This window comes from Phaseolus vulgaris, chromosome 3, assembly GCF_000499845.2.
Source record: "Phaseolus vulgaris cultivar G19833 chromosome 3, P. vulgaris v2.0, whole genome shotgun sequence".
NCBI classification, from domain to species: domain Eukaryota; kingdom Viridiplantae; phylum Streptophyta; class Magnoliopsida; order Fabales; family Fabaceae; genus Phaseolus; species Phaseolus vulgaris.
The window spans coordinates 48,486,712-48,630,890 of NC_023757.2; the positions used below are offsets into that span (position 1 = coordinate 48,486,712).

A 144,179-nucleotide genomic window follows, 5' to 3' on the forward strand; every position below is an offset into this window, starting at 1 on the left:
GGCTTATTGGGCCGAAAAAAGTGTTGAGAATGAAGTGTTGCAATTCAACTTCTAGTGGGCTTTACTATTCCCACTCTCCATTTTGCTAATTTCTCCTCCAACTTTTTCCTTTTCTTCAGTCAATTTTTTTTAACGAAAACATTTTTTCATTATATTAATATTAGAAGGTTCTGACTTCACAGTATATATCGAACACGCAATTCCCTTGTATGTTATATATCAGAGAATATAACCGAAAGGAGTTTAAGTTGCGATAATTTTCATAAAAAATTAGCATAATGGGAACATGTTTCTCTTGTGTAATTAATGATAATAATAATTTATTATTATGATATAATTTATCTTTTTTAATAATAACAGTAATAATACGGATGCAAATTACCTTAATGACAACACAATTTAATTTAAAATGTTTATTAAAGTTGAGTCAATGTTAGTACAAGTTATCTTTTTCAACAACCGAATTAAGTATGATTCAAATCAATCCATACCTATAATTAGCTATGATCGCAAATAACTTGTGATCCAATACAAAACTGTTTTAAAAAAAATGAAAGAAAAAGGTTAACCTAAGTTAATGGTAAAAGAGTATCTTATTAGGCGTGCTTAAGTTAGCATTATGATTAGTTAGTTTGGAAGATATAAATGATTTGGCCACATAAAAGGCTAGGCTGTATCCTTGGTCCAACACTGCAAAATTATTGCTATATGTGTAGCTAAAGTTAACACAACGCTACCATTAAATCAACATTCATTTTGATCGATGTTAAGTTTTTATTTGAAACTATTTTTATATAAAAAAAATGTTTTCATCAACTTTGAATTGGTGTTGTTACTAATGCTACACTCTAAACATTACTTTTGTGTTTTGTTATAATATAGTTAGAACCGATGGGTGGAGGTCCATATATAGATAGGTCACTTTTGGTATAGCTTTAAAATGAAGTTTTTGAATAGGTTTAGTTATTGTTGATTGAAGGCAAGAGAAAGACATGTCAAATTGGGATTCACCTGTTAAATCAACCCACACAAGGGTGAAAAAGGGAGGGGATGATAGATTCAAGTATGAGTGATAAAATAAATGGATTGTTGAATGTATCCTTGTCTACTTAATAAAAATTCATCTAATCCATCTCTTAACAACTTTTTTATGTAATAAAAATCCAATTCATTCACAAAATAATGATACTATATCCAAAATTAAGTGAAAGATGTTTTAGTCAAATGTCATAAAAATATAATTAGAGTTTACTTAACAAAATATAGTTTTAAAACATTGAGTAAAAGATACTATATTATGAGACTAGCTAAAAATATTAAGATAAAATTAAGCATTTATATCAAAATTAACAAAAAATTTGGAGATTATGCCAACAATTTAACTTGATTAAATCAAAAGTGAAACTAATATAATTAATAGATGCTGTCAATTTGATCTATGGGTCATGGTCCAATCGTAAATTACTTCTAAAATAAGTATTTTTTGACTGGCTCACCAAATGAGTTAAAAAAGTTCCAACCTTCAAAGTTTTCATTAGGATTAAAGTTGGTTACTACAAGATTTCAGTTAACTTCTAAATAATTTATAAATTTGCATAAGTCATTAAAATACTATAAATTGCAAATTTATATTTAAATATTTTATATTAATTATAAATTAGTTCTTAATTAACTTTTACTATTAACAACTGAAAGTTAATGTCCAACCTAACTTGAGTTCACCTAATCTAGCATTGTCTAATTCAACTTGGTTCGACATGGTCCCAACTTGACTCAGCTCAAAATGGGTCCAACTTGACCCAGGTCAAAGTGGGTCCAACTCGACTCAGGTCAAAGTGTGCCCAACTCGACTTGTCTCGACGTTACCTGACTCACCCAACCTTATGTGACCTGACTCGACTAGGTCTGACGAGGGCCTAACACTACTCAACTCGATGTGGACCTAACACAACTTGACTCGAAGTGGACCTGACTCGACTTTGCCCGATGTGGACTTGACTCAACTTGGTCCAAGGTGGGCTTAACTCGACATGACTAAAGGTGGGCCCTACTTGACTTGCTCTGAGATGGGCTTGACTTGATTTTGCCCGAGGACAACTTGAGGTCGGCTCAAATTGACTCAGTGGACCCTACACGAGTCAGCCTAAGGTGGGCCCTACATGACTCGGTCCAAGGTAGGCCTAACTCAACTTGGGTGGAGGTGGATCTGACTATACTCGAACTAAGGTGGATCTGTTTAGATTCAGCCTGAGGTGGACTAGACACGACTCGACCAAAGGTGGGTCCAACTTCACCTGGGTCTGGCCCAGTTGTGTCCATCTTGAACTAGGACCAACTCAGATAGACTTGGTCTTTATCTGATTCAACTTAACCTAAGCACGACTTGGACCCTAATTTGGCTCGACATGAGCCATATCAGTTTGACTAATTGACTTGTCCGAAATTGGACACGACTTAACCTAGACTTAGTCTAACCTAAGTTGTCCTAACCCTTTCTCGGTCCAACTCGTCACAATTTTGAGTTAAGCCTAACTTGGCTTGATGTGATTTTGATTTGTCTCGACCTGAGCTAGATTTAACCTAATCTTGACCATGTTGACTAATTTAAGATGATGTTAATCTAACTTAACTTGATCTAAATCCAACTCATCTTTACTCATATTGAGTTTGAATTTTGATTAAGTAAATATTTTTCACGTGTATAAATATTTTTAAGTATTTCTTTTTATTTTCATTTTTAAATAACTTTTTCTTTAAAAATTGACTCATGATGGATTGACCTTAACCCATGGGACCTTTGGTGGGATTTTAGTCTATGGACTTTTTTATTATATGGACCTTTTGGTTATGATTCATATGAATTAGAATCCAACCTTTGAGTTATGAGTTAGGCGAGGTGTATCTAAAAGTAAGAAGATAATATTTTAATTAACGTCACAAAATTATTTCATGATTAATTTGAGTATGTGTAGATATGATTTTGTTATAGATATTTTTTTTTTGTATGTTCCTAAATAATATAAAAAAGAAATTAATAATTAGCAAATTTTCGAAAGAGATAATTTTTTTTCTTATATTTAGAAATAAAAACTTTTATTTCTTTCTTATCTACAAGGATTTAGAAATTCATAATTTTTTTATCTACAACCATTAATATATACTACTTATTTTATCTAATACATAATTTATTATTACAATTGTTTTTTTTTTTCTTTTATCTCGTCAAACAAGCAAGTATACTTTTAATTATTTTATTTTATATTCTCATGATTTTTTTATCATATATATATATATATTTACTTAAATTTTAGTTAATTTATTTCTTTTATACTTTTTTATTTCTATTTTGTTATTAAAATCAAAGTGTTTGGCGAAATTAATTAAAAACAAACTATTCTTTTAAAAAATTAAGTGAATAAAATAAACATGTTTAAGACACTACCTTAAAAATAAAACTCGATGATATTTAATAAAAATAGTTAAAATAAAATATAACTTTGATCTCTTAATAGTTTTTGGAATTTTGTTAAATAAATAAAAGTAGATCAATTTTAGTCTTAAATGCAGTTATAATTAACACTTAATAGTGATTATAAATGGTTACATTTCAAGGAACAAATACAGAGTGTTTTTAAATTCGAAGAACAAAAATAAGATTAAACCAAAAGCTAAAGTCTTTAATTACTGTATATGCCAAGCTCGTTTCTTGAAAACTTAAATAATAAAGGGTACTGTAATTCCATTCATTTTTCTCTTTTCCCAAGAGATCAGATCTTGGGATCTATTCCATATAATTAATAACTCTGCTCTGCTTTCTTGGCTTGAACAGGGATGAAGCTTATGGAGTTGACTTAATCATTTATGACCTAGTTGACTTTTATTTATTAATTGCAAGAGGTGCAATTTCTATCTTCTGCATTCAAACTCTGACAATTACAAATTATTTGGTATTTTTCTTAAAGGCAAGTTAATTTGATTAAGGTTTATTGAGTTTTTGTTACACATGGGTTCACCTGTTAAGACTTAATCTACGAAGACAAATTGCACACTATTCCACACCATGAGTACAACAAAAGCTTAATAGATACATCCTCGAATTTGACAGGTTGGCAATGTGAAGATACTGAAGAATCAAACACAATCCAACATTTGAAGTTATAATTATACTTCATTGATGTTTGTTTAAGATAAAAAAGATTCGAATGTAAATAGTGTTTTGGGTATGACACTTCGTAATCTCATGCAAATCATCTTTCGCTAGTTTTGATATTACCTCCTTAATAACAACACAATTGAACTTAGAATTGATGGCATTTGTATGTAGGATTTTTGAACAAGAATAAATTTCCAAAACTCATCTTCTTTTCAATTAAAGTTTAGACCCATATATGAATTCAGTTTTCTCCAACATTCTATTATCATTCACTCAACGTTGCGTTTTACGAGCTCATGTGCACACAGTTTTGGCGGGAAGCAGAATGTGAGCTTCCGGAATACAAGTTAGGAAAAATGGTGCAAGTTGAGAGAATGAAATAAAAATTCCAACATAGATCCATACTATTCGATCGCAAAAACAAGAGATATGATATAAAATAGATTTGGTTACAATACGAGGATAGTAATTAATGAGAATCCGCTATTTGATGCGCCGCACCCGGTGGATCTTTTCTTCCGGCCACCGCGAACTCAAGCTTAGCACAAAAACCAACTCATCTTGCCTCACACTTTCACACGGAAACCATTTGAATAACCTATGCCAAAATCAAAAGCAAATGTAGATTTAATGAAACTACGAAATTCCCCAAAATATATGTTATTTTTCTTTAACGCGGTCTTGCTTGTTTCAAGAAATTGAAGTCAACTTCGTAACATGGGCTTTTTGCAATATTAAACTATTGCTTGAGAAACTGTATGTGAGTTGTGCCAATTGAATGTGCATTCAAATTGGTAGTATATGTTGGTGCACACTGCGCATCTTCCATCACATCTTTTCAGTTCTTTTTCTCATGCGCACTTCTTTCATTATATATTAGGTAGCGTGAACCACTACTGCATTCTCCATTCTCGTATCGGTTCATCATCTTTGTTTCCTCTTCTCTAAGAGGAGCTTAGATTTCTGGTAAGCTTTCAAATTTCTCGTTCTCAACTCCTTTCTTATTATGTACTTTCTTAACACATGCAATATGAACTATAAACTATTATTTTCCTAAGATTGATACAGCATTCACGTTTCGTTTGTTGATTCATTATTTGAACTATCCAGATTAAAAAAACTTGCACTGACAATAGAATGTGAAATATGATTTGTAAGGAAAAAGGAAAAAGACACAGATTCATTGCATTCGTTTATAATCATTTATAGACGCTATAGGATAATGAAAGAAGCTACAAAAATAAATCATTAAAGTATATAAATAATAATACAAAAAATTTATTTCATGAGTGAACTCTGATCTCTAAATTAAATATTTATTACAAGATCCTATATATAGTTAAAAGTGCCTAATTAATTTACAGAAACTGTTACTGCAAAATCAAGTGTAGAATGATTTAATTAGGAACTGAAAATGTGAACTGATACAAAATATGATTAGCGAGAAATTCTAGTTAAAACAGACGATCTTATGTTAGAAACTTTAGTATTTCAATTTTCACCATCGATTCAATGCATGCATTGTTGTAGATATCTTTCGCTTCACTTCTTCTTCGTCATAGCGTGAGTTGAAATTGCAATTCATTAAGAATAAAAAGATATTCGAAATTTGACAGCGCGTCACGGGCAAGATGAAGCAGAGCATTCTTTCCTCAGTTGTTCTTGGAGTTTTGGCTTGGTGGGGTGGTCTCTCAGTTATTGCAGAAGACAGATATTTGTACTTCACGTGGGAAATCACAAACGGAACAATTTATCCTCTTGGTTTTCCACAACCGGTTGGTCGTTTTTCCATGTCTATTGAAATGACATTTTCTGAGAGTGTATGAATATGATATTTACTTGGTTTCTTACAGGGCATTCTTATCAATGGTCAATTTCCGGGTCCTACAATAGAAGCCATCACCAATGACAATATAGTTGTAAATGTGATTAACAAGCTGGAAGAAAAATTCCTGATTACATGGTTAGTGGTCTTTTCTCTCTATTTAGTTCATAAATTGAGTGTATAATATTTTTGGTGTAATGCAAAACAGGAGTGGTATAAAACAAAGAAGAACATCATGGGAAGATGGGGTTTTAGGAACGAATTGTCCAATTCCTCCTAACTCCAATTGGACATACAAGTTCCAAGTAAAAGATCAAGTGGGAACATACACATATTTCCCATCAACCAAAATCCATAAAGCTGGTGGTGGTTTTGGGGGATTCAATGTTGCTCAAAGATCTGTCATATCCATCCCCTATCCTGAACCTGATGCAGAGTTCACCCTGCTTATTGGAGATTGGTACAAAACCGACCACAGAGTAAGTCAAGAAATCACTTCCCTCAATTCCTTTCTTTCACTCCCTAAACCTTTCTCTATTTACCGATTCTTAATGTTTTCACTCATGCAAAATTGTTATATTAAGCAAATGACCATAGAATTCATTTGAGGTTAAACCAATAATAAGTTGGGAAAATTTGGTCTAATATCCAATCTCTCCTACGTCAAACAGTATTGAACTTTTCATTTTGATGTATGAAGGGATATCTAGAAATGCATCAAAATGAAAAGTTTGACTATATATGGTTTTATGTTATTTGAACTAACCTTTTAATAGTATGAAATTTGTGTTTTATGTTGTCCAGTTGGATAATAAATGTATGTATACTCCGTTTATATTTACTAAAATATTTATTACATACTTTTTTTGGAACATAAAAGTCAAAGAAAAATATATCATATATTATTAAGAGTTCAATATCAAAAGATAAATTTTCTTCTCATGAGTTTAAATAAAATAAATTATAATTACATAAATTTTAAAATAAAATATAAAAAAATTAAAAATATTTTAATAATTTAAAATAATATGAGCATGGGGATAAAGAGCAAAAATATTACTTATTCTTATCCCCGTACTTATATTTAAAAAAGTCAAGTATTCTTCATCCTAATGTTCCATCAATTTAGATATTATTGGTTAACATTAAAATAAATTCAAAATAATATTTACATTATGAGTTTTTTTTTTCATCCATATTTATATTATGAAGGTTTTAAATTGGATGACTAACATCGTTGCAATTTCTTTTTTAAATATTATTGAAGATTATATACACTTTATCTTGTTATAAATATCAACAAATCTACAATGTAGTCTTTGTTTTTTATTTAACAATGATGTAAAGTTATTTATATTAATGAGGAAGTTGATATGAAAGTTAAAAGAAATTGAAAATGAAATGAATGAGTTGGAAAAAGAAAGTACAAAGTGAGTTTGAGGTCATAAGAATCAAAGATATTTAAATAAAAATAAAAATTATTTTAGACACTTAATAAAACAAATTATTTTAATAACAACTCAATTAAAAATATTCAAATAAATTTAAATAATTGATAATATACAATCCTCTTCCATTATAATTTAATCAGAATTTTTTTATCAACAATGCATGAACCATTAAACTTTTATACTGATGTCATTAACTAATTACATTTGAAATGAAAAAATAATAATAGAAGCTTGATTTTCAGGTGTTAAGGAGACTATTGGACATTGGGAAGAGTCTTCCTAATCCTGATTCTCTTCTCATAAATGGGCAACAAAATGGTGCAGTATTCAGTGGCTTAGCTGGTAACCATTTCCATCAACAAAAAGCATGTTATTTTATTTCCTATCTTATGGCTATGAAATAGTGATAGTTTTGAATTTCCAGTTAAAGCAGTAGCATCAATAGTTATTAATTTTGGTACATTGAAATTATTTACAGGGAAAACATACAAGTTAAGGGTGTCAAATGTTGGGTTATCAACCTCCTTTAACTTCAGGATTCAGGGGCATGACTTGAAGCTGATTGAAGTTGAAGGTGCACACACAATCATGGAGTCCTACAACTCCCTTGATGTTCATGTGGGCCAATCTGTCACTGTTTTGGTCACACTTCATGGCCCAACCAGTGACTATGCCATTATTGCATCTACCCGTTTTACTGGGCCCAGTGTTCTCACCTCTACAGCAACTCTTCGGTATGCTGGCTCCAACACTAAGGCCCCAATTCCATTGCCTCAAGGCCCACCAACTAATGATGTTCAATGGTCCATGGAGCAAGCTAGAAGCATCAGGTACTGTATTTATTTTTACAAAACTTATCTCCTCTAAAATAAAATAAAAATGTTAAGTAAAATCGTACATGTGGTTATTTTGATAAGAAAAATCATTTTTAATTACCAAAAATATCACCTTCATTTTTAAACATTTGTGTGGAAAATAATTAAAATAACTGAAAGGTAAATACACCTTTTTTTATATCTTATTATAGGGTTTATAATAAAGTTTGAAAGAAAATTGTTTACTACTACACGGCTTTATTTTAATAGTTTTTAACTTCTTTTCATAAAATGTTTAAACTTAGCTATCAAAGCAATTTTAGCTGGTTAGTCATTAGTTTTAGGAAACACATTTGAATTACTTAACTTGTAAGCTTTGTATCTTTACCATCATCTCTCTCATATATTATCACTTTTACCTTTTTTAAGAGTAAACGTTTTAGTTCATTATTTTCAGTGTTGCACTGTTTTCAATTGGGAATCTTCTGATCATTGCCTCTGACTATGTTTTTGTTTACTTTTCTTTAAAGACTGAATTTGACAGCAAATGCAGCCCGGCCAAATCCTCAGGGCTCATTCCACTACGGAACCATCCCTGTTGTAAGGACACTTCTATTGGCAAATTCCAAAGCCATAATAGATGGAAAGCTACGTTATGCAGTGAATGGAATTTCACACGTCAATCCAAATACCCCATTGAAGCTTGCTGATTGGTTTAACATCCCCGGTGTCTTTGATCTCCATACCATCAAAGATGTTCCTCCTTCTTCACCCACCCTTGCCAAACTAGGCACCTCAGTCATAGGATTCACCCTCCATGACTTTGCAGAAATAGTGTTCCAGAACAATGAAAACTACATTCAGTCCTGGCACATGGATGGATCTAGCTTCTATGTTGTTGGGTAGGATATATAACTAATTTTTACTCCTCTTAACCGGGTTTAATTCAATTTGTTGATCACAAAATTGATTGACCAAATCTAAATATCCAGATACGACAATGGCTTGTGGACCCCTGATGCTAGAAAGACTTACAACTTGATTGATGGGGTTACTAGACACACTGTTCAGGTGAGTCATTAGCTTCACTTGAGCTATTTTCTTGAGAAATAAGGCCATTTTTGGACATGCTTTTTTGTTGAAATTCGAGTGAGTTGTATTAAATACATGAACTTCGTTTTCAAACTAGGGAAACTCATGAATTCTAACTAATAAAAATATAAGTGTCAAAAAACATTAGTGTTAGAGGGTGTGTTACTTATATTGAATAGAAATATTTTTAGTATCTTTATTCTCTTGTGTGTATGCAATGACAGGTGTATCCAAACTCGTGGAGTGCCATATTGGTATCTTTGGACAATAAGGGTATGTGGAACTTGAGGTCTGCAATCTGGGAAAGAAGGTATTTGGGTGAAGAGTTGTATCTGAGGGTGTGGAACAATGAGCAGAGTGTATACACTGAGGCTCTTGTCCCTCCCAATGAACTGTACTGTGGCAAGGCTAAACACCTCCCCAAGTCATAGGCTCAGAAGGGTTTTATATATAATTCGATGTGATTAGTTTAAGTTGTAACTTTGGATTTTCACTTTTCTTCATTCTTATCATTATTTTGTTTACAAGTTTCAGTTACGAGGGTGTGACTGTTGAACAAAAATGTAAAAGAATTAAGCCTTGACTGAATATGAGGACTATTTGAAGAGAGCAATTTTTAACAAGTTAATTTGATGTTGTATTATATTATTATTTCTTGTAATCATAACAAAAAATACTTAGTATTCCCACATCGTTTCGCATGCTTGCTACGCTATGCATCCTCACGAGTTTTGAGTTCGAAAAATATACCTTACAACCTTCTTCACTGTACAACCTTGTTTTTTTTTTCTAAAATTTTAATTTTTGTTAAATATGATAAAAATATTTGTTTTTCTATATAGTAGAATAAGTTCTCAATATATCATTCATCTTCGAATTCAATGATCTAAAGATGAATAATAATTTATGAAGATGCAATTATGATAAAAATAGATAAAATAAAGTTTATTTAACACAAGAGACAGTAAAAACAACTATTTTACAAATTTTAAAAAAAATATTATTTTATAATAAAATAATTTTATTTAAATGTCAATATAATGTATCATTGTTCAAATGGATATTAAACATGTATTTTGATTTCAAGGGAAACAACTTATAGCTTCCTTCAATTATAGTTTCGAAAACCTATAAATAACTCTTTTAATTATAACTTTTTTTTCATTAAAAAATATGGAACAATATTTGAAATGAATGAAACTTATCAACATAATAAAAAAATAATTTTTACATTGTCTATTTAGGTAACGACAAGATATTTTAAATACACAATAACACGGTAATGTTATTACAAAATATATATATATATATATATATATATATATATATATATATATATATAACTTAGTTATAACGATATCATAATCCATTCTACATTAATACAAAATTAATTACTCATATACTAGTATAATGTATAAAATACACTTTTTCTTTGTTTTGTTTATTTCATATTTCTCTCTTTTATGACTTAAATATTCATATTTCATATTTTTTTTTCTTCTTGCCAAAAAATTTCAATGTCTTTTTCTCTCTTATTCAAGTAATTCAAATTAATTAGGTTATTCTTTATCTTTCAATTTTCTTCCTTCAAAATATTGTTATTGTCTTATCTTTATATCTTCTCTCCATCACATTCAAAATATTTTTTTTTATCAACAATTAATAATAAATAAATATGAGTATTTAAGGGAATATTCCAAAATCTTGTAAAAAAGCTACCTATTAAATTTGAACCCAATGCAAAAAAAAAAACTTCATATGAATCCACATGATTTAAATAACCATAAACACTACAAGAAATTTTTTATTTGCATACTGATTATTACATACGGATTCAAATTTGTATGTAAATTGAGCATTATATACGGATTCAAATCTGTATGTAAATTTAGCATTACATACGGATTTGGATCCGTTTATAAATTTAGCGTTACATACGGATCTAGATTCGTATGTAACGTGAGCATTATACAGATTTTTACATATGGATCTGGATTCGTATGTAATGTGATCGTTATACGGATTTTTACATACAAATTTAGATTCGTATGTAAAGTAAGCCTTACATACGGATCCAGATCCGTATGTAAAGTGAGCATTACATACGGATTTTGATTCGTATGTAAAGTGAACATTACATACGGATCCAGATCCGTTTGTAAAGTCAACATTACATACCGATTTTTTCATACGGATATAAGGAATTGAAATAATTTTAAGATTTATTAGATTGTTAGAATTAAATTAGAAAAGTAATTTGAGTTTAATTATTTCTTTTAATTTAATTAAAGAAAAAATTATAATATTAAAATTAAAAAAAATTACATACGAATTGTATTCGTATATAAAGTATTACATACAAAATATTTTTAATAATTATAATAATAATATTGATATTAGTGATAATATTTATGTTAATATTTTTATTAATATTAATATTAATAATTTAATAATATTATTAGTAATAATAATATTAATAATATTTAAAATATTTAAAATATTAATAATTTTTATAATATTTAAAATATTAATAATATTTAAAATATTTATAATGTTAATAATATTTAATAATATTAATAATATTTAATAATATTAATAATAATAAGTATAATAAAAATTATGACAAAAAGAACTTTTCTGGTTAAAGCTTCTTATCACTAAAGGACTTGAGTTTGAGGCTTGTCCATCCACCCTAAAATGCATTAAATAAATAGTTGTTTAAACATTCAAATAGACTAACCATTTACTTTTCAAAATTCCCAAGTCTACCAAATTTTATATCAAAATTAGTTTATGTTTAATTACAAGAAGGAAAATAAATATTTTTAAATAAAAATTAACTTTTTACAATTGTTAATTCTAACCAACAGAAAACCACTTTCTAGTAACTTTCTATTATGTAAATAATTTTTTTTACATGAGTTAATATTTTTTCTTCTAATTTGTCATTCTTAAAATTATTTATGCAGAAGCTATTTTAAATATACTCTAAGAATTTCTATAAATAAAATTAGTATGCACACACAAAACAAAAATGTACAAATCACCTTATTCTTTGTATCTAAGTAAGTTATTTTTGTCTCTTGTGTGTTTATAGAATTAAGACAATTATTATTATTATTATTTTATTATATAAGCTACCATTAATTGCATGGTTAATGATAAATGTACAAATTATACCAAGAAACTCCATTCTATTGTGAAAGATAATATGCAAAACAAATCAAATTCAATCTTATTGCGAGTAAAGATAAATTGAACCTAAATAGCGTTTTTAGTTGTCTTAAAGATTCACATTTTTTTTTTTAATTTCAGAATCATCACAGCTAGCGACACAATAACTACATTTTTGCAGATCAGCTTTTAGTCCAACGAATCTTTATTTAAGCTTGTTTTGGACCTGCTGAGAGAAAGAGAGAGTCAGCAATGAGGAGAAAAAGTAGGGATGGTGATAGTTTTGATTAATGGAGGAAGAAATGTGAGGGAGCATATATCATAATTGATTATATTGCTAAAATAAAGTTCATTAAAGTATTTTTATAAATATAAATAATTATTAGTTCCATAATTGATTATTACTGTATTTTTTATAATTATAATAATAACAATAGATAATTAAATAATAAATAAAATTAGTTTCCTTTTCCATTTAGTTTTGTTTTCTATTTGTGACCGTTTACTTTTTCTTCTTTTGCTTTGTCTTTCCCTATTTTTTCTCCGAGTTGTACAGTTATCGACGTAGTTGATAACAACACATTACTGATCTCATATATATATTTTCTGAACGTTGAAGAGGCGAAGAATCTGTGACTAGCTTCTGAATCTCTCTGGTAAAAACACCAAAGCTTTGTGAGACGGCGTAATGATTCAGAATTACTTGTTTGCATGTGACTGAGTGACTCGTTCTTGTCACATAACGTGTGAGACACTCATAATAGGTTAGAATCGTTAGATAGGTTCGCATTACTGACTAGAATACCAAGAATCAAGATGAGTCGACAGCTAGTTCCAGAATCCAGACACAACATTGTGCGTGCGCGTTTGATAGATATTGTCAGTACTGGAAGAAGGAAATAAAATTTTGGACAATACCGGAGAAACACAAGTCAGGCATAGCATAAGTGCTCACTGCTCTCTGTAAGGACACAGATGGATTCCTCCCATTACCAATTCCAAGATTCTCTAATGCTATTTGAGGAAACCCTTGCAAAAGGCTGGTTTCCCCTTAGATTCGTCGATTTCTCGTAACAAAACAAAGTTCTTGCATTTGCATATGCTACCCACTAGGACCACCACCACACCTCCACCACCTCCTTCTAACACACACCAAAACAAAACCCTAAAGTTTTTAGTATACCAAGATCATATATTCTTCTACACACCAACTTTACTCTTTTTTAATGGGTTAGAAAATTGTTTTTGTTCAGAAGCTGTCATGTTCCCGGTTTAATGTCAGTAACAATCTACTCTACATTTTTGTAATCTCTTTCTTACGATTATCGATATATATTTTCTCGTTCATGACGATTAATGTTTATTAGGCCGCTTAGGTGAAGTAATTAAGACTAGGGGAAAAGTCGAATTGGAAGAAGCAAAACTACATTAACAAAATCCAGAGACTTGGCAAGTAATATGAACCATTAAAACAATTCTCCATTCAGTTTTGAACTCTGGTCCTCGAAATAACCACAGATAACTTAGCCAAGCACACTGTCAACCAAACTTACACAAAAACAAAAAATAAAAAATATTGAAGGCTAGCGAGGAAAGAACAGAAAAAAGTGCTAGATCCATATTCATATACCACCCAAACCAAAGCAACCACAAAAGAACCAAACTCGTAAGATACAAAGTGATTAATTAGGAGCACTATGCTACTGTCTAACAGGAAAAGAAAATTTAACCGGTGAACAAAATAGAGAGAAAAACAGTTATTATTTCTGTCACGGATATGCACCAGCGCCATTCGTTGTTGGAAGATCAGACCAGGAAAAGGTTGGACCGTTCCAGTATCCGAATTCACCCCCAGCAACCGAAGTTGTCTCCATAATGTTGTTGGACACAGAAGAGGAATAATTAGAAGCCATGTTTCCCATAAACATTTGTGAGGAGTTATCACTGCAATAATTATTAGCCGATGATGACCTTAGCTTCTGGTAAAGCTCTTGAATTCCACTGTTGTGGTGTTCCCCAAGTAGGAACCCCCCATTTTGTTGTTGATCTTGATGGCTTCTCCCAAACAGACCAAGCGACGGAACTTGCGCAACCGCATCATAGTCTAAGGTTCGGTGATTCAGCAACGCATTTGAAACCAAGGGCTCAGTGCTCACCATGTGGCCCATCAGGGTCCCTTCTTCCTTGATGGACATGGGAGTAGGGTTAGGGTTAGGGTTTTGGTTTTGAGTAGCTCTCAGCAGAGCCAGAAGGTGAGTGTTTTGGGGGGAACCCCAAAGGATTTGGCTCGGTGGTGGAAGCTCGTGTTCAACTTCAAACCCACCGAAACCTGGTGATTTTCCAAGCTCAGATGCAACGGCTTTCATCTTGGTTGAAGCTGTCTTTGCCACCGAGTTCGCCACGCCGATGTTCTTGTTTTTCCGGCAGCCACCGCCGATGGGAACGTTTCGGAGAGCGCCACCTTTAGTCCAGTAGCGACGGCACGTCTTGCAGAAGTGGCGCGGCTGAGTGAGGTTGTAGTTGTTGTAGTAGCAGAACTTGGTGTTGGAGGAATCGCATCGCGGGCACCTCAGGTTTTGGTTTTCGGACGTGGGAGTGGTGGTGGTGGTGGCAGTAGTGGTAGTTGTGGTGGTGGATGTGAGGGTAACATTATTAGTTGCTGTAGAAGGAAGAGAAGAGGAAGATGGTGTAGTTGGGAGTAGAACTCCTCCACCTCCCCCACCATTAATGGAGGGTTTTCTTTCTCCTGCTAAGAGGCCAGCTCCACCCAACAGTTCTTGGATCATCTTCTTTATCTTGGTGGATCTACAACAATCCAAAAACGAAAAGCAAAAGGGTGGCGAGGCTTTTTGAGTTAGTGGAGAAAGAAAAGCGAAAGAAAGTGGGTGTGCTCTGCGTATGAGTGAGAGAGAATTAAAGAGTATATAGATTGGAGAAGTAGAAGTGTATGATGAGACTCGCCTTTGGGAATTCAATTGGCCAGCTTCGTTGTTTTATGCTGGTAGTAGGACAGCTTCGTTGGCAGTCAGGTACTAGTTGTTGCCAAAGAATATATAGAATTGGGGGCTGCTAATAATATATATTTATATACTCTGTGCCAACTCCTTACACTCCCAACAAATTTACCTTTCCTTAAATCAAATTATATATAAGCTTCACTTTTAAATCTCAACAAAAAATAAACTTACTATCTTCTTGAATATTACTTCAAATGTTGTGTAGGTGTCACAAAATAAATTTCTACCAGTTGGGTTTCCACTTTCCATTCTGGTCATCCCAACAACTCTTTGCTGTTCCAAAATTTTGACTACAACTGATATTATATAGTAGATATTATTCTTTTTCTTAAGCTAATTATTACTTTCAATCTTATATGATTCCAACTTCAGTTAGGAGAGGTTTATTAATGCACTGATCATTACACATTCTATCATACGTGCGGTCTTTGCTGAACCAATTATGAAGTATGTAAGGGATGAAATCATTTTGTTTGTCCCACTTATGAGTAAACAGTGCCAGTAAAGACACTTCGTTAATTTCTATGCATCCAAACAGTTTCAATTCCTTTTCTTTTTGCTCGCATATCAACAGAAACTTGCAGACAACGGATTTGAATTCGACTTCGTTTTTCTATTACACGCATATGGCTAAAACCGTTTTCTCTATGTTATCGCGTGCTTCTCTTTTATGGACTGGGCGTTTCGCTGCTCATGTATTCTGCGTCCACGTACAAATTTAACAACTATGAAAGTCTCTACTTCTAGAGTCATGTTCACTATTTGCTCCTATTTTATCCAATATAAAATGGCGTGTAAAGAAGGTTGTAGTAATTTATGTTATCAAATGTTTTTGTTAAATGAATCAATCGGCTCGTATATCAATAATAATATAATACTAGAAGCGAAAAAGTAGAGGATGAAGGATATATATGTTTGTTCCCCCAGTTTGAAAACAATCATATTCCACAAATGTATTAAATGTGTAAATGTAAAGGAAATTCGAAGTTTAGTTCATCGGAGTTGTTGTGAAAAAAAATAATAGTTTCTTCAGTGGATTGAAGTCTTCTGATAGCATGAAAAAATTGGGCAGTGATGAAGTTTTGTAAAAGAGTGGTACTTGTTGGCGCTTGTGGAGGAAGGGATTGAGGGTTTTCTCTAGATGAAGATTCTTCTCCGTTCAAAAACCATCATTACAAGTTCAAGGTGAGGGCTAGTCACGTGGAAGTACGTGTAAAGCTGATTGTCCCTACAACTATAGTAACTAAAAGAAAGAGCCACTCCGCGCCCGAAACTCATGGCTTCAATTCAGCCCTTCCCCACACTCACTCCCCCTGGCCAGAACAAACACATGTCCCATTGTCCTGCCTCTGCTACACATCACACACCCAAATACTGAAACTTCATTCCTACCCTAGTTCACAGTTATATGCTCAGCAACGAACAAAACAAGGATGCAACAAGCAATCAATTCATCCTTTCTTTCATCACATGAATGTTTTCTCTATGGCTTATTGCAAGACCTATATCTCCACTAAGAATATACCTCCTCATCAGTTTTCACATTCATGGAATCAAATGGGACAACTGAACTGACCCTCACAAATGTCCGTCTTCAGATACCCTTTTTTTTTTAATTTCATAAAAGAACCAGAAAAACATATGGAATCAAATTACTAGATCTTGCATGAAATTCTAACACTGGAATATGAAACCGTGTACGTTCGTTTGCAGCTGCGGTCTTGCAAATGATTCTGTTTATATTTGTTCTCACCATTCTACTTTCTCTGGTCCACTCTACCTAACAAGACCAACAACAGTGTGTGATTCAGAGAATGTGAAGCGCTGCAGATATTGCATTTTTTTTTTATATATTCTACTGTTGCTTCTATACAACTTCTATCAATCCATTCACACACAATTATTTTAATTTAATCATCATTTTTAACTATGTATTAAAAATGCATGTGAACTCTACAAAAGGGTATTGTCATTTCTACTTGTATAAATTGCCCATTTTGAAAGACAATTTAATCTAAAAAAATAAATCTTAATTAGAAATAGAAGTGTAAGTATTATACATTTTTTTATGTGAAAGAAGGAAAATAATGGATATTACAGAATGTTTGATATAAATGGTTAAAAAAACTATGTAGCTAATAAGTGATAAAGGAGATAAATAGTTAATATGAAATTTAAATCAAAAAGTATATGTAGAGATATAATACTAAGTAGGAAGTATTCACAACATATAGTACGATCTGTTGGAATCTAACATAAGCCAATAATTTGTTAATAATAATTTCACTAATTTTTGCAGTACTTTCATTTGTTTTTTTCATAATAGTATTTTTTTTTCTTTGGGAAAGTCGAGATTCCATCCTATAATTTCATAGGTACGTCAATTTTGATCTTAGCCAAAAATAGGTATGTAAGATTTGTCTAGACTCATATTGCTTCTACCACAATCAAACACAATTAGATAGAGACAGTTACTTGGTTGAATGGGGAAAACTATATTCTGAAAATTAAAATTTTAAAACAATATCAATTATAAAACATTTTTTAAAACCGGGTATTGAATGATGAATAACTGCGCTAATTACTATTGAAGGAATTGGTGCCCTATTAACGGAAATTCGGTGCGCTTATATGTGCACCGTAATAGAGGTTCTATTGCAGAATAATTCCTTAGAATTCTGGGTCTCAGTCTGATACGATTACTCGAATTGATCGTAAGGTATTCAGATAGTAGAAATTCTTCATTGCGTACAAAAAAATGCCCTCTATTGGACATGACTAAAGGGAGCACCCACGAAATCACTCATTCATAATACTTTATACTGGTTTATCTAAAAGCTATTCAACATCAATTTAGAATCACTTATGTTATTGGGCTAATAACGTCAAATTCTATAGTAATCACAATTAGGTAGATGATTATGCGAAGAAGCTGACTCGTGCAAATTGAGGTCAAGGGCTCAAAAAGCTTCTAACCACTTACATTTGCTTACCTAGAAAATTCTGAAAACGTAAAGTCAAGGATAATTAGTTAGGGAAACAAAAATATGCGATCACAAGAGACGGAACCAGGAGATTCTTCGGAAATGAGGGGTCTATGTGTTTCGGATTCGCTGAACCATTTGTCAATCAAAATTTTGATTGATTGAGAGACATTGTCGATGATGAATGACAAATTAATCTTAATCACTTGAGTTATAAGAAAGCATAGTAACCAATCAGTAATTAGGTGATCTCTCATTATTATCTACCAGTCTTAGGCTCCTATGATATATTTATTTAATATTAACAGAATTAGCTATGTATGCATGTAATTAAAATCTATATATCGATCTGGCGTGGGCCTTCTTCAGCTTACTGAGACTGAACGGATCCAAGGCTATGTTGTTTAATTTAATTAGATGGTTTGATTAATCGAAGGGAATTAGTGTTTCTTTCACAACTTTTGGAAAAGCCAGCGTAGATGGGGCCAAGACTGGAAAATTTACTTGTTCAAATCACATGCAAAAATGTTGAACAACCCAATATAGCCGATTTAAAAAGTTGCAGTCATGATTTTGTATGCAGGAGATTGACCAAATCAAACATTGTCCAGATATAAAGAGAAAGCAAGTTGTTGTTGTAACAATTGGAATTTGAATTTGACTAGCTAAATTGGCATATGCATGGTATTTCTTCGAAGCGTGCATGAAAATGGGTGGGAAATAGTTAGTGAGGTAGAGAGAAATGAAGAATGTGAAAGAGTTGAGTGGAGTAGGGGGCCAATAAGAGAGAGACACATAGATAATGTGACGTTGGGAGGGTTTTCGAAGAAAAGAAAATGAAAAAAGAAAGAAGGGGAAAGGGAAAGGTGAGGCAGGAGGAAAACAAAAACTGGGAATGTCAATTATTGGGATCGAAATACTGAAATGTGATGTGATGTGGTGTGTAGTGTAGTGTAGTAATGTACATTGTACTGTATGCATCGCAGAATGAATGAATAGCATAGCCTGAGCGCGCGTGCCGTCCGGAGAGGCAGACAGAGACTGAGTGGGTCAGATTTATGAGAATTCAGAATTCAGAAATCAGAATTCAGAATTCAGAAGAGAAGAGAAGACCGACATGCCTTTTAGTCCTTACGGTACATACATAATACAAACATAGTAGTATGTAGCAGCTATTACCGAGGATCAAGGATATCTTATGTTACTTGCAATTACAATATTACATTAGTGGTGTGTTTGGTTTGGTGTGCAAACTTTATTCCCTTAAAAATCAAAAGTTTGGATTGGGCGGGCAAAGCGGAAAACGACGCGAGCTTTGGGTAAAGACGAGAACAAATAACTCTGGATGTACATGTTGGGCAACGCGGGCAGTGCGGGCACCTAGACATTGATACTATACCCTGTGGTCGCCGTCAAGGGCCCTGCCTCCCACTCTCACCCTCACTACCATCTCATTCCCTTCTCTCTCTCTCTCTCTCTCTCTCTCTGTTCCATTATGCCACTCGTTTTATTTTCCATCTACTTAGTTTCACTTGGCGCCTAATAATCTTCAACTTTTTCTGCAATTCATGTATAGTACCATTCACAGTATTCCACCACTTTACACTCTAATGTATATTGTGTATTTCATTGGAGACATCATTAGTGTTTTAAACGAATCTGCCATTTTACGCTCTTACAACAAATAAGTGTTTTAAGTGCATGAAAATAAGTTTGATACATCTCTTAGTAATTAATAGTAATCATGTTTTGCTCCTATTTTGTTACTACTAATTTGATAAATTGCCATTATAGATTGGTGTTTTGTATGTAGTTGTTTAAATGGAAGGTTTAGGGGAATACATGAAACGTAGGTAGGTAGGAATTTGAAAGGACATGACTACAATGCATGGATGGGATGGGATATAATCCCACATTCCTATACATGGGCCCCTACTCGTGTCTCCCCTTATCCAGCACTACAGCTTTCCCAGGGCTCCTCTTATTTCGTCTTTTTCTTCTGTTTATCTTTTTTTTTCCCCACTTCTTCCCTTCGCCCCTTTTAACTGTGATAGGTACGCTTCTAATCCTCAAACACTGCTGCGATGACTTATCCACTCACTCACACACCTAATAATGCTCTCTATCTACACTTCTCGCACACCTTCAGACAATAGTTTTATTTTCCAACTATTAATTGTGTATGCCAATTCCAATGTATCAGACTAGCTAGCCCATGATCCTCCTCCCTTCGATCAAAGTGGTTGCATCTCTGTGTATTTTTAGACCGTGCATGGTCCATATCGACCTATATCAAACAATTCAAAGTCTGTCCTCTCTGTTATCACTGCAAAAACACGCATGCATGGTCAATATTGGCTACCCTATTTATCACTGTGTTTTTCTCCCCACACACATCTTTTTAAGATAATCCTCATTAAAACATGGTCATGGAATATATGTGTTTTTCATCGTCTGATACTATTAAATATAAACATATTTTTTAACCAAAATTTAAATCTTGATTTAACCTACTTTTCTAACTAATTCTTTCTATCAGATTCAATTCAATCTAACTCAGACCTACTGATATGACTCATAATTTTAAATATGATCGTATAATATTTACGGTGGGGATGCAGTTTGAGTAGGTTAAAAAACATTTTGGTTACAGTTGCACAGCGTAATTTAAAATCATGTTGCGCCTACTGATGAGTACTTCGTCCACTACAGGGGTAATTTTAGTAGTTGTGAACAGTGAATACCTTAATATAGGTTTGTGGCAACCCATGGAGATATGCCCTAAGGGCAGAGAAAGAATGTGAAGATTTTAATTTGTGTGAGTGATATGTAGAAAGTATAATTTGAGTGTATGGGAAAGAGTGAAAGTTAAAAGAAATAAGTGATGAGGAAGTGTATATTATACATAATTTGGTGGTTGTTCTTAGTTGTAGCTTTCCTTCTCCTCCATACTGGGTGGTCCCGATCTTAAAAGCAGCAAAATTACATGTACATAGGTAGGCGTCCACATTCCTCAATGAGATTGATTGAGGAGTGAGAAGCCCAACGAAGGGCTCACACCTGACAAAAGATATGGTTGGACAAGATTCTTTGTTTTGGGGAGGAAAATACAATATATACTAGATCACCTCATGCCATTGGAATATGGGGTGGAGTCTTATTGGACTAGGGACGAACCTATGTGAGGAATTTCTGACAAGCAAAAAACCATGACGACCAAAGGTGACTGTTAAGAGAATTTTCGGTTACCAAGGCTTGCTATCTACGACTTGATGTTGATCCTTCTTGGATTTTGAAATTTGAAGCAGCCTTTGTTACCCACAATTAACTAATTAAACCCAACCATCTTTACCTTAGTTTTATATAAAAAGAATAACTTAGTTCTCTTCTAGTTACCACAATTCCCATGTGACTATACACTGATGATCCCCAGACCAAGATTTCCTATATCTCATATATTCTTATAATAATTCACTCCCAAGCGTCTCCCAAGCGTATCAGTTATTCGAACTCTGTGAGCATGTGTGAACTTCTCTAAAACTAAATTTTAAGAAAAAGAGATTATACTACAATTTAGGCCAAAACCCTAAGAACTTGAACAATTTTTGCATTTTATTATTTACAAGTTTCTTGTCTCATTCTATTTAACCTCTTCAACTGATGCAAAGTTTAAAATTACAGCAACAGTCAGGGTTCTAAAAAGCCCAAAAATTTCAATATTGCAATCAATTACAGATATATATAATGTAATGCAATTGCATTTGAGATCATATATAAAACTGTTGCAGATTAAAAACTTCAAAACCTTAATATTACGATTTCAGACTGAAATACATGTATATATATATATATATATATATATCAGTACAAATGTTATAGTGTGTTTTTGTTTTGAAGTTACATAAAATTCATTTTTGATGTAATTGGTTTGGAAACATTAAACATACATTTGAGATACATAACTTTGTATTGATACATGTAGATGATGAGAAGAATTAATTCTAAAGATAAAGCAAACAATTCTTAAAGCTTCTATTTCCTTTCAGTGCATGATTACAAGATATCGACAGGGAGAGTTTCATTCTTTTCTTGAGAAGGCAAAAATTACCATGCATGAGACATGAACACAAAAATATAACGCCATAGCGGATTTGGTAATTTTAGTTTCATGCGTGCATAAAATATTGTCAAACTGATATAGTGCAAACAACAATATTAGAGGATTTGGATGCACAAAATCCAAAATCTAATATAATCTAAAGAAATGAAAAAAAAAATGAAGCTAAAGGTAGTTGGGAGTGTGCGTCAGCAATAACATAGCTAGGGTATCACAGTTGGTGTTTCATTAAAGATCTTCACATGCTAATATATATTAATCGAACTTGATATAAACATAATTAGCGATGATGAATAATTGGCGCAGTGCAATGATGACCTAATCTTTACAAACATTAAAGCATTCAATTCTTCTGCGAGGAAATTTGTATTATTAAGGACAGCACAACTACACTATAATTGTTATTTGTTTTTGTCCAAATTAAAAAAAAAAAAAAAGGTGATATATGGAGCCCCATCATTTTGGTCTGGATTGTGGAGCCTACGTGTGAAAGATTAACTGTAACTTTACCCAAATTTCAAAAGACAAATAGTAAAACAGATAAAACAAACTAATAAAAAAACATAATAATTTACTATGTCTTGTTTCTTACTTCCTATAACTTGGATGACAATTTACCACTCCTATTTTAGGTGTTTAAGCATGTTTTATATATATATATATATATATATATATAGATATAGATATATATATATATATATATATAGATAGATATATAAAGAAACGGAAAGAAATAAGATATATTATTTTAAATAATGAGTTTGGTTTAGAGGAATTTATTGTCTAAGGGTGTGAAGAAATATATGGGCAATTCTCTTTGATCGTTCAGAATCATCTAAGGCATCAAGGACATGTTCGAGGTATTGTACGAGGGACGAACATCATACAATTCTTTGATATTCCAGTTGACATATTACTTTATTACAATTTAGTGAGGTTAGGAAGAAACTTCTCAAAGATAGGTTTGAGAAGGAAATGTTTCCACATTGAGGAAGGAGTTGTCACAAATGCAAACAAAGTTAATTAGCATCCATAAGCGTATATTCATTGAGCTTCCTATTGCCTTCAGTTGTCTTACTCCTAACAAATCAAGGGATGATGAGGTTAATGTCTCTGTTATTTGCAGACTCATTAACGAGTCCCCTAACATTTGGTGACCTTAGGTAAATTTTATTTCAACTATATTTTTTCTTTATATTTTGTTTATTCTCATATTTTTTTTCCAGTAAATAGCAATGAAATTAAATGGGACTACTTCAGGGGTGATCCAATCCTTATACAACAAAATGATGTTCACAAAGTACCTTTCCATTTACATATCAATCAAAAAGACCTCCTACTGTCTATCTCATCTCTACCAATAATAAAAAAGAATAACAAGAATCAACCCTTATAAAAATATTAAATTGAATGCATATATACCAAGGGTTCTAGACACCAATAAGAGAATGATAAATTAGTTGACGATATCTTTAATGAGATCCAGGACTAAACCTTAATCTGTGCCAAAGAGAAAACTTCAGTATGATTAATCACTCCACCTTTAAGTAAACAATTATTCTCATATATTTTTGTGGTCTTAGTTAAAATTTATAATAGGGAATAATCATCCACAATCGGACAATTAAGGATGATATGATGTGAGATGGTTGTATAGATGTTTAAGATTTTAGTGCTTAATTTCCTGTGTCTATTGAGCAGGTTGAAATGGTGGAACATGTTCAAGGAATTTTATCATTTGACCAGTCAGATTGACAAATTCGATTGTAATAAGAATTATTTTTTATACTTCCTTTAATTAGGTCACTACAAGCAAATCATGAAATAAAAACCAATTTTAGAAACAAAAATAATGAGTTGTTATAGTGACTAAATTAGAGAACATTTTAGAGACTAATTTTTTTTTTGTTTTTAAATTAGTTTCTATTATTGTTAAATAGTTTCTAAATTGGTATCTAATTAGCTACAAGGTTTTAACTACCAATTATTTTGATTTTTTTTTTATTTCTAAAGTGGTCTCTAATTTAGTAACTAATTATTTTTTACATGGAATATTTGTTGGAAAAATGTCTTTACATTCAGAATGAACATTATAAAAATAGAATAAAACATTTAACAAATACTATAATAAAAAAAGAGAGTTAAATGTTATTAATTCGTCACTAAATTAAAATAAAACAACAAGAACGAACTTTTTGTTCAATTAAAAAAAATAACCTTTTAAATATAATGATTAACCATTATCATTTATTAATTTTATTTCATCACCTAGAAGTTAGATGGATCTGGGTTTTAGTTTGTTCTAAGCAAACCGAATTCGTCTGCTTCTTTCTACACCTTCATTCGTTCTTGTGCTATTTTTACAAGGTTTTTATTCCAAAAATTTTCTTCTTTAATATTTCAGATTATATAATCCAAAAGTCTCTCTCTAGATTCTTAATTAGCTTTCGGATTATGTAATCTAAAATCCTTTTGTGATTAGCTTTTCAATTACATAATCCGAAAGTCTTTTCTATACATGAGATTAACTTTCGGATTATGTAACTCAGAAGTTTTTTTTTTTAATTCGTGATTAAGTTCTAGATTACATAATCCATAAATATTTTTAATATGAAATTAGTTTATGGATTATGTAATCCATAATATATCTGAATATATCTATATTACATAATCCATGTGCTTATCTCATATCTAAAAAAGACTTCAAGATTTAAAAAATCTAAAGAACACTTCTAGATCCAAAAACATCTTTCAAATTATGTATGAGGGTGAGAGTAGCACAAAAAGATAAAAAGATATTTTCACATTTTGTATGAGGGTGAGATAAGAAAGTATGAAGGTGTAGCTAGAAGCAATGGCCCAATTGTTTAAGATAGAATCATGTAATTTTATTGGCTGAGTTGGGCCATATTACAGTTAGAAAATTGGGTTGGATGGATGTCTTTTGGACAAGACTCTTTCTTCCTGCACTTATCTTCTGCCACCCCATACATAAGATGAAAATACTTTCTTATCTTTTTTGTGTCACCACCATAGAGTAGCTTTCGTATTATGTAATCCAGACACGCATTTGAAAAAAGACTTCCAGATTATGTAATCCAGAAGCTAAAAAAGACTTCGAGATTATATAATCCGAAAACTAATCATACATCTGAAAAAAAAGCTTCCAAATTATGTAATCCAAAATATTATAGAGGTATTTTTGGAAATATGAAAATTTATGGAGGTGAGAGAAGAATATACGGAGGTGCAGGAATAAACAGTCTTCTGCACAATCGTCTTAAGATTATTTTCTACATCTCTATTATAGTAGATTGATAAAAATAATTTTTAAAATATTGTGAAATGCGTTTATTTTGGTTTACATGGGTTCTATTTGATTTTGGTCCTGTCCCTGTCTCTTTTATATCTGTGTTTCTTGTTTTTGTTCTGTTTGGCTGACAAGTAACAAAATAAAGCGTCTGGAAAAACTATATGCAAAAGTTTTACTTTTTACCCAAACGGTGAGAAAAATTTGGAATGGAAACTATTTTGAAAGAGTTATTCTGTAATCATAAATCTTGTTACACAGTGTTCCTAGATGTATAATATAAAATAAATAAAATTAATTCTAAATTTTATTAGTAATTCCGATTTCTTTTATAATTTCTTTAGAATGCATGATTATAATTTTTTACTATATTTCATATAGTATTTTTCAAAAAAATAAGGATTTTAAAAAGTCATTTCATTTTATCATTCCATAAGCATAAGGTGATGCTGATAGTAATTATAGAGGTGTTAAAAGAAATTTCCTTTACTTTATATCTACCTTTGTTTGGGCCTCTTTTTCTTTTACTGTTTACGAAAGAACCTCACTGATCAGTACTTAGATATCTTATTTTGTATCTTCCTAATTTGGTTTCACTAATACATACTCCATCTTTTTACTATATATTTTAAGAAAATAAAATTCATAATGATAATTATATAATTGATTATATTATATTATGTTGTTAAAAAATATGTGAATAATTTATAATGTATTGTACTGTTAAAATGTGTGTGAACTTAGTTTTAACTTTTAAATAATTTATTTGTACTTTTTTAGTATTTAAATATAATTAAAGATAAAATAATATATATATATATATATTAAATAGTAAAATCTGAAATTGTTATTTTTAAAATGTGAGTATATTTTCAGTTATTTTTGTGAGAGAATATTTAAAAATATTTTGTGCCTTTTATTTTGGAGCTAAATACATTCTTTTTGAAAGATAATATTCTCTTCATACAAAAATAGCAGTTATGAGTACATAACCTTTTATATACATTTTTAAATATTAATATTATGAAACACAATGGAAATGTAATTTAGTTAACCAAATATTGTTTTTAACCAAATTTAATTAAGAAACAAGCATTTGAAATTTGAAAGATAATAATAACTAAATATATTTAGGAAAACTCAAAATCATTTTAGTTAATTAGTTAATCATAGAAGGATAACAAAAGTTTGATGAAATAGGGAAGGAAGTGCAATTAATATATATTATTTTATTTTACTTTTTTGGGTATAATAATATGTGTTATGGGTAAAGATGGTAAAAGGATCGTCTCCCTCCTCGCTTTCTCTCCCACTGTGATAGCTTACAGAAAGAAGTAATAGTAATTAGGAAGTTGAACAGTTGAATCACAAACACTCATTCGCCTACGGTATCCCCTTATACTCTGTCTTCCACGTCTTTCCTTCTCCTCTTCCCACTCCACGCAACCTTCCCAGGGTTTCACCCAATCATGAACTGTGAGGTTTGCCAGCTCAAGGAACTGGAACTCGAACATTTCGAGATACGCGAGGTTTTGCGATGTGATTCCGCTGCTCCTATTGCTAATCTACTTTCTTGATTATGATTTTCTTATTAATTTGTTCAATTGCAATAACCAGAGTGACGGTGTTGCAGGCATATTGCACACCATCCTCTTTCACCGTGCCTTGGGTCTCGTGCGCCCTAAAGACGTTGACTTGGAGCTTTTTGATGTAACTTACGTACGTTTTCAATCTCAATTTAATGCTATTTTCACTTGTGTGTTAATATCTTTGAATCGCTTTTTAACTGTGTCTTATATCCATTACATTTCACTTATAAGCGCGTGTTTGAATTTAGTTTAGTTATCCGGCTCAAATTACGTCTAAATACGACCTAACGAGTTTTTAGGTTGATGTTTGGTCTCAAGTTGAAGAATTGGTTCTGGGTCTAAAATTAATTGAGTTGAAGCAAGTCCAGACAGATTTTAGATTGGATTATAAATTTTTATAATGGATTTTATTACTAATATCATTTTAGGATAAAAACACCTAAGCATAAATTGCTTCACTTCTGAACAAATTTTTATTAGAATCAATTTTGCAAACACTCACCTAAACACGCATGCTAAATAAAGTAATTGTCTTGTGTTCTGTTTTTATGTCATTCTTGGTGTGTAGGTGCAATGTGGAGAGGCAGAGCTCGAAAAGAAAATAGATGAGAAGATTGAGCAGTTTGTTTGTTGGGTGGAGAAACACCCAAACAAAAAGAGTCAGGTCAATGATGTGGTGAAAATGGTGATAGTAGGGGTATTGTATTTGATTTTTGTTTTGTTGTAATTAGTGTTTTAACGGGGCTGTGAATTGGATGGTGCAGATATGTTTATCTTTCTATGAGGTGAAAAACAAACAGGCCTCTTGGTTCAGTAACAAGATTGAACGTTTGTATTGGGAGCAGTGGTATATTAATCTGAATGTGACTCAGCATATTAAGGTGCATTCTAGCAAGTATCATCATCCCAAAGTTGTAGATCCAGGAGGTGCAGTTGCTTGTTCTGTTTGTCAAACTAAATCTCTTTTAATGTCTCACTCCTACTAATTTAGTTTTTTCACTCCTTCACTTATACATTTTTTTGGGGTAGGGTGCTGTTCACCTCCTTTTGTGTTTCTTATTTGTGTTTCTAATGTGTAGAGGGAGCGTTGGAGGATAGAAATGCCCGAAGTGCAGCACTGGAGGCATCACTTCGTGAGGTTTTATTTCAGATAATTAAATTTGTTAATGAGAAAAAGGATCACGTTCCACCAATTCCAAATCTTGAGGGTGCTGTTTCATTTCCCTATGAAATTACCATACCTAGGTGAGTTGTGTGTACTCTGGCTGACCATGTCAGTTGTGATTTTGCATTTCTTACATTTCTTTAATATTCTTACCGCTCTGATTCCAAGGTAGTCTTCTACTTGGTTGATTGTGTTGATAACATGATATCTTTCAGGTTTTCTTTTCTCAATATGACTTGTAGAAAATATTGGAGCTATTGGTGTCCAAGGATTTTGGATTAAGTGGGATTAAATTGAAGTACATATAATGTAATGAAATGCTTATGTAGTAAGATGAAATTAACATTGTTTTAGGGGTGAAATTTCAGAATAACCCTGCCACAAGCTGTACAATATAGGCATCTTAGGTCCAACACTGGGGGACCATTCAAAGGATTCAAAAAGTGCTTGTGATCACGAATTGTCTATGAAATTAAAAGAGATTTGATTATGCACAGGTTTTAGTTTATATTGGTCATTTAAGTGCCAAAAAAGGTGTAGTGGATATGGGAATGCTGAGGTAGATTAGTGGATTTACTAGAAAATATCAGGTTAGGGACAATAGCTTATGAGAGAAAAATTGAGTAGCATTTTTCAAGTAAAAGAAGGCAAAAACTTACCCATTAGGGCTTTTGGTCATGTTAGTATTCCTATGAAATTGTAAAATTACAGGAATTAGGATAAGATTTCGTCCTCCCCACCCAGCAGATGAGAACTATTTGAAAACACTTCATTCTACATTGTGAGACAAGGCTTGACTGCTCCTTTTGGTATTATTTTGCTCCTAATTATGTGGAGGAAGAAAAAAATTGAATGGCTATGGTCTAGCTTTGTAGAATTCCAATGAATTTGACTGTAGAGTTTAGTGGAATAGAGAGCAGGCCAGATAACAGAAATTACATTTTCATGAAAACTATTTTCAGGGTAGTGTTTAGTAACATGCATTATTTAAGAGTATTAAATTCATTGAAAAGAAGCTATCTCTTCTGCATTACTTGAAAATTTTCAAATCATAAATGGTTTTGTATAGATTGGGATCAGTGTTGAAGAAAATTAGTGTTGACATTATTTAGTTATGATTATTTGATATTTTGTTACCCACTAAGTTGTACTTAATTTCATGAATAGACTTTTCGGATGATATACTGTGATTTGAATGTCCACCCTTTTGCTTTACTTGTTTTTTCTCATTGTTTGTGATGAATCATTTGTAAATAAAGATGTTGTTACTAGTTATGTAAGACATCTCTAATTCGAAAAAGGCAAGTTCAATGCTTGCATCATTGTTCTGTGTTTGAAATTGTTTGTATTAATCGGGAATTAATGCTTAGGATAGCTAAAAGGGTAGATTCATGAGTAGTGGCTTATCATACTCCTGGGGCGTTGCATTATTCAATTATTGCTCTTAAATGTAGTTTAGCATGAATGATTATAAATAGAGATGCTGCTAGCGCTTCTTCACTTAAGCATTTAACCAAAATTTATTCTTCAACTTTGATAAATAGCGTAGGTTTGTTCCCGCTCTGCTTGTGTCCGTTTTTGGACAAATTTTCTGTGTTGTCTGCCATTGTTAGTCTGTTAGTCACCAACTGTTGTTGCATTGTTCATCCTTGCACTGTACATAGTTTGGTACTTTTCGTCCACTGTGCATACGTGCAGTGTTAACTGTTGTTGTTTCCTGCGTTTGTCAAGATATTCTCAAGTGTTTAAGGAAAAAGGTCTGAAGCAGGTTCTTTTGCCAGTAGTGCCTGAAGGCATACTTTTAGTTAAAATACCATGGATAATATATTGAAGTGAATTTATAGTGAGGGTTCTTTATTCTCCTTAATGTCTTCTAAATTTCATCATCTCCTCAACGTAGCAAATGGTAAATGTACATAGCCTTAACTCCTGCAAGTAGAGAGAGCTTGTTTCTAGGATTTGCAAGGATTCCAATCCCTTCCTATTCCACCAAGGTTCTCCCTTTTACCACAACATAGTTTATATTCCCTACTATTGGGGAGTCTCTCCATCTAGACTAGGCATTAGCAACTATATTTTCCATGATATTCACTATATATTATTTATTTTGTCAGATTTTACTAAAATTTCTGAAATCTTGTGTAACTGCAAAAGTATTCCCTAATCAACTTGTCAAATGCTAATTAGGGTCTCTACAAAACAATTGTGATATTTGCTTTGAGATCTTTGTGACACGATAAAGAGCTTTTAGAATTATTGTTGGAAAGTTGTCTATATGTTGTCTCTTTTAGCTTGTCTTAGGTGCGGTCCCTTTCAGAACTACCTTAATTGCAATCTCGGGTCGTGGCTTAGTTTCTGATATGAATGATCGTGTGTTGAAGCGTCTAGGTCCTCTCGTAAGAGATTTCGAAGAACGATTAGGCTTTGGACAAAGGGAACCTTTAGGTGGCTTCCGATTATACCAAGAACAAGAACAATGATAGAGAATTGAGAAAAGGAAACAAACTGCATATATTATTCATATCTCAAATAATAGTTCAATACTCTATTTATAGAGTACTAAATATCATAAAATCCCAATAAAATCCTAATAAAATCCTAATAAAATCCTAACTAATTAAATAAATGATAAAATCCTAATAAAATCCTAATAAAATAAATAAATGATAAAATCCTAACTAATTAAATCTTAACAACCCAATAATAATATTAATCAAATCCCAAAACTTTAGCATATAACAATGCCCTCCCCTCAACAACATTCTTGCCCTCAAGAATGGAACAATGGGTACTTTACAGGCCTTTGGTTGACGGGATTAACTCCATGAAGCAAGGGAATATGATGATCATGGTCTGGTCGAAAAGGTGGTAATTGTTGTGGTTCTGGAAAAACATCTGCAAATTCGTGGAATGGATTCGCGATCTCAGTTGGAATCTCCTTTTGTGCGGCATATGTAGTCAAGGAATGCAACAACATCTCCTCCTTTGCACCAATGTGAATCATAGATAAATGCACATCTTCAAGAAAAACTTTACTCAATTGTTGCTTGGGTGTAAGTTTGATCTTGGGGCCCACAGAGCCACGTAGAACATGTCGCCTTCCTTGTACATTGAACTCCATAGTGAGTTTGTCGAAATTCCATAAAATATCGCCCAATGTTATGAGCCACTCAATTCCTAGCACTAAATCACAACACCCCAAAGGAAGGAGTAGCATATCAGCAATAAAAGTTGTGTGCTGAATTGTCCAACTAAAATTTTTGACCACGGAAGATATCGTGATCTTTGACCCATCTGCTACCACAACATTCAAAGGGGCAATCGTCTCAATTATGCACCCATATTTTTGAGCCATTTGGGTATCGAAGAAATTATGAGTGCTGCCACTATCAATGAGAATATGTAAAGGTCGTGTTTTATGATATCCAGTTATTCTCATAGTTTTGAACCCAGCCATTCCGGTTAATGCGTAGACTGAGATTTGTGGCTCCGTCCTTTGTAATAATGCAGTCGCTTCACTGGGAGGACGATCAAGGGTTTCATCTTCTTCCTCCATCTCCATGACGTGAAGTTGTAATTTCTTGTGTACCCTACTGTGCTCCATTGAGTAGGGTTCATCACAAAAATAACAAAGGCCTTTGGCTCTGCGTTCCGCTATGAACTCCGACGTTAAGTGGCGTTTTGGGTTGGGTGTGGGGGCCGCATCGATTGGAGCAGACGATGACATAGGCACTGGTGCTGGACCCAAGACTCCCCTATCTAAGTTGGCCAACGAATTGCTTGAATGGGCTGCTTCATATGTCCTAGCCAAAGTAAACGCATGTTGTAGAGACGTAGGTTGGAACATGCGTACCATCATTTGGATGTCTTGCTTTAAGCCACCAAGGAAGCAGCTGAGAATATGATCATTAGCTAACTTCAACCTTGTAATGATTGAATCGAACTCTTCATGATAGGCATCAACGAAAGTCTTTTGTCGTAGACGCATCAACGCAACCATGGGATCATTGCCAATTGCACCAAACCGATCTTTTAGACTTTTGGTGAATCCTGGCCATGAAGGTGCAGCCATATCTAAATCAGAGTTCTGAAGTGCGGTATGCCATTGCAAGGCCTTTCCTTCTAGATGCACAAGTGCCAGCTGTACCTTGAATTCCTCTGGAGTCTTGTCAATGAGAAAATAATTTTCGCATTGATAAATCCACTGATTAACATTTTCGCCATTGAATCGGGGAAAGTCGATGCGTGCCACAAACATAAGAAGACCCCGTTCGAGGTCCGCACGACATTGTCTCAGGTGAGGGCCGAGGGGAGCGTTCACCTTGAGATTGAGTAAGTAAATCCTGGATGGTGTCTTTCATAGAAAGAGTCAAAGTTTCCTTCAACGTAGTCGCGAGTTCCATAAACCGATTATCCATCCTTTGGGAGAGTCGATCTTCCATCTCCCTAGTAGCTTGAGCGGAGCGTGTTGATTCTGCCATTGAAGTACTGGAAGGTCCTAGCTGATACCAATTGATATGAATGATCGTGTGTTGAAGCGTCTAGGTCCTCTCGTAAGAGATTTCGAAGAACGATTAGGCTTTGGACAAATGGAACCTTTAGGTGGCTTTCGATTATACCAAGAACAAGAACAATGATAGAGAATTGAGAAAAGGAAACAAACTGCATATATTATTCATATCTCAAATAATAGTTCAATACTCTATTTATAGAGTACTAAATATCATAAAATCCCAATAAAATCCTAATAAAATCCTAACTAATTAAATAAATGATAAAATCCTAACTAATTAAATAAATGATAAAATCCTAATAAAATAAATAAATGATAAAATCCTAACTAATTAAATCTTAACAACCCAATAATAATATTAATCAAATCCCAAAACTTTAGCATATAACAGTTTCATCCAAACTTAAATAAAGTTTATAAAGCTTAAGCAGTTCTCATCGTATAAGCCACTTTCGTGTTGTTGACTTATGTTATAGACCCAAATCCTAAGGTGGTATTAGATGGTCATCTTTTGGTGGCTGTCTTAATTGCAGTCTCGTGAGTGTTATGGTATAGTCTAATATTGATTATAGATGACTTAATAATAAAGCTTATAAAATTTGGACAATTTTTACATTACAAGCTAATGAGATAAACCTAAACCCAAATTTTAAGAATTATCATAAAACATAATTTCTTGATGAAAACCAAATTTTCAAAGATGTGAAAATCTGAAAAATAGATTTCTTGCAGCAAACATGTACAAACACAAGAAGCAACATCTCGAAAAATCCAGCAGCAAAACAATTCAAACTAAAAACCACTCTCCTAACGATATATCCCTGTATACATCAATGATATACTGCCGTGACGTGAGATTAAATAATTGTACTTTTATTTTGAAAAGCTGAAGGAAATAGCATTTATTAAGATCTTGAGATTGATTGGTTAGTATAAACAGCAATTATTCCATGAGCCTAGATTTATAGAATATCTATATTAGATGAAGATTTCTACCCTCCGCATCTTGCGTGATGAATTGTAGTTAGTTACTTCTACGTTTGAAAATTATGCTGAAGCTGTTGATTTAACCTTGTGCTTTCAAATGAACAGTTCATCGGATTCTGCATTTGGGATGGACATGATCAAGAGAATGCTCCAGACAGGGCATCCAACAATGCTAAGTTGATTGCCAGAGTTTGTAGAGCGGTCTATGGGGTCAAATGTATTCTTGTTCATATGTTTAGGCTGGAAATATGATGCTAAAGAAAGCTAACGAATGCAAAATAACTTAAATATACATCCTTGTTAAATCTCTCGTTTTATATCTGGTCTTTATTCTGATCATGTCTCAACACATGTATCCATGGTAACTGAAACGCTTCATTTCTTTCCAGCATCACAGGAAGCTAATCTTGAATTTAGGTTTTTAGTTTACATGGTATAGTGGTGAAGTCGTTGGAAAATTTGCAGTTAAGATTATGATGAAATGTAGAAACGGTTTTAATAAATTATGGAATTATGAGCATCTCGATTCTTTATTTTTGAATCAATATTTGTTACGTCTTAATCTATTGTCTAAAGTGCATCATGAGACCTTTCCTTCGTTACATGGGACACAAGAGAATCCACCATATAAGATTGAATGGTTTATGCTCCTTTGCTTTTAAGATACGTATCTATCATAATGGATTCTGTCGGCATCGTCCAGTAAGCTATGCTTCAGTCTTGTCTTTTCTCTGCTGTTTCTGGCTTGAGTTATCACCCCAAAGGGAGAAACACTCATACTTCTTTATCCTTCTTTCTGTAATTGTATGTAAAACGACCTCTAGACTCAACTAAATGTATTAATATTTCAGAAATTGAGTTTTGATTTATTTATTTTTGTCCAAAAACAATTTCTTTTAGATAGAAATAAATAGTATTATGAAAATTACATTTAACTCCTTACTTTAGAGGATGATGCATTTTAGAGAATAATGAGCACTTAAAATAGCTTATATTAAAATTTATTTTAGACTTTGAGAAATATGTATTTTAGTTTCACAATTTTAAATTGTTTATTTTTTAATTAATTAAACTATTATAAGTGTACTGTATTCTCTAAAATGTATTTTCACACTGAGGAATCAAATCCATAAAAGTTGTCTAATCATAAAATGGGCTAAATAGTGTTTGGAGGCTATAATTTTCCAATTCACTCTCTCTTTCCCTATTTTTTTCCCTTAAAAAAATAAAACTGGATGTGGTCCATCTTTTATAACACTTATTATAAGTGTATTGTCTTCTCTAAAATGTATTTTCACACTTTGAGGAATCAAATCATAAAAGTTGTCTAATCATAAAATGGGCTAAATAGTGTTTGGATACTATATTTTTCCAATTCACTCTCTCTTTCCCTATTTTTTTTCCCTTAAAAAAATAAAACGGGATGTGGTCCGTCTTTTATAACACTACAAGTTGTTTATTGTTTGTTGGCAAAAGACAATGAATGTTTACATGCTTTACAACAAAAATCAAATGTGGTCTCTTGTTGATCTTCCACAAGGTTAAGAGTCATATTGGTTGAAAATAGATTTATAAGGTTAAGTATTGTGTTGATGATGGAACTATTGAGAAGTATAAGGTTAAACTTGTGGCTAAAAGCTACACATACTTAGAAGGCGTGGACTATTTTGATATATTTTGAGTGACTAAAATCATTATTGTAAGGGTATTGCTTGTTATGACAACTATTAAAGGACGGTTTCTAGAACAAATAGATGTTAAGAATGCTTTCTTTTATGTAAAGCTTTATGACAATGTTTATATGTTGTCTCTTCTTGGATTACTTTTGTTTGATTCTTCTAAGGTTTGTAAGTTACACAAATCCCTTTATGGTTTAAAGCAAGCCAACCGATAATGACATAACACCTTATCTGCCACTTTTCTTGATAACATTCTTCTTTCATATTTTAATTTCTTCTTTAGATGGACATAGAGTGATGGTGCAAAAGCTTGGAGCTAGGAGAACATTCAATGGAATTGGAGTGGATTTTGGAGAGTGTTTAAATTAGGTGTGAGACCAACTCAACTAGGAAGGATTACAGGTTAAAGTCTAAGAAGGAGACTAATCTAGAGAGGACTTATGAACATGGCCAAAATTAGAGAGCATTTAAATACTCATTAAAAGTGAGAAATACAAGTAATGGACACTCCTATTTATAGACTAGAGGATTGTTGGTTGTAGACAGTTAGTTGGTTGACTTTTGTATCTTACCATCAGCTTGTCATATATTGCTTATTTTATACAATAGTTAAGTCAATTTATATCAAATCTCTTGATACTCATTACAAGGTTGTTGTCAAGGTTCTCGCTATTTAAAAGAATTACCTTCTCAAGGATTATTTTTCTCAACCTCTTCTCAACTTAGATTATCTGCCTTTGCTGATTTAGATTGAGCCTATTGCTTGGATACTAGAGAATCCATAATTGGTTTTTATATTGTTGTTTGTTTTTATTTGTCTCTTAGAAATTGAAGAAGCAAACTACTATTTCTCGTTTCTCATTTGAAGTTGAGTATAGAACTTTGACTAACATCACTTGTGAAATCCAATGGTTACATTATCTCCTTAATAATCTTCATATTTTATTGAATCCTATTTTTATTTAATGTGATAATCAATCTACTATCTACTTAGCTCACAACCATATATTTCATAAATATATTAAGCACGTTAAAATTGAAATTTTTGTAAACAAGTTGAGTTTTTTATATTCACTACCCAACTTAAAAGGGGTTTTACCAAAGTATTTTTTATTTACTCTATTTTTGTTATTATATAGTTTGTTATTGTGACAGTTTTTAATTTCATTTTTTTACTTTATATACCTTCTTTGTAAAATTGCAAGTACCTTTCATTTTCAATTTACAATAAAAATTTTCTATTATTTCAATATCAAGGTCATGCCTTTGTATTTCATTTGTATTTCATGTTTAACAAAGAAAACACATAAGAAAGTTGTATAGAAAACACAAAGTTGTATACATCCTTGTAGTTAGCATCATTTGATCATTTACAAATTGACAAGATATAAGATAAATAACATTTGATGAAAAATTATATCCACATAATTCGATCTCCATCAACCTCCACAAACAAGACACACCCACACATAATTTTTTGTACTGCCTTCACTTAGATTTTGGTACTATTATGAAGTAGACTTCTTATTGTGATTGATCTATTCCCTGTGTATAGGGTAAGAGATTGATCTTGATCTTTTTCTGTATAAGGGTTGAAACACCCCTCAAGTGTTCTATATCTATTTCATTTATTCATTGCTGAGAAAAAAAAATTATTATTTAAAATTATTAGTAAATATTTTAAATTTTATACTTTTGCACCTCCCACACATAAATATATATTAATATTAGATCTAAGTACAAGGAAAGAATCTCACCTTCTTATTTATTTTTGAAATTATAACTAATTAAATATTTTAATTTTTCACACTTGTACTTCTTCTAAATTTATATATTTACGTAACTATATATATTATGATAATGATATTAATTATTTTAAAATAAATGTTTCTCTAATTCAAGATAGTAATCCATATATATATATATATATATATATATATAATTTCTTATTCGTCACTAAACTTTTCTTATTGAGAATTGTATTACCTTTTAAGATAATTTTTTTTTATACTATACTAAACTTTTTTATGTAGTATTTTCTCACAACTAGAAGAAATAATATTTTTCTAACTATTTTTTTCTCCTATCTAGTCCGTGTATCGGAGATACTAATTGAAAAATAGAAAAATAATTTCTATTAAAATTATATAAAATATATAAAAATGTTTTATGTATTTCCCATTATAAGAAAATAATTAAATAGAAACTAATTTTAGAAACAAAAAATAATTAGTTGCTATAGTGACAAAATTAGAGAAAATTTTGGAGACTAGAAAATTTTATAGTTTCTAAAACAAACACCTCGCTAGGATAGGCTCGAAAATGGCTCTGATACCATATTACAAAGTAGACTTTAAGTCTAACTCAACTTCATAAAACCGGCTCAATGAGGTGAGGTTTGCGTCCACTTATATACAATGAAAGACTCTAATCTCTAGTCGATATCAGATCTCCAACATTAGTCACTATAATAACTAATTATTTTTTGTCTTTAAAATTAATTTTTATTTAATGATTTTCTTGATGGTTTATCTCTAAAAATATAGATTTTTTTTTTGTTTTTGCCTTTTGAAAGTGAAATGAATGGAAGCAAAAACTGTGGTACACATTCGCTATCAAACAAATGTGGAAAATGTAAGCAATGACAAAGAAGGAGTGGCAATAGAAAAACCTATTTGATATTGGGTTAGGTGGATGCTGAAAGTGCCATGTCATGTTGTGGAGACTACTGTGCATTTTTTCAATGCCTGTATCAAGCTGTAAGGAATCTCTCTCTCTCTTTCCTTCCAAAAATTGTTAAATACATAAATAAAAAGAAACCTCACTATAATTAATTATGTGTATAACATAATTTTTTAATCAAATAGCACGCTAATAAATAAAAATTAAAATAATATAGGATTAAAATTACAAAAACCCATATGCCAAAAATGAATTTATTCCTAAGAAAATCTTTGGAATATAAAGGTTAATAATCCTACGTACTAAAGAAAATTAGACCCAATATTAATCTACAAGTTAGCTAAAATTTTAAAATTTATAGATTCACTTGAGAACTTGTTATTTTTTGCATCAGTTTATAATCTTCAAGGGACTTTAGACTGAAAATAAAAAGCATAAAACTAAGCAAATTGAGCATAAAAAGCTTGCACCACATTTGAGTCACATTTCAACCATAACGAATTCTAACCATGGAATGTATTATTTCAATAATAATTATAACTAGTAAACTAAGCAAAGATAACGTTATAGTAATAATATTAATTAAAATATCTATTAAATGATTGATTATAAAATTAATAAAATAAGTTGTAAACTAGTGGTAAAAAATTAACCTATTTTTAATCAATTACTCCTTGTTGAGTATTGGACTCCCTTTTATGCAGAGAAAAGGTCGAGATATTTAGTTTGCATGATATCTATGTATTTTGTGTTTTTTTAATATTTTTTGTTCTTTGTTTGTAAACTTTTTTTTTTTTTTTGGCTAATAAAAACTACGTTCATATTCATATGCTTATAAAAAGAAGTTTGAATCTTATAGTTATGTTTTATACTTTGTTGTTTTAAAAGCTCTTCAAAATAACTAGAGTCAAATAGATTTTTCTCTAGCAATTTAACAATCATTTAATATTAAAATAGTTGGTTGCATTATGTGGTTAATGAAATACTTTATCTAAATATGAAATTAAAATTCAATAAATTTGTGTTATCTAAATAAAATATTTAAAAAGCAAAATAATTCGAAATAGGATCAACTTAAATTTAATGTATTTAAATGTTTTTAAAAATGTGAAAATTTATGTACTAGCTAGGCAAAAGTTAATAACATATAGTCGTGAGGGCTTAAAAAGTTATGTGGTTTAGATGTTCATGGTTGATATAAAAGCCAAGTAGGAGATGATTAAAATATTTATAATTCCTAATAATTTATTAAGGCATATTACATATAATATTAACATCTATATTAGTTATTTGCGCATAGGCAAATTCTTCTCTCATCTTCATATCTTCCTCTTGCATATTCATGTTGCATATTCATTAAAGTTGTGAAAAGTAAATTTTTATTTTTATTTATTTTTTAAAAATAACCAAAAATAAGCATATTCTTACATTTGTAAATAACCTCACATTCTATATCTCCATTCCAACTAACACTTTCATTTCTTACCAGCAAATCATTGAATAGAAATTAATTTTATATGCTAAAATAATTAATTACTATATTGACTAAATTAAAAACCATTTTATAACTAAAAAATATTATTGGTATCTAAAGTAGGTTTCTATTATTAATAAAAAAATTACAAATGAGTTTCTAGATTGAAATCTAACCGTTAGCTACCAAGATCTCAGATACTACCTACTTTATATTCTAAATTAGTCTCTATTAGTATTTTAGAGACTAATTTAGAATATAAATAATCAGTAATTAAAACCTTGGTAACTAGTTTAGATACAAATTTAGAAACCATTTTATACATTTTTATTAATAATAGAAATCACTTTATATACCAATAATAATTTTGTAGTTTTCAAAGTAGTCAATATAGTGACTAATTATTTTTAGTCTCTAAATTTGGTTGTTATTTAATGATTGTCTAGTCGTAGCGTTGGAGAGGATAGTTCCATCGTTTGAGCGTGTGTAAGAGAATTGGCGAGAAGATTCATTTGTATTTTATGTTCCCCGATGTGAATATTTTTTTTTTTTTAGTTTTGTACTCCATTTTTGCAGCTTGTTGAATTTTTTCTAGGTTTTGTGGCTTCTAGAAGAATGACAAAAAATTTAGAAAAAATAAGATGTTACTTTCCCTCATACTAATAATAAAAGTAAACTTATTTTTTAAATATCTTTTTGTTTAATTTGATCTAGTTTTTTCATTATTCGAAGAAAAATAATTTAACCATTGTTAACTTATATTTGTATGATACACAAATTAGCTCAAATAACTTAATACTCTTATTTAGTATTTAAAAATAAACAACATCAAACAAATATTTTAAAATAAAAAGGAATCAATCTAAACATGACATTTTACTAACTTCATTTTTGGTATAGAAAAATTTATTTGAGACATCTTGAGTTTTTAGTCTCTTTTTATTTGTATATATTTTTATTAAAAAAATTAATATAAATTAGATGTTTATTAATTTTAATTTGTACTTTAATTGAAGAGTATTATTAGAATTAAAAAAATATGAAAAATTAAAGAGTATTATTAGAATTGAAAAAAATATGAAGATATAGAGGTGGAGGGATAAGAAAAATGGAAACCTAATATATAGAAAAAACCATTCTCTCTTCTCATCTAGAAAAATGAAGGAAGGTCTCATATGATAAAAAATCATTTAAATGAAGAATATTATAAATCCTTGTGAAAGGTTATGGGTCTAACCCGATTATTAGTGGTTTATGATCGTTATTCGATATTGATATCTAGTGTAATGTCATAGCACAAATCACGAAATCTCAATTAATTAACTTTAATAACTCAATTAAGGCAGAATCATGATCATAAAGAAAGATGTTAGGATTTTGTCCATAAATACGATGTAACAATCTACAAGGATAATCTAATACACACTATAAAAGGTATACCTATCATAAACCATTTTGAATATTCTAAACCAGATATTGCCTATACTTTTTTCTTGAAAATCACAAGAGATTCCAACGTGCATTGTAACACTTCATACAATTTTGTTCAAATTTCAATGAATCCAGGTATTATTCTCAAATTGTCTTAATCATCTCACGCAATGATTTTTTATTTTTCTGCTCATATTTTTATTTAGTCAAATTAATTATTTAGTCATATTTTATATACATATATGGATTTACATAAATTTTATTTAAAAAGCTATTTATGTATGAAGTTGTATCTGTTCTTGTCAATTTATGCTGGTGAATATTGACCTTATCAAATAAATATTTTTTTCCTTTGTTATTATACAAATACATCTAACTCACCGTTGAGTGCGTGGATTCAGTCATTTTCATGCTGGAATTGATCCATTTGCAAAAATCTTAGCAAAAAAATTTGACCTAAAACATATGAGTTTAACCATTGAATATTAAACGCATGCAATTTAACTCGTACGAAGTTTTATGAAAATAAGCAAATTCCACATGGAATTTTTTAGAGCATTATACATGTTGCTTCAAGTATAAGGAGATAACAAAAGGCGTGGTGAATTTCAAGGGAGTATTTATTGAAAAAGAATATTAAAAAGTTAATTATAACAAAACAATATCATTATTATATTTTAAAAGTATTGAAACTTTATAATAGTAGAATATAATTATGAGTTAAAAAGTAGTTTATCTACCAATGAAACACCCACAATTAATAAGCAAATTATCAATTTGATTAGAATTTTGTTTAATCATAACATTTGTAAACTTTTGGTCAATGATTGAATTTATAAGTTATAAATTGATGAAGAAAATCACTACAAGAAAAGTTATATTTAGTGTTAGCACTAACAATCAAAATTCAACATTAATTAATAAGTAGTGTTGATTTTATGTCACACCTACATTTGAATTATATTTTTAAAAATATAATGTTATTTCACTAGCGTCAATTTTAAATATGGACTTTTATATAGTGTCGTTTAGTCAGAGTTGACTAGTCGATGTTAAGAAAGTGTCTCTTTTGTAAAATTCATACAACAAAGATGATAGTTTCTCTCCACCACCATCTACACTACGTACTATTATTGAAAACTTAGAAGACAAAACCACAAAAGAACTAACACAAAAAAACATTTTTATATCACCGATGACAATAAAATAAGCTATAGGAATCATAGGCAGAAATCTTTGACAAGAAAACTAGAAATTTCGACAAGAACAATTGAAAGTTGTTGAAACATTTGCTTTTGCAATCTGATAGTAATTATAATATATATACATCCGAAGAAAAAGAAAATCGAAATTAGAGATACTAATGTCAAAATCAATGTTTCTTTTACCTTTGATTAAACATTAACTACTATCTATATTTTAATTTATAAAACTAAGAAATTCCAAAACTTAACCGATGCAAGTTTATCTAAATATTAGAAATAGATTCCATTAACACCGTCTTAACATATGCTAACTAAATATTAAAAAATATATTCTATTAGCATCGGTTAAGTACATACTAACTTATATTATTATTAAAAATAATTTTTATCAACACAATATAAATATTAAAATTAAATAAAATTAGAATTAAACTAACACTAATTCTAACATATTTAATTTTATTAATTTTGTTAAGTTAATTCTAACACACCCCTCACGTCGAAACTATCAACTCGTGTGTGAAACTATATATTATGGGTGATCCGATAGTGACCCGATAGCGGATGACACAATAGGTCCAACATAAAGACTCGTTAGGATAAACTTGAAATGATAATATCTTATTTTGATCTTTAGAAGAAATTTATGTTTGTGGGCTAACTTGTTTTGTCAGAGTGGATGTTAAGAGCAGTGTCCGGACGATTACCGGTGACAAATCGCATTAATAATGAATTTGGTCCCTCCATGGTTAAATATCTTAAAATGTGAATTTAACAACTGAAGAAAAAAAGTATTTGTGATTTGTCTTTTTCTTGCATTGAGTCTTCCGCATTGTCTGCTTGCACGACACATTTATTTCATATGCTAGTACTGTAACACCATTAATGTTCAAAAATTATCTTCTGAAATTTATAAATTAAAAAAAAATCAATTTGAAGAATAAAAAAAATCAAATTTAAATGATTGAAATAAACATTTAAGTTTATATGAAAGGAAGAAAATTTTCTGTTTTAAATTCGTCCGCCGAAGTCATAAGAAATAGTCTTTCTCCATATCATGATAGAGCTTTGCAAATTGGAATCCTCGTGTGAATGTTTTTCTTCTCACGTGATCAACAGCAGAGACAAAATAATCAACATTTTAGTGCCAGCAATTTCAAATTTTGTCAACAAGAGTGTGTATACACACACATATAAATATATATATATATATATATATATATATATATATATATATTAGGTTACATAGTAGAAAGGAGTAGGAAAAAAAAATAGAAAAGCATGATGGGTTCAGAAAAGAAGCATTTTGTTCTGGTCCATGGGGCTTGTCATGGAGCTTGGTGTTGGTACAAGCTGAAGCCACGTTTGGAATCTGGAGGGCACAAGGTGACAGCTCTGGACCTTGCTGCGTCTGGAATCAACCTGCAGAAAATTGAAGACGTTGGTACTTTTTCAGAGTATTCTGAGCCTTTGTTGCAGCTATTGGCAACAATTCCCCCAAATGAAAAAGTGATTCTAGTGGGTCATAGCCTTGGAGGACTCAACATAGCACTTGCCATGGAGAAATTCCCAGAAAGAGTTGAGGTTGCTGTTTTCTTAACAGCTGTAGTTCCAGATATTGAGCGCAAGCCCTCCTATGTTTTACAAAAGGTTTCTTTCTCACCCTCTTCTCACCATATATACTTCCAACAAATTTCCACAATCTTTTCACCCCATGCAAAATATGCATCGGAGTTTCATAATATTTTGTTTCTTTCCTACTTTCTAATAGATCGTGTTCAAAAAAATCCCATCAATTTTAAATATTTTTACTACTTGAATAATATATATTCAAATCAAAGTTATATATATAAAAGTAAAATAAAGTTCATTCTATTATTATTACTATTTTATTTTAACTTTCCTTTTATCATGAAAAAATATATAATCAACCATTACAATTTGAAAATTGATTTTTTAACAATCATCACAATCATTCAATAACTATACTATTATAATTAAATCAATAATGAACGAATTAAATGAAATTATTTATATATATTTCAATAAAGTTGTTAATACATTACAATGATTGATGAATTAAGTTGGATTATCGTGTGATTATATATTTAAATTAAGTTGTTTGTTAATATATCATTAATTTAATAATTAGATATATATTAAAAATAATATTATATAAAGTGTTACCATGGTCCCAAATTTACGCTTTTGATGAGTATATCTAGAATCGTTGCGAGTGCTCCACAACAAAAAGGACTTATAGATTTAACGAGGTCCACCAAAATAAGGACCCATATATTATTATTATTATTCATAGAAATCTTTTAACAACATGTCGGTGGCTAAATTTCTCAACTATACAACTATGTTATACATAAAACATTACATTTTGATTGCACAAGTCTTTCCTTTTAGAAATATAGTTTCATAAATAAGAAATGCATTTAGATTCATCAAACTAGAGTTTTCATGAGATAAAATCTATATTAATAAAAAATTATCTTCACAATAGTTACACTACACATTTACATCTTATTATTTTCTAAGAAGAATAAAAGAACATGGGGGAAAATACGCTTACCTTGGACATTTTCTTGAGTTAAACAGTACAATGAGAGTATTCCAGCTCCGAACTGGTCGGACAATGAATTCTTGCAGAGTGGAAACAAGACAGTAGTTGTTTTTGGTCCCAAATTCATATCCACCAAACTCTACCAAGGCTCCTCCATTCAGGTATGTTGCAACATTCTATTCCACATTGCATGGGAAAAAGTAATAATATGTTTTTCTTATGAAAATAAAAACAAGGATTGGATTTTGCAGGATATAGAGTTGGCCAAAACTTTGTTAAGGCCAGGTTCCCTCTTTATCGAAGACTTGTCTCAGCAGACAATTTTTTCTAAAGAGGGATATGGGTCAGTTCCTATGGCTTTTATTGTTTGCACCGAGGACCTTGGAATTCCATTGGATTTTCAGCTATGGATGATTCAAAATGCTGGCGTCAATGACGTTGTAGAGATCACAGGTGCCGATCATATGGCTATGCTTAGCAAGCCACAAGAACTGTGCGATTCTCTGCAACAAATAGCTGCTAAATATGCATGAATTCACGAAGCATGCTTTATTTGTTGCCCTTTTGAAATTAACATCTCTTCTAATTATAGCTTCTTATCTCCAATGAGTAATCAATAAAATGATCTTGTTCCATCCTCCATATATACATACGAAGTTGTATTCCTGTTACGTTGGTGAAGAATAATGAAACTTCTATCTTTTATATTGCACGTTTGTAGCAAACTTTTCCCAGCCTAAAATCCACTCCCTTCTCAGTTTCTCATTTCTTTCATTTCTATTATGTTGATATGTTAATATTGTTTATAAAGAAAAAAATAAAAATAAAAGAAACTCCTTGGCTGTTGTTCTCTCCCTATCCCTTCTCCTCATACACCTTCTTCCTGGTTGCACCATATAAAACCTAGTTTAGGTGTTTCATAGTTTTTCCTCTTTTGTAATTTTCATTTTCTTTTCATAGGTAAAAGTTTTCCTTTGTCTTGTTTCATTCTTTTGACTTTATATTACAAAGTGGACTTTAAGCCTAACTTATATATATTATAGGTGGTCCGATAGCGGTCCGATATGAGAATGAATATCTCTTCTTTTTTGTTATTGAAATCAAAACAAATGGTCTAAATTTAACTAAAGAGGAGTAGAAGAATCAATATCTAAATACTAAAATCATAACACACCCGACAAAATAAAGGTTATTCACCTCTATAGAAAGAAACAACTGATCATTATTCTCCTCAGTAAAGAGAAACAACTTATAATTACCTAATTAATATTATGATCCTTCTATAACTCTATTATCCGTATCCTTTAATATGATAACTTTTTTTTTTGTTTCCTAGACATTTTAGGATTTATTTTCGTTTTGACCAATTTTTTTTGGAATTTTTGTGAAACGCGTTCGAGTATGATTATATAAAGACGCAAATTTTGATTTTTCTAGTTCTTCATTTTTATGTTCTACCTTTCCACGAGTACCACGCTTTGTTGAATGTCAAGATTTAAAATCACACCAAATCTTTTAAGTTTAAGAAACTATAGTGTCTGAATTAAAATCAGTGCATGTGTACGCCCCCCATTTGAAAAGTTATTCAATCTCAAAAATTATAGCCACCATGATTTAAATATTAATTAAAATAATACATTTTCAATATTTAATTAAAAATTTTCTATCCTCTCCTCTCTCACGATTTCAATCATTAAACTTTACACAATTTTAATTTTAAAAAATTATACATATTTTTAAAATTAAAAAAAAAAATCTATCCATTTTTAAATTACATCATAAATTTTCCTATAGTCTAAGTCTTTAAGAAGATTATGGACAACATTACTCCTATCTACCTAATAATAGGTATATAAATAATGCATTGGTGTTTATTATATATAATATAAATATAAATATAAATATGGTTTATGGTTTGCCTACACAACCAAGAATGGATTATGAGATCTAAAGGTGTATGAAATATGTGCTCCATCATTTTGATATGTAGATATGCTTCATGGTTACTTAATTAAGGAATTGATAAAATACTATTTGCAAAAGTAAAAGCTAAGATTGTGTTGATTCTCCAATTGTTTGTTTCTTAATAAAACAAGAAGTATAAAGCAACCTTAATTTCTAAAACAAATCAAAGCACAATACTTCCACACATTAAACATCATCCACTCAAAAACATGCATAGTTAAATATTTGAGCCTCTATTGTGGTCTTGCATTAGTCTTTTTCTTTGCTGCAATAATAACTGTAATCAAAACAAGAAAATAATTGCCAAACAACTTTTCTTGATATCTTCACTAGCAAACAAAATATACGAAAGTGAGCAGTGACATCAAAACTTATATGAAAAACATATGAATAACTTGTTTTCTAGAAAACTGTAAAGAAAATGACCATCATCTTTTGATATGTCAAGGAATAAATATTTTATTCACTTTAACGATTTAAAATAAAACATAAGTTTTATTTCCATTCTATTTATTTTTCAATCTAATTTTTATGTGAAATATAAGAATAAACTGATCATTGAAAACATAATGCTGATTTTTTTTTAATTCTATCAGTTCTATATAATGAATAAAATATACTTTTATGTTTTTCGATTGTTTATCATTTCAAATATCCATTTTGATATTCTTTAATTTTAAATTCGAGTTAATGTTTTTTTTTCAAACAATGGTTTTTTAATTTTGAGACACAATTTTAAATTATTGTACCGATTTGAATCATTCAATTCACTACAAGAAAATCATGAAATAGAAACTAATTTTTAGAGGCCAAAATAATTAGTTGCAATAGTAACTAAATTAGAGACCATTTTAGAAACTAAATAAAATTTTGGTTTCTAAATTAATTTTTATTATTGTTAAATAGTTTCTAAATTGGTATCTAATTAGCAACCAAAGTTTTAGAGACCAAATTTAGAAACTAAATAATTGGTAAATTAAAATACTAGTTTTTACTGTTCATATGTTATGATTTGAATATACCACATCAATTCGTTATGTATGGATGATGAGATTCCATTGATACAGAGCCACTCGTTCTTTTTTCTCTGACAGATGGTCAGAACTTCATCTGGGTTCGAATCCTACTGATAGGTCTACTAGAGATCAGAAATTGTTGAAAAAAGAACAAAAGAAACATCTTGCTCTTTCCAGGCGATCGGAAAAGAAAGAAATAGTGAATTTATTCAAGATAATTATGTACTTACAAAATACCGTCTCAATTCATCCTATTTCATCCTATCGAGGATGTGATATGGTTCCAAAGGATGAATTGGACAGTTCCAATAAGATTTCATTCTTGAACAAAAATCCGATAGACTTTTTGGAGGGAGGGTCCATTGGCGTGCATCCAGTAGGAATTGAACATTAAAATATCGATTACTAATTAGATATCAATTTAGAAACTATTTAATAATAATATAAACTAATATAAAAACCAACTTTTTATTTAGTTTTCTCTAATTTAGTTACTATTGCAACTAATTATTTTGGTATCTACAAATTAGTTTCTATTTCATGATTTTCTTGTAGTGAATTGAATGATTCAAATCGGTACAATAATTTTAAAAAAATGATAGAATTGATAGAATTAAAAAAAAATCAGCATTATGTACAAATTGAAATAAAAATAATAGTTTCTATTTCATGATTTTTTTAGTGGTTTATTAAATTCGTCTATATGAAATTATAATGTTCAATTAATGCTCAAACGACAAATAAAATAAATATAATAAAAATTATGTACAAATTGAATCTCACAAATATTTGAAAATTTTAATATCATTTGTTTTAAATTTTTTAATATCATTTGTTTAATACGGTAACTTTCATCATGTTTATGACTCCTTTTTAGTTAGTATATTTATTAATTTTCACACCTTTTATGTAATTTACTATTAATGTTTGAAGAATTTTATTCCAAAATTGTAATTTTTATTTTCTTCATCCAAATAACATATTATGTCAAATAATTATCTAAATAACAAAATATACTATTAACAGTTTAAAATTTATTTTTTGGAGAACCAAATTCTCAATATGATTTGGTGTAATTTCGTCAACAAAACCAGTTCAGAATTCCATCATCGAGAAATCAAAGTCTGAACCGGCTCTTAATTTTTATTTGGAAATGAAGGAAAGGAAATTTATAATTTTTACTTTTTAAAAATTAATTATTTAAAAAAAATTGAAAATAAATTCTAAAAAAAATATTTATTTAAAAATATAGTTATATAAAATATAATAATTTATATTACGAAGTGGATTTAAGCCTAACTCAACCCCATAAAACCGGCTCAATGGTGTGAGGTTTGCTTGAGATTTGCACCCACTTATATACAATGAAAGGTCCTTATCTCTAGTCGATGTGGGATCTCCAATAATTTATAAAATTAATTATTTAAAGAAATAGTTATTTACAAAAAATATATTTTAAGCAATCATATTTTAAAAAAAATATGTAAAGAATAATTTTTTTTAACAATATTACAATTTATAAATTTTGTAATAATTTTTTTTTTTATTTGGTTTGGAAAATTTCATAGAAAAAAAGGAAAGAATTAAAAAAAACAGTGGAACGTGTTTTATATAATTTAAATTATTGGTATGTGAATAATAAATAAAACAATTAAAATATATATAAATGTAATAATTATTTTTTACAATAATTATTCAAATAAAAAAAAAATTATAAAAACGATTTTTTATAAAAAACACTATTCCCTAGTTTTTTTTATCATATTGTTATTGTCATTATTACTTTAATAATTATATGTATGATTACAAATAAATTTTAAAAATGAATACATGAAAAATTGGAAATTAACTTAGAATATTTCTTAATATAGGATTTACTTTAAGATTTTTTTTACATTAAAATTTATTTAATCTGTATTTTATTTGTAGATAAATAGCTATTAATATTACAATTTTTTTATTCAATACAAAACTAATTAATCACTTCTCTAAATATTTAATTTTTAAACAGATGAATTTTTACATTTTTAATTTTCCAATTAATTAGGTCCGAAAATAATTATTTTTTAAATTATAATGATTTTACATAATTATTTTTTGATATAATTATTTCTAAATTAATGTTTTTTAATGTATTTATTTCTAAAATATTATTCCTCCATATAGTTTATGTTTTAAAAAATATATTTTTCTACAATTTTTTTAAAAATATTTATTTTTCAAGATCATATTTTATATTTAAAATTGTCCTTCTTTGATTTTTAAATATAAAATAGAAAAATAAAACCCAGTTCAGAATTAACCGAAATTTTAATTATTTATTTTAGTAAAATTAAACTCAATCAGATTAAGAATTTGGTTGTCGAGGAACCTAATTTTGTATTGTTAGAATAAAATGTGTTTTTAGGTAATTATTTGACACGGTATCTTATTGGGTAAAAAAGGTGAAACTGTGTTATTTTAAAAAAAATATTTTCAGCTTTGTATTGATAAAAAAATAATTAAAAATGACAAAAAATGCATTGCTTTGAACAAAACAACATTGGTATAAATCTATGGGCTCGGACACTTCTCTTAAATAAGTGTATTCGTGTCGGACACACGTATCGGTGTCGACACTCGTACAACACTCGTAGGACACTTAAAAAAATTTGTTGGATTTTTGAAAATTTTACATAATTTTAACACAATTTTAAAATATATAAATACAATAATTTTCTAAAAACTCAAATTTATTGTATAAATTTTTATTAAATAAGGAACAAATTCTTTTGAACGAGTCATGAAAAATATTTTACTGCTTCCAAAAGAATCTGAAACATATTTTTGCATATAAATATTTATTTTTAATTTATATAATTCAAAATTATATAATATATAGATCCGTGTCCTACATTTTAGAGATTATAGTATCTCTGTATTTGTATCCGTGTCGTGTTAGTGTCCGTATCCGTATATGTGCTACATAGTTCTAAATTTAATCATTAAAAGTTTAAAATAAATATTTTAAAAGAGAAATTAGAGAAATAAAATTTTAATTAAAAATAAATTTTATTCTATTAAAATTCTCATTATTCCATTTAATTAATATGTAATATTTGAATCATAAAAGTAAAAAAGAAAAGTGTGTGTTTGAATCAACTTATTTTAATACTAAAATTATTTACCTGATAATTATAAATTATTCTGACATTTAAAATAATTATTATCTAAATGATTCTGAAATAAAAAAATAATTTAACATTAAATTTTGTTAATAATTATTTGTATACTAATTTTATTTAAATTTAGGATAATTTAAGAAATAAAAAAGTTGTATGTTGTTTAGATTTATAAATATCTCTTCTCCCTAATGACTTGATGCAAAGGTAACAAGGATGGGGAACAAATTGTATAAATAGACATGTCTTGCGAAGTCCTAGACAAGGCTTAGAGTTAATTTTTTTTAAATAAATTATAAGGATATTTGTAAAACTGTTTCTAGTAATTATATTTCACTTCTACAAGTTTGGTTATTATAAATATATTTTCATTAATTTTCAAAATAATTTTATATTTAATTTTAACATTATTTTTTCAGTGTTAAAGGTTTACATCATCTCTATATTAAAAAACAAGAAAGATTATATTTATGAATTTCTTGATCTATTCATTATTAGAGTGTGAGAAATAAAGTGATTGAACGGAAACATTTCAAAGCATAGCAGATAAAGAAGAGAGAACACACGAAGAAGAAACCCTGCAACGGAAAAGAAAGTTGGAAATCATAAGTAAATAAGAGTATAAAACTTGAAAAATATTTATTGTTTCAACAATAAATATATAATAGAGCTTGTTTTATTTAGTTTTAAATATAATAATTGTTTCATTAAAAGATATATAATTATTAACTTTTTTACCGATTTTATTTAATTTTCTTTTTTAATATTTTATATATATTGAACAAATGAAAAATCAACTAAAGCATATTTTAAAAACTTATTTTTCTTTTTGTAATTCTTTAATTGAAATATTTAATAATAAGTCAATATTGTTTTAAATTTAAAAGAATAAAATATACCGACAGCAATGGTCCTTTTGCCAGCAATAATAATAACTAAAGATGCACCTTCACTGTTAAAAGCCAATAAATTCCCCTATTTATGGACGACACAGTAACCTCTACCCATTTCAGTGTCCAAATGCAATAGAAAGGAATCAGTTGAAGCCGAAAAGAAAAGAGAATGAGTTCAGAAAAGTGTATAGATAGGAAGCACTATGTTCTGGTGCATGGGGCTTGTTATGGAGCTTGGCTTTGGTATAAGCTGAAGCCACGCTTGGAATGTGCAGGCCACAAGGTCTCGGTGCTGGATCTTGCAGCTTCTGGCAACAACATGCAGAAAATTGAAGATGTTGATACTTTCTCAGACTATTCTGAACCTTTGTTGCAGCTATTGGCCTCAATTCCCCCAAATGAGAAGGTAGTTCTAGTAGGTCACAGTCTTGGAGGGCTCAACATAGCACTTGCCATGGACAAGTTCCCAGAAAAGGTAGCAGTTGGTGTTTTCGTAACTGCTGTAATTCCAGACACTCAACACAACCCGTCCTATGTCTTGGAAAAGGTTACTTTCTCAGCCTCTTTGCAATGCTTATTTTTCCTCTTTATTCTCTCACGGTCTTTATTCACAAGGGAAATGTTTAGGCTTTACCATTTATGATAGGATTTAGGCTTTAATTTTATATAGATTAGAAATAAAACTATTTAATAATATATAAGTAAATAGAAATCTAATTTTATATTTAAAGTTTATTTCTTAATATAATATATATAGAATTATTTAAAATCTATTTCATCTTATAAATGGATTTTATTTTATAAATTAATTTTAAAACTTACACCAAAATAGTTACACCCTGTATCAGGATCTATGTGAGTTAGAAGTATCTGATATGGACTCATTCAGTCTATATTACAAAATGATGTTTAATATTTTATTTTGAAGGAGTTATCCTCTTTTTCTTCCACTTACTGCAACCAATGAGATTAAATATGTGCAATGAGAGATCAAAGCAAATTTCATATTATGAGCAAGACATCAACACCACCAAGAAGAAACAACTACCTTAAAAAAAATGAAAAAATTGTAATCATGTGTCATATTCAAAGTTACAGTTGATTAACTTTTGAGTTTGATCTTTAAGAAATAACAACCCTCTAATTTGGTTAATAACCAATCAATGTTATACCCAATTAAATTAAATTAAATGATTGGTGGTCAATATTATATCCAATTAAATTAAATGATTGATGGTGGAATCGCAGAAGAATTTCAAACTCTTTTTAACTACCTTATAATCACATCATTATTGTTTGTTTTATTATTTACAACTATCTACATTTGTTTACCCATTTTACAATTTACAAACCATTTACAACAACTTATGAAGTTCAAATTCATTTGATTTGAAAATGAGAATTAATGATTTAGTTATATGAGTCTAAATTTAATTCTCGAACTTCTATAAAACTTAAAGAAAGACAAACTATTATTCATATTCATGACGAAGTTTTTAACCAAATTAAAATAAGTCAAAAATGTTTTTTTTACTGAGAGGAAGGTCATAATAAAAAATTATTCATATAAGCAATAAAAAAATTTATTATAATATTTATTTTCTCATTAATTAGTATCTATTAAATTGACAACTATTTGTTATATAATATATCATTGTGTAAATGCCAACCTATACTGTTTATTTGATAAAACCTATGTTAAAAGCATAGATCTAATGAAATCAATATTATTAATTTGTGGTTGTGAATAGACTGGGTAGACATTTACATCTTATTATTTTTTTTGAAAAAAATTGAGAATTTTATACTTATTATAGTCATTTTTTTTGCTACAAAAGTTGATTGAGAGTACCTTGGGAGAGAATTGGTTGGACACTGAATTCTCTAGGAGTGGAAATAAAACAACAGTTGTTTTTGGTCCGAAATTCATGTCCAAGAAACTCTACCAAGCCTCTTCCATTGAGGTAATTACATGTAAAAAACCTTCTTGTCCATACTAAGAGACATTGGTTTTGTGTGTATGAAAATACAAATAATGATTGGATTTTGCAGGATATAGAGTTGGCCAAGACCTTACTAAGACCAGGATCCCTCTTTATGGAAGACTTGTCCCAACAGAAGAGCTTCTCTATGCAGGGATATGGGTCAGTTCCTCTTGTTTTTGTTGTTTCCACTGAGGACAATGAAATTCCATTGAATTTTCAGCTCTGGATGATCCAAAATGTTGGAACGAATGTTGAGGTTGTAGAGATCAAAGGTGCAGACCATATGCTTATGATTAGCAAGCCACAAGAACTATGTGATTCTCTCCTCCATATAGCTACTAAATATGCATGAATTCATGAAGCCTTTATCTGCTGTGTTTTGGATCTAATTCTCATCTCTCGTTTGAAACCACAGCAGCATCAATAAAATGACATTCTTCCAACCACCAGACATATATCAGTCTTATTCTTCACCTGTTGGTGAATCAATGGAACTTCTCAAATAAATTATGAGTCTTTGTAACACATTAAAAGGATTTTTTTTTTCATTATTAATCAGATGAAACACATTATTAAAAATCACCATAAAATTTGTTTTTACCTATTCTAACAAAACACTTTAATATTATTACAATAATTTAGTAATATTAAAAATTCTTGTAGATGAATGAGGATAAATTCGGAAATAGTACATGCTGATGTGATTTTCCCTCTACATCTCTTCATTTTGAGAGGAGAGGATATTTACCCTTCACAGGTATATCCTCTCCTCATCTTTCCTGCAAAACTCTGGTACAAACTATTGATATTCCCTCACTTCTTTTCTTGTGAACATCCATAGAAGCAAACAAAGCCTAATTCGGTCGGCCTCAGTCGACGAAAAACAACACAACATTGACTTTCACTTTTATGTCGACAAAACTGAAGAAAAAAACAAAATAATTTTTTTTAAAACTAATACTCTCTTTTAGTTAATTAATTAAAAATGAAATTTATTAAAATTATATAAAAATTTAGGAAAAATTGGATTAATTTTATTATTTATTTAAAGTGTTAAATTATAACCTACATTAATTAAATATATTTTTAAATAATTATTTATTAAATTGAGAACTTGTATTCTTGAATCCTCGATCTTTTCATTGTTTTCCATCAGAAGCAAGTCAAATTTTCATAGTTTTAATCGCTGTTTACCAAAATTCTAAACATCATGAAAAATTGTAGAAAAAAGGCGTTGGTATTAAATTAAACCTTAACATTGTAGCCACAGTTACCCTTGCACACCATTTTTAAAACCATTGTATTAAGGTTAGTAATTCTTATTGGCACTTGGATTGCAATATTGATAGGCAGAAATTTAGAACTTAAAAGAAGTTACTATAAAAGAGAAAGGGTTGCAATTATGAAAAAGCCTTTCCAATACAATCTTTTCCAAGATCTCAATGAAATCATGCTGGGCCCCACCTAGCACCACCACACCTCCACAAAGGTTTCGCTAATTATATTAAAAGAAGCTGAAAAATGATGCGGGTGGCCATGTTCTCCTTATCTAGTAAACCCGAGTGAACTCCAGCTGGTGAGATTTCAACAAATCAAGATTTTGAAAACATTGATTACTAAATAAAGGATATTGAAAAAGATTGATATACATCCACCACAACACGCACTTTTTTTTTTATTTCCTCATATAATATAAATGATATATTCACAATCTATTTAAATATATAACTTTAGATGGGTGGTATGAAGAAATTCTAATTTTGTCATTTTAAGTAAAAACTGAAACAATTTTGTAAAACAGTTTTAAATCTCTTAAGCAAACAACAGATTGAAAATTAAAATAATTGGTTAAAATTCTGAAATACACTAACTAGAATCAAAAATGATTTTTGAGAACTTCTTTCAAAAGATTGTGTGTTTTGGCTATCATCATATATAAGAGATAAATCAAGACCAAAATCATAACTACCCTAATTTAAAAAAAAAATCAAAATTAATTAAATAAAAAAATTGGATAGGTTTGAAAAATTTTTGATTGTCAACCACCACAAATCGAATAATACTTTAAAACATAAGGGATTGTTATTCAAATAGTTAAAGAAAAAATTATAATAAAGTAGAAAAGAAATGGTGATTATAATAAAATAGAAAAAAAAAACGGTGAAGCACAAAAAAGAAAAAAGTCATTGCTGAGAAAAAAAACAAAAAAAAAGGTGCATAATAAATTAAAATAAAAATAAAGATTAGTCAAATTCACTATTCTAGGTATACGGTCACCGTCCAATGATTCCAAAAGATATGTTTTTCTTCCTACTACTTCACGAAAGTGATATGATTTCCTGAAAATATCAACCGAACATATAATAAATACATGACAATTATCTTCATTATGCCTCATTAAAAATCTTATAGGAAAAATCAAAATGTAAAAAACTTATAAGAAAAATAGTACATAACTTAAACACGAAGGTTTACAATATTTCATGTCCAAGATTTGTTGTATTGTCTCTCCTTCCTTTTGTGTCATCGTCTTTCTTATCAGTTGTATTTCTGAAAAGGACACAAGATTGATTTACTCATTCCATGGTGGGCACCAAAAAGTTCTAGCCAAGAAGGATGAATCTCAACTAGAGCATTCACCTTTAGCCAAAAACACAAGAATTTCTAGTTGAGTTTGTGTTCTTTTTTTCCGATCATACACGTTCCTTTTATGCTTTGCCTATTCTCCCACCCTTTTGTATTTGGTTCTATTTTCATTCTTTCTTCAATACTAAATGTTAATTTTTAATATTTAAACTATTATAATAATATAAGGGGAAAATAACATAATTACTATATTTAATACTTATTTTTCATTAAAATTATTTATAGATTAACTTTTAATCAATCTACATAAACCTTTAACTAATTAGACCCGTACCAACCCATGACACCAGACACACCATTGAAATTGGAAAATTTCAGTTTGACATTGTGATCCTGAAATGGTTGCGGAGGAGTTGGACGCATGATGATAAGTGTCATAATTCAATAATACTTCATACAAAAAGATAGGCACTTATGGATTTTAATTGATAAAATAGTTATAATTCAACCCCTAATTGAGGAATTTGAACATTTTTACATATTTTTGGATTATAAGATAAACGATTTAATCCCAAATTTGTATTAATTTCAGGATTATAGGGGAAAATGGAGATAAAAAGGTTAAAGGAGAATAAACAAGTTAAAGACAAGATGAAAAGACAAAGTTGTCACATTGAAAACTCGTTTAAACTCGCCCAAGACTTGCTTAAGCGAGTTCACTCCAATGAAGTTGGACTTTTTCTCGTGAAACTCCCTTAAGCAAGATCACTCTAGAGGAACACGCCCAAGACCCGCTTAAGCGAGTTCACTCCATTGAAGTTGAGCTTTTTCTCGTAAAACTCGCTTGAGCGAGATGTCACTTAACCCAAGCCCAATTAGGTTAAATAAAAGACGTGAGACATAACCCTAGACATCATTGAGATGATATTGAGAGATAAAAAGCCCTAGAGGAGGCATCTGTCAAGGAGAAACACCTTGTATACTGGAAAGTACTTCTAAGTATCTAACCTAAACGATAATGCTTAACATTTTTTTATGCTATGAATAAATTATTTTAAATGTTAATTGTTTGATAACATTTGTTCGATAAGAAATTTTTATAAATATTCGAGGAATTGATATTTAGGAGACATTCTTAATAATTTTGTATGGAAAAAATCGATATGAATGATTTTTATATGTGCATCAATGTCAATCAAGATGAAATATTATATGTTTTTATTAATTAATTGAAAATACAAACGAGTGAAAAAAGATGACCTCAATTCCAAATTTCTAAATTGACTCATCCAAATCATACTTGAGATTTTAAAACTGTTTCTTGTAGATTTAATATTGATTCTTAGAGAGAATTTAATATTTCTAACTCAATAGAGTTTCTGTAAAATAGTTATCAACGGACTTACTAAGTGCAATGACATCAACTTCAAAGCTCTAAAAACGATTAGAATAGTGAATATGACATGATTCTTAGAGAGAATTTAATACTTCTAACTCAATAGAGTTTCTGTAAAATAGTTATCAACGGACTTATTAAGTGCAATGACATCAACTTCAAAGCTCTAAAAACGATTAGAATAGTGAATATGACATGATTCAATCAATTTTAATTGTCACGAAAATTCGTTTTAGGGAAAAGTCAAATAAGAATCTAAGAAGGACACTGAATAAGATGGATTAAGCTCTAAGGTCATTGATGGGGTCTTTGTAGAGACAAATTTGTGCCAACAACCCACATCTCACAAAAGGAAATTCGTCCTCCTCAATATTGAATTTTCCATCTATCCACATCCACAAGATTACTTGACTTGTGGCCACTCTCTTTAACATTATTATTCTCTCTACATCCAGTTCCGTGAAAAAAGTGTTTTGGAAACAAAAGAGGTAGATGAAAACGACGTGTAAATCATTTGACTTTTCAAATCCAATAATTTGACAAAACGTGACCCATTTCACTGACTATATGTAGAAAGGTGAAATGAAGTAATCACTACACGCCTCAAGAAAACACCATGGGTTTAGAAAAGAAGCATTTTGTTCTGGTCCATGGGGCTTGCCATGGAGCTTGGTGTTGGTACAAGCTGAAGCCACGCTTGGAATCTGCAGGCCACAAGGTGACAGCTCTGGACCTTGCGGCCTCTGGAATCAACTTGCAGAAAATGGAAGATGTTCATACTTTCTCACAGTATTCTGAGGCTTTGTTGCAGCTATTGGCAACAATTCCCCCAAATGAAAAAGTGATTCTAGTGGGTCATAGCCTTGGGGGACTCAACATAGCACTTGCCATGGAGCAATTCCCAGAAAAAATTCTGGTTGGTGTTTTCTTAACAGCTTTTACTCCAGACATTGAACATCAACCATCTTATGTTCTGGAAAAGGTATGCTTCTGAGACTTCATACTACTAGTGCAAATTTTGAACTACTTTCTTTCAGGAAAGTGAAACGGCTGCCCAATTAATACATGCCTATGACGGACAAAAGTCTCTATATTAATAGATTCAATAACTTAATATTGAAGGGAAAACACTTTTATGTGTCGTTTTCACACCTTTTTCTTACATAACCCGAGTACAGACGTGAATCAATCTTTCTGAAACAGAGAACTCTTGTTTACATCACCTCTATATCACATTTTTAGATACTAAATTTTTTATATTAATCTCTCTTCCTGGTCACTGTTTATCTCTCCATAAACTTGAACAATTGTCATTGCTCTTGTAAAAGTGTCTCAAATACATCTTAAGTATACAGTTTCCGTTTACGATATACAGAAATTACGATTATATGACTTGTCTTTGACTTTTCATCGGAGAGAACAAGTATAGAGAAATCGTAAAATATGAACACTCCTGCCAAGATCATTATTAACAAGTGAAAAATATTTTCTTTTCTTGTTGCTTTGTATTACAATGTTAATATGCACAACCATCAATTTCGTAACTTCTTTAAAGATAATTAATATGAAGATTAAATTCAAAACCTAACAATTGATTGTCTAATTAAAAAGTATAATGAGAGGACTCCGTCGGCGGCATGGATAGACACAGAATTTTCCCCATGTGCAAACAAAACATTGATGTTCTTTGGTCCCAAGTTCTTCTCCGACAAGCTCTATCAGCTCACCTCAATCGAGGTAACTACATGTTAAAGATTTATCACAGTTACATCAAACATCTTTGTTTTTCTTTTGAAAGGTTTTCAATAAAAACAAATTGACGAGTTTTGGATCTTGCAGGATCTTGAATTGGGCAAGAGTTTAGCAAGGGTATCGTCACTCTTCATTGAAGACTTGTCAAAGCAAAAACAGTTCTCGAAAGAAGGATATGGGTCAGTCCCACGTGCCTTTATTCTTTGCACCGAAGACCTTGCAATTCCTTTGGAATATCAACAATGGATGATCCAAAATTCTGCATTAAATGACGTTCTGGAGATCAAAGGCGCAGATCACATGCCTATGCTTTGCATGCCACAAGAACTGTTCGATTCTCTCCACCAGATAGCTACTAAATATGAATAAGCTCATGAACATGCTTTAATTACTCTTGTTTGTTGTGTGTTTCGATTTCACTTGTGTTACAATTATAAGATCGTATTTGAAACTATAAGACAAACCAATAACTGGGCAACCCAGCAACTTCTATGGCTTTTCCAATTCTTGTAATAAAGTTGTATTATCGTGAAAATTTACGTTGTTTTTATTCTAAATGATTTGCATTTCAAGGTTTTTATTCATAGATTGAGTAATATATATTATTGAAATAATATATTATATTTATTCCAATATTCATCAATGAAAAATAAATTAAGAAATAATTAATAATACAATATAAATTATTTTGAGACAAATTACAAAATTTAAAAGGATAGAGAAGATAATATATTCAATAAATATTTACTCCATTTCAATTAATGAATTTATCTTAAAAGGTCCCGAGATTAATTTAAAAGAACTTGAGCACTTTATAAAATGTCAAAATTACTAGTAGCTTTCTATTATGCTTTGGTAAGTTACTAAACTATGATTTTCAAAGTAGGGATGAAAAAAAAATAAATGAATTTGTCAATGGATCATCTCTTATAAAACCTTAAGAACCAACATTTATTTTTTAATAAGAGTTGGAGTATATCTTAAACATTCTCATTTATTTTATTTTTGTATTATTAATAAAAAAACCAATATCAAGATTGAATGTACCAGTTATATGTCAGTTATGTCTTTTGTCTTTGTCAACACAAGCCGGTTGTTGAAGAAGCGGATACGAAAAATTCAATCTGCAAAAGCAAGAAAAAAACTCACAAATTAAAGCTATCCATGTCACATCAATAGCCTTCAAGGTGACCATATTTCACAATTAAAATCCAAAACAAACTTAAAATAAATTTACTATGCACTCCCTTACGCACTAACCAAACCATTCAAAAGAAAAGGAGAATAATAAAAAAAAAATATGTAACATAGAATATAATTTAATTTTATTGAATTGATATAACTATTATATAACCTTCAAAAACATATAACAACAAATATCCATTTATAACTAATAAGTGTGATTTGATCTTGGATTTCACCAAGTGGACAAACTTGATTTCTTCGTCCTTTCAAGATCTATTAAAAAAATAAAATCGCACTTTGATGTTATATTTCTTCCATACATGACTAGATTATTTTTTAAGTTTAATGATTGGGTTATTATTTCCATTTTTTTTTATCAACAAACACCATTGCCTATGCTCCCCCATAGTCCCCCACAATTTAGCAGCTGCTAAACAACACTTAAGCCACATTATGCATCACAAATACATGATTACGGCAGCGCAAATCTGGATGGAAGAGAAAACAATTCCCAAAAAATGGAGAGATTCACCGAAAGCCTCCTTTAAATGTACTCTGCACCACACACACCATAGAGTTGGCACTCCAATTCCACCAATCCTTCCAGCTCCAATTCCATATAGACCAAAGTCTGCATAAAAGCATTGCTGCTATCATCAATCTATTAGCACATACAAACAACAATAATTAAACTTTGTTGGTAGTTGAAAGAGCACAATAATTGATTTTTTTTATATCAAATATCATTATCCATTAGATCAGACAAGTTCTTTATTAGATTATCAATTTTATTATACACTACAAGAAAATGATTAAATGGCAACTAATTTAGAAAAAAAAAAAATAGTTTCTATAGTAACTAATTTAGATACCATTTTATAAACTAAAAATTATTAGTTACTAAAATAGTATCTATTATTAATAAAAAATATAATAAAATTAGATACTACATTTTTGGTAGCTAATAATAAATAAAAAAAATAAAATAAAATTAGAGACATTTTTTTAGTCTCTTTGTTAAGATGTAATTGGAAACCAATTTTTAAGTCACTTTTAATCTATTTTAGAAACTGATTTTTTTGTTTATAAAAATAAAAAATTAAAAACTAATTTTTTAGTTTCTAATCATCACATAATTAGATACTTAAATTTTTAGTCACTATTATTTAAATTTAGATATTTAAATTTAGATACTAATTTTAGAGTAATTAAATTTTATAAAATTATTTATTTTTTTAATTTGAGCAAATTGGGTGCAGGAGGTAAAATTAATTACTTTTTAAAAAAATTTTAACTTGAGCAAATTGGTTGCAGGGTAAAATTAATCTAGGGTAAAATTAATCTATCTTTCTCTCTGTAGCTTTTTCTTCTCATCTCTCAATCTCCACAACACACTCTCCAACCGGTGGCGGTGACGCATCCACGACGGCGACGCCCTCCGACGGCGACTCACTCGCGACAACAAAGCACCCGCAACTGCAGCGCATCCCGCGACAGCAGCGCGCGACGGCAGCGCATCCCGCGACAGCAGCGCGCGACGGCAGCGTATCCCGCAACAGCAGTGCGCGACAGCAACGCGCGACGGCAGCGCAACGCTCGACGGCAGCGATTCTGCGACAGCAACGCACGACGACAGCAGAGTAGTATGCTTCTCCTTGTCTCATTTCGTGCTCTATTCTTACTCTGTTTTTTATTTTTTGTGCTTGCTCATCCTTATAGATTTTAGGTCATTGCAATAGAGTATGATGTTTTCCCTTGTCTCAAATTTAACAATTATATTCCAATGTGGAGTTTCAACATTTGATTTTCCCATAGAATGGTCCTCCTACACATTTTTATTACCATTTCAGAAATTCAAAACTTAGCAATTCTTTTTAATCTTCTCAGATTGCGTAAATACTTAATTTATAACTTCTCAACTATAAACTAATAACACAGTTGTTCCTTATAAGATAATAATGTTAGTTTTATATTAGTTGATAGTTTTTTTAATCTATGTACAGAATCCTTATAACATAATAGTGTTAGTTTTTGTTTTTTGAATAGAGTATTCCCTGCTGTGTGGTATAAAATGCAAATCAATCCATTAATTTATTCACAAAAGTCTCCATCGCTTTTAAATTTATGCATCTTGAACACATTAATAAGATATCCATTTGTATGAAATTGGTCTTATAATCTTGCACACACTTTTTGATCTAGTTACAGACCTATAGGATCTAGTTCCAGACCTAATTTTTTATGAGTTTCCTTTCTACTTATTGGATTTAGGATTTTAATTGGATATCCTCTTTGTTATCAATCCTTTTGAAAAATGGGATTTGTTTAGCACTACCATCTGCATGAAGCTGAAAATTAAACCAGAACCGCCCAAGATAACTTAATTTCTTCTATGTGTTGAGATGGATTTGTTTAGAAGTCTTATATTTATTCATAGGCTTTATATATGAAACTGTTTTGTTGAATGTCTACGTAGCTAATATGTGTATTAATATGTGTGTGGTAGGTGAGTAAATAGGTTGAATTCTTTTAGTCCAATACTAGTACCTGTGGGACTGCAAGTTTCTCCTGTTCTTCCGGCAAAAAAAAAAGGTTAGACATTTTTTTTTTAGTCATTGTATGTTCATAGTTTAGGGAATATTTGATTGTTCTCAAATAAATTAAATAATGATAGATTATAAGACTTTCTTTTATAGTTGAATGATGCATTGTGTTATACGACAGATTATGGATATTCGTCAAAATCGAAGTTGGATGTATGATAGATTTATGTCTGATAGAAGGGGATATAAAGATGCATTTTTAAAAGGAGTAGATGAATTTGTGTCCTATGCATGTGCAGAAACAAATTTGTCAAATGGAAAAATAAGATGTCCTTGTTCTAAGTGCAAAAATCTAAGGTTCTTCCATTTTGAAGAAGTTAAAGTTCATCTTTATAAGAAAGGATTCATTCCTGAATATTGGTATTGGACATGTCATGGAGAAAGTGACCCAAACATATGCATAGATACTAGTCTTGAGATTTTGAGTACACAAGAAGGATACCTCAATAGATTTGAGAGCATGGTTTATGATGTTGCTGGTCTAGAGTATGAAATAGATCATGATCAAGAAATGGATGACTCTCCAAGTATGAATGAGACTCCAAACATAGAAGCCCAAAGGTTTTACAAACTATTAGATGCAGCCCAAAAACCATTATGGCCCGGATGTAATAATCACACCGAATTATCTTTTGCTGTTAGATTTTTGACAATTAAATCAGAGGGGAACATGTCTCAAAGATCTTGTGATCAAACATTAGCCCTTATGAAAGAGACACATCCTATTGGTAATCTTATTCCTAAAGATTTCTATAGGGCCAAAAAGTTAGTCTCAAAACTTGGTTTAACTGCAAAAAAAATTGATTGTTGTGTTGATGGTTGTATGTTATTTTACACTGATGAAGAAATGAAGTTAAGAGAATGTAGATTTTGTCACAAACCACGTTTTCAGATACGAGGTGTTGGTAGAGATAAATACAAAGAGGTTCCTGTTAAAAGAATGCATTATTTACCTCTCATTCCTAGGCTTAAGAGATTATATGCCTCCATGAGTTCTGCTCCACATATGAGGTGGCATCATGAAAATAGACGAGAACCTGGGGTGTTGTGTCATCCATCTGATGGTGAAGCTTGGAAACATTTTGATAAAATGTATCCTGAATTTGCATCTGAACCAAGAAATGTAAGGTTAGCTTTATGTTCTGATGGTTTTTCACCTTTTAATAATTCGAATCCACCTTATTCTTGTTGGCCGGTAATTATCACCCCTTACAATCTTCCTCCAGAATTATGCATGACTACTCCTTTTATGTTTTTGACATTAATTATCCCTGGGCCACATAGTCCAAAAGGTAAAATTGATGTGTATTTGCAACCATTGATTGATGAGTTAAAACAATTATGGAATGGAGTGTTGACATATGATATTTCAAGAAAGCAAAATTTTATGATGAAAGCTACATTAATGTGGACTATTAATGATTTTCCTGCATATGGAATGTTGTCGGGTTGGAGTACATCAGGGAGATTAGCATGTCCATACTGTATGAACCAATCAAAAGCTTTTAGATTGAAAAGAGGTGGGAAAATTTCTTGGTTTGATTCTCATCGTCAATTTTTGCCTATGGATCATTCATTCAGAAGAAATAAGGATGCATTTTATAAAAATCAAATTGAAAAGTCTCAACCTCCAAAATTTTTGACTGGGAATGAATTGTGGGAACAAGTTTGTTTTCTCCCAAAAACAACTGAAGTTAGTCCTTGTATTTGTGATGAACATGGTCGGTCTCATAATTGGACAAAACAAAGCATCTTTTGGGAGTTGCCTTATTGGAAAACCAATTTGATAAGACATAATCTTGATGTAATGCATGTAGAGAAAAATGTGTTTGATAATGTCTTCAACACAGTGATGGATATAAAAAATAAGACCAAAGATAATGTTAAGGCGAGAATGGACTTGAAGGAGTATTGTAAGCGAAGAGAACTAGAACTACAAGTTCAATCTAGTGGAAAAGTCTTAAAGCCTAAAGCAAAGTTTGTTTTGTCCAATGAACAAAAAAATATTGTTTACAAATGGATTAGTGAGTTGAAAATGCCAGATGGGTATGCCTCAAATTTGCGTAGATGTGTAAACCTAAATCAGAGGAAGTTGTTTGGAATGAAAAGTCATGATTGTCATGTGTTAATGGAGATGTTATTACCTATTGCTTTTCGTGCACTTCCCCATCAGGTGTGGAATCCTATAGCTGAATTAAGTAAGTTTTTTAAGGATTTGTGCTCAACAATTTTGAGAGTGGATGATTTGTTATTAATGGAAAAAAACATCATCATTACGACATGTAAGTTGGAACAAATATTTCCTCCTGGATTTTTCAATTCCATGGAGCATCTACCTATTCATCTACCTTATGAAGCTAGAGTAGGAGGTCCTGTTCAATACCGCTGGATGTATCCATTTGAGAGGTAATTGTTTACTTCATTTAATGTACACAATTGTATATGTTACTTGTAAGTTTAGTAGTTAACAAAATGCTTTTGTATAGGTACTTGAATAGGTTGAAATGAATGGTTAAAAACAAATCCCATGTAGAGGGTTCTATTTGTGAGGCATACTTAAGCTTGGAGACTTCTCATTTTTGTTCATATTATTTTGAGTCACATGTCCAATCAATGAGAACTAAAGTTGGTCGAAATGATTTTGGAGGTCAAAATGACACGAGCCAAACAACTTTATCAGTTTTCAATCATGTTGGTCGTCCAGGAGGAACTTGTAAGAGTCATTATTTGAATGAGAAAGAATTAGCTATTGTGCATTTGCATGTCCTGCTTAATTGTGAGGAAGTTCAACCATATATTGAGTAAGTATTTTAATTTTATATCTCATTTATTTATTTTTTTAATAGTTTTAATCTATATATGAATGTATACAATTACAGACACTTTGTGCAATATTTGGAAGCATCTATTCCAAATATAAGTAGAATTGATATTGATGGGAGAATTGCATCCGAATTTCCATTTTGGCTTCGAACATATGTAAGTATTATGCACTTTTCTTTTGAATAGTTTTATTAATTATGAAAAATAATGATTTTGGGATTGTTATTTATAGGTTCATGATAGAAATAACTTAGTACAAAATCAACATTTGCATCACTTGGCATGGGGTCCCCAAAAAAAGGTTCATACTTGGCCCATATACTTTGTCAATGGTTTCAAGTTTCACACGAAAGAATGGAGTATTGGTAAGAAAACAATCAATTGTGGAGTTTGTGTGAAGGATGATAATGAAAAATACTATTATGGTATTATCAAAGAGATTATGCAAGTAGAATACTCAGGAGAACCAACCAAACAATTGGTGGTATTTAACTGTGAGTGGTTTGATAATACCATTAATCATGGTATAAAAGTTCAACCTCAATATGACATTGTGGAGGTTCATTGTCGAAGAAGATATTCAAATTTTGATCCTTTCATATTTGCAACAAATGCAATTCAAGTATATTATGTACCTTATCCAGAAAAAATAAAAGAAAAGGTCGATTGGTGGGTGGTTATTAAAACCAAACCAATATGTACAGTGGATGATCGATATACATTAGAGGTTGCTTATCAAGAGTCAACAACTAACGTTAATATCACAACAAATGAGGAGCTACTTGGTCATTTGATGGATGAAGACGAGTATGAGGAAATAGATGAACTAGACATGAGAGTTGTTGAGAATTCGAAAGAAAGTAAGCAAATAGAAGAGGAAGAAGAGGAAGAAGAAGGTTTTTTTGAAAGTGAATTTGAGTATGATTCTGAAGATGATGAAAGCTTAAATCAATATAGACTTGATGATTACTTTAATGGTAATAGTGATGATAGTGATGAGTAAATCACTTTCTTTATGATACTGTAAAGGTGAGGCTTCATTTGTATTTGTGTTCTATTTTTTATAATTTTTTCTATTATGTTTTATTGATTTCAACAATTTTCTAATTTGTTTTATAATTATTGCAGATGTCAAATAAAAATCATGGTAAAGAAGTTACTTTTTGTGAACATTCGACCAAACAACGTTCAAGACGTCCTTCACAAATTACTTGTGCTTCTCGACCAATTGCTTTCCCATCCATTGATTCATCATTCAGAACATCTCAGTTTGCAGCTCAACCTTTGGCACTAGGAGCTTTTAGTTCAAATTCAAAACCAAATGTTAATCAATCATTCAAAACACCTAAGTTTGCAGCTCAACCTTTGGCACCAGGAGCTTCTAATTCAAATTCTAAACCAAATGTTGATCAATCATTCGGAACATCTCAGTTTGCAGTTAATTCAACATCAAATGAAATTAATTCAACACCAGATGAAACTAATTCTACATCAGAGTCACATGGCAATTATGTCAAGTCAGTTTTAAACCTTGATGGGCAAGGGTATGTATATCAATGTAATAATTACTCTTAGAACAACCAAATTAATAATAAATTGTGGAATTATGATAATTTACATGTCATTTTGCAGATTCTTACCTTCACGCCCTACAGCTAATGGGATTGGAAATATCTTTAAAAGTCATTATACCGATCCATGGCCATCTTGGAAGAAGATACCAATTAGAACAAGAGACTTGTGGTTTGGGGAGTTTTTGGTTGATTTCATATAATTAACTTTGTTTAATTATCTAGTTTAATTTTATTATCTATGTTAGTCTTACATATAATTAACTTTGTTTCTTTATTAATGCAGAAGAAGTTTTCGATTTGTCCACCGGATCATTGGTGGGCAAGAAAGAATTTTGAAATGCGAGGTGCTGTAATCATGAAAAATAATCTAAATAAGGCTCGACAGAGAAAGATTAAGCCAAACTGGATTGGAGATAGTACATGGGATATATTATGTCAGCAATGGGCATCTGAAGAATTCCAAAAGAAAAGCACGATCGGGAAAATAAATAAAGTCTCTGGATGTGGAGGTTTTGGAGGATCTCGTCACACATGTGGCTCTATTAGCACATCTCAGCATAAATATAATATGGTAATTTGTTTTCTAACTATTTTCTTTTTATAACATCTCAATATATATATATATATATATATATATATATAATATGGGAAATGTGTGAATTTTATTTTTTCAGACAAAGATGAATGGAATTCCTCCCACTATATTAGAATTGTTTTGTCGCACGCACCAACGACGTAAGGACAACTCTTGGGTGGATAAAAAATCAGAACAAGTAAATGTAATGAACTATTACCTTTTATTTTAGTTGTTTTGTTATATTTTTTGTTTTTCCATTTTCAATGTTAAAGTTATTGTTAGTTTATTGTTGTTGTGTGTTTAAATACATATCTGTCTAGACACCACTGCCACGAGACCAATTGCCATCTCTCTAGAAGTTCCCATCACAGCATATACAAATTTAAGTACAAAAACAAAGCAGAAAGAGAACATGAATATTCATACTATTAATATTATATTTATATTGTTAATAATAATAAGTATAATAAAAATCATAATAATATTAAAAAAATTGTTTAGTATAGTAATTAAATTTTCTTTGATTACTAAATCAATCTTGTTTTGAATTTCACTCATTACAAATTTTATATATATATATAATTTTATTGTTAATAAAAAGAAATACTGATTTCAAGATCAATTATCATAGAGAGAGAAATCAAACTAACAAAAAAAAATATTATATAATGTATTAAGGGTCATTCAATAACTTCAATTAACCCTGGGACCAACATTAATTACCTGCCAAACTTTTAAGACTATAGCTCCCTTAACATAAATAACTATCTAAGAATTATTTTATTTCAATCAAGGATTTTTTTAGGCCTTATTTATTTATGTCCACTTGGATATTCGTTAATATACGTGCATACGGTTATCTAATTAAATTTCTTTTTTTTTTCATATATCTTTCAACTTTATTGTATAGAAATTAATTCGGCTCTCGATATTGTAAATTGAAAATGTCTTCCAATAAATTATTTTGCCAAACAGATATGTTTACTACCATTACCATTACCTATTTTCTATGTCTAACCATTACCAAACCTTGGGGTTATTTCTATTTATGTTATCTCGTTAACTTTTGCTAAGTACGGGAAAATCAACACAGAATCAGTCTTCTATCACTAACAGTAAAAACCTTTTTTACCATATCAGAAGTTGTTTTTGTCAACTATTCTAATTTTTTTATATCCAATTAAAATCTTCCTTCTTACGAATTTTACTTGCTTTCACATAAAGTTTTTGTAAACTTATTTTTCTCAGTATAAAAAAGTAATGTGTTACTTAAAAAATTAATATTATTTATGAATTTTTACCCATAGATCTGAATTCGAAGATAAATTTAATATTATCTATGGATATTACCACGGATCTCTATTAGTTACGGATTTATATTATCTACCAACTATTACCATGGATCTCTATTACATACCAACTCTTACCTACAAATCTCTATTACCTACCAATTATTATTTACAAATCTTTGTTACTTACCGACTATTATTATAATAATTATATATATAATATTCAAAATATTATTATAATATAAATAATTATAAAATCATAACTAATATTCATAAAGAATAATAATCATAACTAATAGGTATACATATTATTAATATTATAAAATTAATAATATTAATATAAATAATATTATTAGTATTATATTAATAATATAAATAATAATATTAATAGTATTAGTAATATTATAGTATTAATGATATTAATAATATGAATAAAATTAATAATAATAATATGAATAAAATTAATAATAATATTATTAATAATATTAAAACTATTTATAATATTTAATAATACTAATAATATTAAATAATATTTAATAATATTATTATAATAATTAATAATGTTATTAATTTTAATAATAACAATATTAGTGAAATTAATAATATGAATGATATTAAATATATGAATATTGTTAATAATGTTTATATTATTAAGTATATTAATATTGATAATCATACTAATAAGTATAATAATAATCCTAACCTAATAATAAAACTTAACTAGTGTAATAGTTAAAGTTTATTTGGACATTTCTCAAGTTATTTGACTTCGAATCTGTGTAATGGATCATTCAATGACTCCATTTAACCGACTAATATCATAATCACATAAGAGAAATAATTGCATAAAAATGTATTAATTATTTTTCTAAATAGAGCTTTCATATCATATTAATAATCCATCACTCATAGAAAATATAGAATAATAAGAAGGAAACTGTTAGATTTCTTCATCAATAACAAGAATAAAACAAAAACAATGAAAGAAAACAATTGTTTATATCATAAGGTTTTATAGGTAAAGTACATTTGCAATGCAACGTATCAAGTAGATACATAGAGTTCTTTGTATCTAGAACTATGGAAATTAAATAAAAGAAAATTGCAAAGAAAATTAAAACAAAACATCATCTAGGTTGTAGACAATAGACAATCTAATTAATCTTAATATTACTAAATGTTCTCTAGACGGGTTTTTTATATTCTTCATCATACACATATAGAAATACTTTTGTGCTATCCATCATCAAATATACATATAAAGGGGTCTTACGTGCTCTTTATCACACACACATAATTAAGTGTCAATACACCAAGTAGAAAATAAAACAAATATAACACTAGAAGAAACAGTTTAAAAGAAGGTTATTTAGCGGAGGTTAATATAGTCTTAAGAATTGATTTAATTAACGGAGATTTTTCTAACCTTCTTTAAGTTCCAAAGATTATTTTAAAACATCAGCAAAATAACGAAGGTTTTTTTAACCTTCATTAAATTTCAAAGGTTTATTTTAAAACCTTAGAAAAATAACGGAGGTTTTTTTAACATTCGTTAAATTCCAAAGGTTTATTTTAAAACCTCAGATAAATAACAGATGTTTTTTTTAACTTTCATTAAATTTCAAAAATTTATTCTAAAATCTCAGCAAAATAACAAAGGATTTTTTAATTTTCAATAAGTTCCAAAGGTTTATTGTACAAACTTAGAAAATTAACGAAAGTCTTTTTAACCTTCGTTAGATTCAAATGTTTATTCTAAAATCTCTATAAAATAACGTAGACTTTTTTAACCTTCGTTAAATTCTAAAGATTTATTGTAGAACCTCAATAAAACACTTCATATTTTACAACTTCAATAAATAAATATAATTAAATCTATTTATAAATAAATAATTAAAAGAATATATAGTTTAATATATTTATAAATAAATTATCTAAAATTTTGAAAATAAGTTTTCTAAAGTTTAAAAAAATTATTTTAAAAACTCAACAAAATAATTTTTGATAATAAGTTTTTCAACAACTAATCTTGGATAATAAGTATTTCAGTAGTATTTACATATTTTTTATGATTGATGATAGTTTGTTTACATAATTCCTAGTGTTTTTTATTTACAAGCTCATACTTCAAAAAAAACCTGACTTCTTTTGTTTTACCTTTTGATGTACGTATATTTTTTATGCAATCTTAGTTTTAGTTATAACTGTTAATATTTAATTCTCATAATTTTGAAATATTTTAAAGGTTTAATTACCTTTTTCATCCCTATATTTATAGCCAATAGTCAATTTGGTACAGTGGTTTTTAAAAAATTCAATTTGGTCCCTAAGTTTTTTAAAATGTATTCAAAATGGTCCTTTCTGTTAAATATCACCAAACGGCGTTAAGTGGTGCTTATGTGGCAGACACGTGTAAGTTACGTGGATGGTGCAAACAGATTAGTATCATGAACAATTAAGAACCTTGATTTGGACAACACAGCAAGAAAATTCAGAGCAAGCAGAGGCCAATCTCATCAAAGACTAAATAAATGAAGAAAAATTGTGATGTTATAATAATATAAAGGTAAAGTATGTAAAAGTAATACAAAAGATATGTAATACATTAGAACATAAAGCACAAGCAGATTTTCTTCACTAATGAATTCATAAGAGCTACCACAGTTTGGTCCTATAATAATTGTTTTTCAAAATACATATGTTTAGAAATGAGTGAGTTCACCATGGGACGCAGCTCACCATCGTAACTCACGATCACACCACAAAATCGAATGAGGGGAGCACACCTCCGAATGGAATCGAAGCAGGGAAGCGCACCACAGAATACAACCAGGGGAGCAATCCTAGTATCAGAAACCCTAAATCAGAAATTTGAAATCCCCAATTTGAATAACCTAAACTCTAATTCAGTATTCACCAAAGTAATGTAAGCACAATCCACGTAACTTACACGTGTCTGCCACATAAGCACCACTTAACGCCGTTTGGTGATATTTAACAGAAAGGACCATTTTGAATGCATTTTAAAAAACTTAGGGACCAAATTGAATTTTTTAAAAACCACTGTACCAAATTGACTATTGGCTATAAATATAGGGACGAAAAAGGTAATTAAACCTATTTTAAATTAAGGCTTTTATTTTAAAATGTATATAATAATTAATTAACTGTAAAAGTGAGAAATAATAAAGTTGATTTCTCCTCGTAATATGTTCTTGCAATCTTTAGCCAAGAACACACATGACTTTGAAGCCCACATCTATCAAATAATGCAATTATTTAGGATATATAAAGTAGTGATAAACATCAATTGTTGTTGGGCTAGGTAACAGTGGCTTGTGACCCAAATTGGGGAAATAAGTTGATGGAAGAAGCAATATTGGAGTAAGAAGAAGATAAAGCCTTATTTAGTTCTCCTTAGATATAATAGATATAAGTATGATTGAATTGTGATTCCTTGTTAAGAATATCGTCGGTGGCCATTGAGCCTGAGCCAGAGAGTAGTGTGTCTACAATGAAAGAGAGAATGGTGGAAAATGAGGTTGAAGATTATTTCAAACGGCAAGTGATTTTATGAAAAATTTGAAACTCATGGTATTTTCCAGAGGTTTTAAACACATTGTAATTAACAGAAGTTTTGAAACTCATGGTATTTTACGGAAGTTATTAAACTCATGGTATTTAACAGGGGTTCTGAAAGACTTTTTTCGATATTTAAAAAAAAAATTAGCGGGAAACTACAACCTTGAATAAATGACTTAATTGAGGTTTTAATCTATGATAATGTAAAAATAATTCCTATTAAAACCATTTTTTTTCTTATAGTATGAATTATTATTTTTCTCATATTAATTTCTAAATATCCAAGAGAAGAGAATGCGTTCATATACAAACATAAAAGAAAACATAAAAATTTATAAATTAATTCAAGACTTAAGTTATTAGAGTGACTTGTGAAACACATTCATAAATTTGCAAATAATTTAAGTGTATATGCATGAATTAATTTATCTTATGCTTAATAATTACTTATTTAATAATTCTATGAAAAATGTAATTAAATAACTAATAATTTTTTTGAATTTCATGCAAAAGTTTCTAAATTCTTATTTATCTTAAATTTAAAGAAATAATGTACTCAAATTATAGCTTTCTAAAGTGTAATCCAAACATGCATTAAACGTGAAAGATGTTATTGAGAGATTTTTTGTTTTAACATACACTACTGTTCGATAAATTTATTAATAAGAAGTATGATTTACAAAATTGTTATTTCAATTATATTTTAGTAAAACATTTTAACGAGTGTATTTATAAAAAAAACAGTAATTTGACTCTGTGAAAAAAACAACCGTTGTACTTAACATAACCTTTCGCTGACAAGACATAAACCAAACCCTTTTAAGTCTATATATAGCGAGAAAGGAATCACGAGAAGGAACCACGAGAAGAAAACAACTATGAGTTCAGAAAAAGTTGTGTTAATTTTTATTTTGTGTATGAGCATGATGAGTTCAGGACATTGTAAAGATAACAAGCATTATGTTCTGGTGCATGGGGGTTGCCATGGAGCTTGGAGTTGGTACAAGCTCAAGCCACTCTTGGAATCTGCAGGCCACAAGGTCACAGTACTCGACCTTGCAGCATCTGGCATTAACATGCAGAAAATTGAAGATGTTCATACTTTCTCACAGTACACTGAGCCTTTGTTGCAGCTATTGGCAAAAATTCCCCCGAACGAAAAGGTGATTCTAGTGGGTCATAGCCTTGGGGGACTCAACATAGCACTTGCCATGGAGAAATTCCCAGAAAAAATTCTAGCTGGTGTTTTCGTAACAGCTTTTGTTCCAGATACTGAACACAGCCCTTCTTATGTATTGGAAAAGGTATATGCTTCTGAGTCTTAACTACACCTATTGTTTTCATATCGATATAACAAGTTTTCTTTGTAGTTTACTAGTATCTTTTACCGTCCACGGGATTTATTTTTAAAATATAATATATTCATGAAATTTACTTTGAAAATATAATATATTTATAGAATTTATTTAAAATATAATATATTAATTATACAAGTTTCGTTTGATAAAAATAAAAGGATTTAAAATAATAATAATAAATAACATGTATAGTATATATATATATATAAATATTTACTATTATATAATTTTAGAATAATAATTATTATTATAATAAATTTTTAAATAAAATAATATGGATTATCGTAATTTTGTTGTTTGGAAATTGTTTATTCATTAATCAATATATTTTGTTTTTTATATCATTATATTCTAATTTTAATTGATTATTATTATTAAGACTCCTATTATTAAGAACAATGTAATATGAATATGAGTTTAAAATTTTTGAACTTGTGCTTGAAACAGACTGAATAAAACATTTACCTATAAAAGTATTAATCTATAATATTGATTAACTTTATCAGAATATATCTCAGCAATTAAAAGAGTAAACATATTTGACATGTAACATAGATAAAACTTGTTGAGTTTCCAATAAAATAAAGTACAAATTCACAAATGAATAATAATAATAATAATAGTTAAAAAAACACAGTATAATAAAACAACTAAATATTATAAAAAAGTTATTGATACAAAATTATTCAAAATATTGGAACATACCACTATATTGGAAGATGTTTTTTTTTTCGTCTGTATATTAATTTTAATTTATTTTTTTATCTATACATATATATTTTTAATCTCTTGAACAAAAACTATAATGGATTAAATAGTGTGCGTAAAAAACTAAAAAGAAATGCTTTTTATTTATAGAAACTACAATATCAAAGTATTATATCTATCGAGAAATTAATTTTAATTATATTGTTTTTTATATTATAAATTAAATTTGAAAACTTTGTCGTAAACGTAAGAGTATATTTGATCTTATTATTTTTGTAATATGTAATTTATCATTATTTAATATTTTATATCTCAAATAAGTTTTAAATTATTAACTGAAGTTTAATAGGAATGTATTGACAGCGTAAAAGTTTTTATATTATCAATTTATATCTTATTTCTCTATTAACTATATGTAAAATTTTGTTTTTACCTTAATTTTTGAGCTCAAACATTAACACTAATTAGTTTGAAAAACTTGATCACTAAAACATGTGTTCTCCATCTTAAAATTCTGTTACTTGTATTTTTTTTAGAAGTTATTTCTCTTTTAACATAATTTTAAGCTATTTATATTAATTAATATACTAATTATATATTTTTTACTTAAATTAACAAACTTGTATGCGATGCTAGTTAGATATATACAGCAAAAGCACTAGTATGACTATCCGCATTTTTGTCGAGTTAAAATTTAACTGTTATAATTATTATTGTAGTTTTTATTATTTTATACTTATATTGATTTTGATATATTTTTTAATATATTTATTTATACAAATTTTTTTCTTTGTTTAAATTTAAAATATTATTTAAAAGATTTAAATTTAAATTCAAATAAATTTGATGCTGTTCGGGTAGAAAAAAGAACTCAACAGTTATAAAAAAAAATAACATAAGGAACTTGAAAAGTAAAGGAACAATTAGTCAAACATTAAATTTCTCCTTGAGCACAATTATTATTATTATTATATATATATATATAAATATAGATGTTATATATTTGAAAGTTATTATTTGTGAGTATAAGGTATATATATAGTTTCATGACAAAAAAAACTTATAAAAACATGTTATGTAACAGGCTAACATTAGAGAAATCTATCTAAAATTTTAAATTATAGTCAAAATTGTGTTCCTAATATCGTGAAGACATAATTTGGTTAAGGTTCTTTAAAGATTGCAAAATAATAATTTTAACGGGATAATGAAAAAATAAAATAGTGTTGCGTAGTATAGAAAGAAGTGCAATGTGTAAAAAATACTTTTCTTAATATTAATATAGATGAACTATAGCCGATGACTCTCAACTTTATATAACTCATCAAAGATAATATGAAATTTCTTAAAAATTAAATTGTCAAATACTTCATTGATGTTATAAAGAATAGACACGTGAAGAAAAATAAATATAATAAATTGCATTCATATTTACCATCATTATTATTTTATTTTTGAAAAGTATGGTGAGAGGACCCCCTTGTCTGCATGGATGGATACTAAATTTGAACCAAGTGGAAACAAAACATCAATGTTCTTTGGTCCCAAGTTTTTGGCCAACAAGCTCTATCAACTTTCCCCTGCTCAGGTAATTACTTGTTACGATCAGATATTCAATTACAACATCGTTTTAGTTATAAAAATTTCATAAAACAAAGTATATTATGTGCTAAAAGACCCTCGAAGTTTCAAGTCATAAACAAGAATCATATGATAATTGGATTTTTCAGGATCTTGAATTGGCCAAGACTTTAGTAAGGCCATCATCACTCTTCGTGGAAGACTTGTCAAGGCAAAAGAATTTTTCGAAAGAGGGATATGGGTCAGTTCCACGTTCCTATATTGTTTGCACTGAGGACCTTGGAATTACTTTGGATTACCAACGATGGATGATCAAAAATGCTGCAATCAGTGACGTTGTATATATCAAAGGCGCAGATCATATGGTTATGAATAGCAAGCCTCGCCAACTACTTGATTCTCTCCGGAAGATAGCAACTAAATATGCATAAACCCATCAGCCAAACTTTAATTTACTTTTACTTCTTGTTGCTTTGAATTTGTTGCATCTAAGAACTATAAGATCACACTATTCCACTAAACGAATAAATAAAGGGTTATCTGTTACTTTTTGAACTATTTTTTTCTTGTTTTATCATGAATGAACTTGTTAACTAGACCATCTAACACTCATAAACGTTACATAATAACAAAATAATCATAAGAAGAGATAAAAGATAAATATAAAAAAATAAACGAATATGTAGTTCAGCTGAAACTGAGTCGACAAAAATTGTGAGATTACAACATAAAGTCTATCTCACTACGGAACTTTAAACTTTTATTACAACAATCTTCAGTTGATCATGAGCACATAAAGTCTATCCCACTAACGACTTTTATTACAACAATCTCCAGTTGACCATGAGCGTGATTAAAAAACATTGGAATCACTAAGTGATTGAGCTTGACCTAAAACTTTTGGAATCAGTAGTTGACCAATGAACGTAAAGCCATTTAAAAGAAAAGAAAGCATATTTTCATTACGCTCCACGAAGAGTTTACTTTGTTATCGATCCATAACGATATTATTTCATTCCGCTCTGCGAAGTGTTTACCATTTTTTACCGATCCAATATTTTATATTATTTCATTGCGCTTCCGAAAGTGTTCATGGTTTTTGATCGATCCATTACTTATTATTTCATTTCGCTTCATGAAGTGTTTATGGTTTTTTACCGATCCATAACTTGTTACTATTTCATTATGCTCCGCGAAGTGTTTACGATTTTTTCCTAATCCATAATTTGTTATCATTAATTTCATTACACTCCGAGAAACGTTTACAGTTTTTTACCAATCCATAACTCGATATTATTTTGTTACGCTCCGCGAAAGTGTATACGGTTTTTTACCAAAGACATAACTTGTTAGTATTTATTTACGCTTCACGACGCATTGCGGCTTGATTACCTATAAACTTAACCATCATTATGACACGTAAAGTGCTCACAGTGCTTAAAGAACCGATTAAAAAGACTTTGTATTTTTCCTCATTTACAAGATTCTTTTGTACTCTCTGGATGCTAAATATGTACTATTTCTAGTTTAACGATACTAGGGGAAAAAAACCTTGCACCAAAACAAAATCTATAAAATAGGAAAACTAGATCAAGTGCATGTGATTAGAAAAATACACAAAAGCATAAAATTCAAACACGAGATTTTTAAACAAATAAAGTTACTGTTCTTTTATTATTTAGTTTGGTCAGACTGTATTTATTTTAGTAGGAAATTAATAACAAATTTCGGGAAGAAGGAGTTCTTCATTCGTTTGTGTATGAGTTGGATCATCTCTAAAGTGATTTTTATTTATTTATTTTTTATTGCTGATAAAAAAACTCTTCTTCCATTGCCATCCACCACTACCTTAATTCAAATTTAACATAAAAAATTAATTACGATCCAATAAATATTTATAATCTTATAAATATGTATATCAATCAAGACAAAAATATACATCAAACAATATTTATTATTCTTATCTATCATATATCAAGATTTAATTTAAAAATTGAAGTATTTTTTTGCAAGTATCCTATCAAAAACTAAAGCTAAAATACGTTGCTAACTTGAAATACTCGAAAAACACGTTCCAAACCATGCAAGAACATTCCCCGACCTTTCTCTCCATTTTGAAGAATCTTTTATTGCTTACAAAATTGTCCTAAAAAGAACGGGTCACAAATAAGATACTTTAGAAGAGAAGATAAAATTAAAACTGTTTCAATCTCGATCAATAATCATATTTAAGTAGAGAAATCAAACTAACAAAGAAGATATTATATAATGTATTAAGGGTCATTCAATAACTTCAATTAACCCTGGGACCAACATTAATTAACTGCCAAACTTTTAAGACTATAGCTCCCTCCCTTAACTTAAATAACTATCTAAGAATTATTTTATTTCAATCAAGGATTTTTTTAGAGCCTTACTTATTTATGTTCCACTTGAATATTCGTTAATATACGTGCATACGGTTATACAATTAATTTTATTTTTTTTCATATATCTTTCAACTTTATTGCATATTTTATTTTTTTTCATATATCTTTCAACTTTATTGCATATGTTCTTGAACGGAATTGGAATCAAGAGAACTATTCGAACTATTCCTCTACTTCTTTGGTCGATCGGTCTACACTTCTTTTATTTTTCTCCAAGCGAATTCTTTACTCTTCTCTTATCTCTCTGTCTCTCGGTCTCCACAAGTTCAAACTCGGATGTATTTACAAAAGGCACTATAGCACTGAAGTCAGAATTGAGTATTCAGTACTCGGTATTCTGAGCACTGTATAATGACGTATCTTATTCTTGGATTTTGTGTCTATTTATATTATTGTTGTATCATTTCTTATTGGGTCAGGCTAAGGAGTTGAGTCATGTTTAGAGGTATATTACCTAACTCTTGATTGTTGATTAACCTCACTAATTCTACTTAAACATGATAGTTTGTGGTGTTGATCAACATAATGATTGGATACCGAATAATAATCTCGGTTGTGCAGACCTATCAAAACAGTATAAAAATTAATTCGGCTCTGGATATTGGAAATTCAAAATGTCTTCCAAGAAGTTATTTTGCCAAACAGATATGTTTACTACCATTACCATTACGATTACCTATTTTCTATGTCTAACCATTACCAAACCCTGGGGTTATTTCTATTTATGTTATCTCCTTGATTTTTGCTAAGTACGGGAAAATCAACACAGAAACAGTCTTCTATATATCATTAACCTTAAAAATCTCTTTTACCATATCAGAAGTTGTTTTTGTTAATTATTGTAATTTTTTTATATCCGATTAAAATCGTCCTTCTTGCGAATTTTACTTGCTTTCATATAAAGTTTTTGTAAACTTATTTTTCTTAGTATTTTCCTTTTAAGAAACATATCCAATGAAATCGAGTAAAGTCCTCCATATAGTAGCTAAGAACAAATTATTCAAATATCAACATGTAATATTCTAATAAATTTTGTAAGCTTTGTATTGTTCAGAGAAAAAGATTGTTTCTTTTGTTTTGCAAAGTGACATACATCATCGTAAGAAAAACAAATTGAAGTATCATTATAAAAAAAAAATAAAGTGTGTTCTAGAGAATCATTTGAATCATGTCCCAACTATAATGTCATAATTTTGCCCTTTCACAATATATGATAACTTAATTCTATTATCTTGTAAAAAAAAAAAGTCATTTTACAATTTGTATTTGTACTTCTCTTTGTAAAACTTTTTCTAGAATATAAGAAATAATTTAAGTTTTCAGTTGAAATAAGTTTTTTTTACTCTCAGAAACATCGGTCAGTCTCCACAAATTTTCCTAAAATGTAAAATAGTTGAATAGTGTATTAATTATAAAAAAGCAGTAATTTGACTCTGTAAAAAAACAACTGTTGTACTTAATAACCTTTCGCCTACAAGACATAAACCAAACCCTTTTCAGTCTATATATAGCGAGAAAGGAATCACGAGAAGGAATCACGAGAAGGAACCACGAGAAGAAAACAACTATGAGTTCAGAAAAAATTGTGTTCATTTTTATTTTGTGTATGAGCTTGATAAGTTCAGGACATTGTAAAGATAGGAAGCATTATGTTCTGGTGCATGGGGGTTGCCATGGAGCTTGGAGTTGGTACAAGCTCAAGCCACTTTTGGAATCTGCAGGCCACAAGGTCACAGCACTCGACCTTGCAGCATCTGGCATTAACATGCAGAAAATTGAAGATGTTCATACTTTCTCACAGTACACTGAGCCTTTGTTGCTGCTATTGGCAAAAATTCCCCCTAATGAGAAGGTGATTCTAGTGGGTCATGGCTCTGGGGGACTCAACATAGCACTTGCCATGGAGAAATTCCCAGAAAAAATTCTAGCTGGTGTTTTCGTAACAGCTTTTGTTCCAGATACTGAACACAACCCTTCTTATGTATTAGAAAAGGTATATGCTGGTGAGTCTTAACTACACCTTTTGTTTTCATATCGATATAACAAGATTTCTTTTTAGTTTATACTTAACTTTTTTTAGTTTATATATATATTAGTTTTAATTTATTTTAATCTATTCATATATATTTTTAATATTTTTTTTAATCTCTTCAACAAAAATTATAATGGATTAAAAATAGTATGCGTGAAAAACTAAAAAGAAATGTTTTTTAATTATAGAAACTATAAGATTTAGATTTAACTTTGTTTCAATTTAAAATATTATTTAAAAGATTTAAATTTAAAATCAAATAAATTTGATGCTATTAGGAATAGAAAAAAGACCTCAAAAGTTATAAAAAAAATAACATAAGGAACTTGAAAAGGAAAGGAACAATTAGTCAAACATTAAATTTCTCCTTGAGCACAGTTATCATAATATATATAAATATAGACGGTATATAAGTTATTTTTTGTGAGTACAAATTATATAGTTTCATGACAACAGAACTTATGTAACAGGCTAACATTAGAGAAATCTATCTAAAATTTTAAATTACAGTTATAATTGTGTTCCTAATATCGTGAAGAGATATTTTGGTTAAGATGCTTTAAAGATTGCAAAATAATAATTTTAACGGGATGATGAAAAACTAAAAGTGTTACGTAGTATAGTAAGAAGTGCAATGTGTCAAATTTCATCAAAGATATAATGTGAAATTTCATCAAATTTAAATTGTCAAATACTTCATTGATGTTACAAAGAATTCTCAAATATTTTTTTTATTTTTTTTGAAAAGTACGGTGAGATGACCCCTTCGTCTGCATGGATGGACACTGAATTTGAACAAAGTGGAAACAAAACAACACTGTTATTTGGTCCCAAGTTTTTGGCCAACAAGCTCTATCAACTCTCCCCAACTCAGGTAATTACTTGTTACGATCAGATATCAATTACATAATTATTTTAGTTATGAAAATTTCATAAAACAAAGTATATTATATTTGGTGAAAGACCCTCGAAGTTTCAAGTCATGAAGGAAAATCATATGATAATTGGATTTTTCAGGATCTTGAATTGGCCAAGACTTTAGTAAGGCCATCATCACTCTTTTTGGAAGACTTGTCAAGGCAAAAGAAATTCTCGAAAGAGAGATATGGGTCAGTTCCACGTTCCTATATTGTTTGCACTATAGACCTTGCAATTACTTTGGATTATCAACGCTGGATGATCCAAAATGCTGGAATCAATAACGTTGTACATATCGAAGGCGCAAATCATATGGTTATGAATAGCAAGCCTCGCCAACTACTTGATTCTCTCCAGAAGATAGTAACTAAATATGTATAAATCCATCACGCAAGCTTTAATTTACTTTTACTTCTTTTTGCTTTGAATTTGACGTGTCTAAGAACTATAAGATCTCACTGCTCCACCAAATAAATAAATAAAGGGATATTTCTGAACTACTTTTTTTCTTGTAAGGAAAAAACTCACAATTCATTTGACCGTCTAAAACTTACAAACTCTATCCGATAACAAAGATAAATATGAAAAGATAAAGCAAGAATCACACAGATAAATATATATGGTTCGACTTAAATCAAGTCTACATCCACAATAAAAAATTCATAAAAAAAATTGAACAAACACACAAAATTTATCTCACTGGTAAACTCTGAACTCTTATTACAATGTCCTATATATATATAAATAAAGTTATATATATATATATATAAATAAAGTTGTATAATTAACTTCCAAAAAATATTTGTCAATGCTGGAAGTCAAACTTATACAACCTTTTTTAATTAATTTTAATTAAAATGAATTTACATTTGTTTGAAACTAGATTTTTTAACCAGTGCAAAGAAATGCAATGTATTAATTATTTATAAACTATTATTAATATATTAATAAATAAATAAATTATTCTAAATAAATAAAGTAACTATTAATGTATAAGAAATAAACATCAGCATGAGTAATTAAAAAACTAAACATACTAAAATTAATCTAAAATTAATCTAAACAATGCATAAAGATAAACGATAGACGTAAATAAATAAAGGCAGATTCTTCCTGCACCCTATCAATTAAGACTGCACCCAATAATATTATTTTAAAAGACTTATTTGTCCTTAATGATATAAAATCTTACACCCAACAATATTGTATTTGCACCCAACCCATTAGCAATGAACACTGTATGAACCATAAAACCATACACCTCAATAACACTGTATTTGCACCCAACCCATTAGCAATGAACATTGTATGAACCATACAACCCTACACCCCAACAACATTGTATTTGCACCCAACCCATCACTAAGCTTGTTGCAAGGTAGCAGCAAAGAGGAAGATGGTTGCTTAGAGAGAAGGAGAAGTGAGCACCATTGCCACTGTTACAAAAAAAAAAATCACTACACCATTGTCACTGTTGCAACTCACTACACCATCACCACTTCCATTCAAAACCCATACCACATTAACACAACACTCCTCTATAGCATTTCAAAAAATATAAAGGTTTCAAAACGCACACCACGGTAAGATAATACTTCTTTGTAGCATTTCAAAAAAAGTTAAGGACAATATTGATTTTAAAATTTATGTTGGGTACATGTTTAAAATAATATGGTGCAGGGAGAAACTGCCATAAATAAATTGTTCAAATATTAATAAACTGACATATATATTTGAGAAAAGTGAGTAACAATAAAAAGTTATGTAAAAAAAATCATCATAAAAGGCAAATAAATAGAATTTCATTACCAAAACTACTATGACAATGTGACCTTTTTCTACTATGACACTTCCTAAAAACTACACCTACACCTACTCTCCTAAGTCACATGGACAATGTGACTTTGTTTTACATATTCACACCCCTTTATTTAATATTCACACCTCCTACAACTATACAAGAGTAATTCAAATGATGCTCTTTTATTTAATGCTTGGCCTTGCCCCTCATGGTTTGGACTTGGTCTTCTTGGGCTTGGGCTGTGGGGTTGGGCCTTATCTTTTGCAAAGACTAATAAGAAGAACTTTAAATGCTTTGGTCCTTGTCCATTTCTTCTATTGATAACATCTTTTTGATTCACATCAGTTAACCTCTGTTTCAAAAATAATTTTATCGTCTTCTTTGAAGTCATTTAACATACACAAATTCTTTCATCCCACTCCAAGTTTTGTTGATTTATTTGCCGTATTTTTTTCACTATTTTGTATGAAAATATAATTTACATAATTACATAATTATATATATATATATAAGTCTAAATGTAAATAAGAAATTAAATAAAAAAATTACAAAGTAAATATTAATATATAAGAAATAAACATTAACATATCTTGATCAATAAAAAAAACTAAACATACTAAAATTAATATAAACAATGCATAAACATAAATGATACACGTAAATAAATAAATTGTTCAAGTATCAACAAACTGACACAAAGTTTGAGGAAAATAAATAACAATAAACAGTTATGTAAAAAGCAGGATTCATCTTAAAAGATGAATAACTGAAATTTTATTACGGTTAACTTCTGCTTCAAAAACAATCTTACCATCTTCTTTAAAATTATCTAACATACATAAATTCTTTCATCCTGCTCCAAGTTTTGTGGATTTATTTGGCACATTTTTCACTATTTTGTATAAAAATATAATTTACATAATTAAATATATATATATATATATGAATGTAAATGTAAATAAGAAAATAAATTAACTAATTAAAAAGCAAATATCAATATATAAGAAATAAACATCAGCACACAAATAAATAAATAAAACTACACATACTAAACTTAATATAAACAATGCATAAACATAAATAATACACGTAAACAAAATAAATTGTACAACTATCAACAAACTGACACAAATTTTAAGAAAAAGTAAGTAATAAGAAAAGAAAAACTATCAACAATTTTCTCGCCTTCTTTGAAGTCATTTATTATACCAAAATTCTTCTATCTCGCTTATGTTTTGTTGATTTATTTATTTCATATTTAATTTAGGTAGAACACTAAATATTTTAGATTTGTATTTGTTTAATATTTTGAATAATTTCAAAATTTTATTTATTTTGTATTTTTATTTACACGTGACATTAAACATTTAGGGTTTTTTTTATTTAACAATTTTGAATAATATAGGAATTTGATATATTTCGGATTTTTATTTCAGTAGAACATTAAATAATTTAGGTTATATTTATTTAGGATTTTGAAAATTTTATAAATTTTATAAATTTTATAAATTTTAGATTATTATTTAAGTAGGAAATACAATAATTTAGTGTTGTTTGAAGTCATTTAACCTACAAAAATTCTTCCATCTCACTCTAAGTTTTGTTAATTTATTTGATACGTTTTCTTTCACTATTGTGTATAAAAATATAATTTTTATAATTAAATATATATATATATATGTAATTTAAAATAAGAAAATAAATAAAAAAATAAAAAAAATTCACCTCAATGTCTATTCTTAATACATATTGAATTACATATGTTGAGACAAAATTGAATATTTTAAAAAACTTTGGACCATACTAAAATTTCATATAAGAAATAAACATCAGATAAAAAAAAATGCACATACTAAAATTAATATAAATAATAAAAAACATAAATATTACACATAAATAAATAAATTGTTAAAATATCACTAAATTAACACAAATTTTAAGCAAAATAAGGAAAAAAAAAACAGTTATATAAAAACAGTATTTATCCTAAAAGACAATAACTCCAATTTCATTATCCTAAATACATCTCTATATATATTTATATTGCACCCTATAAAAATTAAATTTTTAATTTGTTGGAATTTACATTCCAAAATATAAAGAATATGTATTCCAAAGGTAGCCGCCATGGATTCATCATTAGTGCTTTTTGTGGTTAGACAAGTTCCGAATAGAAACGCAACCAGACCAGATTATCTCTTCTTCATCCAGATTTACCCACCCTTTGTGCTTCTTCAACTTGTATAATTTGGCTTTCAACGGCAGAAATAAACTACCTATGCCTACTGCTGCATGTATTGTCATCACCATGATGTCGGTAGCTTAGCCTGACAGTCAGCCGATTCCTGAACCACTTCTTCCGCAGAGAAAAAAGCGTCCTTTCGCCATAGATCAAAGCTATCAGCTACCAACATCTTTAGCCACACCCGAAAACCAAACGACCCAAATGAAGATCAGATGGAAAAGGGAGATGACAGAAAGTTTAATTCCTCTAGTCTAGAAGAAACACATACATTCCAGCATTCTGAATGAATTTAAAATGTACACAACTTCAAAATAGATTTCACATTATGCAATCAAAAACTTTCCTGGATCACGAATGGATCACCAACCTGCACAGCGAAAAGAGATCCATAAAAACTAATCTCGCTGGGGGCAATGAGGTCTGAACCGGTGGTATTTTGGACATTTCAGTACCTCATGAGGGTTCGAGTTAGTTTAATTGATTAGCCAGTAACCTACGAGCTAGCCTACAAAGAAAAATCTTAAAAATTTAGGTAGATATTGCAACAATAATTTTATTTAATGTTTCACTTCTTTATTACATCTCACAAATTTATAATTAACAATAAAATTTAAATAACCTACATAAAATAAAATTAACATCTAATTAAATAAATGTCAAAATTAAATCTTTCATGAAAAAATAAATAAAAGAATATTATCTAAACAACTAAAAAGCTATAGTAATTAATTATTATCTTAACTTCTTGATTTTAAAAACATCATTAGTATCCTTTCATTTCAAGAACATTATAATTTAGTAGATTTTTTCTTTTACAAATTATGTAGACTAATCCGTCCCACCTTTTGATTGGCCCGTCGGATTGCAATCAGAATGGACCTAAACAGACCGGCGTAACCAACCTTTGTTGTCTTCTCTAAGAAAAAATAGGTGAAACAGCCACGATATCACGGTCTAAGGACGGACTTGGGAGGAGATCTCCTCAATCCAAACTTTCTCAAAACTGGAAAAAACAAATTTGGCCAAGAGACTTTCTCAATCTGAACACAGTTTTTCGTGCTTCGTTTCGCGTAATTCCATATTCCTGACCTTTTTTATCCCGCCCTTTAATATGCTTCAAGAAATTATAACATAAGGCACTTGAAACCATTTTCGCGCCAACCTTGAAGTGAAGGTGCACTACCTTAAGCAAAGAAACTATGTTTTCCAGTTTTGGTCTTGTTTGAAGAAGAAATGCAAGCTCCAAGTACCGAGAGAAAGGCATCTGCAAGAAAGACATCCTACAACACAAGAATTGCTTGGATTACTGAGAATATAGTACAAAAGGTCTCGCAAAGGAAGATCATGCTGCTGGCTAAAAGTTGAGAGAATGGACAGTACCTTCATAAATTCAAGATGACATTGGTCACCAGACTCTACGGAGATGACATGTAACCCCAGACCCATAGAATAATTGATAGATTTGGAGTAAATCCGGTCTGTTACCAGATGACACAAGCAGCAAAAATGTCGAAAGCTGAGGCACTAAGTCCCATCTATGCCAGTGCAGTGGCCATATGACACCCACACAATTCTGAACCAGCACAAAAACTCTCCACTTTCTCTGCCCCATATGTGCCAGCAATACCTGTTTACAGCAAGAAGTCTATTCAACAAGTAAACTAAAAATTTAATCATGACATAACAGACAAATTTTTCATATAACATTAAAATTACTCAAGCAGATAAGGCCTGCCTTTATTCCATGAGCATCCTACTCACCCAAAAATGTAGTTCTGTAGCCATTAATAAACACAAGATAGCCAAGCGGGTCAGAGATGCAGTTTTGGTAATTACTCAGTGTTTAGTCCGTGGAATCCCTTTTCCTGACAGCAGAACTCTTGAAATCTTCTTAGACTACAAGAAATAAGTTCATCACTTAGTTTTTCTTCGGGTACACAGAATCATAGTTCTAAAAGCTTGACCCTTTTGTTGAACAATAAATACATTGTCAAGAAACATACCGTTTCAAAAGCACTTCGGGATTATAAGGAAACAACTTCTTTTGATGAAGATTATAAACAGAATTGTTCAAAGATAGTAAACATTCTGCAGCTTTCTTGAATGGTTTGATATTGTAGCACTTGAAGCCACTTCCACTGTCTTCTTTATAATTCTTGATATGCAACATGGTACTTCCGCTGTTGTCAACTGACGTAGGCATTCCATCTGCTGCTAGCAACTGCACACCATCCCCTACAATTTTTCTTCTCTTGCAAGATGATTGATCCAAAATTTCTCCAAATAATGGAAATTCCACAAATAACTTCCATGAGTTGCATATCAAATGCAAGCATCTACAACGTGCAAAAGAGAAAAAGTAAAAGCCAACTTTTAAGTAACAATAACTCGGGATAAGTAAAACAACTAACAATGTAAACAGATGATTCTGAACCCTGAACATATGGAAAAATGTGGTAAAATGTGGAGCTGACCAAAGTTTTCTTTTACATGAATCATGGAAAAACATGAGACCAAACTATAACCTTGGGATATCCACAAATAAAGTAGAATATGCTCAAAAGGTATCGCCCTCACAGAAAACTAGTCAATACAACCAGATCTGATTAAATCCTTTCAAGTTTACTTGTAATCACGGAAAGAGGAAACAAAGTTACAATGAACTACCTTAAAAGATATTTAGCACAGCTTATTCCAGTATCTTTTGAAATGAGATAATCTAGAAGCACTTGGTGATCATAATGTATCTGCAGATCAATAAGAACCAGATAATAAGCCTTTTTCAGTTTTACAAAATAAACTAATTGATAAAGTGGATAGCAATGGGGTGTCAATCTTCATGAGCTAAGGTAGTGCATAATACTAGCCTCGCAAAGGAACAGATGGAAAAGGTACACAGGCTTAAAAATGTCTGACAGCGCCAAAGGAAAATCTTTCATTACATCCTGATAAACAGCATCCTTTCTTTCAGACCTACATCATCCAAATCTCATTAAAGGGGATCCTTCCATTAACTGGCTGATAAAATAGCAAAACAATGAATGCAATTTCTTACTGTTGCTGGAGACAGGATGATATGCTAAACAATAGCAAAAGCACTTCAAACAATAGATCATCCTGCCATTCAAGTGATAAATAAAACCAAAGAAACTTCAAGATATTGTCATTAGAAGTTTCAAAACTATAAAGGAAAACAACAAAGACTTCAGACTCTCATCGTAACTCAGTTTCACAAATATACTTCCAACCTAAGAAGTATGGATAGAGACAGGCTCAAAACGTCCCATTAAGATTTGAAGTGATTTGATATGAACACAGCCTCTTTTTCAAATTATCTGAGCTTAACAGTTTATAATACATGATGAGCTACCCAAACTTGCCTGGTTAACTAAATCAAATACCCGATAGTAGTCACAAAATCCTATAATTACAGAAGTTAAAAATGTTTTGAAAACAATGGCCATATCAAACAAGCATCATACTCATAAAATAATAAACACAAGCAAGCAGTATGGATAGACAAACCTCACGAAGATATAGCTTGACAAAAGATGACATGAAGTTCATACATATCTCCAAGTAGTTCTCATGGTTAATGGAGATTGCAGTAGGAAGATGTCCTTGAATCCACTTGTAAAGTTCTAGAAATCCCTTTCTCATGCAGAAGCAATCATGTTCTGAATATGGGTTAGTGGGAAAACAGGAGCACAAAGTTGAACAATTACAGTGGTTTGCATTTTCTCCTCTTTGACTGATCAAACTGAAAGAACAAGCCAGTAAGAGGTAAACAGCTTGTCTTTGTAGGTGGTCAGAATGTGTCAGAGATGCTTTTCCATCAGACAAACTCAATAAAAATGGAGAGCCTTCCAGACAATTAATTTGATCAGAGTGAAATTGAGTTAAGGGTAGCTGCAAAAACTCTTCAAAGTAGTTATGAAGGAGTTCAATCCAAGAAAAACGGATTCGATGGTCTAGACCTGTGAGTGAACCAAGTCTGATCATAAGGATCTGCATAAAAAATGGTAAATAAATAGTTTTAAGAGAGCCTTCCACTCTGAACATAGCAACCTAGAAAATGTCTTTTAACAAAATTCTAAATTTTAAAGTTATTTCACTTATTTTTCACTTTAAACTTGTCCAATTATAGAAGTCTTGAAAAAGCAAAGCAATAATGAATAGCAACTTATGATAATAAAGATATTTCTCCCTGCTAATGAAATGACAAAAGGAATACTTTAGCAGTATAGTCTCCATAATTGACAGAAATATTGAAAGGGATATGATATAGGATAAATTACCAATACCAGACCAGTTACTCAAACAAGTAATAGGATTAGCAGAACAATTCCAACCCAACAGGTCAACAGCATGACCCATCAATTTTAGCAAGATGGGTCGAGTTTTACGACCCACTTAACCTGCCCCACCCAACCCGCCATCCAAAGTAGGCCAGGACAACTGAACCTCAGGTGTTTTTTTTTCTGGAGTTTTATAAATAAAAATTTAAAAAGATGTATAACTTTGATTGTTATTTTATTATAGCCAATTTGATTTGTCATATTTAAAAGAAAAGCTTTTCTCTCATTTTCATTTTTTTCTATTTTAAATATTTTGTCCCTTTTTCATTTAATTAATAACTTTTAATTTTTAAATTGTTAGGTGGTGAACCCACCAACCAACCCAAAATGGGGAAGTGGTTATTGTTGGAAAGCAGTCTTAAATTGTGAGCACCAGTAACCTTTGTTAGTTGCGGCATTTATGGAGACTGTCTTAACTGCAGTCTCAACTGTGGTGTTTAGTTTTAAATCAACTAAGAATATGGCTGAAATAGAGCTCATAAACCTTGGGTAATCCTATCTTACAAGTTGGTTTTATAAGATCAAGCTAGGGCATGCTTTAGGACAGTCTTGATTGTATCTCCCCTAGTCAGGCTTAGTTGCGCCCTCTTTAGGCATTGATTTAATTGTAGCCTCAAGCATCGAATTCAGTACCATATCAACTAGAGGGGTGATGAGCATATATTTATTCACACTCAATAGCCTTAATCATAGATTATTGGACTATAATAATAAATAAATCCATTGTTTTAATTAATATTCTTATAATTGGGTTTATTTGGGCCTTATATATTATTATTGTTAATTTTGTGTTTTTAGGGTAAATGATCTGAAGCATCTACCCTTGTGAATGGGCCAAATATGCAAAAGTCCAGGTTGCTTCTTTGAATCAAAACAGAAAACAAATTCTGAGGAGAAGAAAGAGAAAATAAAAGCTACAAGATTCCAGAAACAGAATTGAAAGCAAATCTTCTGCAAAATAAAAAGAATTATGGAAAGTGGGAACTATTTACAAAATCTAAACTGCAATATTTTCTCAAGATCCTTGGAGCAGAAAAGCCTATAAAAGGACACAAGCATCAAGGAGAAAGAAGGAGCTTCATAGGTTTTCTTAGTTTCTTTTCTTATTTGTAATTCTTTTGCCTCCGCATGGAAAGCTAAACCTTTTGGTTGATTCCTTTGTGATTCCCCATTGAGTTCTCAGGTTTTGATCAATAAAAGTTTCTATTTTTAATTCTCTATAGCAGTTGTTTTTATTGTCTAATCTCCTGAAAAACTAGTTTTTGTGAGAGGTTGTACTTGAACGCATGATTGAGAGTCTTCCTTATCTTAAACTTTGGTTTCTTAGTTAGTTCGTATTGTTCTAATTAATTTCTTGGGCGCATGATTCAAGAGAGAGGAGATAAGCATTCCCATGGAGTATACGCATGGAACAAAGTGGGTATTGATTAAACCGGTAGACGCATGCTTTACTGGTGAGCTTCAGTTGAATTAGGTTTGGCACATGTTCAATCTAGTTTAGCTCTGCTGAGGATTGAGAAAAGAATAATCTTTAGAGAGCCTGTGAAGAATTCATTGGTGGAAGAACTTGGGAGTCAATCTGCATTCTTTACTGATTCAAATTATCATTTATATTTTCTTGCTAAGCGATCACAACCCCTATTTCTTTACCATTATTGCTAATTTTCATTGTTTGCAGATAGGTTTTGAATTCTATTCACTGAAATTACTATTGGATTCATTGGGAGACGACTTGGGCTCATCTGACCACAACTATATTATCATTTCTCTAGTGTTAGACAAGTCTACGCTAGAATCATATTAATTTGACAGCAAAACAACCCCTATTAAGGGGCTTGAATAGAATTAATAAAGTATGAACAATCCTCACCTTACAAATTAATATAAGGTTGAATTAGACCCTTAACCCAAATTCTAAGAGTTATTTTTCAACCAACTTTCAAACAAGGCTTCGGTATGCAACTGTTTTCTGAAAGATCAACAGCAGTGCAGGTCAATCTATTTTGCCAGACATTATTTTTGCCAAACATGAATGACAACTTAAAAGACTATTTGGCTCCAAAAAAAAATCAATTTCTGTTTTCACCTTTAATTACAAAAACATCACTTTTTTTTCTTATTTTCAAAAATTTATACAGGAAAAGTGTGAAAATTTTGAAGTTTTCTTTTGTCAATTTTTCTTTTCATTGTTTCCAAGATAAAATTTGAAAACAAGAAACAAAATGAAAATAAAAACAAGATGTTTTGTAATTCAAAATAAAAACAAAAATTAATCCAAAAAGCATTTTCTCAGACCAAATGGCCCGAGCTTTTACAACCTTTCTTCTAGTTGCACACTGAAGCTTCAATTGATGCAACATATCTTCTATACACTGGAATGTGGGGATGACTCAACTATTCATTATGCCAATGTTATATGTTGTAATTAGAGGAAGAGGTTTAGAATAAGTTAGAACAATTTTTTGAGAAAAGTTAGATAATAAGAGTGTTTTATTTTCAGGATAATTCAGTAGACACGATCTCCATATAGTCCATATAGACTCAGTGGGAGACTATTTCCTAGGACAATATTAATTGAGTGCAACTTCCTAGACACCGATACCCATGTATGAACATAAAATTCCAACAGTATATAGCCGAAGACTAGGCATACTACTGAGTTTTTAGAGTTCAGATGGAAAAGGAGAATATATTTCACTAATGATACTCTGAATAATAGCCATCCAAAAGATTAACCTAGCCTCTGAGTACATTTCACTAATCAAGGTCAATTACAATAAAACTAGTACAAATCTGTCCTAATAACATAAACAGCATACTGACACTATATATCAACTCTATATAATATCATGCCAAAAAAAACTAGATTTGAAATTAAAATGGAACATATTGTCAAGCTCTGTCAGCAATAAGATTTTACTTGTTCAACCCCATATGACAAAAAGCATTTTTATAATAACGTAACGACCTACTCTTCCATTAAATTTAAAGAGGAAACAATGACCAATATCAACATTCAATCATACAAGTGACAAAAAATTCAATTATCAAGCTCATTCATTGCACAAGTGGATGAACCTTACCAGCAGCTTGTGATTCAAGTAATTAATGATGCCTGTATCAGCATTATCTTCTTGCTTGCTGAGACACCATTTTGCAAGTCTAGGTACAAAATTCACTACTGTAACAAAAAGTGGATGTTTATCAATAGAATCACAATCAGTTTCCACTAGATCATTCCGGTCAACCAAGGAGCATAGAAACTGAAGAAAAGTCCCAAGAAAATTCATAACAGGCTCCATAACACTGAACATATTAAGATGCACTTGATTGATAGAAGAGCTGGTTTTCTTGCTACCAAACTCACAACTCCAGTACTTGTCCAACAAATCCCACGGCATCTTTAGGAGACAAGAATTGACAGAATCATGGTACACTTTGACAAGGCCATCGTCATAGTCCTCCTCCAAATATTTACATATAACACGCAGGACTCGAACAACACCAGCCAGAGTAGACCAATCAAAATTCTTAATCCCATATTGCATCAGAAACTCAACATCAGAACAATCAAATTCACTATTTTCAGTTCCAAAAGAAGACCCAGACGAACATGAGATCATCTTAGTAATCGGCATTTCCAACCAACAGCACAAAAAATTAATGAACCCCGCCCAATTGTTCCCCTGCACATTATTACACGCAAGGATAAACAAAACAGGGAATCACATGGTAGACTCAAATGCGTAACCTAAATTCATCAAGGAAAACCAACTTCTAGGTTCATACCGTTGTGTGCACAAACTGTGAAGTTAAGGCAAGAGCATTGACAGCCACATGTTGAACAAACTCGCTCTTGACAGTCAACAAAACCATCTACGCCACCGAAAATAACAAGGAATAATATTAGCAACAACGACGTTATACAAAAGCGTGTCGATCAAAAGCTGGTCCTAACATTTACCATCTCGCTGACGATTCTAGGCAGACATTGATCGACGGACGAATGCTGGTTCGAACCACACAATAGCTCTTCGTTGGGAGCACGTTTCACCTCTGCACGAGAATCAAATTCAAATTCACGAATCCGAAGCTGAATTTTCGTCACGACCTAAAATGCAAAAAAAAATCAGGTGCACTACATTTAACAGTGTTTTGAATATATGAATGCAAAACCTGAGAAGAAGCGATTAGAATCTCCTTCTCCTTCTCTTTGGAAATGGCAACAGAAGCCCATGGTTCCTGAGGCACGAGGAAAGCGTGTTTGGTTAATGGAATGAGTTGAGATTTATAAAAATAAAATAAAAAGACTAAGGAAAGGGTAGAGTTGGAGGTGGAAGAGTGAAACACACTGTGTAGGGGCGTAGATAATCGTGGAGAAGGCGGCAGAGCCACCGAAGTTCAGCGGCCGGAGACATCTCACCGGCGCAATTTTCAGAATTGAATTTGTTTGCGGTGTCTGGCAGCTAGCTACAGCACGATGTTGTCGAAGAGAGTATCCAGAACGCTGCCGTTTCGGCGAGTAATTTGCACTGACTAGAAACAATAGCCGATATTTGCACAACTCCCCCTCTCCCTCATTCCTCATTAATTGCTTCTTACTCCTCCAATACATTGGAATTGGAATTAAAAATAATCTTTTAAAGTTTTGCATTGGAGAATTACGAGAATAAATTATGAAAATCCAGAAAGCAATTGCCATATGAGGTTAGCTTCAGACTAAAAAAAAACTCCCTTTTGTTTTATTCAATCAAATATTTTAGTTACATCATTTATTCAAACTTGCACTGGGTATTATTATGTAGTAAGGCCAAATCAATTCAATATTTTAATAAATTATTTTCTTTTAAATTCTCCATTTTTTTTAAACATTTCATTTCTCTTTATTTGTAAATTCCAAAGTTTAACATTTTTTTCAATTATATATTACTCTTCAATTAACCTTTAATTAATTTAATTATAAATAATGTACAAATAGTAAAAAATAAAATACTTTTTATAATATTATATTAAGATCAAAAAAATATATTATTTTCTTTACTTTTACAAAAGAACATCAGATGGCATAAAAAAAGAAATGAAAAAAGTCTAATATATTTATATTTTAAGGTATATTTTATAATATAATATATATATATGAAAAAATTACTTTGATACGTAAAAATAAACCATATATTTACTTGAAAACCTATTATAATAATATAGTAATATTTTAAATTAACAAAATAAAAAATAAGTTTTTTAATTAACCTGTCTTAAAATATAGTATTTACAAGGAAACTTAGATTGGAAGGAGAGATCATGAATCATAATGAAACAAACTGAAAAAGAAATTAAAAATTCCTACAGTTTATTTATCATCTATTTCTGTTCTATCTACTTATTTCTATTTTCCATATTTCTCTTCTCTCTATCAAACACCCCTATAAGATAATTTTATTTATCTTCATATCAATCCCTTCGTTACCTACTACAAAAAAATAGTTAAATCAACCCAACAATAATCAAACATTGCTGGAACTCATGAGGCGATATTTAGACTTGTTTTTTTCACTACATCTTTGTTCTTTGTTGTTCGCACACTCCATGAAATTTTGTTCTTTGTTCTTTGTTCTTTGTTTTTTAACAGATATTAATTCCCTTCATAAGCTTTTAGAATTTACAGGTCACGGATTTTTTAGGCTGACAAGGTTGCACAACCTTAAATAAATAATCACGATGTCCTATAGAATCTAATTTGCGCAATCTTTTCACAACAAGAATCTTCGAGAAGACGTGTTGATGTTCAAATAATTTCTTATTATGCGCATATCACTACCAAATGTTCAAATAATTTCTTATTATGCCCATATCACTACCAAATGAGTTTCAGGAATAGAATGAAAAGTATATCTCATTCACAAGTCATCAACAAGTACATTTCTCGTGCTTGCTAAGTGTATGCTTTGTTTGGATTAGAGGGTGTGAGGGAGTGGAAAGTTGAGGGTGACGGGGAGTGAAAGTGTAAAGAAAGTTGAGGTTGTCTGGATTGGGATATGTTAGAGTGAATGTGTGAGAAAAGTTTATTGAAATTTGTGAGTGATATGATGGTTATAAGAATATTATAAATTATTTTGAATAGTAAAATTTGTAAGATTACAAATTTACCCTTGTATATAAAAAAAAAATAATGATTAATATTTTTCATATTTTAGTTAATTAAAATAATTTTAAGTTTCATTTATAAATAAAAAAATGTAAAATTGAAAGAAATCATGAATTATAATTTTAAATTTAAGTATAATTTTATTATTTAATATTTTAATAATTTAAATTTATTTTTTATTTAAGTTAATTTATTTACATAATTTTAATATTATATATGATTTTTTAAATTATGTTATGTTATATATATATATATATAAAATAATTTTAATAATGATTTTCATTATTATGAATAACAAAATGAATATATTTTAAAAAGAAAATAGATATTTAGAATGAATATTAAGTAGTTGTCAAATTGTCTCTGAAAAATATTTTAAAAAAAAATCAAAAAATCATAAATCTGGAAAACTATGAACATAATCGATTATCACTTCCCTTCAAAAAGTCACATAATCGATTATGCTTGTAGTTCAAAAACTAACATAATCGATTATGCATAATACATAATCGATTATGGTCAAAATAACACACGTCCTATAATCGATTATGGTTCCCAAAACTTCTCAAACAACCGATTATGTGATCACTGTAATCGATTATGAACTGTTTTTAACTACATAATCGATTATGTAGTGCCTTATTTTTCAATAATAATCGATTATGCTTCAAACTAGAATAAATTAAAAAAAAATGTAATCCAGGCAAACATGAACTACCAAACTCACTCTCCTACCTCTATTCTCACTGAAGATCCTCTCCAAGCACCCTATATCAATGTAACTCTTTGTGTGAAGGCTAGACAGATGTGGTATTTGCTTCATTAGCTTCTAATGCAAAGTAAAAGAGGTTAATGTTGTGTAACGTGAATAAGGGCACCATTGTCATTCAACTAATCCTACGTGGCTTTTCATGCTTTCGACTCTCCTTTCTCCTCATATTTCAGATGACCCAAAAAACACTCTCATTTTTACTCACCCTCACCCTCACTCTCTCCCTCCCACAGAATCAAACGGGGTGACCATCCTATAATCCGTCCGCGCTACGGGCTACCCCTGATCCAAACACAGACTTAGTGATATGAGAAAATTCTTATATAAATATTTAGTAAAATCTAAGAAAACCAAGAATAAAGGGAGTAGAATAGAATACAAGTTATAACTCAGTGTGCTGAATCACTTATTGTCTACCTATTTAAACTATTTTCTCCTCACTTTCTTTAAAAAAGACTTTCTACTTTTCTCTCAAGCATGTTTCGACTTCTTCTCTTTTCTATCTATTCCAAATGAGTTATCTGGTTCTGTTCACCCTTATTTTTTTTAACCACTATTGAGTCTCAGTGTCACTTGATCCTCACATCTTTTTTTAGGAGAAAGTGGCTTAAGAGTGACGTTAAGACTAAGATAATATCTTTGCAAGACCATGATATTCCTATCATATTAGCTAGTGCAAAAACTGATTCAATATTTAAATATTAAAAAAAGTATCACCTCTTGTCTTTTTCTTCTTTTTCACATCTTAAAAACATAGTCTAAAATTAAATAAACAAAATTTTATTGTCTACTTATATTGTTAAAAAAAACTTTTCACCCTCCAAAAACACCATAGTGATAAAATCTTGCACAGAGGATGGATAATGGTAAAGTCATTAATTCAGACCACACACCTGACATATGTTGGCTGTTCAGTAGACATGTTGAACATGAAGCAGAATTGCTTTTGGAAACAAAACCATGTTGAGTTTGATATTACTATTTAACTCTACAAATTTCTCCTTATTATTTTTATTTTTGTGTTGATATTATTCACAACTACTAAGGGATTGTCAGGTCATTATCATTAGTGTATATATAATGAGAGTATCTTGTTATTGAATACATTTTTAAAAGTAATATAATGATAATATTATTCTATATTAATCATAAAATTCGCATTTCTTAATACACAAATTAAGTCAATAAGATGATGAATAAGATAGCTATCACGTCATTTAATTTTTTTTAAAAATAAGGGAAATTTGATTATAAAATAAAAAATACAAATATTAACTATATTAAAAAATAATAAAAACTCAATTGAAATATTCAAATTTAAAAAAAAAAACTTAAATCTCAACTACTCTTAATTTAATAAAATGATCAAATACCATTATCATAAAATATTAATTTTTCACAATTTCTAAAATAATAATGATACTTGGACAACCTGTATATAACATCTGTGATCATTTTAAAAAAATATATATATAATAAAAGATAAATTTTTAATTAAATAATATGAAATATTATTAAAAAAATAACATTGAAAATGGTATAAGATGAAAAAAAAACATGTATTATGAGTGTATCATGCTCCTTTCTAAAACTCAATAAATTAGTTTAACATTAGGTTAAGGACAACTAAAATTACTCATACTTTTACATTTCAAAAAATAAATACAACTACTAAACAATTCAATAAATTAATATTATAATTATAGTAATTTTTTTAATTTATATATTATTATTATAAGAGGTTTCAAATAAATATTTTTTTCTCTTGATAATGTCAAACAATCTTTGTTGTTTATAAAATTAACTGATTAACTTATTAAATTCAAATCTAAATCCAAATATTCTCTATGTCCACTCAATTTACCTAAAAGGAAATATTGGCCCGAAAATTTCTATCATGTCACAAAAATTGACATCATAACTTGTATATTATTGAACACAGGCAAATTCTTGTAAATTTCATGAAATGTGATAAAAAATATAAATTTTATAAGAATAATAAGTCAAAAGAAGTAATAATTTATTAATTTTTTGTTTTGAATTATTATCTTTCATTTGTCTACTAAACAGTTAAAATCATGCCTGTTATGTTTGAAATGAAGGAAAACAGTAGTTGTGCAGTATGAACAGAAGCAATGTCATTTGCAACTATTTTAGGTGACATTGTTTTATAAATAGCAATCTAGAAAGACAATAATAGGTGTGGCATGCAGTAAGACCAACAAGTAGAATATCTGATGTGGGAAATTTAGAAATATTACTGCATGAATGAGAAAAAAAGTAATTGATGGTAACAGAAGATCATTGCACAAAAATAGACTTCACCAGTTTACAACTTTGAAAGTTCAGCAATTCGATTGCTTGCCGACACGCTACTCAACATCATTTTTTTTTAATATCTATCTTTTTACTAATTCAAATATTTATTACATGAAAAACAATTCAGAAAATTACAGTCGAAGAACTAAATACCTCCCAAAAAATCTAACTATATTCTATCGATTTCTATATATATATATATACTTAAGAGTGTTTTCAAAATATCTCTATTATAAAATTATGATTTATAAAAATATAAATATTAACAAAAATTCAAAATTACATCCCAAAGCTTTCTATACCCTTCAACACCAATATGATCATCTATTTGTATACATAGTACAATCATCGTAGTTCACAACACAACAAGAAAAGAAAAATAAGGGTAAGATAATGAAAAGAAATTTCATAACATTTAATTCATGCAAAAAGAATCAATCAAATTAATCATTTATGAACATTTTTTTAAATGTTGACATATAAAATTTCAATACCAATTCCATCATTCACATAGATCACACATGGAACTATTTTCAATCACAATTATTGGATTTCATTTCAATCTCACTTCGTCTTCCAAAAGACTCATTAAGTATATTCCTACTAGAGACTAACACCTGATCCAAATATTACTAGCGAATCCAAGAGAAAGGATCAGGGTAAGTTCAAACATCTAATACCAAGTGTCTACAACGGGACCCGATGTGTATGAACTCCCTCTCAGCTTCTCACCACATGATATATTAGTTTATATGACTTAGATCATCACTTAAGCTAAATAAACTCTGTTAAACATAGTTTTTTCATACATAATGTTATCAAACAACAACTCATATACATTATCACAAATGTATGACATAAATTTCATACAATTTTTATCATTCATATATAATACATATAATTCAATCACATAACATTTAAAAATTCATACCATTCTAGAACTTTCCCAACATCAAAAATAATATTTAACTTTCAAACTATCAAAATATAATATTTATGCATGTTCACACAACATAAAATCAAACAATTTTATCAACTAACATCCTTACAAGAGAAATTGAAACTTGAGACCACGTTTTCTCCACATTCAAATCTTTTAGCCTAAAATACCATTGAAAGTTAAAATTAGTTTCTCTCACCTAATAAAATTTCACTGATTGAAATTCTACCTCAAACAAGGAACCACTCCAAAATTTAAGAACCTATAGCAAATTATCCAAATATTACCAAATTTTAGTATATGGTAAAAGAAGTTTAGAGAAACACTTGTCTCAATTGTCCCCATCAAGATGATGACTAAATCATAGAGAAAACAGAGAATAAGGGGTCTTTAGGATAAAAATGAACTTATTCTGTTTGAAAATCTGATCGGATAGAAATGTACCATAACTCCTCAGCTACAACATGGTGTGATCAGATTTTAAAATAGATGAATTATGGGAAAAAAAATGAAGAGAGAAGAAAAAGTAATAGAGAGAGAAAGCGCGTGAAAAAGAAAAGAGGAAAATAAAGGCGATTGCTCATTCAGAGTTTTTATTTAAGGGGTTACACTCATGTTAGGTGATACAAATTAAAAATAATTCTTTTATTCTTAAGAAAATTTCAGCTTCAATAGAAAAAATTATAATTTTTAAAAATATATATACATTAAATTTGAATTATTTTTATTTTAAATTCTTTAATTTTTTAAAATATTCATTTAAAATAAAATAGTTTAATTTATTAAATTTATTTTTTTAGATAGAATAATTCAATTACCGCTAAATACAAACATTACTACTTCAGCCATATCAATAAAAAAATAATCACTATAAATTTTAATTAAAAAAAATTTGGTTTACATAAAAAAAAAAAATCTATTAACATTAGTTAGGAAAACTAATATAAATATCAAGTGAAAAATAGTTTTAACCAACATAAAAAAATATCACAGTGAAAAAATAGTTCTAACATATATAAATGAAATAAACAACCCAAACTAAAAAATAATCATACATAATATATGTTATATGTTGATGTTAATTGAAAATAAAAATGTGTTTAAACTTAGTTGAAAAATATTGTTGATGTTGACAAAAAAAAAATATAATTAACATCTATTAAAAAGATAATATTATTTTATATTATCGATCAAAAAAATATAAAATTGTACTATTTTAAGTAATTAAATTACTTTCATAATTTTTTAAATTTTTATATCCAAACAACATATTTATCTTACTACCAAAAAACTTTAAACATAAGTTATTTTTGACATTTTAAATACACTATGTAAATGTCATTGATGTAAAAAAATAAATAAAAAAGTTACATCAATCAAAACTCATAGCAAAAATTGTAACATATAACTTTAATTAGAGTTACAATGTAATGTATTATTATATACAAACCAAAATTTGCTCAAAAATTACATTGAAAGCCCTCGTACATTGATAATAGCTTGAACCATTGTAAAGAAGTACATATAAGATTGATTTAAGTCATAATGATATAGAAGAATCCCAATACACTATCACTTTACGCTGTAATCAATGTAGTATATTCATTTTTTTAATATTACTTTTGTTTGGTGTATCTCTCAACTAGTAATTCAAATCAATTTGAACATCTATGTTACTATGTTAGATTTAGATTTTTTAAATATTAATTTTTTTTATCAATTTTCAATCTATAATTAAAATAAATTTAAATCAATGATACAATATATATATATGTACGACAAAGTAAATTCTAATAATCATTCAGAATAGTAGACACTAAAAATATGAATAATTCTAGTTACGTGTGCATTAACATCTAAATATAAAAGCTAAACCAAAAGTAAACTAAAATTAACTGCTAGTTAAAGCTGAATTAACACTGACTACTGATCAAACCCAAAGATTAAATGCCATATATAATCCTAGGATGAAACCATAGCAAATACTAATTTATAATGTTGATTTTCTTCAATTTTCTCTGTACATAGTTTTTTATTAGTGCAAACGATTTAATCATCCAACAGTACAGAAGTCACTGGGTCGACTATCTATTTTCACAACTGTTTCTGTCCACACAATTTTTAATGCATCTCTATCAATACAATTATTTCGAATGGAAGATTATGTTTAGGGTTTTTTTTTATCAAAACATAGTATAATGATACATTAAACAAATACCAATTCTCTCGAAAATCATTTATGTCGAAAATGAATCTCCTCTTTCTCTTCTGATACTTACTGAAATTTTAGTCTGGTCAAAATAAACAGTAGAAATTGTTTTTCTAAGCACTTTAAGCTCCAAGACCAACACCAAGCACCAAGACTAATTAAGCAACAGAAAATGAGGAATGACTTCTATTGAGAAAGAACCAATTATGCTTAGCATTTAAAAGTGCTTGAATCATGTGAAGAAGGCCTTTGAAGCCCAAGGCAACTCAGAGTAGGTCACTGCACACAATAGCGCTCAATGAAACTCTCAGTCATGAAAAATAATTTTTTTTTTCTATTTCTTTTTCTTTTCTTCCACCCATTTTACAAGGCAAAACTATAATAATGTTTTTTTTTTTAAATCTCCCCCCTCAGTCTTTCAAACAAACAGTTCCTGTAGATTTCAAAGATTAAACTAAAAATTAAATGAAGACGAAATTTCTTGATTTTGGACAGCGATGAAGATTGCTGTTTTTGGTTCCCTTCCCCATGCTAATATGTAGCCGTTTTTCCAGGCACCCCCAAAGCCAAACTTAGAATTGAAGATAGAAGTTTGTCAAAGAAAACAAAAGCAACTTTAGTAGTGTCCTAAAGTTGAAAAAACAAACAAAACAAGACAAGGCAAACAAAGAGATTTTTCAGCTACACTTTAGGAAAGCAAAACAGTCAAAATACACTGCAAAGTTACACCCCTCCCTCCCTACACATTCCCTACTAATAAAGCAAATGCTTGCGGTTCCTTCTCGTTTCAACTGCCTCAAAACTTACACAAACAGATTTCAAATATTTCTTCCAAAGTTTATTAAGAATTACCAAGTTTATGGAAACTCATTAAATCTATAATCTTAACAAGTTTAAGCCGATGATGTGATACTATTATTTTCCCTTCTTCCAACAAGAAAGGACAACCGTTAGATAAGAAATTGGTGTGTTCCGTTTATCTGGTATTTACAAGAAATCAATAACGGTATAATGCTTTCCTTATAAAACATCCATGTAGCATTGGCTGCTTTAATTTCGCTTGAAAATCAATCCAATTTCAGACATGTTTAGAAAACCTAGAGAGTAAAAAACACTAATGAAGTCAGCCACTAATTGAATCACACAGCTTAGCCAAAATTAACAGTAAGCCAGTAGACATACACAGTACTGGACCATTTAAAGGAATAAAAGTAAGAAAAATAAAATAAAATAGTAAAGAAAGTCATAGTTGTAGTTCAAATTTCACAGATGATTATACCCAGGAAAAAGTAACCGTAAACTCGAACCATAAACACACCCACCATTGCACCCAAGCCAGAAAAAAAAAAAAACCAAAAAATAAAAAGATGCATTTCATTTGAGACCATTCCCCGGTGTGGAAATTGCAAGCCCAGGCCACGAGAAACAGTCTCCACTAACAAACCCACCTTCGCCACTCTCTAACTGCCACGTGCTCAATCCAGAAGACGGAACGGCGCCGCCAATGTTGGCACCATCCACCATTCCGGGGAAGCCCCAGCCTGACCTGCCAATCCCAAAGCCCATGTCCTCGAACCCGTGTCCAAGCCCAAGCCCAAACCCGCCGAGGGCGAGAAACCCATTGTTGCCCTGGGTGTTGTTCAGCAACGAAGTGAAGCTCCCGCAAACATTAACGTTATTCTGTTTATTAACGTCCCCGTCCATGAAGTGCATGGACCCTCCTTGGGTCGTTGGGACAGGGGCCAATGCGGGTAAAGCGTGCTCCTGAGGTGACGTCATGGTGGAGGAGGAGGAGGATGTGGCAGTGTGGTGGGTGCGGGAGCGCTTGGCGTTCTTGCGGCTGCCACCGCCGACGGGGATGTCGCGGAGTGTGCCGCCATGGGTCCAGTACCGGCGACAGGACTTGCAGAAGTGGCGCGGCTGGGAGTAGTTGTAGTTGTTGTAGTAGCAGAACTTGGTGTTGGTGGACTCGCAACGGGGGCAGGGGAGGTTCTCTTGCTCCGGCGGTGGCGGCGCTCCGGCAGAGCTCTGGGGCTTGGCCGATCGGCGGCTCTCGCCGGAGTTGGACGATGGCATGTTGTGCAATAAGGAAAAGAGTTGAGTGGTGGGTTTGGTTTGTGAAGATGAATGTGGGGTTAGGTAGTGAGTGGGGGGTAGTGAGTGAAGAAGGGTTGAGTTGGGGTGTTGAAGGGTGAATGTGGTGGGGTTTTATGGGGAAGGAGAGAGACAGGGGATGGAAAGGAAATGAGAGGAGAAAGGAAAGAGAGTCAGAGAGAATATCTGTGGTGGAAACAGAGACATCTTCTGAGGCTTATATGAGGCAGAGTGGGATCAGCTTTACAGTGTTCTGTTAAGCACGACATTTCAGTCGGCTCCAGAACACCCTCTCTCTATTTGGGTCGGCTAATAGGGCTGCGCCTTCTGCACCCACACACACCACCAACCCACACACACAATTTACACAAACCCCTATCTCTCTCCCCCAATCCAATCCAATCAATCAAACTATTTTGTTTTCTTCTTAGGACGACTTAATTAATTACAACTATACATAAAGTAGCTCAAGCATTATCTTGTCCGGTATTATAGTGCTTGCAGGGCCACTTAGATGCATGCATAATGCATTCTGCCTTTGAGCTACGAGTAATAATTATGGAATGCAAAACTACCCAACTGTTTTTCATTAAAAAATAAATAAACATAGATTTCCTTCACCATTACCTCTTCTTCCAACTTCTCAAGCTAATCATGCCATCTTCTAATATTATATGCATATATTCGTTTCTCCTGTCTTTTCCTTATTCAATCGGGTTTGACGTAGAGCTCCTAGGCCCTACGCTAATGACCTACCCCATCTTCCTGTCTGTATGCCTCGAAGTTCGATTTTTGTTGCTATTAACAACTATGGATAATGTCACACTCCATTCGTTTTAGCTTCCAAAATTTTCCGTCTAGTTAGGCAAACGTAACCCAATTCATTTCGGGAAATGTCATTCCAGCACATGTAGAAATGCATATACGATAAGAATAATTTCATTTTGCAAGGGACATGCAGATGTTATTAGTCGCTGAGCTGACGGAGAATTTCAATTTGGAAACCTAACTTTGATTGTGCGATGGGTGGGCCAGTGGAAGGGCGATTTTGGTATGGTTTAGTTGGGGAGTGGTGCAAAAATTGAAGGGGAAGGCGGGTAAAATAAAATGTGTTGTAGATGATGGAATAGGATTGGAATAGGAATAGGAATAGTATTAGGAATAGGAATAGCATGAGATAGAGACAGTGAGAGAGAGGGGGGAGAAGGGAGTGGGTGGGGACAGAAGCGACAGAATTATGAGTGTCGGGCAGCGTGGGGAGCAATAATTGGGTCTTCCCTCTGATTTCGGACGCGTCATGTCCGCATCAGATTCCTCCTCCGTACCCATTCTTTCTATCTTCCACCGGATTTTGCGCTTCACTGTAGCCATTACCAAACAGTGTGGTTTCCGCAACTGCACAAGCACCACTGTGCTCACCGTTTGATAGCGATCAGACGGTGGTGTTCCTGTCCGGTGGGGTAGGAGGGGGAGAGACACCTGTCAGCGACAGACCGGTGGTTGTCGGTGATAGAAGGAGCGGAAGAGGCACGCGCATTTCAAAATTATCTGTACACAACTCCCTTCCTTGAGAGAGAAAGAATCATGGGTCGCTGTCACTCCCCCAAACAAAACTTGGAAACTTGGAAAGTGGTGACCCTTGTTTCTTTCTCGGAGCACCCAAAACACCCACCATCGCTATCATCCTCTCTCTCTCTCTCTCTCTCCTCTCGACGCACAGCGCCTGTGTTTGTGTTTGTTGTGTTTATCCATAATAATAATAATCACTGACATTTTTTGCATCTTTGCCTTGCGTCTCCCTAGTCATGCCATGGCTTCAGACCTGTAATCACCTCTTTTTGGCCTTTTCTGCACGCACATGATTCTCTTTCGCTCCCTCAAAAATCAAATTGCTTCTTTGCACGCTTCTCCTCTTCAAGTGGGGTACGTGTTTTTCCTCCTACAACAACAATTATTAATCATCATTCTCACAAAATAAATATATCCCCTTTTACAATTCAATGCCAACATGTCTGAACGTAGATCTCGGTCAACTTTGGCCTTTCAAGCCTGCATTCATTTTGTTTTTATGTTTTTAGCCAAAAATAATGTTGTATCTCGTGCCAAGATTTTACTTGCACCAAAATGGTTAAGAAAACCTAGTGGAGACCAAATAATTTAGTATCAATCAATATGTGCCCGATATCTGAAAATTATGACTTAGGTAATTTGTAGTCAAAATTCATATCTGTACTAATTTACTTCAACCAACAATAAAACTTAGCAGAATAAAAATGAAAAAACAAATACGCATTGACATTGGAGTAGTTAGAAATTATTTCTTAAAGTAATTAATTTTATTGAATGATCGAGGATATAAAAGAGAGATATTGGGGAACGTAGTGTCATATCCTAGATAATCTAACTAGCGTACTAATAGAGATTTCACTATTAAAAAAATAAAAATAAATAAATATAAATATATATATATATATATATATATATATATATATTATTCAATCCGCTACAAATTATTCAATATCAGATTCAAAGTACTCACCACAAGATTTACATGACTAAAGTTTTACAAAAAAACTAATATAACTTATTTACTTGTATTTACAAGTCTTAAAACAAAATTCCAGATACACATTCCTCCCCACAAAATTTACATAATTAACGTTTTAAAAAAAAAAGAAACTACTATAACTTATTTACTTTATTTCAAAGTCTTAAACACAAAATTCATGACATTTAAGATCGTGTTGTTGGAGCTGCATAAACATCTACATACAATAAATTAAAAATAGTAAAATATTAAATGTCTAGATCAATATATAATTGTACACAATATAATAATTGCTAGGTTACATCATAAATCTTATGGACTTTATTTAATTTATTTTAAAATTAATTTATATCAACGAGATTATTTAACTTTAAAATGGAATAAGAATTTACTATAACAATTGACTTTAAAAAAGAGTTAGAATATAATATGAACTTGTGGTATAGAACTACAACAAAATAAATTTATATTACTTCAAACAAATTTACTGGTTCATTCCTTCTTCAAAAAGATTATTTTTAAGAGGTTTCATTAAAGAATCAATTGATTACAAATAAATACACAAACCATTTATGATTCTGATGAGTATACAAATCACTCAAGATTATATATCTTCTTAATTTTCCCTTAAGATTGAAAACTCTTAAAAGGAAAAGACATTGTCAGAGATAGCACTATTCAAGTTCACTATTATACTTCACCATATAAAGAATTATAAAGATTATCACTCACCCACGAGAAATATTGTAACATTAATGTATAATTGAAATAATTGTATATTGCAGTTGTGCTCTTCATATTCAACTTGAACTCATAGGTTTGGAAGATGACCATTGCAGTTTTGGTTTATCTAACACTTGATATTTCTTAATCTTCAACGAGAATCTTCAATTTTCATAGCTTAAACGCTTGATAAGAAAGTTTTGATTTGAATCTTTAAAGTGTTTTTGTCTCTATTAGATTTGTTTGTTTCCTTAAGGTTCTAATAAAACATTGATACTATAGATGTTGAGAATAAAATTTCAAACAATTGATATTTATCTAAAAATCATTTGATCGTTACGACTTGTTTATAAGTTAAATTTAAGCTCAAAATTCATGTCAGATTGGTGTGGTAACATTGTATTCTTTTTTGTTATGCGTGACGGAAAACCATTGTGAAAATGTTGGTTTAGAACGGTAGTTTTGGGAGAATAATAGCACTCATAGATTATGTAAGGCACCATACAATTGTATAGGGAGGAGTGGGTTGTATATGCGATGCAGTGCTCTAGGATGGGAAAAGAAGGTGTTTGCACAAAATTTCATGGAGCAAAAAACAGAATGAGCAGAGCTATATGTGATTCAGTTTGGGTGCTTGTTGTGGTGATAAATAATTATCTGTAATCTGTTTGCTCTGTTTGTTTGATGTACGATCTTGTATAAGGGTTGAGATACTCCAAAAGTATCTCCTTAATTTAATTCATCCATTGCTGGTAAAAAAAAACCAACCATTACCATAAAAAAATTATAATTCTCATGTTGTAAGAAAATATTATAATTCTCATCTTTATTTAATTCTAATTCTCCATCCATTAATATTAATATTTGAATATTATTTTTGCTTACAGCATCTAGGACAACATTAAATTTCTCAAAAAGGTACGTACATAAACCAAAAATTACAATCTTTGAGGAATTTCACCAACTCTTCTAATAAAATAGGTACCTCAAGCTCATAAAATATTAAAAAAATTAATTAAAAATTATGTGTTACTACTAAACTCTTAAGAAAAAGTAATGCTAAGTATATTATTAAAAAATGACGTGTTATTTTTTAATGATAGCGCAGAATAATTTAATTAATAGATTTTAAATTGATTATTATGCATTAAAATTAAGAAATATATAATTAAAAAAGATAATATTGTTTCCTTCTTTAAGGTTTGTATACTAACATATTTGAATCGATATATTTTAATAAAATAAAAACATCGTAATCAATATTCTAAAACTAAACCAAAGAAAGATGCAAAGAAAGCACTAAGGAATGATGTTACTGAATCTCGAACCTCAAAAGGTTAGTAAACAAATGATATATCTCTACTTGAAAAACTACAAAAAAGAAAATAAGTGCATTTATGTAAAAAAAAAACAATATCATCTTCATAATAATTGTAATAAATATAAATTAATTTTAATATGAATATATTATATTATGTATACACATTATTAAATTTTATCATTATTTAATTTCAAAATATAAAATGAAAATGTATACATATATCATCTTTTAATGGCCCAGTTGGTTTCGTCTTTGCATTCGGACATCACTACCTAATTACAAAAAAGATGGTTTTCCTTTTTAACTATTTACCATGTTTATTGTTCTTAAACCTTATTCTAGATTTACTAAACTTTTCCAACATATTAAAGTACCTCCCTCACTCTAACTATTTTCTCATTCAAATTACTCGTCTACATAAGGTTTTACAGTCAAGATCTATTATTCGTTTTAATTACTTTAATCAAGTTCCTTAATTACTTTGGTTTCTTCAATTTCTACACTTAAGGCATCGTAATTCACGAATTATATATTAAACTTGGTTAATTTTAAAAATTATTAGAATCTTGATCTTCAAACACATGGAATAGGCATATTGAAAAAGATTCCAAGACTTTCCTTTCCTACACATGCTCGTGACATACAACAAATTTTCAAGCCAAGAAGTTTCTTTTGTCACTTCACCAAATCACATATATTCGTTAATTTCCATCACAATCATCACATATATTAATCTAGAATCACCCCAAAACAACCACCTAATCAATCTCATCAACGTATAGATTGTAGCATAGAACGTATATAAAAATGGTTAATAAACATCAACTTAATGGAATTTGAGGGACATATCCCATTCATTGAACTATTATGTGTCTTTCCTCTGCCTTGCCCGAAAATTCGTGCAACAAAAGACAAAATAAGTGGAGGAATTATTAGTCAAGCTCTGTGCAAGCAAACTTGGAAACTAACACAAACCTTGATAACTTAGAAGAATTTAGAGGTGAAATGGAAGAATCTTTTTGAAGAGAAGTGGTAAAGTATGACTCCGCCACCCATCAACCAAGAAGAAGTGAGTTGTGAAAAACATACTAAGGCTAGTTAATTCTCACCAAACACATAAGAAATTCATCAAGAGACCAGTTTCAATTAATCATATCATCGTTTTTTTAAAGTCCATAAAATAACTAGAAAATTATTCAAAAACTAAGAATATCGATAAAAAAAATACAAAATCGTCAAAGTTTTGGTTTGCAAAAAGAGTTAATAAGAAATGTTATTATACAATATCATTTTAACTTTTTTTTTTAAAAGTAAAACAGACCTAAAAGATTTACCTTAGACTCTTTCTATTCTTTATATTTCCTTTAATTTTTTTCTTAAACCAAACTCGTCATCATTTTTTCACGAGCGTGTGTTGCCGAAGATAAAAAAAATTAAAGTAAAGAGAAGTATGTTGAAATAAATGAGAGATAAACATGTTTTTTTTTAAGTTGTGATAAAACTCAACTCACTTGAGAGTCAAACTAGTATGAATTCAAGTATTAAGTTTAAAATCTTACATTCAATAGAAATGCAAAAATTAAGTAAATATATAAGAAAAAAGACTTTAGAGATAAATTGGAGGATAAACATCTTTAGGAGAAGAGACTCTTAAGAATTTAAGTACCAAGTTAAAAGTTCGACACTAAATAAAAAATAAAAAAAGAAAATAAAAAAATTCACCAAAACTTAATTTTAATGTTTTAGATTGAGAGTACGTAATGTCATAATCTTTTGTATATTCGATTAAATGCTCAATGAGTGATGAATCTTGAGTTCACCTTCTAAGAAAAAAATCACAAAAATAAGAACTCTTATGTCATTATTGAGTCACTTGTATATCCCTAAAATTGTGGTTCTCAATTTTAAAATGTAGGCAGTTATATGGTATTTATAGCACTTTGCCTATGGGTCTGTTATTTTTAATTTTGGCAACACTCCTTCTACATGGCAGCTCTTCACCCACCTCCTTATTCCCCAACTGCCTACTTCGTAGGTTAAACTAATTTACAACGTCGGTGGTACAAAAAAAAACCACAAGTCAAACTGCAATTTTTCTTTTAATAATAATTTGTAGAAATTAACTAGCTAAATAGGTTAGCATCATAAGTATGAAGCACGTATAAATTTACGATTAAATGTGTGAGTGGAACTCTATGGATGAAGTGGAGTTTATATAAAATTCGAAAAAGAAAAAATAGATTGATAATAATGCGAGTCATAGGTTGGTTCGGTTAGACGACTTTTTAAACTACCAAGGCGCGGAAGTTGTGGAAAATACAAATAAACTTATTGCAAAATGGTGAGCATCAAGAAAACAAAAAATTTGCCACGTCAAGCGATGGTAAAGCGTTGTTTGGTAACATGTCAACGTAATTAAAACTCAGAATCACAGCATAGATATAATAATAATAATAAAAGAAAAGGGGAAATCACGGTCGTAAATTACGTTTATGTGGATTGCAGTAAATAATGAAGGGAGGCACAAGAAAAGGGGTTGTGAAAAGAAAAAAAAAAAGGAAAAGTAAAAGGGTGTGTGTAATTTTGTAGTGGTAGAGAAAGAAAGAGAGGTACGGAAAAGAAGAGAAGAATAAGAGAAGATGGAAGATGAAAGATCAAAGATCCCTGAGCTGCCTAAGATTGACAGGAGATATGTATCTGTTGTCTCCGTCAAGTAGCTGCTTAGCCAGGATTAGGTTTGCAGCTTCGCTTGGATGATAAGGATCCCAGAACACGTGCTTGTACCTATCACTGCACATACTCGAAGTAGGCCCACATGGAATTATCCCTGCGAATTGGCCCCCATTTCCGCAGCAAGCTCTACTTGCTGTTCTGAATCCTGCATTTTTATTTCCTATCAACAAACTTTTATGCTATACATTTTTTTATTCCTCAAACAAATCCAGTACAGTAACAACTAAAATCAAACTAGTTATTTACCGTATTTCTTATAATTTTTTATCACGTCCGAGACTAAATCGTAGACATTGGCAAGGACGAAGGTGGCGCCGGGTAGGTTGTCGTTTAGCTCAGCGACCAAATCCTTCAATCGACCATTGTATTGAAGCGCCAGTTTGTTGGCCAAGTCCACACACTCATCTTCCTTCAGCTGGTTTATCGTCTTCTGGTAAGGTATGCACCCTATTGGCCCAACGTTTCCTATCACAAACTTTCGACCATCCATTTCGTACAGTCTCTGCCATTCAATCCACGTCACTTAAAATTAATCTCAATTATAGATTTTGGTGTTAAATTTAAATTGTGGTGGTTACCGTAAGTTGGGCCCTGAAGTGAGTAATCATGTCATCTATGAAAGAATCTGGACTTTGAGAAATTCTGGCTCCGATGGAGAGAACTGGGAGAAGGTAATTGTTGAGAAAATCATTTGCCCCAACAGTGATAGAGAAAATGGATTTCTTCATTATGTACTCTTTTGCTTTTGATTCACCCAGCAGTTTGTCAATTTGTTTTCTTGTTATGCTGAAGTAATCTATTTGAACATCCATTCCTATTCTATTCACCTGAAAACAAAAGCATTCACAACAAACAATTATATTCCTTAATTATTAAACAAAATGAACAGCGGAGAAAAAAAATACTCACAAATATTCTTCCAGTAGCATTCATTATCCCTCCCCCTCCCGAAGCATAGTTCACTCCACTCAGTATGTTTTTCCCTGTTGCATTTGGTGCTAAAAATGGTACAGCATAATTTGGTTGTCCCAATTCCTCTCCTGAAAAATATTAAAATGCAAACACCAAGACATTATGTTAAGAAAAGAAATGAAAAATGTTTTTTCTGTTCATTCTTGAACGACATTAGTCATAAAGAAAGTGGTGCAACATTGATGCAAAAAACACTCTTTGTTCGTGAAGTTTAATGAAATTACTTTCAATATTTCTCTTCTCTTAACACTATACTGACATTTCTAATTTTTTATATTAACATAAGAAATTAAAAGACATATGTGTTAGAGCAAATTCTGCATGATATGTGAGAAAGAAGGGAAAGTTACCAACTATATCACCAATGGTTCTTCCATTGGTGTAGCGGCCAGTGGGGTTTCCCCCCGAGGCCTTGAAATCAATTCCATTGGGAGCGATGTTTGCCTTGGAAAGAGTTGACAAATAGTTATTGTTTCCAGCATCCACCAATGAATCTCCAAAGATGAAAGAGGCTCCTAACCCGTTTTTCTGACCATCAACATTTGCATAAAAGCTCGTGTTCACTATCAAAAACAGAAGCACCAGCATGTCATAACAATTCAAAGCCATGGCTGCAAGTGAAAAGCCCTGCCAAGAGGCTTATAAGGACCATCTTTTTCCCTTCACGTGAGAAAACTTGTAATCATGTTTTAATCAAGTTAAATTTGGTTTGACCCTTTTATTATTAAAAATAAGATTCCAAAGGAGTGCACTGGATGAATAAAGATTTTCATGCGGTTGGTCATCAACATCTCTGCATATTTCTAACCCGGCAGAGGAATTCATCAATTAAAGATTTTGATTTCGTAGCCCAAAGTCACAGGGTGCCTAGTTTTGTCCACCATGACCTACTCAACAAGACAACTAATTACAGAAGAAAGTTGTGAGGGGCTTTGGTGTTATTTGATGATCTTAAATAAAATATATTAAAACCAACCCTTCACTCCTAATTTCATGGTGTTATTTACTTCTTTTGAGTAAGTAATAGAACAGTCCATCTGCACTCAACAACTCAGGAAAACCAAGTTTTGCCCTTTCCTTTATCCTTCCAACTGCTCAATAACGCCAAATGTTTGGATTTTTATTCTATTCTTTCAAGTTTGAGAACAATCTTTTTGGTATACTTGTGTATTTTTGTACGATGAACCAGGAGATCTCCATGAGGTATAATTTTGGGCAGAAAGGGCTGAACTGGGCTAAGAAGTTTCGATCACAAATGGGCCAAGCAAAATATTAAAAATAGGAGAAAGAAACAGTAAATCTTAAACTTCTACAAATTTTAAAATTTATTAATAATTCATAATTGTTCAGGTATGTTAACCTTGATTCCTTACCCTATTTCTCATTTATCTCAATTCAACATCTAATTCAAAATATGTTTTCATAGCAACATTTCATATTATATAAATGCTTTCAAACTTTATCTTATAAATTAATTTTGTAAAATTAAGTTAGGTTTAAAATCCATTATTTGATATGAGAGTCCTCTATAGTATATCCTAACTATAGTTTATTTGATTTATCAGACCATCCATTCTCAAATCACTCATAAATATATAGTCTCGGACATGATGGAATGTGTTAGAGATCTTACATCAACTAAAAATAAAATGTTTTAATAATATATAAAAACATCACCATCCTAGATAACTTTTTTCTCAAATCTTTGCATATAAGGAGGATGAGAGATTATAAACTTATTATTTTGATAAAACCATGAATGAGAAAATAATTTTACATATATGAAGAAATGTCATATATGATAACAATAAGCTAAAGTTAATTAGTTATTATAATAGCTAAAGTTAATTAGTTATTATAATATGTATTGAATTTAGATATTTTTTAATTCAAAACTAATAACTTATTTGTCATTTTCTTATTGATTATGATATTTGCTTCGAAATTTCTTGGTCTCCAAATTCATTTTAATTTTGTTGGAGGTAATAAACTGTTAAATATGTATCTCTTTTCATACATACTTTTTTAAATATTTAACATTTTATTCAGTTAGAATGATGCATTCACCACAAAAAAATATCAAATATAAAATCACTGTTAGCAAATGATAATTTTTATTTAATTTATTTATATTATTATAATATTCTAATACTAAGGTTGTTGGAGATCTCACGTCGATTAGAGATTAAGATATTTCATTTAATAAAGGTTTGGGGGTTGAGTTAGGCTTAAAGTTCACTATATAATATGGGTTGCCAATAATTATATTGATTGTCAATTTTTTGTTTTGTTGAAAATATAATATAACAGAAAGAATTTATTTGGCATGATAAAATGTGAATTGATAAGAAATGAATAATAGGTTAATAGCAGTGAGTTACATTACATCATAGTAAAAAATAGTATTATCCAAATTTTTTGGCCCTTGATATTCCTGCGTGACATGCTACCCGCTAAAGAAAGGATCTCTTGATGATTGAAGAATGATTGAAAACAAAACAAGAAAGTTTGAATGTTTGGGTCCATTAAAAACACATAGGTTAGAAACAGGAAATGAAAAGGCCCAATAATGTTAATAATGTATGAGGTGTGAGGAGTAGTTATTAGCTTCCAAAACTTAGAATAGAGACACACACGTGCAACCAAAAAGAAAGGATACAGGCCCGTTTCACACTTTCACAATGGACCTGGCTCCATTATCCCATCAATAAACATAACCAAAATACTCATTTACCATCAATTTTCATCATGCTCAAGGACATAATGGACCCCTCTATTCTAGGTTAAAAACAACTAACCCTGATTTAAAATATGCAATCATTACCTTTTTAGAAAAAATTATATGCATTCATTATTTTTATTTATTTATAATCATAAAAACTACAGACAAATAAATTGGTGGTCTGAATGACATTCATTTATGAAGAAGTGAGCATGGTTTGAATGTAGCAAACAAGAGAGTTTGTTATCATTGAAGATGATAGAAAAGTCAAAATGAAAAAGGGTGTCTGTAGTGATTGTTTATTTTGAATTGTGAATGAAGTTGCCCTAATCCCTCCTTTGGGAAAAAGTTAGGAAGCACTTGATTATGGCTTGGTGTAGATGGAGAGCACAGTAATGGAAGTTTTGGTAAGTGAGGCCCCATCACCCCACTCAACCATGTCCCTTTCTATCCCTTCTTTCATTTGAGGCCTCTCTCAGACATGCAAAGGTTTCTCTTTCTTTTCAATTTTATTTTTCAGAAAGTGGGGTTGCCTGTGTCGGATGGGAGTGGTTGTGTTGTTGAGCCAATTTGGAAGTCTCTCACAAACTCACAATTCACAATTGTTTGTCTTTGCTTTCATTGGTTCTATCTGTGCTAACCATTTCATGAAAAAAGATTCTGGTTTGCATCAAAGATGGAATGATGCATAATGCATAATGCATACCAACCTCTTTTATTCATCTCTCATCTATCATACTCTCCACTTTCTCTCCTGGTTTTGACCAAGCCCATTTTTGTGCACTGCAAAAAATAACTTGGACTACTAGTGATGAGACTATGATCATGTTCCCATTCAAAACTGTCCACCAAATAATACCAATTATTGTCTGTAGTAATGCACGTGATGTCCATATCCATTAAAGGTGATTAAACCGATACTACTTCATCATGCTTTTCTACTCCTTTTTGTTATAGGGTTTCATTTCACCCCTTTTCAGATCCAATAAAGTTCAAAAAAAAAATGTTTATTATCATTTTCTAAAATCTCATCACATTCATTACATGAACGCCTTCATTTTATTTCCAGGAACTTTTGAGTTTTTTTTTATTAAAATAAATCACTCAAAATCAATAGTATTTATAAAGTAATACTGATAATCAATATTCTACAAATAGTTTAAGCGATATAAAAAAAATGACTAAAACATTAAATAAGAAAATTGTGGTATGTGTTTAATATTTCCCATCCACTTTCAAATTGATTATTTAAATTTAAGATTAAGTTAAACTTAAAATTCATTTCTTGATGATGTGATATAAGAATAATTTAAAATTTATTCTAATATTATTGTATTATCCTCATTTATTTAGATCAAATCAACCATAAATATCGAGTGTTATACATGAGTTCATAATCTCAAAAATATAGGTCAAAAATCCAATATTAACTCAAAAACATAAAATTTATTTTAACAATCTTATTATATTATCCTCATTTGATTAGATCAAATAAACTATAAATATCAGTGGTATACACAAGTTCATAACCTTAAAAAGATAGGTTGAAAATCCAACTAAGTCAATTCATAACCTTATTAATTACAACAACTAAAAAATAATTAAGTTAACAAAAATTGTTTACCATTAAAGTTTTACCCAAGGATTAAAAAAGGTAATAAACAACTTTAATTGTACGAAAAGAACAAAGTTTATTTGATTGACTTACTTTTTTGGAAAAAAAAAATCCACTATTAGATTAATATTTTCTCTCACCTATTAATATTAACAGCAAGCAAAGTGAGAAAAAAAGACTAATTTTTTTTGAAGACAAAGTTAAAGAAAGAACAGAAGGCATGTTTTGAAAAGATTATCAAAACGAAAGAAATACGAGGAACATAAACAAAATAAAAGATAATGATCATATAAGTAGTAGTTAAAATATATACATATTCATTTTTTAATCAATAAAATTGGTTATTATTTTTATTCATAAGAATTGTTATTTATTAGTTTAAGGATTTCAAGTGATGTGATATATATGGTATTGCACACATAAACTATAGAGGAGTCATTAAAAGGTTAAAATTGCAAAATATGCATACATTAAATTTGCGTAAGAAAATTGCTCGGCGGCATGGAATATTTTATAGACAAATTCTAGAGGACCACATTAGGGATAAGTTGGGTCAAAGAATAGTTAAGGATAATTGTTATAAAATTGACCCACCCTCTAACTTTTCTTCATCACTCATTTGACAAAGAAAAGAACAACACTTTATTCTTGAACGATACAACAACTGCTAACCCAGTGGTCAATTTGTTCCTCAAATCCAATAAAAATAGAAAGTAAATATAATGTAGTCAAGAGACCTTTTTCTTTATCAGTTTAACTTCTAGGGTTTTGTGCATTATCATTGATGATGGAATCCTAGAGAGGAAGTGAAGTGGTTTTGTTTTCAACTTTTTAAAAGTAATTTGAGTTTTTTTCTTTAACATTGAATTAAATTAAGGTTATATTTGGTGTAGATGGTATAGAGTTCAATACGGAAAACAATAGTTCTATCATGTATAATATTTTCGGATGTGTAAGGTAATGTGTTGAGCCTAATGATATAAGTGAAAATGGTTGAGATTACCGATTGAGCCTAATAATAAAGTAAAAATGGTTTTAACGTTCATCTCTTAAAATAATAAAAAAATCTTTTATACTTCTCGGGATAGCGATCACAAAGATTAATAGAACGTGAGATTGTAATTCATTTGAGAATGTAATTAAGAATGAAACCAAATACAAAGAGATGGAAATAGAACATTAAAGTTAATGTAAGGGTGATATGATCAATACAGAAATTTATTCGAAAACTAACACTATTTTTTATTAAATAAATTATTTAGTTGGAAGACACACCCACAAATATTACATTTTAATTTAAAATGTACTTCAAATAAAATAGTATTTAAGCAGTTTAACCTTAATTAATTTTTTAATGTCTATAAAATAGGATTTTTTTTCTAGTTGTTCTTATTTGCAACTCCCTATTCCCTGTTTTACAAAAATAAATCATTATAATTTCGTATAGTACAATCTAACCAAAGTTAATAATTAATAATAGTGGAATTAACATCTCAAAAATTGTTTTATCTCCATAATTAAACTACGACATGTAATCAAAATTGTTTTATCTCCACATTTACACATTGTTAGAGGATATAAAAGACGAGCATGTTAACCCACCTATTACACCTCTCCTTAGCCCTCAGATATTTTCAAACATACTACTGATAACAAAATCACACAAAAAAAAAGTTAAAGATAAAATTCTAATAATTGTGAAGGCAATTATAAAAAAGATATGATGATTAATAAATTTAATAACATTTATTACATTAACTAAATTCTTTAATGATTATAAAATGATTAAAAATCCATGTAGGACCTAGAAGTAAAATAAAATATCTTGCATTATGAGCACTCAAGTACATATCCTAGTAACATTCCTACATACCATTATAGTTTACAATGATTTAACCCTTTCATTGAACCATTACAAATATTTCACCTATTCCCATAATATAATATAGATTATTTCTCTTCTTACATGCATGCCGTGTGGTTGTGGTGCCTTTACTTTGGAGCTGACAAAAGGTAAATCACAAATAAAGTGTCCAAACTTTTACATTCTGTCATTACTTTAGTTTATATCCAAAATCTTTCATTGCTACTTACAGTAACATGTTACAACATTCTGTCTCTTCCATTTCGCTAAATTAGGAAAAATAATTTACTTACTTTCTGTTTTTCCCTCCTTCAAACCTTCCCCCAAACAAAAATTACATATTCTAAACCTAAATAAGATAACTATATAATTTCATACTAATTAAGCCTAACTCAATCCTATAAAACTGGCTTATGAGTTGAGGTTTGCACTCGCTTATATACAATGAAATATTTTTATTTTTAGTCGATGTGAAATCTCCAACACACCCCTCACGCCGAGTATGACAACTCGTGCGTGAGATAACATATTATGAGTGATTTGATAACGGTCTGATAGCGGGTGACCTGATAAACTCAACAAACCTTCGCTATAATATGTTTTAAATGGCTCTGATACCATATTATAAAATAGAACAACAAATATGAACAAAAAAGTAAAAAGAATACAAATGATATGAGAATAAATATCTCTAATATTATTCTATGGAGATCAAAACAAATAGTCTCAATTTATACCATCACTACACTCATTTTAGGTATAGTTAAAGAGAGAAATCAAATAAATACTAGAATCATAAAAGACAAAACAAAATATATATATATATATAAAAAGAGAAACAACTAATAATTAGAAAAGACACCATTAATAAATATTAAGATCCTTTTATAACTCTGGTATTCATATCTTTTAATATAATATTATTTAATTTCGTTAATCTTAATTTAAAATAATTTTTTATAAGCTTTCTTGTTAGAAATTAGAAAATAAATAAAAATAGTTTTTAATTATAACTAGGTCATGAAAGAAGATTAGTCTTAAACTACATTTGAGGAAAATCCAATCTTAAATATGTGTGTCCTAACTCGAAGACTGTATGGATAATTGCTTCTGCAGATGTGCTTTGACATAAACGCTTCTCTTTTTTCCCTCCTTTTTTCTGAAGAAATAATGTACGCTTAATTCAATAATAATGTGTGATAATAAAGGGATAGTACTTTTCTATTTTCTTTTGAGATTGGATTCTTTTTTATTTATTTCCTAACTCCAAGATTCGTATTAGTTTTTAAAATAAACAGTGTAATAATTAAAATAAATAAACGTAGTATTAAAGAATAATTTTATAAAAAAATAGTATAACATTAAAGAAAAAATAGATAATTTACTGAAACTTTGATGTAAAAGAACTTAGTTACTAATCATATTTAATGTAATTAAATTAACTAATAAATAAGTTGAGCACGCCCTATAAAAGCTTGAGAAAATTATTTATTATAAAATATATTAAACCCGTGATTTAAAAATACATTATCGATTGTTTTTATGTTTTTAACATTTCCTCAAACTCATAGTCATATATTCTCTCTCTCATATTTTTTATTTTTTTTTAAACTGTTTTTTCTCATATCTAGTCTATTTTAGAATATGATAATACCTAATAGTAGTTGAGTAACAAGAGATTAATCTTATCTCATCAGCTTTTTAAATAGGTTAAGTTTTTATTTACACTAAAGATTTATTGTATCATATTCTAGTTTTTAAATAATTAAAGTTTTTAACTTATTTTATCATATAATAATTTTTTTATGTATGGATACTTAACTTTTGGTCTCTAGATCTTTGAATAATATTTGTTAAAAAATAAACTTTAAATCTAATTCAACCTTATAAACTTAATTTATAAGATGAGATTTGCACCCACTTATATCATGAAATATTATGAAGAAAATGTTAAGAAAGAATATTTATGTGCTTCTAAAGATGATAAATTTTATAATTATGTTTGTATTCGTAATAATACCGCTCCAAAGATTGAGTAAAAAGAATAAGATATCTCGACAATTTTTTTTATTTAAATTTATAATTTCATTCTATTTCATATAAGATAAAAAAAGTTAAAATAAATTAGATCAGTAAGATACATATAAAAGTATACTATTCACATATATTTTTATTTTACTTTATATAAGGATTTGAATTATTTTTTTACTGATTAATTCGATAAATGAGTTTTAATGTAGTTAAAAAATTATAAAAGATTATTTTATTTTGTTTAATATTCACTCATTTAAATATCTGACATTAAATCTTCAATCACAAATTACTTCAAGTTTTTTTTACAGCATCAACAATTATAATTATAATAAATTATGAGTTGCAAAAAAAGAGAATTAGAATTATCTATTATAATTTTAAATATATAGATATTGTTTATATTTATTTGTCAAGCAAAAAAATATATTTTAAAGAAATTAAGAAATATGTATATTTAAAATAAGAAAAATAATAATTAAATAATATATCATCATCAACTAAATAACTTGAAATAATTAAACACGACGAGGATACAAACACTTATATTAAAGGACTATAATCATAAATAATATAAAATAATTAAACAGTATGAGACTAATAACAACTCACAAAATAATTATAATTATAGATAACATATAGTAATTGAGCAATAGAAAACTAGGCACACTCCACCAAACATTTATAATTATATATAAGAAGATGAGACTAAGACCACTACACTAAATAAATAATTATAAAATAAATGAATAAATATAATATAAAAAATAACAAATATCTCGTTGCCTTACTTTAATTTAGAATTTCAATAAAAAAACAACAACAAAAATGTTACATTATCATTTAAAATTTTCGCATTCAATTCTCTCACATACATTTTTTTTACATTTAAGTTCTTTCTTTTTACTTTTTTTTTTTTACCAAAATAGTGTAACTTGATTTCGTAACTATAAAAATGGATAACAATTTTTTTATTACGAGATTAGGTAAGTTGTATATCCGTAAAGCAACACACAATCATGAATCAACGGTAGAAAAATAAACTACACAAGATTTAACGTGGTTTGGTCGCCAACTGCAACCTATATCCACACGGGCAACTACCTGTTGCACACCCATTACAAGTACAATGATCTTTTTAAATAGAGATTATAAAATGGACACAATGATTAAGTTCACCCACTAAACATGTGTTTAGTCAGCCCAACCCAATTGGTCATTACTTCATACCAACCGTAATATAATTTTAATATTGAATGAAAATATTTGAAATTATGTATATGAAAATAATTTTAGTTGTTTTCATTTAGATGACTTCAATTATTTTTATTTAACACTTAAATTGTGTCACTCGTACATTTTTAATGTAATTTTTTAGTCAAAACATGATTTTGATTTTAAATTTCACCAACACAATTTATCTTTATCTTTATTATTGATCACAATTTTTTCACACAAAATTATATTATCAAGATACCACATATTCAATCTCATAATAAAAAACCTTTTTACCTTTTCACGTAATTATAAAATAAAATCACACCATTTTAATGAAAAAACCTACATTCCACTTACAATTTCTCAATTTACAATGTGCTGTAGACAAATTTGTTATGATTACTTTTGGTTGGTTTTCAACTTGGTTGGTAATTTGGTTAGACCCATTGTTGGCTTCATTTTTGTTGACGGAAAACATGTGCAGAGATAAGATGTAAGCTTATTCTTGCATTAGAAATGACATTTAATAAAACACTACAAAAAAAACTACCATCCTATGACATAATTAGTTATCATTTAAATTTATACTAACATTATAACTAGAATTTTAAATATTGTAATTATTTAATAAAATTTGTATTAGAATATTATAATTATTTAATAATATAATTATAATGTTGTATAAAAATTGATAATATTATAATTTTCCTTTACTTATAAAAAATTCTATCCTCAAAATTTTCATTAGTTCAATCAAAATAAAGACAATTTTTTTTTATTTTATTTTTCAATTCTCACTTAGTGTACTTTGACAATTACCAGTGAATATGTATAACTTTTAAATGTTTGACCCTCTGGTTTCAAAAGTAATATTATTCTTGGTATAACTTTCATTAATATATCATAATATTCTTAAATTCAAGAGTTCAATTTTTTTTAGCATAACTTTTTGTTTTCTTTGAATTGTTCATATTCTTTTCTTAAATCATTTTGATTTTATTTGTGGTTTGTTGAACTAGACTTAAGATCAAATTTTCTTTAGTCTCAAACTATCATAAATGGATTATGTATTTTCTTCCATACATAACTTCATTAAGTTTTATACCTATGCTATAATGGGAATTGTTGTATGTGAATTCGATGGAGGTGCATTGTCTAGGGTTTGGTGGGTGTTAAGTGATTGATAATTAGGGTTTTGTCCTCCTACGTTGTTTTTTGGACATGTGTGATTGGTGATTGATGACTAGGATTTTGTCCTCCTTCAGTGATACATTTCGTTGAAGGTGTGGCTATAGTTTTTCTCATGGGTTTCTCATTGTAGTGTCTAGTTTGTAGCATTGAATATTATATGATTTTATTACTGTTGTTGAATGCAAAATGAGAGTCAATTTGATTCGATTTTGGAAATTTAATTGTTTCTCTTTATTGTTTGTATAAGAGTAACACATTAGAGAAAATTATTTTGTTTGCCTTCTTATCTTCATTTTTATTTTCATTGTTTGGTTTAAACTCCTAATACAGTTGCTTAGACTACCCTTGAGATTTTTTTTGTTTAGCTTCGCATGACTTCTTGGTCTTCTCTCTCGGTTTGGACTTTCGTCTTACTACTCCTTTGATTTGGCTTGGGTATGATTTATGGACTCTTACTAGCTAGACTAGGTCAATTAGATTTCTTAGCCTTTGGTCTTGGTATTTGTTCACGGGTGGGTGTGTCCAACAACAATATAATTTCAACAGTTTAACATTCACGTGTATATTTTATAATGGGTACACCAATAAGTACTCCTTTATTGTGCTTAAAACCCATTTAGGCTATTTTTTTTTATAGCTAACATTTATTAAATATACTACCATTGTTTGGGTTTGTATAATGGGTTTTGCTACCGTGTTTTACTATTTAATTGTTTATTCATTTCTTATTTGTTTTTTTGTCTTATTGTTAACCTTTTCACCTTTCGGTCAATCTCTCAGTTTTAATCTTTCAGTTTTTTAACCTTTCGATCATTCAGCCTAGTCAATACATTTATTCACAACTCTTTTGATTCCATAAAAATATTTTTTATTTATTTAATTGAAATGATTTTTTTTACACCCTTAATATTTTTTTGTTTAAATCTTTAATGTTAAATCTTCAACTATAAATTATTTATGGGTTACAATAAATTTTTTAATTCATTTTTATTACATTTTTAGACATACATCTGGTTTTTCATTTATTTGTCACAAGAAGCTTATATTTTAAATTAAATTAAAAAATATATTTAAAATAAGAAGAAACAAATATTAACTAATATATTATCTTTAACTGAATAACTTAAATAATTAAACAAGATAACTCTACCAACTATTATAGTTATAAATAATATAAAATAATAAAATAAGATGAGATTTATTCCAATAGGTAAAAACAAGGTCCATAATAAGTAAAAAGATCAGATTCAAACTTATTAATAATAATAATAATAATATTACTATTATAACTATTATTGCAAATTTGAGTGCAATTGCAAATTTCCCCCTTTTAAAATCTCATTTAACTTGTTTCTACTTGAGTGCAATTGCAAAATTTTCCTTTTTCAGTTAACGTAAAAATAAACGATAAATATTTTTTCTTTCTTTTTTAATCTAATTAGTTCTAAACACAACTTCTACGATGACAATTTCAACAACTAGTGGAAGCAAAATTATTAGTGTCAATATCTCACCAAGTCTTTTTTTTATAAACCCTCGTTTGTTAATATATAATTTTGATGAAAGTGAATTATATAAAATAATCGTAAAATGGTTTTAGTATATTACAATTTAGATTAAACAAGAACGTGGCATTAAATTTTGGTGTCATTAAAGAAACAGTAAGATACATAAATCATAACATAATACTGGGTATTTTTATTAGTGTACTACAAATTAAAAACTGAGATATGATACTTAAAAAAATGAAAATGAAAGCAATTAATCGCATTAAATATGGGTAGACATTTAAAAGATGAAATTGAATTTGAAAATGTTATACCTGCAGATATTTTATATATGATAGTATTAATTTTGCATCTCACATTTAAGTACGTTAGACGCATACATACCAAACGCGACGCTATAGAAAAGAAGACGTACAAGTGCATTAAATAAGCAACTAAACTTTACTATCTTTAGCGTTAAGTAGTTGTCTCATTATCACCACTCACCTTTATTTACGTTACTTACATAATGAATATCACCACTCATCACTTATTTACCAATATATATATATATATATATATAATTATATAAATAAAATAAAATTTAACAATATCTAAATTTATTTAAGTGCCTTTAAAAAATTTATTATCTTGTTAATTTATTAAAAATGTAAATATTTGATAATTTAAAATGTGAATTGTCAAATATTTTATTCTCTTATTTTACTCATTAACAAAACGATTCACTCCTTTGTATTTTTCTTTGCGTTTTTTCTTCTTCTCTCATCTCATATTTATGAGTCCATTTTTGTTATTATAATCATAATAATAAATAATTAAACTAATCAGTAAGTAACATTCCTTTATTTAGTTTCAAAATAATCATGGAGTATATCTTTACGACAGTTATAACCTATGAGACTCGGACACTTCTCTTAAATGGATGTATCTGTGTCCGACACACGTATCGGTGTCGACACTTGTACAACACTCGTACGACACTTATCGGTGAAGTGATCAATTCAAAAAATATTTGTTGGATTTTGAAAACTCTAACACGATTTTAACACAATTTTAAAAGGTATAAATACAATAATTTTCTAAAAACTCAAATTTATTGTATCAATTTTTATTATGATTATAAAAATAAGGAACAAATTCTTTTGAACCAGTCATGAAAAATATCTTCCTGCTCCCAAAAGAATCTGAAACATACTTTTGCACATAAATATTTATTTTCAATTTATATAATTCAAAATTATATAATATATAGATTTGTGTCCCCGTATCCTACATTTTAGAAATTATAGTATCTCCGTATCTGTGTCGTGTCAGTATCCGTATCTGTATCTGTGCTACATAGGTTATAACATAGGTTATAACCGTTCTATTTAATTTTTATTTTTTAATATATGGTTTACTGAAACTGTGAAAAGAGAATATTTAGTATTTTTGTAAAATTTTAAAATTTAATTATTAAAATTGATAAAATTTATAAGAATATTAAAATGTGTAAGTTAAGAAGTAGTATTAAGATTAAATTTTGACTGAAGTTGTATTAAAATGATACGATTTACCTATCTTTAAAGTTATTAAAAATAGGAAAAGGCATGCTTTAGAATGGCATGGTTTTAGGTAGTAATAAGAATAGGAGAAGTAATTATAATAATGTGTTAACATCACGCAATGTCATGAAGAAGATATGGCAGACGTGTATTTGAAATTTTGTAATTTTAGTTTTGATTGATCCAAGCGTTGACCAAAATGTCTGATTTTAAACCAATATTTATTGACAGAGATTGTTTCTGGAATCGATAATGAAACTTAAAATACAGATCAACTTGATCATATTTTTTTGGGTTCCATTTCCGATTTCTTCGATACTTTGTCTCTTCCAAAAATTAAACATATAAATAAAGAAAGAAAAAAATCGATGTTGTTGATCTGGCTCAATAAACAACATCCTCAAGCACAAGACACTGACACAAAAGGTCTATTATTTTAAAAATTGAACAAAACTCAATGAATGTTGTTCCTTCCAAACAAAATACATCATTGGAGGCTAAGTTGTTTGATAGGTTCATTTGTGTTGGATCTGAAATGTTGAATCTAACACTAAGCTTTCTTCCATGCTCCATGATCTGGATCAAATCAAAGATTCGTTTTTAAATTTTTCTCTCTTTTACCTTTTAAGGGTCTTCAGGAATAGATTCTTTCTAATTTCAATAGTACCAGATTGAATTTGAAACTTAAAGCAACACCTTTGGCTTTGAACCAAAAACAAAACACACACAAGCTTCTTCGTACTCATTTAAATTTCCAAATGTCATAAAAGTATCAGAATTCAAAATGATCCATGAAACATCTGATATGGAATATTATGCAACCACCTTACATAAGGCAACTTTACCTCATTAAATAACTTCACCAAACATTTTGCAAGTAACAAGGGTTTGGGGGAAATATTCATTGCTGCTTTTCCGCTGAGATATATAAGAAAACACGGAAACTAACTTTTAAAAAAATTTGAAATAAAGAATAGCCCTGTTTTAAGATATCATTCGATAATATATTTGTTTATTTTAAAATAAATACACTTTCGTTAATTAATATATTTTTAATAATATAAATGTGTACATTATCATTTTATTATATAGTGTTATGTATGATGACTTTATTGCTTTGTACAATGGTTATATAAAAAATAGATGGAGAAGATGATATAATTTAAAATGGTAGTAATTATTTAGAAAAAGAAATGTGAAATAGAATAATGGAAGGAGGTTGTGTGGGTGTGATGGCATTGAGGGGTTGGAGGCTTTGAACTTTGTGGTTTGCCCAGTTGGACAGATAACAGCTTTTACAAGCCAGCTGATTATTTGACTTTTAACCATGACTTCAGCTTGTGGGTCCCACCACAACATAGACAAAAAGGAACCTCATTTCTTAAATAATGTATGCAAAATCGAAAAATCATTTTAATATCCTTAACAAGTTTGGTTTTTGCGAGAGTCAATGTCCCTTCTCCCTGGATTCCTAGCAACTGTTGTTTTTCTAGAGTTGAAACATTTTAGAGAGAGAGAGAGAGAGAGAGAGAGAGAGAGAGAGAGAGAGAGAGAGAGAGAGAGAGAGAGAGAGAGAGAGAGAGAGAGAGAGAGAGAGAGGGAGAAAAGAGGAGAATGGGGTTACTCTGAATTGAATTGAATTGAAATATCTCTTTTTCTTTTCTCTACTTTGCCTTTTCTTTTCTTTTTGGATTTCAATTTAAGAAAATACTAGTACAGTGGAGAGATATCAAATGGGTTTGTTTTGGTTTTACTTTCTTAGTAAAAGAGAATTTGATGTGGGGCGCTTTGCTTTAATTATGCTGCAGTGAATTCAAGAGAGAGAGAGAGGGAGAAGAAGAGAATCTTCCTTCACCTTCGATGGCTATTCAGGTGTTTTGTCGAGTGTGTCCTGCTACTGATTGAGCTTCAGGGATTCTACTACATGTAGTTTGATTAAACCCATTTCTCTTTCAATTATTTTTTCTATTTTTGGGGCTTCTTGTTGCTGTGAGCTGCCTTGCAAATTTTGGGATCTGGGTTCTAGGGTTTGAGCTTTTGACTTTCTCTCTCCTTGGGTTTCTTTCCATCTGTTACTATTGTCTCTCTCTTTTTTCCTGAGAAAATTGGTATTGAAATCTATTCTGGGTTTTCCGCAAAAAAAAAAAGACTCTATTTATGTCTTTGTTGGTTTTCGCGTGAGATGGTGGGCTGAGTTATTTGTTTTTCTCAAACAAAAATCTCATGTTTCTCAAATTAGATTGTTGGGGGTAGTAGGGTCTTTAAAGATTCAAGATTCCTTATCTTTTGTTGGTGAAGGAGTTGAAGCTGAATTTGTTATAGATTGATGTGATGGGCTAAAGTAAAGCCTGTTGTTTTGTGTTGTTTGAAGTGTGGAAAAGAATCTGAGATTGGTTTGTGTGAGGAGAGGAGAAAGGCAGCATGCATCTGTCACTATGGAAGCCCATTTCTCACTGTGCTGCACTGATCATGGACAAGAAGAGCAGGAGGAAGAATGAATCCAATGTTGACATAAAGAGAAACTCATCAATGCTTCGGAAGCTGCAAGAAAACAAGCTCAGGGAAGCCCTTGAGGAAGCTTCTGAAGATGGCTCACTCTCCAAATCTCAAGACATAGACCAGCCGGACTCTGCTGCCAACCAGGATGATGGCCTTGGGAGATCCCGATCGCTTGCCAGGCTGCACGCCCAGCGCGAGTTCCTTCGAGCCACCGCTCTTGCGGCGGAGCGCATCTTCGAGTCTGAGGAGGAAATCCCCAGCCTCCAGGAAGCGTTTTCCAAGTTCCTTACCATGTACCCTAAGTACCAGTCCTCTGAGAAGGTTGATCAGTTGAGGTCTGATGAATACTCACATTTGTCTCCCAAGGTATGCCTCGATTACTGTGGTTTTGGACTCTTCTCTTTTGTTCAGACAATTCATTACTGGGAGTCTTCTACGTTTAGCTTGTCTGAGATTACTGCAAATTTGAGTAACCATGCACTTTATGGTGGTGCCGAGAGAGGAACTGTTGAGCATGATATAAAGGCTAGGATTATGGACTATTTGAATATCCCTGAGAATGAGTATGGCCTTGTTTTTACTGTCAGCAGAGGATCAGCTTTTAAGCTGCTTGCTGAATCATACCCTTTCCACACAAACAAAAAGTTGTTGACCATGTTCGACCATGAGAGCCAGTCCGTTACTTGGATGGCTCAGAGTGCTAGGGAGAAAGGTGCTAAAGTGTATAGTGCTTGGTTTAAATGGCCAACCCTCAAACTCTGTTCCACTGATTTGAGAAAACAGATTTCCAACAAGAAGAAGAGGAAGAAGGATTCAGCGACTGGTCTTTTTGTGTTCCCAGTTCAGTCTAGAGTAACTGGGGCTAAGTATTCGTACCAGTGGATGGCCTTGGCCCAGCAGAACAACTGGCATGTCTTACTGGATGCCGGTTCGTTGGGCCCCAAGGACATGGATTCGCTTGGTCTGTCCCTCTTTCGGCCTGATTTTATAATCACTTCATTTTACAGGGTTTTTGGATATGATCCCACAGGCTTTGGGTGTCTTCTGATCAAGAAATCTGTAATGCAAAGTCTTCAAAACCAGTCTGGTTGTACTGGGTCTGGAATGGTGAAGATTACCCCGGAGTTTCCAATGTATTTGAGCGATTCTGTAGATGGTTTAGATAAATTTGTTGGAATTGAAGACGATGAGATCACTGGGTTGGGTGACAAGACTTCTGAAACTCGTCAGGGAACACAGTTGCCTGCCTTTTCTGGTGCATTCACATCTGCTCAGGTCAGAGATGTTTTTGAGACTGAAATGGATCAAGACAGCTCCGAAAGAGATGGAACTAGCACCATATTTGAGGAGACGGAGAGCATATCTGTTGGAGAGGTGATAAAGAGTCCTGTGTTCAGTGAGGACGAGTCATCGGACAATTCATTTTGGATTGATTTGGGTCAGAGTCCATTGGGGTCTGATGGTGTAGGTCAATCGAGTAAACACAAGATAGCTTCCCCGCTACCATCTTTCTGGTTCAATGGGAGGAGGAACCAGAAGCAACCTTCACCAAAACCAACATCTAAGATGTATGGCAGTCCGATGTACGATGACAGAGAGGTAAACCTAGGTGCTCATGAGGACCGCCGTGTGCTGTCATTTGATGCGGCTGTCCTGATGTCACAGGAACTTGACCGGGTCAAAGAGGTGCCTGAAGAAGAGCATGTCGAGGAAGTTGATCATTATTCAAGAAATGGTAATGGATCAGATCATCTGCATGTGGATGAGATCCTGGAAGAACCTGGAACCAGTGAGGCAGTCAATAATGGATCTTGGCTCAATAATTCAACTTCTCTTGCTCGGCATCAAAGCTTGGAGAATGGCTCTACCTCTGAAATATGCGCTGATGTCAAAGAGAGTGCCATAAGAAGGGAAACAGAAGGTGAATTCAGGCTGTTGGGTAGGAGAGAAGGGAATCGTTATGGTGGTGGTAGGTTTTTTGGTTTGGAAGAGAATGAAGCCACCAGTAGGGGAAGAAGAGTGTCATTTAGCATGGAAGATAATCGTAAGGAGTACCTTAGCCAGACCATAGAACCAGGAGACGTATCTGCAACTAGCTTTGATGATGAAGAGGTGACAAGTGATGGAGAATATGGTGATGGACAGGACTGGGGCAGGAGAGAACCAGAGATAGCATGTCGTCATATTGACCATGTCAATATGCTTGGTCTCAATAAAACTACACTTAGACTTCGGTTTTTGATAAATTGGCTCGTTACCTCGTTACTGCAACTGAAGTTGCCTGCTTCTGATGGGGGTGAAAAAGCAAATCTTGTCCACATATATGGTCCGAAAATAAAATATGAAAGAGGTGCAGCTGTGGCTTTCAATGTGAGGGACATAAGTAGGGGGCTAATCAATCCAGAGATTGTTCAAAAGCTTGCTGAAAAAGAAGGAATCTCTCTTGGTCTTGGTTTTCTTAGTCATATACAGATTCTTGATAGTTCAAGACAGAATCGGGGAGCTCCCAATCTTGAAGATACAACTCTTTGCAGGCCAATGGAGAATGGTCGGCGTGATGGAAAAGGTAGCTTTGTAAGGCTTGAAGTTGTTACGGCTTCTCTGGGCTTTCTGACGAATTTTGAGGATGTATATAAATTGTGGGCTTTTGTTGCTAAGTTTCTGAACCCATCATTTATCAGAGAAGGTGGTCTTCCTACTGTTCAAGAAGGCTCTGAGACATGAGATGGCAAAGTTGCTCGCAACTTCAATCAATTTTGGAAACTGAACATGAAATATTATTTGTGAGAAGTTGCCAAAAGGGGCAGCAGGCAAAGCTGCGGGAAGAATGAATTGATTGCTGATGATTTGTAAGCTCCTATATAGACGCAAACTTATTTTCTGCATCGAAGCAAGATAGGGCAAGCGGGGTGGATTTGTTAATTCATGTTTCTTGTTGCTTACATTTTTAATTTTCCTATTTTGTTTTTCGAGTTGCTTGTAGAGTTGGCTTTAGAGATTTGTTCAATATGGGAAAGCCATGTTGTACTTTGAAGCAAAGATTGTATGGGTAGAACTTCTACTGATATATACTTAGCTTCCATTGCATACGAAAGGATTTCCAACTTCTGTAAAAATGTAGCGTTCATTGTCATGCTACACTTTATCATACCATCCTTTGTCCTCTTTTTTTCTGACATTTTTTTGTTCCTATATGTTGGTGTAACTTTGGTCATTTAATTCGTGAGGAAATGGAATCTGTCAAAGTGGAACGAATGTGGCGATGAATATGCCTTGGAACATTGTTTTTCATTGTTCTTTTTACTCTGGAATTTTTCAGACAACTCATTCCTAAAGTTGATTTTTTTTTCTTCTACTAATTGGCAGTGGTGATGAAGACTGACGATAAGGATCATTGTTAAGGAAAGGTGAAAGAACAAAAATCTACAAGTTGATCAATACTCTACTATTTCTGAAACTGGGTTATACTTCTTTTAGTAAATATATATGCATTTAATTTTGCTCAACTAGCTGCACCTGTGTTGTAATCCTGCAAACGTAATGTAGTGTTTGCGTGTACAATCGCCTCAGACTGCAAACAGTGGAGATTGTCAAATTACGGCTCTTATGCTTTGTGGATTCTATGCTCTGCCCTGAAAGTTTTAATACCTCTTGACTGATGTGATTTAATTAGATGAATAGATGATTACATTATTTTTAAGTAGTTAATGATTAACAATAAATTAATAAATGATTAATTGAAAGTGCACCTTTTTATTCTATTGATGCGATCCTCTGTTTGATTTGAACCTTGATTAGGTTATATTTATCTTTGGCTCCACTTTTCTGTTCTAAATATCTTTTTATTGGGGGTGTGTATCATAGCTGAGCCTCACCCACTAAGTTTTGTTTCAGAAGAATAAAAGTTTTATGATGTTTTTCCATCCAGCGGTTGACAAATCAGTGAGCTCTCAATTAGTTTTTTTTCTTTTCTTTTTCAATCATTTGTTTGCTGAATACCACCAACCTTTGATATGTTATGATGGTGAAGGAAAATCATATGATGCGGGCCAAAAGTTGATGAAGGAAAAATAGTTTTCAAAGAATGAAAAGAGAAGAAGACCGCGCATATATGATTTTTTAAAAAAAAATCGCAACTTCGAAACGTTTACGGGTATTTTTAATGAATAATTTTTTCCGTTTTTTTTCAACTTCATGGAATCCGGAGTGTTCCACTTCCCCATGACGAGTTATCGAAATTACGAGTTCTGACGTCAAAATAAACTGTAACTGCTACATTTGGGATAGTCTTCGGATGATTTGTGGGATATTTCGACTGTATAAATTTTGATGCAACTTCAAGTTGGGCTGTGATATTTTATTAGATCTGACAAAACTTAATTGATTGATTTGGAGTTCGTTGATGCGATCTTACTATTGTCGAACGTGGGGAAAGATCATGGTGCAATACGATTACACAATATTTTATATAAAAAATTCCGTATTAGCTCAATACATGCGTGCACGGTGGATACCATTATCATGAACACCAAAATTGCAGTATGCTTTGTTAAACAATTACGCAGTGTAACATTTACATGTAATGCACTTCAAATTACATGATAAACAAGTAATGTTCCAGTGTCAGTTCTGATGGTTGTTTAGTACATTTGGAGCAAATCCGAAGGCTATAAGCCAGAATCGGTTCGAAAGAATATTGGATGGCAAGTATTTCCCAAGCAGAACTCCTGACTAGATCTTGGTTCAAAGTATAATTTTAATTCCATATCAGGTTGCAAATGGGGAGTTAGTTCACAAGTTCCGAACAGTATTTCAGAGATTGGGCAAATGATCGCTGGATATCTAAGATTCTATCATCTTGATGAGAAATGTAGCCTCCAATGCCGATTCCTTGGACTGCAAATAACGGTTTTCTTCCACTAAATCTGTGGTCAAATTCAACAATATTGGCCGCTTTGGATCGTATATTGAGAGATCACGAACTCGTGCAACCCATTTTGCTGCTTCCCATACCCCAAACCTGAGTCATGAAAATAAAAGCCAAGGTTCATTAGCACGGTATAACCTGTTAGAATATAGGTTCATAAGCAGCATCAAAGAATATTCGCATCAAAGACCTAAAGCGTGGTTTTTCCAGCTTAAACGAACAGAATCCAAGAAAATATGAAAAATTGCATTCACTTCAGCGAGACTTTTTACACACGGGTGAGTTTATGAAATCCAACACTAACATCTTTGTATCATATTTATTACATCTTTTCAATGGTTCAAAAACCACTTTTCAGAGTTCAATTATGTTTAGGTTTCTATCTTTTATTTCTTGCAGTAAAATTTTAGAAGTATATTGGCACCCTTATATTGTAGAAGTCCCTGCAAGGCAATAAACAGCTTAGGGTACATTTAGATGGTCGATAACACAAGTGAAGAAATTGTGATATTCACTTATTCCTCATATACTTAATCCTATGTCTTGGTCTTACTATCTAAAGTATAAACTAATTTAGGTTTTATTCAAGGCAGAAGGGGAAACGAGATGAAGTTTGGATATTAGCATTAGAACAAATACTTAAGCATTATATCATACAATGTAGTTATAATTTAAACTTCATCTTACTATAAATAACATAAAAACAGATTATAAGCATATAAATGTAAATCCTAACAAAGTTTCTAACATCGATACATATCCAACACCATTTCAGCAGCTACATTGAACTGTATATGATTTTGGTTCACTTTTAACATAAGTGCCTTTATTCTTTACTAAAATACTACTCAATCAACACCATAGAAAACTTGGATATGATGTTAGGAAGTTATGCAAAGATATAAATAACGTACCTTGTATTGAAAGATGAGGTTACTAATACAGCTGGATAAAGGACATCCTTTCGTATATTGTCATATGGAGAATATTCTCGAATTGCAAGAAAATCATTGAGATCCCAAGGGTAGCCAAACTCTTCATAATCAGCAGCGATAAGTGGCAAGATGGGATACAGAAGAGTGTTGGTTGGATCTAAAAAAGGAACCTACAGAAGAAACCATAAAAAAAAGTAATTGAGTAATTGACAAAAAACATTTAAGGTGGAGCCTAAGTAAACCAAAACCTGAAAGCTAGCAAACATTCTTAAATACCTTCAAGACTGCAGCACGAAATAAATCTGGAGAACGATTAATGGCAGAAGCAACCAATAGTCCTCCAGCACTATATCCCCAACCAGCCAATTTGTTTTCATGCACAATATCATTTTCAATGAGAAATTTGGCACAGGAGATGTAATCATTGATTGAATTATGTTTCTTTGTGCATCTCCCATCATTATGCCATTTCTTACCAAAACCACCTCCCCCTCTGAAACATGGCACCAAAACTATCATATAAGGGATAAGACATTGGAGAAAATAAATTTACAATAAAGAATATCCATATTAATATGGATTGAGTGCATGGTTACTATGTAATGTGAATCCTACCTAACATCAGCATATGCAACAACCCAACCTCGATCTAGGAGGCTTTTTAGTTCACTGCGCCACCTTTTATCGAGTAATTCACCATAAGCTCCATGTCCATGCAATATCCCCGGTTTTTTAGCCTGTGTCTTATTGTTACGTGAAAAAACAATAGTCAAAGGTATAAAGAGTCCATCAAATGAAGGGACCTCATATTGTTCACAGGCATAAAACTCAGACAGCTCATTCCACAACTGGTCATCTTCAAAGTTAGCATTCACAGGATTGGAGTGTTTGGAATTTGAGGACTCCATACTAATACTGGCAGAATTTTTACCATAGAGTATTCTTGTCCTGTCATGAAGCATGTTTTGTTGTTGAATGATGTTCCACCGACCCGTGGCCAGGTCATAATCAACCACAGCATCTGGCACCTGGGAGAAACTTGCAATGAACATGTCGGGATTTGATGATCAGGTCTTTCTTCTAGGTAGAAATACAAATGCACTTTGTAATATGTGTTGAATAGAACTACACTCTTAGCCTAGTAGATTGAACAAGAACGGACCTCCTAAGACCATATAGATATACACATGGATAAAGATATAGATAAGCATAATAAAAGAATTACTGAGTTCCGTATGTAACTTTCTTGATGTCTAACATGAAAGCTTTTTATAAAAAAAAGAAAAAAAGTACCGAGTATACTACAAATTGGTGTATAAGCCAGAAAAACCCAACAAGGAGGTAAGAGGAAGAAGAACCTTGACATGACAAAAAAACAATTGTACTAGGCTTACCGGTAAACATAAATCATGAAGTATTTTTTGGAGGCGCAAAGTTTTTTACAACTTCTCAAAATTTCCTTGGATGCATATTTAACAGGGCCAGTGAATGGTCGTTCAAAGTAGATATGATATGAAGATAGACATATGTTAACAGAATTGTGAAGAGAAATCATCTTCAGAAATTAACATAAAAAAACCAAACAATCGTTCACATACCACAGGTGATGATATTATAAAGCGTGCGACAGATGAGAAAAAGTCATAGTTTGGTCCAGGCGAAATTTGGCAAACATGTTTTGGAAGCGACAAGTACTGTAGATCCAGCTTCCTCAGTTTAAGTGACCCCTATCACAAAAATAAGATATTCTACGTAATTCAATGAGAATATAAACCAAAATTACATCAAGAGTTTATCTGTACTAGATATAGTAAATTCTCTTCCATTACCTTCCCAAAGGGCAATGGTAGTCCAACTGAACAAAGTTGAACTTTTTTACCTTCCCTTACAATGAGTGCTAAGTACTTATCACTAAAATCAACATCCTCAATAATCAAGTCTGGGTCATCCACTAATACCTCCTGCAGTTCATGAGACCGAATATAACAAGTAAGGCAAAGCAGATTGTCTCAGGAAAGTTAACTAAGAAAACATGAAAATGAGTGAGTGTATTAAGAAAATATCTCACTGTCTCAAATAAACCTGTTTTCCTTATGATATAAAAGAGGAACAAAATTAAAACAAGCTAACTACGGATAAAAAGAAAATGTGATGTTCCAAGCTACCTCCCATTTTCTTGTACTTGAAGGATCATCCGCTGAACTACAAAGAAGATAATGATAATCAACTGATTGCCCACCTTTGGGAGCATCTGTAAATAAATAAAGGTAACCTCGGTGATGTTCAATTATGCAATGTGCTAGAGCATCACACTCCCAAACTAGTTTCAAGCCTGACAACGGGTCAGCTGCATTTATTAGAAAGACCTAAGAAATGGTTAGAATTATTATCCAATACAAAGGATCTTAAGTTTTCAGAGTTCCTATCAAAGGTCTTTTACCTTTGATGATGTGGAAGAGAATGTATTCACAGTCACGTATTGGAAGTCTTTCGTGTGCCTAATATTAATATAAACACTTTCATCTGACTCTTCCAAAAGCAAAACATCTTCATCAGTGGATCCAATCAGACTGTAGTAGACACTGCAGTCATAAACAGAGAGATGAAATAAAGGAAGATCACAAACTTCAATGCTTGCAATCCTAAGCAGAAATCAAAACTAAGGGATTCGTTTAAAGAAGCAACTTAGATGGAATTGCTAATAAAGGTTTACATTCGAGATTCACTCAGGTTACCGAGATAAAACTTCAATTGTGATCTAAATTTTATCCTTCTTTTAATTCTGTAACAGCACCAAGCCACCAAATGATTAATAACAATTCACCCACCGGTAAGGCCTCATTTTCTGATCTGTCACAACATAAAGCAATGCATGTCCGTTTTTAGCCCACGCCAAGTTCGAAACTCTATCTGCCTGAGGTTTACTGCACAACGAACCCGAATTCAAATTTCTCACAGATAACTTGAAGTAGTCGTTTTCTTTATCATACATAGTGTATGCAAGAAACTGATGATTAGGTGAAACTTCAGAGAGTTCCTCGTAAGCATAACCTACAAAAGTCAGGCCAAACAAAGTGTCAGCACTCCAGAACATTATAAACTAATATGAAAGGTAATATGTGATTCATTGGGCATTCCAAGGGCAAAGTTTCCAAGACAAGACATCTGAGTAGTTCCATAATGGTCTGATGCTCGATACGACCAACAACAAGAGTAAACCCTCATTTTAATCCTCAAAATAGTCACTAAAATTAGAAAAATGTAACATAAATCCTCAATATTGAAATTTGTTAGTCATATTAGTCCCTATCATTAGTTTCGTTAAGGACATTAAGGATAGTGAGTTATAAAATTTGGTGACTACGATGATAAGAAGATATACATTTCAGGTATTAACATAACAAGAATTTCAATTTCATAGATTAATTTGAAATTTTCCAATTCCAGGCTCCGATAGCACCTCACCAATTCAAAGACTAAAAGGGAAGTTTAGTCTAACAACAATTGTTAGGATATAGAGAGACACATTGTGGCACCATCTTAGAATTTGGGTTTTAATTTAACACAGGTGAGAATTGTTCTCCCTTTTACACACCATTTTAGTGATATGACTGGTCCAGTCATCTTAAGATCGGTTACAGTGACTGCATAATTTACCTCCAAACCTCTCGGCTTCTAGATTATAATCAACGAGCTTCTGCTCAATGGCTTTACCCGTAGTGAAATCGAACCCTGCAGGGGGATACTTATGCGAAATGAAATCATCGTTCAAGCTGGCCAATCTTCGGCAAAGGATGGGATAGGGTTTAGCCTCTTCGACGCGGCGGTAGTAGAGCCAGGGGCCCCAGCGAAAGGGAGGGGTGGAGAGGTCAAAGGGCATGCGAGAGGCCATTTCGAAGTGGAGCTTGTTGAGGAGTTTCTCTGAGTCAGACATGACGGCCTCACTGTACTTCTCCTCTTGCTCCATGTACACGTCCATGTGACGCATCGCCACCTTGTCGCTCACCTTAGACATCCAGCTATAAGGGTCTTCCCACGTTATGCTCTGGAAACTGAACTTCTGCAACTTCTTCGGGGCCTTCGGTGGGCTCGGCGGTGGCGCCGCCTTGTAGTGGCGCCGAGCCACGTAAGCGAAACGGAGCAGGGGGCGCATGGGTGAACTTGGAGAAGGGTTTTACCTCATCACAAAACATAAACCCCTGCTTTGCTTTGCTTAGCACTACCCTCTTTTTTTTTTCTTTCCTTTTCTCCCAAATAATATAAAATTTAGATTAAACATATATAATTTAATTACTCCTGAATTCTGCAAATTACGAATTTATTAAATCAATATTTTTATGCATTAATCCAACCTAAAATGTAGTTTGAATATATTTATGTCAACGTTGACATCTTATAAACTTTTAATTTGATTATTATATAAAAAGGATAATCTTAATTTTATAATGTAATTTAAACTCGTTTTTAATTTCACTCTTTAGGTAGAAAAGTTAAGAATATTTTTATGTACATTTTGAATTGACACCTAAAATTTGATATTAAATTTTAAATGTTATGATATTTCATAATTTTTCATTACCAAGTCATTGGACAAATATTAAAACTCTTTACTTTATCTCTATCACACTCACGTGGTTATTGAGTGCAACACTCTTAGTATTAAAAATATATTTATTTCATTGATTACAAAACAGAAGTGAATCTGCTTATTTTAATTAAATTTCAAGAAAACTCTTATGTAGAAAACCTTGATTATAATGTAATGTCACGAGTTACCAAATATATGTACAAGTCAACAAAAATAATTAAAAATTATAATTATCAAACTAGATTACACCAACATGTTAAATAATTCCATGTATTCTCCTATTAATAAAAGTTTTATATCATATCAATATACTACTCACAAGTTAACATCATGTTGAAGATGTTCAAATAAAATAAATTGACTATGAGTTAACATTGTAAAAAAAATCATGTACTAGATCTTCCATGAGCATGTCTATATATAAAGTATATCTTATACTGTACTACAAATACATATGACAGAAAACGCATAAAGAAGTTAGGTATTCCCAAATCTTAACATCAACCTTAATAAATTAAACATGTAATAATAGATAATGAGTTGAGTCAGACATAACATTCGTCCCTCATTTTTTGTGAAAAGAATATTTTTAATGTTATCTGTTAATTAGAAAAGAAAATCACAATTCACCCCTTCTTGTGATTTTTCATTGTAACGAAAATACCACAAAGTGTCCCAACCCACAGTGGCTATTCATACCTTTTGCGTTTGTGTATTTACATTTGAAGGATGATGAAACCAATATGAAAATAATAATGACAGAATTGGGGAATCTCTCAATGTCGTCAATATCTAATAGGACAACACCCTTGTGAGGGTTCTCTCTTGGGAGATTAAAAACCAAGTTGATTCCAAACATGTTCCGCGAGAATCCCCTTGAAACTATAGAAGATTTTTTTTTGACGATGGTGTTTTGAGAGTAGAATTCATTGGCGAGGTTGGATTTAGAGATGACATAATAATGAAGGGGAAGTGGCTGTATTGGTGTATTGGTAGTAGGAAAGGAAAACCCATGTCTTGAGGGTGGAGGAAAAGGTCTTGTAGTGGAAAGGGACGACTGAAGGCAAAATATGTCTAATAATTGGAGTCCAAAGTTAGATCCTGACCAAATGTTGGCAGAGGAAGCAACAAATATTGGTGTTAAATCTTCACATCACCTGACAGAACCAGTTTTCGGATATTCATTCATAGTATTTGGTTTCTTTTGGTTGTCTTTTGTGAACTGCCCAATTTTAAGATGTTTCTAGTGCCCTGTAAAATCTTACTCACGTACATATCCATGAATAAAATGACTCAAGGGTCATTATTTTCTCCCGCTTTTATAGATCTGTCATGCTTTTTTTTTTTTCAAAAGAAATATTTTTTTATAGTTCAAAAAAGGGCTATAAATATAAATAATTCAATTTTATTTAAATAGTAAACTAAAAGATACACATATTTTTTGTATATTTGACACAGGGTTAGATAGTACATAATTGATGATAGTAATATAATTTTTATATAGTGTATTAATGGAGGAAGGTATCAATTAAAAAAATATTTACGTACTCACCTATATGCACTCTAAGGAGAAATGAGCAAAAAAATTATATAGTAAATAATGTGATTAAAAAATTAAGTTAAAAATATTGTGGGTGCGTGCGTATAAAAATAAGCATGGAAGCATAAATACAAAATCAATACTTGCTTTACCATATGAAAAAAATGAATTTGAACATTACACATTCGTCCGTGTGGCACGTGCTAACATACAACATAGCCCAACTGCGTGAAGAATACAGCTGCAGTGCTTTAGAGCTGGATAGCCAGTGGAAGGAATGTGTTCCGCGTACAGCTCCTAGTTAGCAATATATGTACATGGAGCAGGATCAAAGTCATAGATGATATGACTTAACAGCACTCTTGTCTGAACTAGCAGTTACTGAGAGAATGAACTCGCCTCAATGCTGTACATTGAGTTATCACTTAAGCTAAAGTTTGGTCTCTCTTCGTTCCACTTCAAAATCTCCTTTGCATATTTAAGTGCTGCATCAACACTATCAGGTTCCAGCCCCTTCACCAAGGAGACATACATGTTTCGCCCTGTAAGAGATGAGTACAGCCTCTTAAACTTAACCGCTATGTAATAGGAAGCAAGCTGAGAAAGGGAGGGGCTATTGTTAATGCTGCTGCTGTTGATGCCAGAGCGATATCGACTAATTACTGGACGAAAATCAGATAACCAGTCACACTTGCTAAGTGGGATTCGTTCAATTTTCTCCTCAAACTCATCTAGTTTGTTTAGTATCAACAGGAAGTCCATTTGTTCGAAAGTAGGATGAGTAACTATGGCTTCGAAAAGCTTCCTGCTCAATATCATCTTGTTTGTGCGACAACCGTTTCCATCAACAGAAAATTGATCATAGTCGCTCAAGGAAACACAGAAAACGACCAATCCAATGTCCTCAAACATTTCTAGCCACTTGCAATTTTCTGCTAGCCCTCTTGCATGTATTGTAATCAGTTGATACCTGTAATGAAGGAGAGCAAAGAATGGTACAGATCAGCAACATTTTATAGCTGCTTTAGCAATTGAATCAATCAGGGCTACCCAAAAAAATTCTCACAGTAATCATTGGTGCAAATATTTTCACCCACCTAACTAAAGAATCATGCAGATCAGCAGTGTCCATAGTTTCCTCAGGAGCTGATTGAGGAAATGAAAACTCTACACAAGCCATCCCATTGGATGAAGTAACTCCTTCAGCATAGAGAATATCTAAATCCGAGGGTTCATAATCCGTCCTCAATATCTCAATAGCCTAAACAAAGAATTGAAATGTTAGTTTCTCTATGCCATTAGCACAGCAATGCTTTTCAAGAGTACAAAACAGATATTATGGAAACATTAAGAAAATAAGGGTGCAAATTTTGTACATATTACTGAAGCACTGTAGTGCTTAATGGATGGATATAAAGCAGGTTGAGTTTGATTAGTTAGCAGATAAATCAGCTTACATTAACCCGAAGCCTAAAAACTGAACTTAAGTCTAGCCAAACAAACAAGCCATGAGAGCAAAAACTATATGCTAAGCTCATATTCATACACTATAAATTTAATGAAGATATATTCCAGCCTAATCGAGGATCCCATTATCTTTGATAACCCAAAATTTACCATATATTTCTTTTTTCCAGCATCATCCAGAAAAGATATATAGAGTGCTCTTAACAATTTTGTTATATGCAAGTGAAAAGCAAATACATGTCAATGGTCATTCAATTCAAAACTCGTGCACTTAAGTGAACAAGAGTACATGCATAAATTAAAGTTGCGATGAAAATAAACACAAAACAACAGAATGATCCATACCCGCTCTAAAAAATAACTGGCCACACTTGGCAGCAATTCTATTTCATTTCTTCTTTCATAGGTGGCCTTGATGGCTGCATCATTCCATAACTCCTCAATCAGTGGAGCATACTCACGAGTAGCAGCTGGAAAGATAGCATCAAGCTTGCCCGCAACCATAGTTTTTAGAAGCCAATCAGAAAATGCTTTCAGTCTAGTGCCAATGGAATAAATTGTCTTGTCGCCAAGTTTTGGACTGGTTCCTGAACCATAATGATATCAACCAATCTTTAGTACAAGCGGACAAGCTAAATGTGAAATTTAATTGTCTCTTGTACGTAAATCTGCAATGATCTATTATTTCTGTCACTATCAGTT

The 144,179-nt window shown here is 30.6% G+C and overlaps 16 protein-coding genes across 30 annotated transcripts in view; 10 read left to right on the forward strand and 6 right to left on the reverse strand.

Moving 5' to 3' along the window:
* The first annotated feature begins 4,913 nt into the window (after positions 1–4,913).
* Positions 4,914–9,984, forward strand: LOC137808335 (L-ascorbate oxidase homolog). Of its 2 annotated transcripts, none has more exons than XM_068609392.1 (9): positions 4,914–5,119; positions 5,770–5,928; positions 6,007–6,116; positions 6,187–6,457; positions 7,672–7,771; positions 7,908–8,259; positions 8,775–9,146; positions 9,237–9,315; positions 9,561–9,984. In XM_068609392.1, the coding sequence occupies exons 2-9, from the start codon at positions 5,785–5,787 to the stop codon at positions 9,765–9,767; spliced, it is 1,635 nt and encodes a 544-aa protein (XP_068465493.1). In that variant the 5' UTR covers positions 4,914–5,119; positions 5,770–5,784; the 3' UTR covers positions 9,768–9,984. The 2 variants fall into 2 exon arrangements, with proteins under 2 accessions (XP_068465493.1, XP_068465494.1); XM_068609393.1 differs by having other exon boundaries at positions 4,984–5,119; positions 5,684–5,928.
* A 3,985-nt stretch (positions 9,985–13,969) lies between these two features.
* LOC137808336 (dof zinc finger protein DOF5.7-like) lies at positions 13,970–15,611 on the reverse strand. Its single transcript, XM_068609394.1, has 2 exons — positions 15,472–15,611; positions 13,970–15,315 (listed from the first exon to the last, which is right to left on the reverse strand). Exon 2 carries the CDS (start codon positions 15,294–15,296, stop codon positions 14,280–14,282), a length of 1,017 nt encoding a protein of 338 aa, XP_068465495.1. The 5' UTR covers positions 15,297–15,315; positions 15,472–15,611; the 3' UTR covers positions 13,970–14,279.
* Positions 15,612–27,180: 11,569 nt separating this feature from the next.
* Positions 27,181–34,733, forward strand: LOC137808337 (autophagy-related protein 101). 6 transcript variants are annotated; one of them, XM_068609398.1, is made up of 6 exons: positions 27,181–27,477; positions 27,572–27,657; positions 28,096–28,203; positions 28,292–28,454; positions 28,607–28,772; positions 34,298–34,733. In XM_068609398.1, the coding sequence occupies exons 1-6, from the start codon at positions 27,408–27,410 to the stop codon at positions 34,371–34,373; spliced, it is 669 nt and encodes a 222-aa protein (XP_068465499.1). In that variant the 5' UTR covers positions 27,181–27,407; the 3' UTR covers positions 34,374–34,733. The 6 variants fall into 6 exon arrangements, with proteins under 6 accessions (XP_068465499.1, XP_068465501.1, XP_068465497.1 ...); XM_068609400.1 differs by having other exon boundaries at positions 27,182–27,477; positions 28,096–28,191; XM_068609396.1 differs by having other exon boundaries at positions 27,199–27,477; positions 28,096–28,212.
* Positions 34,734–43,886: 9,153 nt separating this feature from the next.
* On the forward strand, positions 43,887–45,947 carry LOC137808339 (salicylic acid-binding protein 2-like). The gene is made up of 3 exons (XM_068609401.1): positions 43,887–44,313; positions 45,271–45,396; positions 45,487–45,947. Exons 1-3 carry the CDS (start codon positions 43,945–43,947, stop codon positions 45,766–45,768), a joined length of 777 nt encoding a protein of 258 aa, XP_068465502.1. The 5' UTR covers positions 43,887–43,944; the 3' UTR covers positions 45,769–45,947.
* A 6,339-nt stretch (positions 45,948–52,286) lies between these two features.
* LOC137808340 (salicylic acid-binding protein 2-like) lies at positions 52,287–54,701 on the forward strand. Of its 2 annotated transcripts, XM_068609402.1 has the most exons (3): positions 52,287–52,817; positions 54,109–54,234; positions 54,323–54,701. In XM_068609402.1, the coding sequence occupies exons 1-3, from the start codon at positions 52,440–52,442 to the stop codon at positions 54,605–54,607; spliced, it is 789 nt and encodes a 262-aa protein (XP_068465503.1). In that variant the 5' UTR covers positions 52,287–52,439; the 3' UTR covers positions 54,608–54,701. The 2 variants fall into 2 exon arrangements, with proteins under 2 accessions (XP_068465503.1, XP_068465504.1); XM_068609403.1 differs by lacking the exon at positions 54,109–54,234 and having other exon boundaries at positions 52,344–52,817.
* A 3,832-nt stretch (positions 54,702–58,533) lies between these two features.
* On the forward strand, positions 58,534–60,546 carry LOC137808341 (salicylic acid-binding protein 2-like). The gene is made up of 4 exons (XM_068609405.1): positions 58,534–58,725; positions 58,811–59,219; positions 59,849–59,974; positions 60,077–60,546. The coding sequence occupies exons 2-4, from the start codon at positions 58,854–58,856 to the stop codon at positions 60,356–60,358; spliced, it is 774 nt and encodes a 257-aa protein (XP_068465506.1). The 5' UTR covers positions 58,534–58,725; positions 58,811–58,853; the 3' UTR covers positions 60,359–60,546.
* Positions 60,547–63,901: 3,355 nt separating this feature from the next.
* LOC137805687 (uncharacterized) lies at positions 63,902–66,187 on the forward strand. Its single transcript, XM_068605626.1, has one exon. The coding sequence runs from the start codon at positions 63,902–63,904 to the stop codon at positions 66,185–66,187; it is 2,286 nt and encodes a 761-aa protein (XP_068461727.1).
* A 48-nt stretch (positions 66,188–66,235) lies between these two features.
* On the forward strand, positions 66,236–68,980 carry LOC137805688 (uncharacterized). Its single transcript, XM_068605627.1, has 5 exons — positions 66,236–67,629; positions 67,729–68,144; positions 68,233–68,359; positions 68,458–68,745; positions 68,849–68,980. Exons 2-5 carry the CDS (start codon positions 67,729–67,731, stop codon positions 68,978–68,980), a joined length of 963 nt encoding a protein of 320 aa, XP_068461728.1. The 5' UTR covers positions 66,236–67,629.
* Positions 68,981–74,483: 5,503 nt separating this feature from the next.
* LOC137808342 (salicylic acid-binding protein 2-like) lies at positions 74,484–77,827 on the forward strand. Its single transcript, XM_068609406.1, has 3 exons — positions 74,484–74,926; positions 77,151–77,276; positions 77,419–77,827. The coding sequence occupies exons 1-3, from the start codon at positions 74,501–74,503 to the stop codon at positions 77,698–77,700; spliced, it is 834 nt and encodes a 277-aa protein (XP_068465507.1). The 5' UTR covers positions 74,484–74,500; the 3' UTR covers positions 77,701–77,827.
* A 3,395-nt stretch (positions 77,828–81,222) lies between these two features.
* On the forward strand, positions 81,223–83,076 carry LOC137808343 (salicylic acid-binding protein 2-like). The gene is made up of 3 exons (XM_068609407.1): positions 81,223–81,691; positions 82,479–82,604; positions 82,748–83,076. The coding sequence occupies exons 1-3, from the start codon at positions 81,266–81,268 to the stop codon at positions 83,027–83,029; spliced, it is 834 nt and encodes a 277-aa protein (XP_068465508.1). The 5' UTR covers positions 81,223–81,265; the 3' UTR covers positions 83,030–83,076.
* A 3,319-nt stretch (positions 83,077–86,395) lies between these two features.
* On the reverse strand, positions 86,396–95,654 carry LOC137808344 (uncharacterized). 6 transcript variants are annotated; one of them, XM_068609413.1, is made up of 14 exons: positions 95,405–95,654; positions 95,229–95,294; positions 95,017–95,108; positions 94,842–94,928; positions 94,136–94,738; positions 90,220–90,702; positions 89,750–89,811; positions 89,562–89,667; positions 89,362–89,441; positions 88,698–89,030; positions 88,456–88,590; positions 88,075–88,321; positions 87,537–87,974; positions 86,396–87,199 (listed from the first exon to the last, which is right to left on the reverse strand). In XM_068609413.1, the coding sequence occupies exons 2-11, from the start codon at positions 95,287–95,289 to the stop codon at positions 88,527–88,529; spliced, it is 1,971 nt and encodes a 656-aa protein (XP_068465514.1). In that variant the 5' UTR covers positions 95,290–95,294; positions 95,405–95,654; the 3' UTR covers positions 86,396–87,199; positions 87,537–87,974; positions 88,075–88,321; positions 88,456–88,526. The 6 variants fall into 6 exon arrangements, with proteins under 6 accessions (XP_068465514.1, XP_068465510.1, XP_068465512.1 ...); XM_068609409.1 differs by having other exon boundaries at positions 95,017–95,163; XM_068609411.1 differs by having other exon boundaries at positions 87,537–87,808; positions 87,878–88,321; positions 95,017–95,163.
* A 9,014-nt stretch (positions 95,655–104,668) lies between these two features.
* Positions 104,669–105,969, reverse strand: LOC137808346 (dof zinc finger protein DOF3.4). The gene has a single exon (XM_068609414.1). The coding sequence runs from the start codon at positions 105,511–105,513 to the stop codon at positions 104,812–104,814; it is 702 nt and encodes a 233-aa protein (XP_068465515.1). The 5' UTR covers positions 105,514–105,969; the 3' UTR covers positions 104,669–104,811.
* A 6,620-nt stretch (positions 105,970–112,589) lies between these two features.
* LOC137808347 (GDSL esterase/lipase At2g23540) lies at positions 112,590–114,518 on the reverse strand. 2 transcript variants are annotated; one of them, XM_068609416.1, is made up of 5 exons: positions 114,179–114,518; positions 113,766–113,896; positions 113,435–113,683; positions 113,103–113,358; positions 112,590–113,001 (listed from the first exon to the last, which is right to left on the reverse strand). In XM_068609416.1, exons 1-5 carry the CDS (start codon positions 114,435–114,437, stop codon positions 112,778–112,780), a joined length of 1,119 nt encoding a protein of 372 aa, XP_068465517.1. In that variant the 5' UTR covers positions 114,438–114,518; the 3' UTR covers positions 112,590–112,777. The 2 variants fall into 2 exon arrangements, with proteins under 2 accessions (XP_068465517.1, XP_068465516.1); XM_068609415.1 differs by having other exon boundaries at positions 112,590–113,016; positions 114,179–114,455.
* Positions 114,519–129,092: 14,574 nt separating this feature from the next.
* Positions 129,093–133,641, forward strand: LOC137808350 (uncharacterized). Its single transcript, XM_068609421.1, has 2 exons — positions 129,093–132,869; positions 133,387–133,641. The coding sequence occupies exon 1, from the start codon at positions 129,943–129,945 to the stop codon at positions 132,742–132,744; it is 2,802 nt and encodes a 933-aa protein (XP_068465522.1). The 5' UTR covers positions 129,093–129,942; the 3' UTR covers positions 132,745–132,869; positions 133,387–133,641.
* An 893-nt stretch (positions 133,642–134,534) lies between these two features.
* On the reverse strand, positions 134,535–140,134 carry LOC137808348 (uncharacterized). Of its 2 annotated transcripts, XM_068609419.1 has the most exons (11): positions 139,540–140,122; positions 138,711–138,933; positions 138,323–138,464; positions 138,155–138,248; positions 138,048–138,079; positions 137,712–137,843; positions 137,481–137,609; positions 136,498–136,910; positions 136,159–136,375; positions 135,862–136,052; positions 134,535–135,040 (listed from the first exon to the last, which is right to left on the reverse strand). In XM_068609419.1, the coding sequence occupies exons 1-11, from the start codon at positions 140,033–140,035 to the stop codon at positions 134,863–134,865; spliced, it is 2,247 nt and encodes a 748-aa protein (XP_068465520.1). In that variant the 5' UTR covers positions 140,036–140,122; the 3' UTR covers positions 134,535–134,862. The 2 variants fall into 2 exon arrangements, with proteins under 2 accessions (XP_068465520.1, XP_068465519.1); XM_068609418.1 differs by having other exon boundaries at positions 138,048–138,248; positions 139,540–140,134.
* Positions 140,135–142,137: 2,003 nt separating this feature from the next.
* The window catches only part of LOC137808349 (extra-large guanine nucleotide-binding protein 1-like), a 5,243-nt gene continuing 3,201 nt past the window's right edge, over positions 142,138–144,179 (reverse strand). The window contains exons 6-8 of the mRNA XM_068609420.1: positions 143,823–144,064; positions 143,108–143,271; positions 142,138–142,980 (exon numbers count right to left, since the gene is read on the reverse strand). Coding sequence (XP_068465521.1) covers positions 142,389–142,980; positions 143,108–143,271; positions 143,823–144,064 — 998 coding nt within the window. The 3' untranslated portion in view covers positions 142,138–142,388. The remainder of the gene's footprint in view (positions 142,981–143,107; positions 143,272–143,822; positions 144,065–144,179) is intronic.

Bases quoted from the DNA above. Each gene is read 5' to 3' on its own strand.
- LOC137808335 (XM_068609392.1), top strand. From the start codon at position 5,785: ATGAAGCAGAGCATTCTTTCCTCAGTTGTTCTTGGAGTTTTGGCTTGG. The intron at 6,117-6,186 runs GTTAGTGGTCTT...AATGCAAAACAG, and splicing joins GAAAAATTCCTGATTACATG to GAGTGGTATAAAACAAAGAA. The intron at 6,458-7,671 runs GTAAGTCAAGAA...CTTGATTTTCAG, and splicing joins GGTACAAAACCGACCACAGA to GTGTTAAGGAGACTATTGGA.
- LOC137808336 (XM_068609394.1), bottom strand. From the start codon at position 15,296: ATGATCCAAGAACTGTTGGGTGGAGCTGGCCTCTTAGCAGGAGAAAGA.
- LOC137808337 (XM_068609395.1), top strand. From the start codon at position 27,408: ATGAACTGTGAGGTTTGCCAGCTCAAGGAACTGGAACTCGAACATTTC. The intron at 28,213-28,291 runs GTGATAGTAGGG...TGGATGGTGCAG, and splicing joins TCAATGATGTGGTGAAAATG to ATATGTTTATCTTTCTATGA. The intron at 28,773-34,297 runs GTGAGTTGTGTG...TCAAATGAACAG, and splicing joins TATGAAATTACCATACCTAG to TTCATCGGATTCTGCATTTG.
- LOC137808339 (XM_068609401.1), top strand. From the start codon at position 43,945: ATGATGGGTTCAGAAAAGAAGCATTTTGTTCTGGTCCATGGGGCTTGT. The intron at 44,314-45,270 runs GTTTCTTTCTCA...TGAGTTAAACAG, and splicing joins CCTCCTATGTTTTACAAAAG to TACAATGAGAGTATTCCAGC. The intron at 45,397-45,486 runs GTATGTTGCAAC...TGGATTTTGCAG, and splicing joins ACCAAGGCTCCTCCATTCAG to GATATAGAGTTGGCCAAAAC.
- LOC137808340 (XM_068609402.1), top strand. From the start codon at position 52,440: ATGAGTTCAGAAAAGTGTATAGATAGGAAGCACTATGTTCTGGTGCAT. The intron at 52,818-54,108 runs GTTACTTTCTCA...TTGCTACAAAAG, and splicing joins CGTCCTATGTCTTGGAAAAG to TTGATTGAGAGTACCTTGGG. The intron at 54,235-54,322 runs GTAATTACATGT...TGGATTTTGCAG, and splicing joins ACCAAGCCTCTTCCATTGAG to GATATAGAGTTGGCCAAGAC.
- LOC137808341 (XM_068609405.1), top strand. From the start codon at position 58,854: ATGGGTTTAGAAAAGAAGCATTTTGTTCTGGTCCATGGGGCTTGCCAT. The intron at 59,220-59,848 runs GTATGCTTCTGA...CTAATTAAAAAG, and splicing joins CATCTTATGTTCTGGAAAAG to TATAATGAGAGGACTCCGTC. The intron at 59,975-60,076 runs GTAACTACATGT...TGGATCTTGCAG, and splicing joins ATCAGCTCACCTCAATCGAG to GATCTTGAATTGGGCAAGAG.
- LOC137805687 (XM_068605626.1), top strand. From the start codon at position 63,902: ATGGATATTCGTCAAAATCGAAGTTGGATGTATGATAGATTTATGTCT.
- LOC137805688 (XM_068605627.1), top strand. From the start codon at position 67,729: ATGTCAAATAAAAATCATGGTAAAGAAGTTACTTTTTGTGAACATTCG. The intron at 68,145-68,232 runs GTATGTATATCA...GTCATTTTGCAG, and splicing joins TTAAACCTTGATGGGCAAGG to ATTCTTACCTTCACGCCCTA. The intron at 68,746-68,848 runs GTAATTTGTTTT...TTATTTTTTCAG, and splicing joins CTCAGCATAAATATAATATG to ACAAAGATGAATGGAATTCC.
- LOC137808342 (XM_068609406.1), top strand. From the start codon at position 74,501: ATGAGTTCAGAAAAAGTTGTGTTAATTTTTATTTTGTGTATGAGCATG. The intron at 74,927-77,150 runs GTATATGCTTCT...ATTTTTGAAAAG, and splicing joins CTTCTTATGTATTGGAAAAG to TATGGTGAGAGGACCCCCTT. The intron at 77,277-77,418 runs GTAATTACTTGT...TGGATTTTTCAG, and splicing joins ATCAACTTTCCCCTGCTCAG to GATCTTGAATTGGCCAAGAC.
- LOC137808343 (XM_068609407.1), top strand. From the start codon at position 81,266: ATGAGTTCAGAAAAAATTGTGTTCATTTTTATTTTGTGTATGAGCTTG. The intron at 81,692-82,478 runs GTATATGCTGGT...TTTTTTGAAAAG, and splicing joins CTTCTTATGTATTAGAAAAG to TACGGTGAGATGACCCCTTC. The intron at 82,605-82,747 runs GTAATTACTTGT...TGGATTTTTCAG, and splicing joins ATCAACTCTCCCCAACTCAG to GATCTTGAATTGGCCAAGAC.
- LOC137808344 (XM_068609409.1), bottom strand. From the start codon at position 95,470: ATGTCTCCGGCCGCTGAACTTCGGTGGCTCTGCCGCCTTCTCCACGAT. The intron at 95,164-95,228 runs GTTTTGCATTCA...TTTGCATTTTAG, and splicing joins TTCTAATCGCTTCTTCTCAG to GTCGTGACGAAAATTCAGCT. The intron at 89,668-89,749 runs GTAAGAAATTGC...TGGATGATGTAG, and splicing joins TCATCCTGTCTCCAGCAACA to GTCTGAAAGAAAGGATGCTG.
- LOC137808346 (XM_068609414.1), bottom strand. From the start codon at position 105,513: ATGCCATCGTCCAACTCCGGCGAGAGCCGCCGATCGGCCAAGCCCCAG.
- LOC137808347 (XM_068609415.1), bottom strand. From the start codon at position 114,437: ATGGCTTTGAATTGTTATGACATGCTGGTGCTTCTGTTTTTGATAGTG. The intron at 113,897-114,178 runs GTAACTTTCCCT...AATATTTTTCAG, and splicing joins AACCATTGGTGATATAGTTG to GAGAGGAATTGGGACAACCA. The intron at 113,359-113,434 runs GTAACCACCACA...ATTGAATGGCAG, and splicing joins ACTTCAGGGCCCAACTTACG to AGACTGTACGAAATGGATGG.
- LOC137808350 (XM_068609421.1), top strand. From the start codon at position 129,943: ATGCATCTGTCACTATGGAAGCCCATTTCTCACTGTGCTGCACTGATC.
- LOC137808348 (XM_068609418.1), bottom strand. From the start codon at position 140,035: ATGCGCCCCCTGCTCCGTTTCGCTTACGTGGCTCGGCGCCACTACAAG. The intron at 137,610-137,711 runs GTAATGGAAGAG...TTTTTGTGATAG, and splicing joins TACCATTGCCCTTTGGGAAG to GGGTCACTTAAACTGAGGAA. The intron at 135,041-135,861 runs GTACGTTATTTA...TTCATGACTCAG, and splicing joins ACCTCATCTTTCAATACAAG to GTTTGGGGTATGGGAAGCAG.